The 121896-nt window shown below is 32.9% G+C and overlaps 14 protein-coding genes and 1 long non-coding RNA gene across 19 annotated transcripts; 9 read left to right on the top strand and 6 right to left on the bottom strand.

Annotated features, from left to right (window-relative positions):
- Positions 1-1904: 1904 nt before the first annotated feature.
- LOC105176486 (protein CELLULOSE SYNTHASE INTERACTIVE 1-like) lies at positions 1905-12141 on the top strand. Of its 2 annotated transcripts, none has more exons than XM_088877127.1 (8): positions 1905-2196; positions 2787-2885; positions 3643-3716; positions 4431-7479; positions 7659-10203; positions 10631-11085; positions 11498-11614; positions 11707-12141. In XM_088877127.1, exons 3-8 carry the CDS (start codon positions 3700-3702, stop codon positions 11860-11862), a joined length of 6339 nt encoding a protein of 2112 aa, XP_088733253.1. In that variant the 5' UTR covers positions 1905-2196; positions 2787-2885; positions 3643-3699; the 3' UTR covers positions 11863-12141. The 2 variants fall into 2 exon arrangements, with proteins under 2 accessions (XP_088733253.1, XP_088733252.1); XM_088877126.1 differs by having other exon boundaries at positions 2746-2885.
- Positions 12142-13874: 1733 nt separating this feature from the next.
- PNSL4 (FK506-binding protein 16-2) lies at positions 13875-19106 on the bottom strand. 4 transcript variants are annotated; one of them, XR_016063824.1, is made up of 6 exons: positions 18677-19106; positions 17019-17111; positions 16784-16844; positions 16626-16694; positions 16162-16294; positions 13875-14273 (listed from the first exon to the last, which is right to left on the bottom strand). XR_016063824.1 is itself a non-coding variant. In XM_088877353.1 (5 exons), the coding sequence occupies exons 1-5, from the start codon at positions 19013-19015 to the stop codon at positions 16215-16217; spliced, it is 642 nt and encodes a 213-aa protein (XP_088733479.1). In that variant the 5' UTR covers positions 19016-19106; the 3' UTR covers positions 16031-16214. The 4 variants fall into 4 exon arrangements, 1 of the variants encoding a protein (XP_088733479.1); XR_016063823.1 differs by lacking the exon at positions 13875-14273 and adding an exon at positions 15637-15964; XR_016063822.1 differs by lacking the exon at positions 13875-14273 and adding an exon at positions 15637-15881.
- LOC105176485 (heavy metal-associated isoprenylated plant protein 23) lies at positions 14237-15427 on the top strand. Its single transcript, XM_011099300.3, has 2 exons — positions 14237-14471; positions 14970-15427. The coding sequence occupies exons 1-2, from the start codon at positions 14297-14299 to the stop codon at positions 15269-15271; spliced, it is 477 nt and encodes a 158-aa protein (XP_011097602.1). The 5' UTR covers positions 14237-14296; the 3' UTR covers positions 15272-15427.
- Positions 19107-20339: 1233 nt separating the features above from the next.
- On the top strand, positions 20340-23551 carry LOC105176484 (agamous-like MADS-box protein AGL66). Its single transcript, XM_011099299.3, has 11 exons — positions 20340-20668; positions 20770-20823; positions 21010-21028; positions 21097-21152; positions 21249-21276; positions 21351-21412; positions 21555-21654; positions 21987-22040; positions 22159-22307; positions 22399-22579; positions 23223-23551. Exons 1-11 carry the CDS (start codon positions 20484-20486, stop codon positions 23328-23330), a joined length of 996 nt encoding a protein of 331 aa, XP_011097601.1. The 5' UTR covers positions 20340-20483; the 3' UTR covers positions 23331-23551.
- A 2344-nt stretch (positions 23552-25895) lies between these two features.
- LOC105176505 (uncharacterized) lies at positions 25896-29532 on the bottom strand. Its single transcript, XM_088877245.1, has 8 exons — positions 29333-29532; positions 28707-28806; positions 28311-28361; positions 28002-28141; positions 27310-27493; positions 27128-27189; positions 26391-26691; positions 25896-26107 (listed from the first exon to the last, which is right to left on the bottom strand). The coding sequence occupies exons 1-8, from the start codon at positions 29425-29427 to the stop codon at positions 26009-26011; spliced, it is 1032 nt and encodes a 343-aa protein (XP_088733371.1). The 5' UTR covers positions 29428-29532; the 3' UTR covers positions 25896-26008.
- On the bottom strand, positions 29064-31129 carry LOC110013054 (agamous-like MADS-box protein AGL104). The gene is made up of 4 exons (XM_088877246.1): positions 30814-31129; positions 30615-30668; positions 30463-30481; positions 29064-30346 (listed from the first exon to the last, which is right to left on the bottom strand). The coding sequence occupies exons 1-4, from the start codon at positions 30993-30995 to the stop codon at positions 30212-30214; spliced, it is 390 nt and encodes a 129-aa protein (XP_088733372.1). The 5' UTR covers positions 30996-31129; the 3' UTR covers positions 29064-30211.
- Positions 31130-34077: 2948 nt separating this feature from the next.
- Positions 34078-36418, bottom strand: LOC105176483 (Cupredoxin superfamily protein). The gene is made up of 4 exons (XM_011099298.3): positions 36011-36418; positions 35809-35901; positions 35518-35730; positions 34078-35391 (listed from the first exon to the last, which is right to left on the bottom strand). Exons 1-4 carry the CDS (start codon positions 36278-36280, stop codon positions 34255-34257), a joined length of 1713 nt encoding a protein of 570 aa, XP_011097600.1. The 5' UTR covers positions 36281-36418; the 3' UTR covers positions 34078-34254.
- Positions 36419-51474: 15056 nt separating this feature from the next.
- On the top strand, positions 51475-54156 carry LOC105176504 (Polynucleotidyl transferase, ribonuclease H-like superfamily protein). The gene is made up of 6 exons (XM_020698682.2): positions 51475-51973; positions 52115-52161; positions 52566-52629; positions 52758-52838; positions 53595-53744; positions 53874-54156. Exons 1-6 carry the CDS (start codon positions 51539-51541, stop codon positions 53961-53963), a joined length of 867 nt encoding a protein of 288 aa, XP_020554341.1. The 5' UTR covers positions 51475-51538; the 3' UTR covers positions 53964-54156.
- A 9225-nt stretch (positions 54157-63381) lies between these two features.
- LOC105176482 (inositol-3-phosphate synthase) lies at positions 63382-66464 on the top strand. The gene is given in 10 exon segments (NM_001304409.1): positions 63382-63610; positions 63733-63801; positions 64004-64139; positions 64461-64708; positions 64851-65077; positions 65165-65280; positions 65358-65534; positions 65674-65862; positions 65955-66017; positions 66101-66464. Coding segments are annotated over 10 exon segments (1533 nt in total). The 5' UTR covers positions 63382-63422; the 3' UTR covers positions 66221-66464.
- Positions 66465-68560: 2096 nt separating this feature from the next.
- LOC105176481 (FCS-Like Zinc finger 5) lies at positions 68561-70811 on the bottom strand. The gene is made up of 2 exons (XM_011099296.3): positions 70501-70811; positions 68561-69001 (listed from the first exon to the last, which is right to left on the bottom strand). Exons 1-2 carry the CDS (start codon positions 70740-70742, stop codon positions 68836-68838), a joined length of 408 nt encoding a protein of 135 aa, XP_011097598.1. The 5' UTR covers positions 70743-70811; the 3' UTR covers positions 68561-68835.
- Positions 70812-87636: 16825 nt separating this feature from the next.
- LOC105176480 (uncharacterized) lies at positions 87637-92650 on the top strand. Its single transcript, XR_002288194.2, has 3 exons — positions 87637-88375; positions 88908-88970; positions 92452-92650. It is a non-coding gene; the product is annotated as an uncharacterized LOC105176480 (long non-coding RNA).
- Positions 92651-102190: 9540 nt separating this feature from the next.
- LOC105176479 (protein SOSEKI 2) lies at positions 102191-105609 on the top strand. Its single transcript, XM_011099294.3, has 5 exons — positions 102191-102533; positions 102655-102724; positions 102960-103072; positions 103681-104440; positions 104969-105609. The coding sequence occupies exons 1-5, from the start codon at positions 102335-102337 to the stop codon at positions 105081-105083; spliced, it is 1257 nt and encodes a 418-aa protein (XP_011097596.1). The 5' UTR covers positions 102191-102334; the 3' UTR covers positions 105084-105609.
- Positions 105610-109565: 3956 nt separating this feature from the next.
- LOC105176478 (major pollen allergen Lol p 11) lies at positions 109566-111031 on the top strand. The gene is made up of 2 exons (XM_011099293.3): positions 109566-109836; positions 110526-111031. The coding sequence occupies exons 1-2, from the start codon at positions 109683-109685 to the stop codon at positions 110849-110851; spliced, it is 480 nt and encodes a 159-aa protein (XP_011097595.1). The 5' UTR covers positions 109566-109682; the 3' UTR covers positions 110852-111031.
- A 1285-nt stretch (positions 111032-112316) lies between these two features.
- Positions 112317-116542, bottom strand: ACX2 (acyl-CoA oxidase 2). The gene is made up of 7 exons (XM_011099292.3): positions 115997-116542; positions 115230-115345; positions 113933-114813; positions 113395-113574; positions 113149-113315; positions 112947-113070; positions 112317-112775 (listed from the first exon to the last, which is right to left on the bottom strand). Exons 1-7 carry the CDS (start codon positions 116455-116457, stop codon positions 112614-112616), a joined length of 2091 nt encoding a protein of 696 aa, XP_011097594.2. The 5' UTR covers positions 116458-116542; the 3' UTR covers positions 112317-112613.
- A 2733-nt stretch (positions 116543-119275) lies between these two features.
- On the top strand, positions 119276-120955 carry LOC110013074 (uncharacterized). Its single transcript, XM_020698689.2, has 2 exons — positions 119276-119401; positions 119796-120955. Exon 2 carries the CDS (start codon positions 119840-119842, stop codon positions 120908-120910), a length of 1071 nt encoding a protein of 356 aa, XP_020554348.1. The 5' UTR covers positions 119276-119401; positions 119796-119839; the 3' UTR covers positions 120911-120955.
- The last annotated feature ends 941 nt before the right edge of the window (positions 120956-121896 follow it).

Below are 121896 nucleotides of genomic sequence, written 5' to 3'. Positions count from 1 at the left end.
CACATGTAACTATACGTTATGTGTTTCTTGATAAAAGGCTTGGTTGAAAAATAATTATAAATGATAAAAAGCAAAATTTTAGAAAGTCGAACTGATAAATTAACATAAAAAAAAAAATTGATAATTCATCCACCTCACCCGATTTATTTTTCATAATTTTTAATTTTTTTAAGAAATATTAAGAGCAAAGTTGATAATTATAGACCTCCATTCAAAAATATATATTAAATATTAATGAAGTATTTTTAAAATTTTAAAATAATTAAAAAATATTCGTAATTATGATATATCTCATGAAAGTTAAACCTAATTTTTTTAACAAAAAAAAAAATTATAGAAATGGCATATTTGGATATGATTTGCATGTGTTTTGTGATGATTTGACACCTTAACAGCATGTGGGCAATTTGGCTATCATTAGACATTACTTATAATTGAGCCAAAAAGGAACATGGCTTGTTTTGAGACTTTTTACAGAGAGAGAGAGAGAGATGGCTTGCGGTCAGCTGATATGCGGAGCCGCCGGCTAAGTTTTCATGAAATTACATAAAAAGGAAAATATTAAATATCAATCCAAGACTCAATTTGATCAAATACAACAATGACATGCTACCCATAATTCTATACTTGTATTTTTCATGTGACTACTTTTCATTTGCCTTGTAAATTATTTGGATCCTATCAAATCAAATTTAAATTTGAATTATTAGATAAAATAACTCATCATGCAATAAAAATAAAAAAATGGGGCCAAATTTAATTAGACTAAATATATCGACATCAAGTACCATTCGTTTCGAAAAGTAACTACCAGAGGAGAAATTGAACTCAACTACTGCAACACTGAAGAGCAACTGACAAATATGTTTACTAAAGCACTACCACGTAACAAATTTGAAAAACTACACACAAAGATTGGAGACTCCCATAAATGCAGTAAGGAAGAGTATTACACTGAATGTGTTTTTTAGTAATATCTTAGATACTTAAACAAATAAAAAAATATCGTAGCTAGCTAATTTTGAGAAATCTTTTAGAAAGTCCATGGCTTGTTAAGTAAGCCATTAATTACAACCACAAATGTATGATCAAGAATTTTCCACCAAGTAGTATAAATAAGCTTTGCTGGAAGATGAAGTTTGTACAGAAACATTATGCAATATAAACTACAAGAGTCACTTTAAGTAAATAACATTTTTACTGCCAAATTGATTAGTTTCTTTTACGTTTGAGGATCACCTTTTTATTTTTTTCCCTGGTCACCATTCTGTTTTTCCACCAAATTCAGGATTAAAAGTGTCATATTTAATAAATTAAAGGACTAAAGATGTATTTTGCAAATACATGTAGGATTTAATTTGATCACCAGATAGTTACAAGATTAAATGTATCAAAATTATAAAACTTATAGAATCAAATATATATTTTCAAAAGATAAAAAACCAAAAGTGCAACACATCGATACTTACATGATGAAAAATAAAATTTTGTCGACTTTAACAGTATCATTTTTAAAATTGCAACCGAACAAGTTGTCTGTGTGTTTGTGTTTTCGTTTTCAATTTTAAGTTTTCAGTGAAAAACATATTTTAATTTAATATAAATTTTAATGTGAAATAACAATATATTTAGATCAGTTAATGAAATTATATTTTATATTAAATTATAATATCAAATTAATATATTTTTAATAAAATATGTATAAATAAATATATTTTTATTTTAATTACTGTTTTAAAAATTGAAAATCGAAAATGAATATACAAACCAGGGAAAATGGGCAGTTAAAAAGCAAAAACGAGTGGAGCCGAAGCCGAGGCCAGAGAACCAAAGTAGCCGCCGCCAAATCTGTCGGTGTTCCATACCAACATCCAGTCATCCACTGCTAGCAATGGCTAAGCTTTTTCACTCTCTCTCTCTCACAGACACACACACACATTCAAGCACAGTTATACACGCACACTCTCTCTCTGTCTCTCTCACATACTCACCACAGAGTGATATACACACTATGACATACACGTTATACTCTCTGTCACAAAGGTGAAAAGGCGTAGTATTATCTTCCTCGCTTGTGAACTACGAAACCGTTCAAGAGGGGAGGGGGAGACAGGCAACACATTCACATCCATTAAGACATCAGCATTCATGCTGAAGGAGGATAGTTCGACGTCTTCTTCCAGAATCTAAGAAAAGGTTTCCTCAATTTCTCATTTCTGCTGGATCTTACATCACAAGCTTCATTAAGACATCACCATTCATAGCTTCATGTGGAAACGTGATGCCTGTCAGTGTAGTTTAGTTGAATGGGCTGCGTGCATTTTCTCCATTAGGGTGTTAACTTTTTCAACTGGGAACACCTTGATCTAGTTGTTTATAGGAAGAAATTTGGTGAGAGGGCTGGCTTCTCTTGTGCATTGATTTTGGTTTTTGATTGTTTGAATCGAATGAAGAGAACAATATCTTGTTCAGTATTGTCTCGTTTTTGCTTGAAAAGCTCGTAATTGCTCGCCCACTTAATGAACATCTATCACTTTTAAACTCGCATTCATTTGATTCTCCAATATGGTTCTGCAGAATTTGCTCAATTTTTGATTTCTTGATTCTTGACATTTCTGTTAGTTGGGTTTTGGTGAGTGCTTTTATGTTGAGAATTTGGATTTTTTCAGTTTAAGATTTTATCCACTGGCATGGTTCAGTTTATTGGACTTGGTTTATAGTGTGGTTGACTTGGAAGTTCAACAGGACTCTGCTGTTAACTTCCACCTGTGTGTTGGGTGAGTCAGATCTGAAGTGGAGATCTTGGGATTACAGCGAAGCTGGCGGCAACATTGGCTTGGAGGGTGGCTGCTCCAAGTGGCAGCACCCTTCCTCACAATGAGTTTGTAAGATTTCTACAGTATCAGTAGCTTGATTCTTGGAATATATAAACTCTCATGACATGAATTCAAGGCTTGGAATAAATTGTTCATTATTTTGTATGTTATGGTTGGTTCGTATGCTTTGAGTGTAACATCCACTCACAAGTTTTCCTTGGTTTGGTTAAGTTATTGCTAGTTTTTTGTAAATAAGCAGAATGCAACTGCTCAAAATTGTAGAGACACCTTGATTGAAGCTATTGTACTTGCGAAGAGTGACATTTTTAGCTTTTCCATTTTAGTTCAGACTGAAGAATTTGGATTTCTTCTGTGTTTGTTTCAGAGATAAATTGATCACGTTAAAGCAAGATATCTTTTCACACATTTTCCTGAAGCTTTTTCTTGAAATCTTTGGAAACAGAGATCACTAGTTTCTCATCTCTCTCTCTCTCTCTCTCCCTCTCTTAAAGGAAAGAGAAGAAAATTGAGAACCTAGATTGCTATTTCTCTTACTTGTTTAATACCCTCCACTTGTGTTCTAAGGGTTAGCTCAACTGTCTTTTCTCCATAAAGATCATAAGATCCTGAGTAGTTGTGAGCTATTCATAAATTTGTCTCATTTTACCATTTAGATTATTGCTTTTCTTGATAATCTTTGATTTTCTTTGGTAGATTCGTTAGCAACCAATCACCTTATGTTATAACTCCCTGAATATGTTTCTTATGTGCTTATCGTCATTGTGAATTCTGTCTCACTAAAGTTTATGCAATTCTTCTACTGTAGGAGAGAAGTGGGAAAGCTAGATTGCATGACCCAGAGCCTCCAACTCCACGTGCCCTCATGAAACTAAATTCAAGGTTGGTTGTTCAATTCTTAGCATTTATTACATTATTCAGAAATATTAGTTTCTACAACTGATGTAGTGAGCTGATCAACTTCAGCAGTTGAGTATTAAATATATGCTGTAAATTTATGTGTACTTTTGGACTGAAATGATTTTGTGGAACGCTGGTTCAAGCTCCAACATTTGGGAAACTTTAAAAAAGGAATGAAATGGAAGACTTATGCTAATCAATCTTTTCATAGACATTCAACTTGTAGATATTAACTTTGATATTCATGTTTCAGTCCTATCTACATTAGACATTAAAGAGAACTGATGACATTTTGCTCTATTCTTCTTTGAAGGATCAATCACGAGCCTCAGTAATATTTTATTCATGAACTGAGAACTTGAGTCGAATTTGGAAACTATCTTTTTTCATTATCTGAGATTATCATGGTTAATTAATTTTGGCAAAAACTAAAAACATTCTCGGCACTGTAAGCACTAAAGACACGCACAGCTTTTTCTTGTTGAGTTCAACTTTAAATATTCTCGGCACTGTATGCAATATAAATGATGTTTTTCTTTTAACCCTAGGCAAATATTTTTCCGATTAGCTACTTTAAATATTCTCAGCTCTGACCTTGCTTTATGCATTTTTGTTTACTTATCTGTCTGATATCATCTCACAAGGTTATGTTGGGTTCATGTGGATGACACTCATAGTTCCTCTTTATACCTGCAGAGATAGGTTTAGCATGGAGGACACTGATGGGACATTAGCAAGTGTTGCCCAATGCATTGAGCAATTGCGGCAAAGTTCCTCATCATCGCAAGAAAAAGAGAGTTCCTTGTGCCAATTACTTGAGCTAATTAATACACGGGACAATGCTTTTGGTGCTGTTGGGTCACATTCGCAAGCAGTCCCAGTACTCGTGTCTCTTCTTCGGTCTGGCTCACTTGTGATAAAGATACAGGCTGCTATTGTTTTAGGTTGTCTATGCAAAGAGAACGAATTGCGGGTCAAAGTATTACTGGGAGGTTGCATTCCTCCACTGCTTGCTCTTCTTAAATCAGACTCAGCTGAAGGCCAAATTGCAGCAGCAAAAACCATATATGCTGTTTCTCAAGGTGGTGCTAAGGATCATGTTGGATCAAAAATATTTTCAACAGAAGGAGTTGTCCCTGTATTGTGGGAATTACTGGAGAAGGGACTTAAGGCTGGAAATGTGGTCGATGACTTACTTACCGGAGCTCTGCGGAATCTTTCTAGCAGCACTGAGGGGTTTTGGTCCGTGACAATTAAAGCTGGAGGAGTAGATACACTCATCAAATTGCTTACAGCAGGCCCATCAAATACTCAAGCAAATGTATGCTTTCTTCTCTCATGCATGATGACGGAGGATGCATCTGTTTGTTCTAAAGTCTTGGCTGCAGAGGCCACTAAACTGCTCCTTACGCTACTTGGACCTGGCAATGAAGCTTCTCTAAGAGCAGAAGCTGCAGGTGCTCTTAAATCTCTTTCAGCGCAGTGCAAAGAAGCCAGAAGGGAGATTGCAAATGCCAATGGTATACCAACTCTGATTAATGCAACAATAGCTCCTTCTAAAGAATTCATGCAGGGTGAGTTTGCCCAAGCTTTGCAAGAGAATGCTATGTGTGCTCTTGCAAACATATCTGGTGGCCTGTCATTTGTCATCTCAAGTCTTGGTCTAAGCCTTGAGTCATGTACCTCTCCTGCACAAGTAGCAGACACATTAGGAGCATTGGCTTCTGCCCTGATGATATATGACAGCAAAGCAGAAAATGCTAAACCATCAGATCCCGTCGAGGTTGAGAAAACATTGATACGGCAGTTCAAACCTCGGTTACCCTTTTTGGTGCAGGAGCGTACAATAGAAGCCCTTGCCAGTTTGTATGGGAACACAGTACTGGCATCCAAACTTGTGAATTCTGATGCAAAAAGACTGCTTATTGGTTTGATTACAATGGCAACCAATGAAATCCAGGAAGAGCTGATAAGATCCCTTCTTATTCTCTGCAACAATGAAGGTAGTTTGTGGCAAGCCCTTCAAGGCCGTGAAGGGATTCAGCTTTTGATATCTCTTCTTGGTCTTTCATCGGAGCAGCAGCAAGAGTGTGCTGTTGCGTTACTTGGCCTTCTATCCCATGAAAATGATGAAAGTAAATGGGCCATCACTGCTGCTGGTGGCATTCCCCCACTTGTTCAAATTCTGGAGACAGGGTCTTCAAAAGCTAAAGAAGACTCTGCAACAATCCTTGGAAACCTCTGTAATCATAGTGAGGATATACGTGCCTGTGTTGAAAGTGCTGATGCTGTTCCAGCTTTACTTTGGCTACTAAAAAATGGAAGTCCCAATGGAAAGGAGATTGCTACTAAGACCTTAAATCATTTGATTCATAAGTCAGATACAGCAACAATTAGCCAACTCACTGCATTATTAATTGGTGATCTGCCTGAATCTAAGGTTTATGTCTTAGATGCATTAAAAAGTTTGCTCTCTGTGGCCCCACTGAATGATATCATGTGTGAAGGTAGTGCAGCAAATGATGCCATTGAGACTATGATAAAAATCTTACACTCTACAAAGGAAGAGACTCAAGCAAAGTCTGCTCTAGCTTTGGCTGGAATTTTTGATCTCAGGAAGGACTTGCGCGAAACACACATTGCTGTTAAGACCCTTTTGTCTGTTGTCAAACTTTTAAATGTGGAATCTCAAGACATCTTAGTGGGAGCTTCCCATTGCGTTGCTGCAATATTTCTCTCTATTAAAGAGAACCGTGATGTGGCTGCTGTTGCTAGGGATGCTTTGGCGTTGTTGGTGGTGCTTGCTAACTCTCCAGCATTGCAAGTTGCAGAGCAAGCAGTATGTGCTTTGTCAAATATCCTTTTAGATAGTAAAGCTTTAGAAACAGCTATATTGGAAGAAATTATTTTGCCTGCCACTAGAGTGCTGCAAGAAGGCACAAATATCGGAAAGATCAATGCATCAGCTGCAATTGCCCGGCTTCTCCATTCTCGTCAGATTGATTCTGCTTTAACTGACACTGTAAATCGTACTGGAACTGTGCTTGCTCTCGTTTCTTTTCTGGAAGCTGCTGACAGCCGATCTATTGCCAGATCAGAGGCTCTAGATACACTTGCTTTCCTCTCAAGGCCTATCGGAGATATAGGACACATAAAACCAGCTTGTGCAGTTCTTGCAGACTACCCTGCTGGCATTATCCCAATAGTTTCATGTATTGCTGATGCCACACCACTGTTGCAGGATAAAGCTATAGAAATACTATCTCGGCTCTGCCAGGCTCAGCCCCTAGTTCTTGGGAGCACAATTGCCTGTGCCACTGGATGCGTTTCATCCATTGCTAGAAGGCTAATTAGTTCCACTAATGCAAGGGTTAAAATTGGAGGAGCTGCACTTCTTGTTTGCAGTGCAAAAGTGAATCATCAAGGAGTAGTTGAAGATTTAAATGGATCTAATTTGTTTGCTTCACTCATCCATTCTCTTGTTGGAATGCTAACTTCTGCAGAGATTTCTGAAGTTGGCGATCATGGCAGCAAAGATATCATAAGTGTCTCCAGGATAACTGCTGAAACAAGTAGTAATGACTCTGAGAGGAGTACATCAGTCATTTACGGTGTCAATATAGCTGCATGGCTTCTTTCTGAACTTGCTAGGTGTGATGACAAAAGTAAGCTTGAGATAATGGAGGCTGGTGGAATTGAAGTTCTTGCTGAGAAAATATCTCAATCTTTCGTGCAGTATACACAGGTAATCAGTGTGTTACATTATTTGCTCTGACTGCATTACTCCTTCATGATCCATATTGCATATAACTATCAAGCAATAGGTATTGTGAAATAGTCACTGATGATGCTATCATTCTAGTCTAAATGCTGATTCCAAATTTGCTTGGATATAATTTAATCAGTTTTATTGCAAATTTGCAGTCTGATTATAGAGAGGATGGCAGTATATGGATTTGTGCCTTGTTATTAGCAGTCTTGTTTCAAGATAGAGATATAATTCGCGCACATGCTACTATGAATACAATTCCTGTACTAGCTAATTTGTTGAGGTCAGAGGAGGCAGCAAACAGATACTTTGCTGCTCAAGCTGTGGCCAGTCTGGTCTGCAATGGTAGCAGGGGAACTCTTTTGTCTGTTGCAAATTCAGGGGCAGCAGCAGGACTCATTTCTTTACTTGGTTGTGCTGATGCTGATATATATGACCTTCTAGAATTGTCAGTGGAGTTTGGTTTGGTTCGTTATCCTGACCAAGTTGCTCTTGAGAAATTGTTCAGGGTTGATGATATCAGGGCTGGCGCAACTTCTAGGAAAGCCATACCAGCCCTTGTTGATTTGCTTAAACCTATTCCAGGTCGACCTGGGGCACCTTTTCTTGCTCTTGGACTTCTAATTCAGCTTGCTAAAGATTCTCCTCCTAATCAGACTGTGATGGTAGAGTCAGGGGCGTTGGAGGGCTTGACAAGATATCTTTCTCTCAGCCCACAAGATGCGTATGAGGAAGCTGCTACAGACTTACTAGGCATTCTGTTTAGCACAGCTGAGATAAGGAGACATGAATCTGCATTTGGTGCTGTCAGTCAACTTATAGCAGTTCTACGGTTAGGTGGACGAGCAGCAAGATATAGTGCTGCTAAAGCTTTGGAGAACTTATTTTCTGCTGACCATGTAAGGAATGCAGAGTCTTCCAGGCAAGCTGTTCAACCTTTGGTTGAAATACTGAATACAGGGTCAGAGAAGGAGCAACATGCTGCTATTGCTGCTCTGGTTAGACTGCTGAGGGAAAACCCATCGAAAGCCCTTGCAGTCACTGATTTTGAGATGAATGCTGTTGATGTGCTATGCAGGATTCTTTCATCAAACTACTCAATGGAACTGAAGGGGGACGCTGCTGAGCTGTGCTGTGTTCTCTTCAGCAACACAAGGATAAGATCTACTCCAGCAGCTGCCCGCTGTGTTGAGCCTTTGGTTTCTCTGCTTGTTACTGAGTACAGTCCAGCTCATCATTCTGTTGTCCGTGCATTAGATGAACTTTTAGATGATGAACAGCTGGCGGAACTTGTTGCCGCACATGGTGCAGTTATCCCACTTTTAGGCCTTCTCCACGGTGAGAATTATCTGCTCCATGAGGCTATATCTAGGGCTCTTGTTAAGTTAGGGAAAGATAGGCCTGCATGTAAGATGGAAATGGTGAAAGCTGGAGTAGTTGAGAGCGTGCTTGATATACTTCATGAAGCACCAGATTTCCTATGTGCTGCATTTGCCGAATTGCTCAGAATACTTACAAATAATGCAACCATTTCAAAAGGTCCATCAGCAGCAAAAGTGGTTGAGCCTCTCTTCCTGTTGCTGACAAGATTAGAGTTTGGACCTGATGGACAACATAGTGCATTGCAGGTTCTTGTGAATATTCTAGAACATCCACAGTGTCGTGCTGATTATACCCTCACACCTCGACAAGCTATAGAACCTCTCCTACCTTTACTTGACTCTCCTGCTTCAGCTGTGCAGCAGTTGGCAGCTGAGCTAGTGTCCCACCTGCTTCTGGAGGAGCATCTTCAAAGAGACCCACTAACACAGCAGGTGATTGGTCCGTTAGTACGCATTCTTGGTTCTGGCATTCTGATTTTGCAACAGAGAGCCTTGAGGGCTCTTGTTAGGGTTGCAGCAATATGGCCAAATGAAATTGCGAAAGAGGGTGGTGTGAGCGAGCTGTCCAAAGTCATACTTCAAGCTGATCCATTGGTCCCAAATGCCTTGTGGGAGTCTGCTGCTTCTATATTATCCATCATTTTGCAGTTTAGTTCTGAGTTCTATCTGGAAGTACCCGTAGCAGTGTTGGTGAGGCTGCTTCGTTCTGGCTCAGAGAGCACAGTTACTGGTGCACTGAATGCCCTTCTAGTGTTGGAGAGCGATGACCCAGCCACTGCTGAAGCAATGGCTGAAAGTGGGGCAATTGAGGCACTTCTAGGTATTCTTAGAAATCATCAGTGTGAGGAAACGGCTGCCAGACTTCTTGAGGTGTTGTTGAACAATGTGAAGATCAGGGAATCTAAAGTTACCAAATCTGCAATTTTACCATTGTCCCAATATCTTTTGGATCCCCAAACCCAAGGCCAGCAGGCTAGGTTACTGGCAACTCTTGCTCTTGGTGATCTATTCCAGAACGAGGTTCTTGCTCGAACAGCTGATGCTGTTTCAGCATGCCGAGCATTAGTGAATCTGCTTGAGGATCAACCTACTGAAGAAATGAAAGTAGTAGCTATATGCACGCTACAGAACCTTATTATGTACAGCAGATCAAACAAAAGGGCCTTTGCCGAAGCTGGTGGTGTTCAGGTTTTGCTTGATCTGATTGGTTCCAGTGACCCGGAAACATCAGTACAGGCAGCTATGTTTGTCAAACTTCTTTTCTCTAATAATACTATACAAGAATATGCTTCAAGTGAAACTGTCAGAGCTATAACAGGTAAACCTCCTCATCTCTTAGTCCTGCCGAGGTTGCTTGAGTTGTGTTGATAAAAATGTCCAAATTAGCTTGGCCTGTCTCTTGCAACTTGTCTCGTAGCATGGATGACGCTAAAGCGGTTCAAATGTGTTCTCTATGCTATTCTGCTCATATTCTAAATACATGCGGAAAAGATGCTTTTTCAAGATAAAAACTAAAATGTCTTCCTGGCAATGATAAAAATATTCTTGATGGTTATATCTAAGTTAGTTGTTTATCGCATATCTCCAATCTTGGAAATATTTAGTGGAAACTCATCACTTCACTGAAGTCAAGTTAAAATTACACATGCTGTGTGTGACCATTCAATATTTAATTACAGCTAGATGTTTTTCTTCTTCATAATTGACTGATCTTTATTTATTCAATAACTCTGCTTCCCTTGTAGCTGCAATCGAGAAACACTTGTGGGCCAGTGGCACTGTAAATGAGGAGTATTTGAAGGCTCTCAATGCACTATTCAGCAACTTCCCCCGTCTAAGAGGAACTGAACCTGCAACACTAAGCATCCCTCACCTTGTCACTTCCCTTAAGACAGGATCGGAGGCCACTCAAGAAGCTGTCTTGGACTCACTACTTCTTCTCAGGCAGGCTTGGTCAGCATGTCCAGCTGAAGTTTCTCGAGCACAATCTGTAGCTGCTGCAGATGCGATACCTCTATTACAATACTTGATCCAATCAGGACCTCCTAGGTTCCAGGAGAAAGCAGAATTCTTGCTGCAGTGTTTGCCGGGAACACTCATGGTGATAATCAAACGAGGAAACAACATGAGGCAGTCGGTCGGGAACCCAAGCGTGTACTGCAAGCTAACCCTCGGAAATGCTCCCCCACGGCAAACCAAGGTTAGAAATCATACCCAACTGGTTCTTTTCTGTTTACCAGATTCTGACCTTTATCTTCTATATATATGGTTTTGCTAATCTATATAAATCTTTTGCATTTGCACGTTAATCACCATCCGTGCTTGTGGATCTCATTTCAATTTTTGTATAAGCCCCTATAATCGAGGTCCAGGAGCCCCAAAAATGTCAGGAAAAGGAAAAGGTCGCACAAAAACCACAGGCATTCTTAGGACATACGGACTCCATTTCTAGAACTAACCTTCTCGCTTTTGACATTGTATGGAGTGTTTAATGTAGAATTGGTCATATTCGTGCAACATTCACTTGCTAAACTGCTTAAGTAGGATGGATATTCCATATGCACTTTAAGACTAAACAATCTTAATCTGTGAAACATGTACTTTGTTGTCAGGTTGTATCGACTGGTCCAAACCCAGAGTGGGGCGAGAGCTTCGCTTGGTCCTTTGAAAGTCCTCCCAAGGGCCAGAAGCTTCACATTTCATGCAAGAACAAGAGCAAGATGGGGAAGGTACTTGTATCGAATATTCATGTGTATATGCATGTAATCTATTCACTTTTTGAGTTACCTATTCTAAATCACTTTTCTCATCATAACGGCAGAGCTCGTTCGGGAAGGTGACGATCCAAATCGATCGTGTAGTGATGTTAGGTGCAGTTGCTGGGGAGTACACCCTACTGCCTGAAAGCAAAAGTGGACCTTCAAGGAATTTGGAAATAGAATTCCAGTGGTCTAATAGAGTAGCAGATCCCTGCTAAGCTTTCTGCAAAATTACTGATTCTTCTTCTGTAATATTTATTTTTTGGTGTATATAGTTTTGGTGGCATTCCTTTAGTACTGAAGCTGCCATTTCTTGATGTATTCTTTGTAATATGAGGGTAATTTTTCTTTTCTTTTCTTTTTTTTTTTAAATTTTTTGAATTTCTTGGAAGCAGAATTGGGCTGAGGATTATCAGATTCTTTTGTAATTGCTTGTAACCACATCCGTTTGATTGAAAAATTGGGAGAAAGAATAATGGTTCATGATTCTTGACATATATTGTTGGTTGAGGTTATGGTGATTACTAGTTATAGTGATAGCAAGAACGTGTTTCTAACTTCATTTTTATATTCATTTTAATTAATTTATCAATATTTAATTAAACTTCATTTTCTGTTAATTCCTCATTTATATTTTACTTTCTTTTTTATATATGCAATTATTGTTTTATAATAATTCCCTGCCCACTCTCTGCATCATTTAATTGGTTAATACTTTTTTATTATTTGAAAAATTACAAATATTTTTAAAAATTAACAACGTCTAACAAACACCCCTATAATAGGCTGTCGCGGAGAGAATTTATTAAACGATCATTAATTTTAAGAGAATATTTAAATTTTTTTAAATAATAAAAATATATTTATAATAATGACAAATTAAACAGGTCTACAAAAGTATTTATATTTAAGGAACTTAATTTTACCAACATTAATCAATGAATGTGGACTCTCTTGAACCAAACTTTTAATTAATAGTATAGTTTCTAAAAAAGGAAAATAAAAAGGTTGTCCGAATGCAAACGCGTTTTCAAATTCCAAGGCATTATTATTAGCCCAAAGCGAAAAACAACTCACATGGTCTCAATTCTAACAACTGCCAAACACGGCCTTTCACTCTCCCCTATCCTTAACACCGTTGGATCCAGAATCACCGACCTTGATTGGAACACGTGTCCTGGTGGTTGGCGGTGAAACGTGGCTGCTACTCCCTCTATTATTGGTTGTCTCTTTTGTTTATGCATAGCACTATTCTATTGTCACCAACTTTTCCTTTCCACCTTCCAATTAGGCCCATTTTATAATTTTAGGTTAATTATAAAATGGTCCTTAAATATTTACTTATTATTTAAAAAATTACAAAAAATTTATTTTTTTGAGAGGTTATAAAAATTTTATTGGATTAACAATCACTTAACAAATATCTCCTATAATGAATTATTACGAAGAACTATTTATTACACAACAATTAATTTGGGGCGATTCGTAATTATGATTAAGTTTAGAGGAGTCCAATATAATTTATCTTTTAATTTTTTTAAGTTTAGAGGAGTCCAATATAATTTATCTTTTAATTTTTTTTAGTTCTTTTTTGTATCTTATTGTTATTTTTCTCCCATGTTAAAGTAGTAAAAGTTCTATTTGAACTTTTTTTTTTATTTCAAATTATTAATTTATAATATATTTTATTTTGCATCGTGTGTGTACATATGTAGAACACACATTTCCAAAAAAAAAAAAAAAATAGTGACTTTTTAAACTCCACAAATTCTATTAGGGTCGAAAACTTTTCAAAAAAGCACTTATTAGAAAGTAGTTTAGTTTCAAAAGTGCTCCCAAACATGCACCTACACACTACATTGTAAATATGCTATAGATACAAAAATCATAATTTTATCAGATTAAATTACAATCACTTTTCTCAAAATTTAACATAATTATAAATACTTCCTCATTGTTCGAGAAATCATAAATATCCCTTTATTTTAGTTGACAACGAGCCAATTCTATTAACTCCTTTAGATTTTAATTCAATTTTTTGATAAATTAACCAAAATGTCATTTTGAATTATGAATTATAATTTTATATATTTTTAAAAAAAATTAAGATATTCTATAGAGAATATTTCCTATAGATTATTTATTTTACCAACCATCAATTTATTTTATTTTATTTTTTCATTTGAGGGGCGTGTTTATAATTTTTAAAACAACAAGAGGGCGTTTACAATTTTGAGATAATTTACCCTTTTATTAATCAACTACAAATAAATTGAGAACTTGTGGCATGTTTGGAAACCTGTGTCTCTACCTATACAAGAAGCAGACTAGATTTCAAAACTAGTTGAAGAAAAGTTGAATTAGGACAGCATACATAGCTTAAAATAAGGTTTGTTTTGTCCCCTTTTCTCCTCTTCCCTTTTATAGTAGTTGCAGGCAAGAAAGGAATCCATTTCCTTTGAGGAAAGCCAACAGCAGCTTCTCCAAACTCTTCATATTGAAGCATTTCCAGCTTCTGCTTCTCAGCTATATATAATCTGAATTTCCTCTCTCATTACCTCCCAAACAGCTCCACACTTGTCTTTTTGCCAACTTTTAGTACCTTGAGCTCTTACTACCTTAAAATAAGCTGCTTTTGAGAGAAACAACAGTATGGGTGTTATGGGAAGTTTTGACTACTTATCTGAGTTGATGATGAGCAGTAGCTATAAGCAGAAGCAGAAGAAGAAGAAGAAGCTGAAACAGTTGCAAACAGTTAATCTCAAAGTCAGAATGGATTGTGATGGCTGTGAGCTTAAAGTCAAGAAAGCCTTGTCTTCTTTGAGTGGTAATTTAAGACAAATTTTGAACTATTCAACCAACCACCTAAAACTTGTGTCTGTTTGTATGTGATTTTCTTTCTTGTTTGGGTAAATTAAAACCGACTTTCTTGAAATTTTTCATAATTATAATTATTTTTTTGTTTGAAAAATTACAAATACCCCCGTTTAGTATTAACAATTGTTTAACAAATACCCACTGTGACAATCCATAATAGGGCGTATTTGTTAGACGGCTGCCAATTTCAGAAGGTTATTTGTCATTTTTCAAACAATAAAAATGTATCTGTAATTTTTGTTTTGCTCATATTTTCCTAATGCCCGTATATCTTAGAACTCGTTACACATTACAACTTTAACTTTTTAAGGTAACATATTAAAAATTCTCATTTTTCAAATCTTACATGATATTGCTGCATCTCCATTTCCGGAACACCTTAAATTATGCTTAGAGACACAAAGCAGATGGTATATGTCTGATGTTTTCTGAACATGGTCCTGGACAGGGGTGAAATCTGTGGAAATAAACAGGAAACTGCAGAAGGTGACTGTAACAGGATATGTAGAGCAAAACAAAGTTCTGAAGAAGGCCAAGTCAACGGGGAAGAAGGCGGAGCTATGGCCGTATGTGCCGTACAACCTGGTGGCTCAGCCCTATGCTCCGGCAGCTTATGACAAGAAGGCGCCACCTGGATTTGTAAGAAAAGTTGATAACCCACAAAAAGATATGGGTACCATTACAAGATTTGAGGACCCTTACTTCACTATGTTCAGTGATGACAATCCAAATGCCTGCTCTATCATGTAATAAATCTGGTCATTTTGGCAGTATTAGTACTGTGCTTTTGTCTAATTTTGGTTTTCTGAGAAAAATGGGATGTAATGAATTATCAGTGAGTCTTGGTAGGGAGTTTTGGTAAAATGTCAATTGATGGAAGTATATATATACATCTTTTTAATGAAATTATGGTTGTCTGTATATCAAAAACAGTTTTACTTTGGATCATTTGTCAGGAGGGATTTAGACAACATATAAACTAACTACTTTCTTTTATCAACGATCCGCTTTTTTTTAAGACAAAACTGCGCAAATCTGTTATCATAGTTTCAAGCCCCTGCTGATCTATGCCAACCATATGGACAGAAGGCCATAAAATGTGGACAACGGTCATGTAAGGCAAAAACTACTATTTGGGATTATGGATATTGCTGCACCAATGTCTCTCAAATGCGTAAAATAATGAACAGTGAGTCTCTTAGACGGAACGCAACAAAGTTCTGTCCTAATTCTGTGTCTAAAACACCCATACCTACACCTCCTTTATATAAAACATCCAATTTTCAGGCAGGGGTGTGAGGAATTCACCCAGAGATTCTGTCCTTTTCTTCCTATCAGGAAATCAATCTGCTTTCTACCGCTGGAAATTTCACCAATTGAGAATATATTAGGACAAGATACTAGCTCCGGAGCCCTTGTAATTTTTGTACAGCCGTCATCAAACTGTTCAGGAAAATTGATATACTTCGGCTTTCATTTCAAATGTTCATGCAGATAAGAATCAAGGGATTCTAAATACTCAACAGTCACTTCTATTTCAAATGTTAATTTTTGTGAAGTTTGCAGTTGGAGGACAAAATCAAGAGGCAACTGAACAGAAAACATTTTTCTGTGACAGATTGGTAGTAAAGTAAACTCACTTCAGTGTGATGCTTAGGTTTCTCTACATAGTTTGTCTGAAACTCCGAACTCCTCATTTCCTGTTTCCCTTGTACACTTCAACAAAATTGACATCGTATACAAGCGTTGCATTTGCAGGTATGTTACAGTCCCCTGTCCAAGAACGTAAATATGTCAACAAATGTTCCAAGCAAAAGCAGGCTAGATAAGATGTTTCATCTATACATTCATAGCTGTCGAAAACGATCACCTATTCTAGGATCAGTGAGATAAAAAATTATGTCCCTAAGACATGATGTACAGAAGAGGGCTTCAAGAGGTTTCATGTTTCCACTAACAATGTAATAACCACAACAAAAATGTAATGTCTTGACATGTGATCAACAAGATCTCCAACGCTGAAGATGTTAAAACATACAGATCCTATGTACAAGGAGCTAAAAAGAAACGAGCATCAAGCATATCAGACAAGTTGGATTTTCACCTGAAAAGCAGCCGGCTGGTTCAGGACCATACGCCAAATGCGGAGGAATGTGAAGCTTCCTCTTTCCACCTGAGTAAGAATGTCCAAATCAAATTTGTTACGGCTACATAAAAGCCAATAGATACACTACAGAAGCTTGTTGATAACTTGCAACATACCAACTTGCATTGGCGGTACACCTCCACCACCTAAGATGCCCTGATCCAATCCTTTAATGACCTGGACAGACAAAAATCCTATGACTTGTACGAATACATATGCAAGATAAAACAATAGTCATATGTATCACAACACATTCAGACAAAACCATGATACATGCAGATAAAAGTGACATCAGAAATCAGTGTAGAGGGCCATCAGCAGCAGATTGAGGTTTCGATCATTATACATTACCTTGCCTGTGCCAAGGCGCATAGTGAGCGGTCTGGCACGTTTATAAGTACTATCGAACACTATCCCATCAGCAAACCTTGCGGTGTAGTGGACCTATATTAGCCAAATACATGGTAAGAACAGATTCGATGCTTGGCAGATCTTCCCAACTATCAACATGTAAGAATAGATGATAATCATTCTACCACGCTTGATTATGCCTATGTTATCGTAACATTTTACTCGCTTTTCCTTCCTTTTGAACCGTTAATGTTCTATAGGGATAATTATAGACAAATACTCTTGATGTTTGGATATATTTGGAACATTCTAGTTACACCATTTTAGCAGTTATGTTTACATTACAAATACTCCAAAGTGGAAAATTTGTAATATGTCAAAATGAGGGAGGAAGCGCAATATAATTTTAATAAACGAGGAGGTTTGTGTAATATACTTAAACATTCGAAAGGGGTTAAATCCAGATTACCCCCTCGTAAAAATCAAATAGGCATAAAATGCCGTTGAACTAAAAAACGGCACCTTAACATTTTAAAAAAGAATCATTTAATTCCCTCTGCTTGCCGTGTTCTTCACTTGTACAATTTGCGAACTGATTTTCATGTTTTGACTTGTATATTTTTTGTTTTGCGCTCGTTTACTAACTATAAGAGCCCAAATATTTAGCTAACACTCAGTTTTGTTTTATCTTCCGACCTGAACAAGTCTCATTCTTTGGTGTTTTGGGATTAGAATGAAAATGAATGCTAAAGAATTTTGTCTCTCATGATTAGTTATGGGGCAAAATAGACAATATACTAGCCAAAATATGAAGTTAGATGTAATATGTGAGTGAAGGATACAAAATGTTAAGTTGCTGTTTGACAAATTTATTCAAGTAATACATCATTATGGCTAAAATCAGTAAATAAATTACATTGATTCAACAAATAACTAAAAAAAAAAAATTATAAAACTTAAATAAAGTGAAAGAACTGCCCACAGATTCGGTGGAACTCAAACCCATAATCGAACTTATTCATGAGATCTCAGTCTTAGCCTTAACCACTAGACTAAGACATTATTACGGATTTAGCCCCTTCAAAAGTGTAATATTTACATGGTCAAGATCATTTTGGCTAACACCTTAACATTCTTGTCAATATTGAGAGACATTAAGACTTGAATGAGCGAATGCACCAATATATATGGAAATTTTAATCCAAATCGGGTTTGGTCAGATGTAAACCAATTATATGACAAATGCAATACGCTTATGGCGTGATTGATATCGTTTGGGAAAAATGACCATAAGACTTGAATGAGCGAATGCACCAATATACATGGAAATTTTAATCCAAATCGGGTTTGGTCAGATGTAAACCAATTATATGACAAATGCAATACGCTTATGGCGTGATTGATATCGTTTGGGAAAAATGACCAATCATATGATATGTGTATCGCATATGTTCTGTAATTAGTTTGGTTGTTTGGACTAAAACTTTTTCATAATATATGATAATACTATGGTTAATTATATTTACCACATGTATAGCTATTAAACTATTTTCTTGTAGTGAATTCTATTGCATGCCATTTAAATTTAATATTAATTTCATATACATAAATTATTCTTTTACTTAAAAAAAATGGCAAAAATGATATGAAAAGCTCACATTAATAAGCTGACCATATGGAACCTCCTCTCCAGACCCAACAACCACATCGCAGTAGCCAAGCCCCGACCGGACAAAATTGAGCTCACACGACGGCTCGGACACGGTGGCGTAGTACTCTATCCGGGTGGCATCCGCGGCCAAAGGAGTGGCGGCAGCCACCGCCGAAGCAGTCAAAATCCCGGCCGCAAAACCCATTAATTGCTTCTTGAAATTGGCTGCTGCTGTTGCTGCTGCAGGAGCATTGTTGATGCTGGGAAGTGAAGCACTGGCTTTGAAAGTTTGGAGGGTCCGAGGTTTCGGGGTGAAAATGGTTAACTGGCCGGAGGCTGTCGCCATGATTGGTTGGCTTTGTTTGTTGTAACTGAAATTTGGAAGTGAGGAGTTGGGGTTGTGTTTTGTGCTATCTGCAGCTTGTGGGCTGGAGGGAATTTATGGATAATGGGTGTTTTTAAAGTAAAAAGAAAGGGGGTGAATCGCAATTTAATTATGTGATTTTATAAATGAGCAAATTACTCCTGTAAAAATAAAATAGTAATTTACATCTATATTTTTTGAAATAAAATTTTATTTTAAAAAATATAGGAAAGAAATCAAAGGAAGGTAAATTGCTATTTTTTCTTTTATAAAGGGTAATTTGCTCATTTGTAATATTACGTGGAGATTGCTTGCATTTTTTTCAAAAAGAAAAAAGTGAGAGCCCACCTAGCTTAGTTGGCGAAGAGTATGTCGTATGCCCCATAATTAAAAGATTATCATAGTGTTTGAATTTATTTTTTGAGTATTTTGAGGGATAAAGAAAGAAAAATAGAGATAAAGAAGTATTCTAGCCCATGGTTCGACTAAACCAATCCAATCACACTTGCTCTGTGATTGATCACTTTCCCTAAACTGTACACTAATCTTATGGCAAGTGCACTTGCCATTGATTGGTTTAGATTTGGCTAAGTCGGGTCCGGACAAAAATTTCCCAAGCGTTGGAGATAATATTTAAGTCTTGTAGATTTATAGGTATTAGTTTATTTACTAGGAAAAAAATTTACGATCGCCTATACTTTAAATGTTTATGGACTAAAAATCGTGGTAAATTTTTATACGTATTATTTTCGAGAATGACATTTTTTATCTACTTTAAATTCATTTTGGTGAAATAATTTAAGAAAATGGCACATTGAGGAGATTCGCAGTTGGAAATTTGCCAATTTAGCTGGAAAATGTGATGTGTGTTTCATGCGATTGTGGCAATCTGGGGATATTTTCTAATCAGATTAACAGTTTCCATCAACAAATGTCCTCAAAGTGTTGTATTTCTTTTTTTCAAATTATTAACCTTCATTGCTAAAATAAATTTCAAATGGACCGAAAATGGCACGTCTCATACTTATAGGACAAAAATAATAACTTTTTCCGATGCGGAGTGACCCAAAGAAAAGATTTGATGGAAGGAAAATGGATTATATGGTCAAGGGATAGATGGCAAGATTGGAGCATATATCGTCCCATCAAACTTCCTCATCCTTTGTGCTTGAGATGATAATTAGGTAAGGCAAAACAACCTTGTCAAACCATGACCTCTTCTTTATACCAACTTTTTGTTATCTTAAACCAATATATATATGTATTTATATATATCTACTATGTTTTCAACTCATTGTCCCCTTTGCCAACCTCTCATTCCATACCTCTCAAAACCCTAATCAATTCTCAACAACATTTTTTCCTGGATTGGATCAAGAAACATTCTATCTACATTCAGTCTTTATCTTGCTCTTTTACAGATTGATCGTATGATCAATCGAATAAGGAAATGGGACGAAGTAAGCTTCCAATCAAGAAAATAGAGAATACCACTAATAGACAGGTTACGTTCTCCAAACGTAGATATGGTCTCATCAAAAAGGCTTATGAAATAGCGGTTTTGTGCGACATTGATTTGGCTTTGATTATGTTTTCTCCTTCCGGTCGTCTCAGCCACTTCTCCGGTAGGAAAAGGTATATATAAATAAGCTTATCGTGTTACTTATGAGTGGGGCAAAATTATTTAAAAATTTGATTAATGTTTTATAGTAATTTGCTGGTTTTGATTCTCGTAGGGTTGAAGATGTGATTTACCGTTATATTAATCTATCCGATCGTGATAGAGGAGGGTAAAACTTTCTCGCTTTCGTTTCAATTTTTTTATCTTTTAATACTTTGTGTAAGGATCTTGAATTTTGGTCAATTTTGTTATTCGTTTTCTTTCAAAAACTACTATATTTTACTCAATGATTTTTTTTATTTTTCCCTACAATGTAATAAGATGATTGATAAACGTACTTTTTTGTTAAACGCAGGATTATCCCGAATAGAGAGGTAACTAAAACTTGACATGATATATATCAATTATCAGATGATTTTAGCTCACTTTCACATCTCTGCAGCAAATAATCAACACCTTAATGAAAATCAAAACTGAAAAGGATCTTGCAATTCAGAGGTTTCTGTCTCTCTCTCTCTCTCTCTATCTCTTTCATGTGAGAATTTTCTTCACTTAGATTATTACTATGATCGATGTTTTATTTTTTTGTATCAGCCCTGCAACTCCTGGATCAGACATTGAGGTAAATTTGATTTGATTATTCTCATGATCAAAGAAAGCAAGTATGTCATTCTTTCCCATTTTTCCATTTTTCAGGAAATTCAGAAACAGATTCTTGATTTGCAACATCAACTTGAGAGAGACGAAGATCAACTTAGGTAATAAGTTGTAGAGCTTGTCCAAAACTTTTCATTTCAGATACATAATACTACAACAAATGACAGAAAAAAACTATGTTTACGTCTTACGATAATTATTCTTGTCTGTATGGTGATATTTTGTTGCTTGTTTCGTCCCAAGGGTGTTTGAACCGAACTCAGAAAAGTTTACCTCATTGGACGAATTTCAATCATGCGAAGTACGACTAACAGAAGCATTGCGCCGTGTTACACAAAGAAAGGTAATTAAGACAACATCAATACACTCAATTTTCATGCTATTCAACTTACAAATGATGTTATTACACATGTGGTTTGTTGAGTCCCATAATACAAATTTGAACTCATTTGTCACAAATATTTGTCAGTTCACCGTGCTATAATTTCCTGGAAACGACCTGTTGATGCCTATACTTGGTGCTACATTGACGAAACTTGTGGCCTTTGCTGATTGATGAATTATGCATATAAAGTGTTTGCAATTACATACAAAAGTTTAAAACATCATCATACGTTCGTAGCTGGAAACGACCACATTGCCATTATTTAACCATTCTACATAACGTTATCGCAGAGAATTCTCTTGAGTAAAGTTGAACAACAATCGAGTTATCAGGACACCATACAGGTAAATAGATGAAACAAAACATGCTTTAATGTTCAATTTTTAGATTTTGTAATAAAGACATTATTGCAATAACATTACATAATTATTCTTCTTTTCATTCTTTTTCTTTTTATGAAAGCAAATAAATACAGTGGTCCAATACATTACTGAAGCACAAGTACTAGCAGCGGCACAACCATCACTTGAGAATGAAGAAGATCATGGAATTGAGATCGGCACTGGGGATAATATGAATATTGGATCCGACGCATCTTCTGTTAGTATAAGGTGCGAGTATTAATGTTTTTTTTTTACCCGCGTTATAATCATAAACACTTAAAAATTAATTTAATTAAATTTATTCTCGTAATAATTTTAGGGAACGTTCATCACCAACGGTATTTGAGTCTGTGTCACAAACAAGCGGAAATGAGAATGCGCAGAGCGCAGAAGGATATCAAAGTAGCAACATAAAGGATGACGGCTTTCAACAATATCTTTCGTCGAAAGATCTCTTTTCTGCTTTACTGCCTCCAGAAAGTTCGACTTCTTTAGCCAAGGTTCCGATTTCTTATTTATATGCCACGAATTTACAAGAAACTAGTATAAATAATCCGTTACATCGTACAATTTAAAGAAATGAAACATCTAAAATAATTCTAGAATAAGAATCTGTAAGTTATTGTAAATTTTCTATTTAAAGTTGCAAAGTAGTCGAATTGCATAGCATCAATCAAAGGACTAAATTCGTTGAACTCCTTATTTCATGTGACTAGACGTATAGTTTTCAGTTTATTATCCTAGTTATTAATCGTATATGTGTAGCGAAATGATTATAATGAGATCACAAAATTTCGCAATTCAACATGCCGATAATTGATAGGGATAATTACATTTACACCCCCTGATTTATAATTTATTTACACAGATCACCCATGTATTTTGCATAATTACAGAAATCATCCCTAACAATCAAGAATCAAAAGTAGTTTGTGTAATGATGTAGACGTTTCTGGGCGGTGTTTTTAAAATAAAAGGGTGGTTTGTGTAAATTATTTTGATGTTTCTGGTGGGTGTATGTGTAATTTTTCAAAAAGCATGTGTAATTTCTGTAAGACCAACATATATTATATTATCTACATATATAAACATATATTATTGCATGTGAAGGATGTTAATGTAGTATTTATGTTTGAATTTCAGGGTGTAATGGAAAGTTCTATAGGAGGAGCTCTTACTACATTAGACCAACAGACCCTTGTCTTGGAATCACATTGCCACCAGCTGCCATCCAGTGAACTTCATCTATAAGCTGCCAATATTATTTATTTATATTGGTGCAGTCAACAAAAAAAAAAAAAGAAAAGAAAAAGAAAAAAGAACATTACACTTTTATGGTACAAACAAACTACAAATATATATATATATATATTTTATGTATACATATGGGACATTAATTTCCATATGTTTAATGATTTTTCATACCAAAATGTTGTCACCAACAAATCAAGGGAGCTTATAATGTATTTATGGACCGTGTTTATATATAATCTTGTTTGGCACTAAATCATGTAGTTCTTCAACTTTGGTCATCTTTTATTCTGTTTGGCGTTGTACTAACTGAAAATTCTAATTCTGATCGGGTATGTATAACAAATTAAATTTGAACTAATTATGTGGTGTAATACTTGTTTTTTATTGGTGTACAATTTAAAGAGAGTGATTAGTCACATGACAAGCACTCATGTGTTATATATGATTGATTTGATTTGAGCAAACCTAGCTTTTTAGATAAAAAAATTTATAAATAAAGACGTTGAATCAAATTTATGTTTTACTTGGTTGATTAGCAGTTATATATATTGGTTGGAGAACAAAAAATTACATTTATGGTCTCCCAACAATATTAGTAAAACGATTTAGGTTCCTAAAGTTATCAATTCTGAACAAAGTCGGTTCTAACCGTTATGTCTCCGTTAAAAACTAACGAAAATGTGCACATGGATGTGGAAAAGGAGGGAAAATAGGTTGGAATTTTTTTCGCCAAAAGTTGGGGCAAGATTGGGTTATAGGAACCAAACGAGGGAGCGAAAGTGCAACTTGTGAAACAAGGGAGAACAAGATTCATTTGACCTGCAATAAATCAGGCAAATATGAATTTTTATTCAATTTTTTTATTGATATCGCCAAATCAATGAATTTAAACTAACGAAAGGATCTATAAATTTGTTAGACGGAAACAAAAGATATTAAATATAATTTTTCAAACTACAAAAAATCTATGTAGTTACACGAGCTACCCTTTATAATCATACTTTATAATCCCTTCGACCAAATATTATATTATATTATGACAAAAGATATCACACATGTAATGTCTCAAACCAAACAATATATAATGGAAGGTGGGATTAGTTATCATTCAATTTCTCATCATACCCAATCCCGTCATGCTTAATCTTACTATATGAACCAAACGAGCTGCCCTTCTGGCAGTTTTTATGCCATAATACACCAATTTTTTTGAAGTACCTATAATACCCTTATGATGATAAATGTAAAGTCTTGAAAAGTGACTAGAATTTGTACCCGTCAAATGTTTTGTGCCATAAAAAATTATGTCAAGTTGATCATGCTAATTGAATTCCTCTTCTACTTTGGTTAAAAAAAATTGATTTTAAATATGAGTAATGACATGATTTTCAACTTTTCGATTTAATTAGATAATTTTTTTATTTTCTATTTTCTAATTCATTTAAAAAATATAGACAATTCTTGTATTTTTAATTTTCTTATTAATTAGAAAACAGTGAATAATTCTTACATTACATTCAATTGGGTTATATGCACAGGGACCGGGTGCGACTGTTGCTAGTATTATTGATAAATAATATATAACCACTCTTACAAAACTAATCCATTATTAATAAAAACTATAGTATTATATGTAAATTCTTAAAAAAATTTTGCATATACCCAACTCTGTATAAGAAATACAAAAAATAAACTTGACGAGAAAATTAGTAATTTAGATAAATGTATACTTTGTTTTATACAATTCATTTAGATTAAAAACTATGTTAAGATATTTAAATCTAAACTGACAGTGATGGGGGTCGAGACTAAAAAATAAACATCTACAAACACTTTTGTAGAAGTGGTGAGTAGGGTCGATTCCGTAGGGGTAGGCTTAATTTGGTTCCTTCAAAAATTTAAAATAGGGGGGAGTTTTGATTGTGATGAGTAAAAAAATGAGATTAAATTAAAGAGAAAAATGAAAATAAATAGGATAAACTTTTTCGGTTAAGGTCGGGTTCATGCTTGATTTCATTAGTTGATTATTGAAACAAATATAACAATCGTTTAGACAGATAAGTCAGTTATATATGGTCATTGGTATGATCTAATGATCTCACATTTCCTTACCTTTTTGTCAATCAAGGAATGTCCCTTGGTGAATTCCCTAATCAATAAATAACCCTGGGAACGTTCACAAGATTTAATTCATTAACAACATTAAAAATTAGAAAGACCCGATTCTAACCAATAAATTCCCACGAGGATTTGTTTAAGTTAGATCATACATTCCCCATAACATAATTATTACTATTATCACATAATTAACTATGCCATGTTGCTACTAATTATTGAACTAACCAAACAATTAGGCTGTGAGACTCGCCTCGTTACCATCCATAGCATTTAAGCTAGTTAATATCAACATAAAATATCAAACCATCCATTTCAGTGAGTTGTTAATCGCAGGGTAATCTAATTATCAACTATCACTCTCGGTGATATTTGAAAAGTTAATATGTTAAAACTTGTAATTTAATTGCACACAATGATAAATACAAGGATGTAATTAATTTCTAAAAGCATGTTGAATTACACTATATGAAATCGTACGCAAGTGAATAGCGTTTTACTACGGAAAATACTGTTTAAACTAGACCTTGAGCAATCTTCATTTATATATGCTCATTGCTTTAAAAGAAATCTTGTACATCAAGAAGCAAGTCCTCCCATTCCCATAGAGCACTCTTTTGTATCTTAGATCTCCAAATTGTATTGTCTTCAATAGCATCCTAACATTCATCACAAAGAAAAAACAAAGTAAAGTAAGATTAAAATGAGATGGAATTATGAATTTGGTCGACACGAGATTTGTTTTTTTTTTTTTTTTGGGAGTATGTGATTGAATTTGAGATAAAAGTGTAATGATGATAATTGATATGATGTGTATGTAAAATGTGTTAGGTAAGAGAGACAATGTAATGATTATATATGATCGTGACGTGTTTTTATCAATATTAAGAATGAGACGTAAGCCTTTTGATAATTGCAATATGCTTTTATTGTTATGTTTACCTCTGGAGGGAGAAGATCATCAAATAGTGTATTCTGGCAGAGTTGATTGTGATGCTGTGGTTGATGATCCAATGGACGGTCCACATCGCAGTTGATGTTGTAATAATCTTGATTGGGGTGGATGTTAAGATGATGGGCAGTTTGTTGTCCGGCCTCCAAGTCCAGCTTCCTCAATTGCCTCGAATTTGAATTTGTAGATTGAGATTGGGAGGCAGTTTGCATGTGATCATGATGATGGATGATGGATTGTGCCATTTTCGGACAGCTAGCTTTACTTGTCATTGTTGTAGTAGATGTAAATCTATTGAAAATAAGATAACAAATTCAATAAGAAATTTAATCAACTCAAACACATCACTAGAATATGCTCAAACAATATCAATATTAGAGGCCTCCATAGTTCGATAAATCGATCGTGTTGACTCGGATATATGTATTATCATATATACATACAATACATTAAAAATTATATGTAGGATTTATTTATAAAAATACCTACATTTAATTATTTTAATTAATCTAACAATTAAATAATAAATAATCATTATTAATTAAAAATTATAAAAACTAAATAAGTAATAAGAATAATTATACTATTCTATCATAATATTTGGTGTAATTACGAGTAGATTCTATGTGATTTGAATAATTAGGTCTATTCTCCCTAGACAATATCACAAGCATTTCATATATGAAAACTAATTTTCCTCTTGCAATATTTGAAATGTTAACTTTACCTTGGACCCTGGATGTTGCATAAGCTCTGGGTAGACATGTGAATTCTGTCTGGAAAACCTACCTGCAAGATTGAGCAAGCTGTGATCCACCACTAAGAATTTCTGTCAAACAATTATTGCAAATTCCTTATTAAGGTAGGAAATTTACTAGATTTTGTTTGCTTGTAATAAAGAAGACATACCTCTTGTGGAACATCAAATGATGAGACTCTGGTATTTGGTATTGACATTTCTGGTACAATTATTGTTGAAGAGTCTAATATATTTGACGGTATTGAAAAATTTTGTATATTTGATGGCCCCGGCATATTTTTATTTGTTGCGTGATCAAATAAGCCTTGAAATATGCTTTCACGAGCTCTAGCACTATGAAGAGAACAACCAAAATCATTATCTTTATAACCTCTTGGATCCAACTAATCACGGACCATTGCTGAGAAAGTGGAAAAATTGCATTTTTAGTCCTATAAATTAGACTCATTTTCAATTTAGTTTAATTTATTACGATTTTCTCACATTGCATCGCATACGTTAGAAATTTACTCATTTTTAATCCTCACGTGACTTTTTTCATCCAATAATTAATGAAGAATTCACGAGGCCGTTAATCCAACACGCGTTTGAACTAACGATCTCGTGATTTCTCCGTTAATTATGTGGGGACTAAAAAAAAAAAAATCTAATTTATGAAATGTAATATTAGATAATTATAACAAATGAGATTAAATTAAAAAAAATCCTAATATACGAAACAAAAAATGTGATTTTCCATTGAGAAAGCTAATGTGAAGGTCAATCCATAGATATATTTAATTTATTTGATCATAATAGACACATTAGAACAATTGAATAAGAATAAAATACCAATGTTTACCTATATGGACTTATCCATGGGTCAAGTTGCATCAGAATTTGGCCGGCAGAAAGGTTCTCTATTTTTGAAATTTGTTCATTTTGATTGAAATTAGATGAAAATGGATTTACAGCTTGGCTCTCCAACTTCTTTTCGCCCATCTGATCAAAACCCTAATAATGTTAATAATATAAAATAGAAAATAAATTATAACTACTTTTCATAAAATTTAATATAATTATAATTACGTTCTTATTGTTTGAAAAATTACAAATACCTCATCAAATGAAAAGTAATTAAGTAGCCCATAAATGGTGAGATGTTTTTTACCTGAATACTTTGTTGTTGATATGATGTAGACAAATTATCAACCATCGCATTCTACATAACAAAGAGTGTTAACAATAGTGATCCACAGTAAAAGAACATAAGAATTGTTAGTTTCAAAAATAAATAATAATTAGGGTCAATTATAATGAGCTCCCTTAATTTTCGTCATAATTATAACTTCCCCTCATCGTTTGAAAATTTATAAATATCCCTTTAGTCTTAACAATCGTCTAACAAATACGTCCTCGTGACAACTCATTGTCAGGGGTATTAATTAGATAGTCGTAAAATTTATGGAGTATTTATAATTTTAAAAACAACGAGAAAATATTTATAATTATGATAAATTTCAGGGAACCCTTGAAAATTACACCACAAAAAACTAAGAGGACTAACTTTTTTGGCAATGATTCTTTGTAGAGAATGTTTCAAATTTCTCTCACACCAAGACAATTGATGCAAAGAAGGCTCTTGTTCTGGACCAAGTTCATAATCCCTGTAGATTATATATATATATATATATATATATATGAAGGTACAAATACACAAAGCAACTCATGAGCTATACTCTAGTAATGCTTTATTAGGGGCAATTACACTTTTCATCATATAATTTAGGATATTTTTATTTTTGGTCCAATTAGTTATGCGGTTATCACTTTTGGTCCTATAACTTTAAAAAATAACATGACTTTTTGTCCCGTGACAACTTTCGATTATATATTTAACGAAAAAGGTTATGTGGCAATTAAGTTCATAAAATCAAAAGTGCTACTTTTTAAAAGTCATTGGACGAAAAATGAGAGTTTTACAATCAATAGGACCAAAAGTGTAAAGGTCCTTATGGCTACATACTAGGCACATGACATTATCTGCTGAAATATCACGAAAAGGTGCTGTGGACTTTAGAAATTACGGGACTAAATGTGAGAATCCTGTAACCAGTGGAACCAAAAGTAAAATGACCCAAAATTACAGGATGAAAAGTGTTATTTCCCCTACTTTATTACATAAAACTTCACCTAAGATCCGTTTCCAAAATTTGTAACTCCAGACCACTCTTTTTAATTTGAAGCTCCAAATTCTGAACAAACACAATTAAAGAAAGTATACACATATTAACTTAATTAGATGGAATACACAAATTAGGACAACAAGTGAAATTCACATTAGCATTAAAAAAGAGAGAGAGAGAGATTGTAAGAAGACATCAATACCTCAATTCTAGTATCATTGTACGCCAGATCAGATCGAACAAAAGTTGGTAAAATTTGAAAAGCAACATAATAACTTGTGTTAGTAAGATCGATATTATATTAAACAATTAAATATGATTGCATCATACTAAGCATGTATATGAAAAAAATTGAGTAATGAGTATTATTCATGTTACAATTAATAGATATAACGTTCTTTTACAATTAATAAATAATTAATAGAAATAAAAATAATAGATAAAACACGAAAATGTCTGCCTTATCTCATCCTAATATACGGCATGACTTTATAAGTACGGAGCGCAAACCATAATAACTATCCGACAAAAGCAAACACTCGATATAAAGATAAGATCTTGACGTACGACAGAACTTAATAGTAACTATGCGACAAAAGTCGAACATTTTGAGGTTCCTATATTGGATAACGATTCTTCTTTATCTAACTTTATGAAATGGATCGATGGGACGTTTCTATATTTAGTCAAAAAGATAATAATTTCAATATTTTTCTTTGAACGCACACATCCAGGTCCAAATCTAGATAAACAAAAAAGCTATCAGGACGTAGATATTTGTAACGGCTATATTTATTATGAAAGTTCCTTTTAAAGGACAAAATTTAAAAGTGCACAGTATTCTGTTATTAACTCATCCACATATATTCTCATTTCACATGAAAACCTATAAAAAAATAAAAAAAATCACTGAAATTTGAAAACTAAGAATGAAAATGTAAACTAACTGTTTGTCGAGATACTGTAGCTTGCTGGTGTCACCCTTGATGTGCCCGAGCTGCCTCAGCTTCTCCATTTTTCCCTTCATGTAGTATATTAACTAAAAATGAGTTTATTTTATTTAATTTTATACAAGTCAGTGTCCATATATAGAAAAAAAATTATTTACTTGAAATATGCACCAGATTTAGAACATACCTCAACATTACTTATATGACTGTGTTTCACCAACCACAACAAAATCATTAAAGGCCTCAGATCCGACAAAAATCATAAACATAATTAGGCAAAAGTGAGTACTAAGGATTTTGAAATTCTCAAAAAATACTAAGATAAAAATAAATACTTACTTGAGTCTCTTTTCAATTGGAAGATTGACATAGCGATGGAGCACATCTTCAATCCTGTGAAACCCATCCAACATTCGGAAGCAATTAAACACATTCATGCCAGCTTTTTAAATTTTTTTTTAAAAAAATGACTAGTTACAACTTTATCAAGTAAAAAAAAAAAAAAGAGAAAGAAAGAGAGACAGAAAGAAGAAGAAACCTCCTTTGGTTGCAAAACTTGCTAATGCGACCAGAAGGAGAAAACGCGACAAATGCAACATCAACATCGCAACAAACTGCAATTTCATTAGCCTTTTTCATCAGACTGCTACGGCGCTTTGAGAACGTCACTTGACATCTTGTTATGTCCTCGATCTTCTTCATATCGATTTTTCGACCCATTTTTTGGTGATTAAGGAAAAGAAGAAATGAAAGAACATCATGTAGAAGGAAATAGTAGCATTCAAAGGGTACTTATAGACCTACAAAAACTTGGTGAGGCAAATGTGAAATGACTAGAAAAACTTACTCAACTTTTTCCCAACACACACATTAATTGCCAGCTTATTCAGAATCCCAACTCCTAATAAACATTGAGAGAAAGCACAATCACTAAAATTGCCAAGTGGACCCACAAGCCAAGGTATAATATGAACAATTCTTAAGTCATGTTTGGCAAAGCTTGGATTATCAAATGACAAATTAATTAAGCCAACATTGACATTAATTCAAATTAACATTAATTCTTGGGTACATTGCAACGCATTCTTCCAAAATTTACCATAATTACACATACTCTCGCGTTGTTTGAAAAATTACACACGCTACCATGAAATTAACGATTATCTAACAAATACCGCCTCCTATTATAGGGTGGTATTTATTAAATGGCTGTTAATTACATGACGTATTTATAATTTATCAAATAATAAAAAGATATTTATAATTTTAACAAACCTCACGTGAACCCATTATAATTTACGCTTAATTCTTAGAACTCAAATTTTTGTATTAAATAAGTTATTCATCATCTAGTGAAATGCACTTCATGGGTGTAAAAAAAAAGTGGTTCAAATATCATATAAACCACAAAATTAAGTGAGATTTAAACTTGTATAGTAATATAGTACATAAGTTGTAAGGTATAAGCAATTGAAAGAATTTGTGACAAACAAGACTTTGACATGAGGTGTTTGTGCAATAACTGAGGTTGTTCTTGAAATCCATTGTTGTTGATTCTATAGGTCTTGGGATAGAAAGTAATTATGAGAGCTGGTTTTGAGAGACGTACCATTTTGACGAATGCATGGGTCAATTTGAAGTGGGGATAAGCCCTATGTTAATGGCTATAGATAATGTGTGGACTTTTTCTTCTTTGTTCACATATCTAACCTTTTTGGATTTGTTTTCAACCACTCTTTTGAAACTTAGGCGGACTCCTCGTACTGCTTCAATCCTCACTCAATTCATAAGATAGATTAAAATTTCAATCATAAAATGGAGATGAAAAAAAAAAGCTCAAACCATCTTATTTTGTGGATGAAATCATCTTTTCAGTCCGAATAGGATAGATGGTTGAGTCTTTTAGTCCTTTATTTTACAAAATTTTTAAAATGATTCTAAAATTGAAAAAATTGATATATTTCAAATGGCCCCAAAATTGAGAAAATTCAAAATATTTAGTTCTGTATATCCCATAAAGCGTAGGACAGAAGTGTCGAAATTTTTAAATTTTGGGATCATCTTAAAAATTCAATAAAGCATATGACTAAATATGCCGAATTTTTTCAATTATGAGACCATTTTAAAATTTTTGTAAATTAGAGGACTAAATGTATCGATTTTTTTTTCAATTTTGAGATCATTTTAAAAATTTTATAAATTAGAGGACTAGAAGTGTTGAACCCCTATTTTACTTTTATAGAACTAAAAGTATAATTTTTCCTATTTTTGCGACATTAATGTTCTAAATGCCGGTGTCAAGTTAGACAAACCTGTCAGTTCATGAAATTTTTAGATTACAGATAAAATCACTAAAAAATCCTTTCAAAAATAATTTTTTATATATATAGTTGACAACTCCCATGAAAATACACTTTAGCACAAAACACTCGTTCAATCGACTTTTCATTACATCCAACTAAGGGAGTGTTTGTGCGAGCTTTTGAAAAGCACTTCAGTTTATGCTTTTAAAAAAGTATTATTAAAATATTTGTGATGTTAGCTTCTACTTCTAAAATTGCTAAAAATAACACTTTTAAGCCAAAAATTAAAAGCAACTTGAGGGATGCTTCTAGCTACTTTGACTTTTTCATAAATAAATTCAATTTCAAAATAATAATAAATAATTTATTCTAAAAATTACACATCTAAAGTTGATATTAAAGTTTTTAAATAATTTAGCACTAAGAAAAAGTTCACTTTCACATATTTAATAATTATATTTTTTGTTTATATTTTATTTCTTATATAACCCGATAACTTCATATATCATAGAAAAATATAAATTAAATTATTATGATTAATTAATAAAAAATATTCTTTTGGCAGTCATGCAGGTTTATTTATTGCATATGAACGAACAATTATATTACTTAGTTGGAGTATTATTGAGTTAAGACACTAATTTTTATAACATATATTCAATATTTTAAGAATATAAATTATAACTATTTACTAAAAGATTATGTGAAAATACAAATTATAGTAAATTTATTATTTTTTTTTGAGAAAATAATTTATTAATGATGCAAGACAAGTGCAAATATAAAGTAAAAATAATATTTTTTTAATCTAGGGAGTTAAGATAGTTTTTAATCAATTAAGTTTATTTAGATGTACCTTTTCTCCAAATACCGAATTTAGATTTTATTTGGTTTTTACTTTTTCTACAAATACTTCTCATTTTTAATTCTTTTATAACTTTCAACTTTTTCTAAAAAATTCACTTATTTGATAATAGAAGTTTTTAAAAACACTCCCTTACTATATTTTCATACAAAATTACTCCTAATCTTCTTCCATTATAAGTTCTTTCATCTATTAACAATTCAATTTTAAATTTACTTTTGTTTGTTTCTTCAAGGAATGTCATTTTGAATTCTATTGATGTTTAATTAATTCAACAATGTATATTTTTAATATAGATGTTATTTTTCGTATTACACATATGTTGCAAGTATTACATAATATATTAATAATATTTTATTAAGATTATATAGAAAAATTATTGCGTAAATTTAATTTTTTTTGTTTGTTTTGTTTTGTTCTCTTTTGAAGCTTGAAGAAAAATGGATGTAATGGACAGACTTGAAAAATACCATAAAATGGAAGAAAAATGCCTATTTTTTCCCTTTCAAATAAAACTTTCATTAACTTAATAATATTATTAACGAAATGACTAAAAATAGTTAAAAATTAAAAATTTGATAACCAAACTTGCAACTTCAAGTTATTTGAGAACTAAAACGCATAAATAGCTGTGTTTGAAGCCAAAATCGCGATTATACCTCCTATTTCTTAATGACTTATCTCAAAAACCCATATGATGACATGATTTATGGGCCTTTTGCACCCTTTCTTGAAACTATTTACAACTAACAATTTTCAAAGAATTGAAATAAAACAAAAACAAATAAGAGCGAAAAAAAAAAAAAAATTTCTAAGGCCTGTGGTATCCTTTAGAATCACCACATCCCATTATAGATGTGGGCAATTTTCCCACTCTTTCAACCCCTTCTTCAAAAACCACACCCATACCCATATAGAAATGGGACTCTATATGGCAGTGGAAAGCCCAAACACCCGGATTATCAGCCCGGAATCTCAATGCAGTCCACCCATATGGATGAACAGCCACAGTGTTCTTCATAATTGGATCCACCAAATTGTACTTCTTTGGATCATTGAACTTGTCAAACTTGCCCGTTCCATGGCCCACGACCCAGAAATCGTGCCCGTGTAGATGCCATGGGTGCGTCTCGCTGTTATTTGGGTTCATGGTATTTGCGTTCTGCAAAATAATATCGACCGTCGTGTTGAATCGCAATCTATACACGCCGTTGCTAGTGGTGGCGTTCACATTTTTTGCAACGCTAAAGATGTCGTAGTTTGCGTAGTCGTAGCCATCGGGAGGTGGTGTTTGCTCAAAAGCGTGCAACAAATTGTGCTTGTAGGCGATCAAGTAAGGCGTGTGGGGGAGGTTGAAGGAGACGTTGTTGACAGACCAACGAACGTTGCCGTTTACTCGGTTTTGCGTGTTGAGCATGACGATGACACGGTCGGATGTCTGAGGGGGTGGGTGGATGTAGCCATGATGGGCCTTAATGGCTAAACTTTGGGACAATCTTGGCCCAACATCATCCCAACGTGGTCCAACTGGAGGAGGCGTCGGAGGGTTTCTTCTAGGGTGATTAGGGTAGTAATTGAAGATGGCTAGGCCATTAGGGGTTGTACTATTTCGGCTAACAACTTTAGCGCTAGCCCAATAGTTTCTTGAAGGATCTTGATCGGCCTTGATTAGAACAGAGTAAGTCTCTCCAGAGTAAATGAAGAGATTTTTCACCACAAATGGCTCCACATAGTGACCATCAGTTTCAACCACTGTCATGTTATGGCCTTCAATCTCAAAGCTCAGCGCTGATAGAGCGGTCAAGCTTCCAATCCGAAGACGGTACGTCTTGCCTGGTACAACTGTTAATGCATAAGGTACACATTCTGGGCTTGTTGCATTGCATAACCCAGCCTCGATCCCCGGTGTATTACAATTAAATCTCCCTCTCCCATGTATCAAAATCGACTGAAAAATGTAAGAGAAAAGAACCATTAATACCTCAAACGAAGACTTATAAGGATTTTCTTTATCAGTTGTTAATTAACGTTGGATGCAGTATAAATAGGTACTAGTAGTGAAATTTACAAGTACCTGAGGTTCTCCAACCCACACGAAGGGAATTGAGGAGAGGCCGGCAGCTTGTTCATACGTGCTGTTATGGTACCAATCGTTGAGGATTATGCTTCTGTCGTAGTCATATGAGAACGGCTCTGTTTCTCCATCAGGAAGCCCTACACGAATTGACCCGTACAAACCAGCTTCTCTTTGCATACCATAATGTGCATGATACAAATATGTCCCAGGCTGCAAGAATCAAGAAACATGGTTAGTACTTAGTGAACCAAGAAAAGGAGAGAGGGTGGACAGGGTGTTAAGACTTACTCTGTCCACTACAAATCTGTACACAAAAGTTTCACCAGGCAGAATTGGGCACTGAGTCACCCCTTCTGTTCCATCCATCCAAGGTGTTCCAATCTGCAAGAAGCAAACATTGTTTAACACCGTATCTACGTGCACCAAACTATCAATCATCGGATGGAGTAAAGTGAAAATAAAGTACAAGAAAGGCATTCAATGATCAAACCTGTCTAATCCCATGCCAGTGGATAGCAACATTTTCAGTGAGCAAGCTGTTCTTGAGCTCCACGACGATGGTGTCCCCCTGTTGCGCAACGATGCTTGGACCGGGTGTTCTGCCGTTGATAGTAATAACAAGTTTCTTGTAGCAGTCCGGGGACTTGAACTCATACTTCACCTCCCATTTGTACAGCCGGACTCTTGCTTCGACCAGCGGAACAACAATACAACAAACGAGCGCAAGAAGTGTCAAGAATTTTATGGGACTATCAACCATTTCTACAGCTTAAATTAGAACACCTAGAAACTAGTGTACTATATATGATCTATAACATAAGAGAGTTTGTCTTAAGCAAATGAATAAGAACCTCATTTATTTATACAAGGGGTTTCTCCAAGAATGGTACTATGATCTAGAACTAGAACTAGGACTAGGACTTGGACCAAGACATGGTCTTAAAATAGAAAATTCAGATATTATGGTGGTCAACTTTATCGACTTGGAGGCAATTTCTCAACAGTTTCCTCAAGTAAATCTGTTGACCGGAAACCGTGGTCTTCCCTTGAAGCAATATATATATATATATATATATATATTGAATTAATTATATTTAGATTTTTTTAAATATTAAATTATTTTTTAAAAAAAAACTAAAAATCACACTTAAACCCCTTTCGAGAATTCTCTGTTTATTACTATACTTCTTCCTTTAGAATTTGATGAAAAATGTTGATGCTAAGTAAAACTTGTGTAATCATAATAAAATATTAAATAAAAAATAGTCAGTCATAAATTAAAAAAATTAGTTATATTGTCAATAGTATACGGAATATTAAATGAAGCGCAAACTTAGAAGTTTATGCAATTATTTCGTTAGTATTTTTTGTTTAATTTCTGATAAAAATGGTATAATTGTAAAGAATTTTTTTTGGAAAGGAGTGTACGTATAATTTTAAAATATATATATATAATTTATATTTTTAAAGAGAATCTAATTTATGTAACTAATGCTATATACTTATGTCCGAAGTTGCAGAATTTGCTGTGTCAGTCATGTATAAAATAATATACTTTTCTAAAGTTTGATTTGTGGATTGACATAAATTTTTTGGTCGGAAATTGCACAATTTGCTGTGTCAGTGTTGAATAAAATAATTTACTTTTATAAAGTTTGATTTGCGTAGATTGACATAATTTTTTGGTCGGAAATTCTTCGATATTTGTGAGATTTCATAAAATATTGGAAAAGTGAAAGGACGCGTTCTGTTAAAACGCGTTATTTGCTCCAATTGTCATGAAGACAACATCAACAATATATCAACACGATTTTATATTTCCCATGACATTGTATAAAGGGATCGTCACAGGCTGGATTCTTTTTATTTTTACTTTTTTTGGTTAAAACCACAACTTGGAAAGTTGGAGCTTGCATGTGACTTCATATTTGATAACTCAAATTGGACCCCATCTACATAAATAAATCATTAAATCGTACACGAATTCGAGGATTTGTTTATTTAATTGGACTTGGTAATTTACCTGCCAAAATATTAAATAAAATTAAAGATGTCGACGTTACAATTTAAGACGTAACATCGACATATATGGTAAGAATATAGTATATACGAACAGAAACATTATATGATGTATTAATATTTTTCGCTATAGTGTTAGGTGTAACTGTAAATGTCCGTTTATATCAAAGTGGTTTTTTGACCTCTAATTTATCATTATCCGCGATTTACTATTAAAAATGATAGCCCGCTGGTATTCCATCAAGTTTGGTATGAGCACTGGATAACACCCTATTTTGGGACCAATCTGTGATAGTATAATCTAGTCCTATCACTTATGAGTGTGAAAATATACTTTCTTACATGCATTACCGTGTAAAACTATATTAGGATAGTTTGATCAGAAAAAAATCTGTAATTTGTTAGGCTGAAACAAACTTTAAGGATACTATAATTTTTCATATTACATAAGATTCACATGTAATTGCACCAAACATCAAGAGAGTAGTGTAAATATCCCTATTGTTTACTTTAGTGTCAGGTATAATTGGAAAGGGCCGTTTGTATAGACCCACGTTGGATAAGACCTGATAATATATGCAACCTTGAGGTGTGATAATATAATCCAGTCTTATCCCATATTTGATCAAACTGGATATAACACTCAATAAAAAATATTAATCTATCAAATTCTATATTTTATCCAACTGAACTTGTCATTCATTTATTTCAAACACAAAAATAAACAGCTCTAAAATATCAACCTCCCATCATTTTTTTTTTAATTAAATTGGATTGTACTAAACCAATTATACAAAATAATATCACACTTGTAATATAATGAATATTTTTTTGAAAAAAAAATTACACATCAATTATATAATAAGTACAAAGCTATTGTATTAATTTAATTGTACATGCACGCCATCAGGTAAGTATTTGCATTATGTCAACCAAAATAATTTATATAAATATATAGTTGAAAAAAAATTGTATTTGTTTCTGACTTTTTGTTCCCATTTTAATAATTAAGTTCTAAATACTTTTAATTAAATTTGTATGTTTTAATATTAATTTTTCATGTGGAGTTTTAGTTTTATCTGCTTCGGAGAAAAATAGATTTGGTCTTGGATTTGAATGTATTAGTTATACTTGTCCTAATAATTGACTTGGTGTCATTCTGAACAATTCCTGTGCATTTTTTTCTTTGTCTTTTCTTCCTACTTGGAAATATAATTAGAATTATGATAACATTAAATTTCCAGAGACATTCATTCACAAATTCTACATTTTATATAAGTTCCCTTGATTTTGAAATGGTAATTATTGTAATTTTTTTCCTCTGAATAATTTAGAAAATCAACAACTTCAAATTAATAAATTAAGGGATGAAAATTTCTGAAGGAATTAATCCATTTCAATTGTTTAGTAAATCAAAACTTATTATAAGTTGAACGGGATTTGGTATAATTGCAAATACCGCTCGTTGTTTGAAAAATTATCAATACTCTCCTGATATTTGATGAAATTATATAACCATTGATGGAGGTCATGAATTGTCAACTTCGCCCTTGTTGTAAACTTTTTCGTTTTTAAAAAATGATGAAAAATCAAATAAGGAAATGAAAATTTTTGAATATTTGTAAAAAATATTCACTTAGTCCATGAATAAATTCAGAAAAAAATTATAATATACAGTAAATAATCGCATTTTTGTTAATTTACCCAAAAAATGGATGAAAATCTGAATTGGATGACCATCAAAATCAGATGAATATTAATAATTTTTTAAATAATAAAAGAACTATTTATAATTATATCAAATTTCAAGACAACCCATTATAATTTCCTGAATAAATTAAGAGATGAAATAAGGGTGACTATTAATTGTTGATAGATATATAAGATTTCTTCATATTATTACTCGTTATTAATTTGAATGTTTGAATTCAACTACATCCACTGTTTGAGATGTGTGTTACTTTGTCGTAAATGGACATAGTCAACGTTGCATTAATTATCCAAATTGATGCACAGAAACAAAGCCAGTAGATGTGTTGAATGTAAGTACCTTAACAGTAGGTATAGTTTTATTTTAAGGTAAATTGCATTTTGTGATTTTAATTATACCTGTTTTTATATTTTGTTATTGAAAATTTTTTTGTGTCAATTTATCATTTTAATTTTGCAAAATTTGCAGTTTGCCATATCTGACCGTCTTTTTGTTCAATTTTTTTGCCAGAAAAACATCACACGTTAAGCATATGTGAAAAATATCACATCGCTAACCTTTAAATAACATATGTGCAATGCATGTGATGTTTTTTCGACAAAAAACTTGATTGATAAATTGTTATAAACGGTAAAATGCAAAATTTCGTAAAGTTGAGATGGTAAGTTGACAGTAAAAGAAAAGTTTAAATGCTAAAGTGTAAAAACGGTCATAATTAGAATGACAAATTATAATTAACCATTTATTTAATGGTAGGTATCCATTATGTATAGTTATTTAATATTGATGAATAGTATATGATTTTTACTGTTGTTAGTTGTTAGATATTGATATTAGATATTTGAGGAGAAAAAATGGATTACAAATTTTTTTCATGCGAAGAAGATGTAGCCCCCGAGGCATAAAGAGATTGCTCACGAAGACACGAGGAAGCCAAACAAGAGATACGAAGAGGTGGCCCCAAGAAATAAGAAGAGCTGGCCCATGAAAATACGAGGAAGCCACGCAGGCGATATGAAGAGTCGAGCCCAAAGAAATATGAAGAGTTTGCCAACAAAAGTACGAGGAAGCCACACAGAAAATACGAAGATATAAGAAAAACACATAAGAGTTACAAATAGACCACCTAAAATGGTACAGTGGACTTAGAAGGAAGTACGAAGAGAAATGAACATAGGGAATGAACGTGTATAGGCAGAGAACAAACGTGTCCAGAAAAGATGGAATAAATATGACAGATCCACTAAAAAGATTTATACAAGTTCAAATACCAATGTAGATTTCATGAAGATACGCCAGAAGACCCACAGGTAAAAGCCTATAAATAGCCATTCCCCATGGGGATCGAAAAGAAGGACAGAGCAATAAAAAGAATACAATTAGAATAAATTGAGTCCTCCCCGCCTTCCATCCTAGATCGTCATATACCTGCATAATTAATATTGATAACTATAATTGACTTACCAAAAAAAATACATTCATTAGAATTTTATATGTGAATTGATAAATTTTAGTAGATAATTGAAGTAATAAAAATACGAATTGAGTATATAGTACTGATATATTGTCAGTAGTGTATGCAACTGCTACAGTATTTCCATTAGGTAGAAAAATTTTACATATTTTAACTAAGTAGCATTGATATTAAATTTCTTTAATATCAATGATTTCATAAGTTAATAATTATTTTTTAGTAGTACTTATTAATTACATTTCACAAATATTATATATTAAATAATATATAATATATATAATACATATAATAAGAAAGAAGAAAGAAGAAAGAAGAAAAGAAAGAGAGAGAATAAGGAGAGAGAAGAAAGCTGCTACAAGATGTAAGAAGAGAGAGAAAAGAATAAAAACAAATAATAAAACATATAAAAAATAATTTTCACACCTAGTGGTGGTGTGAAGTTACAAAACCAAACTTGTTTTTGTGTTTTGGCCCATCTCTAAAATGGGCCAAAATACAAAAACAAACATAAGCTTTATGTACAAATTATTACATATATTCGATTACAAAATTGGTTTCAAAAGATTAGAGTTGGTATCATAAGTAATATTTTCAAAATTTGAATCCATAGTTTCTTTTAGCGATTATATTTTTCGTTTGATTAGCTTCCTGATAGCAAAAAATTCAGTTGCAGACTTTACAAGCTAGTGGAGTTCTTACAAAACTCCTACAGTAACGGAATGAATCTCGTGTAATGCCTCTGTTAATTGTTAATGATATAAAATATAATTTTAAAATAAGTCTTAATAATGAAATTTAATATGACTGTGTGTGGGTAACTAGGGTTTTTTTTTTCTTTTTAATTTTGATGGGGTTGAATTGGTCGATAAAAGTTAAAATAAATTAAATCGACACTCCTTAAAGTTAGATCTAATTATATAAACACTCCTTGTTCTTTACAAAATTACAAATACACCCATTAATATTGTAATTTTATTTATATCGACACCCTTTCAGAGGTAAAAATTTACACATACGTCCTAGCATAAGTTACATTGACACCCCTTGTAGTACTTGTAAGTTTTTAATCTTAAGATAAATTGCATTGATGCCCCTCAAAAAATGTAGTTATAATTTTATAAAACATAAAAAATATTCATATATTAATTAGATTTGATGTAAGGGGATATTGATGTAAACGACGGAAGTTGTCAATTACTTTCTGCGTTAGATTTCCAAATTGTTTGATAAAATAGTGAAATGTGTACTTGCAATCATATTCCTTTTCCTATCTTTATGGTTGGTTAAATAAGATCAATTTCATTTCATTTGAAGTCCTCTACCACGGTAACATCGTGCCCATTTACTCATCATATATTACAAGATAAAATGCATTATTATTAATTGGGATTTCAAGGTGTCATTTGAATTAATTTGCAATCTAATTTACTAACCTTGTAAAAATAGTAAAAGTGTAAAACTCATTTATTGAATCATGCTTCATCACATCATCATAATCTTATGTGATTAAAGAGTTTTTATATAATCATAAGAAATTAATTCAAAGGCATAATTGTTGATTATCTAGCAACTATATATACTCAACTGCACAAACAATTATACGTAGAAAAGTAACATTTCACAATTTGAAATAATATATATATATATATATATATATATCTTATGTTCTTTTTCACAAATATGGGCATTAATATTATTGAGAAAATCCTTTTCATTATATTTCTCTTGTCATTTAATCTTGTTGAATCAAAAAGACCTTTATCCTCCTCTTTTTTTCATTTCTTGAAAACATACGAGGTTCATGTAGTCCACAACCTTCCTAAACGTAGCGATTCGTTGTTCATTCATTGTGCTTCCAAAGGTCATGAACTTATCAAAGGTATTGTTTCTGCACATAGCGATTACAATTGGAGTTTTCGAATGATATTTGACTTCAATACGATCTTCTCCTGTGATTTTCGGTGGGGTGCAAAGAATAAAAGTTTTGAGGTTTTTAATTCCAAAATTGCTGATCGGTGCGAGGGGGGTGAAACAAAGATCAATGGTAATATTTGTGCATGGTCCGTACAGGAAGATGGCTTCTATTTCGCCAACCAAATTCAGCTGCGTGGATCAATGAAAATGTATGATTGGACATAAATGTCCAAATATTGCACTATGAAGAATAATATTAAATTTGCATTGTATTATGTTACACACATATATATATAAACGTGTGAATTCCTAAATGTTAATTTAGTTTCTTCTTGTAAAAATATCCATAGCTTTAGTTAAGTACTACTCTAACTTAACAACAAATGAAGGTAAGCTTGCGAAGAACAAAATTTATCAGGAACAAAATAATTGAATCAAATGAAATATTCAATTTCTAAATCCTCTAAATTATTTGTAATCGACAAATTATAAATGCCCAATTGAAATTAATGTATGTCTATCCATTATAGGGATATTTGTTAAATAATTTTTAATTTCATAGGGCATTTGTAATTTTTCAAACAACGAGGCGGTGTTTATAATTATGGCAAATCTCAGGGATATTACAAAAAAATAAGGAATTTGTACCGGATTTAGGAACAATTTTTTGACTTTTGGAACAGTTAGTTACTAAAGGAATTAATTTGAACCAGTATTTAGAATGGTTCAACTTCCGTCATTATAGACAACGCTCCTAATATTTAGGAACAGATAAGAGAGGATCAATCCTGAAGTGTAACGGTGTATTGTACCATGTTGTATGTGACTATTCCTAATAGTGTATTTCAATATAAAAATATGATTTGTTTGATTGGAACACATTTGATAAATTTTGGAACGGTTGCATAAAAAAAATTAGTATAACTTTGGAACGGCTTCTGGAATACGATTGGCTGAAATTTGGAATGATTGTTATTTACGCTGGTCATATATTTAAAAACGGTCATTGAAATTGAATATTGCTCATGGTTTGGAATAACATTAGGCACGATGTATGATTTATTTGGAACACACTGTTTTAACTGTTTTAGGATTTTTTGTTTGGAACATATTGTTGAATATGCATTAATTTGAATTGAAATATGTCTATGAATGGTTTATCTTTTTTAGGAATACTTTTTTAGAACTGTTTTAGTAACGGTGTTGGGAACGATTTCTTTTTTGAAGTTTGTAACATTTTTTTAGCACTTCCTAAGACCGTTCCTAAATTTTTTTAAATATATAGTACTAAATAATAATTTAATATTTATAATTAATTATTAAGTTTAATTATATGTGTGAATCAATTAAGTAATAAATAATAAAATGTAATAAACATTATGAAATATAAATAATTACGGAAAAATATTATATTAATATAAAAATTATCCAATTATAAAATTTTAAAAAAAATAAAACATAATCTAAACCCTCCTCATCAGCAACATCCATATCGTCATCGTCCAGGGCAAAAGGGTCTATCGGAGGCTATGCCGGGTGCTAGTGGAGACGGTCCCCCAATTGAGGAGCTGACTTGCATGGACTTTATCATAGCCATCATGACGACCATCATCATCTCTAATCGGACCATGCGATCCTCCATGTTTGGGTCTGGGGCGAAGTGGTGGCGGTGGCGATGATGACGTGTAGGTCTAGTTGTAAATTGCCTCCCTTTTTTTCAGCTGGCGATAAATTAAATTTATGTAGAATTCTTATAGGGACAACCAAATTATACAAACAGTTCCTATATTTTCAATTTCTCTCATTTTTCTATAGAAGTGTGTAATAGTTTCTGGAATGGTTATTATATATATTTGTGTTCCTAGTTGATATTTAACATCATTCACATACACTATGGCACGATTGTGTAGGGACAATTTTTCTAATAAGCCGTTTGTAGTTGCAACAGTTGTGGAATAGTTTTTGCTATATATAACCGATTCTAATTTATGTAATTTTTAAAAAACTATAATTTGTATAAAATGAATGAACTTACAAATATTTTATTACAGAAACAGTAAACTTCCAATCATAATTATTGTCTTCTTTAGTTTCGTAATCTTCATCAAAGCTATCTTCGTCATATTCGTCATCGCGTTCAATATTTGTCGAGCGGGATGTACCTGTTCCATGTTGATTTGCCATAAAAAGATCAATGACTAATTGCATACCATTTGGATCATGCAGGTAATAATTATGATTATCCAACAACTTGTGGGGTAGGTATGATTTCCTTTAGCTGAAAAGCAACTTTGGTCCATCTAGAGCCATCAATAATTCTTAGAGCTTTGATTTTGCATACAGTCATCCAATCAACTTTGTCTCTCTTCATGCTAGGGTACTATGTTTAGGATACTTGTACTGCTTGCTGTGGTAGAATAATGGTTCATCTTTTTGATATATCTTTTTTAAATTTACATCAACGAGGTGATAACGAAGATGTATCTTCATACCTCCAACGGGATCGACCCAACAACATTTTGAACAAAACGGTATGCATGTTCGAAATAAGTGGGTAATCAAACTGAATTATCTCTTCGAGTATACCACAAAAGTCACTGCCCGTGTCTGTATATGATGAGTTTTTAACACATACCCGACAATTCATAATTGACTTGTCTACACTGTGACGTTCAATGTGGAAATTGTAACCATTCACAAAGTCTTTGGCCATCACATTCGGCCTCCTCTCTTCCACCTCAAGCTCCAGCGAGTTACATATGATCTTCAAGTCTTTCTATGCATTCAAATTGTCCTTTATTTTTTCCTTTATGTCCATCATGGTATTGAATATATTCTTAAACATATTCTTCTCAATGTACATGACATCAAGGTTGTGTCGTATCAGATGCGTCCCCTAATACTCGAGTTCTCGAAAGATGCTTTTTTGTCCATTTATGCTCGCTACTGTAGCCAGGTGGTAGTGTCAACGGTACTTCAACTACATGAATGAACTCTACAACCTAATTGCAAATCTCTTCTCCCGGTCAATTTTGAACGTGCAACCTTCCTTTGTACTTCGTTCTTAGTGAATGTTTTCTTGTTTTACGGTACGAATAGTCCTAGGAAAGGAACTGGCTGTGGCAGTAAAAGTGGCACACTTCCTACCATCTGCAAATGGAATGCACGTGTGTCATCCATGCAAATTGGACACCCCATAACACAGCGGTACTCCATCCAAACGTCATCTCATTAGCGGGTAGGTCATTCAAGACCCACATCAACGCAACGCGCATCGTGAATGTCTTTTTCTTTGCATGATCATGCGACAGTACACCCGTATGCTACAAATGCTACAACTCTTCGATCAACGATTTTAGGTAAACATTGATCAAACATTTTGGATTAGAAGGGCCATGGATCACCATCGTCAGGAACATATACTCAGAACTCATGCACTTTTTTGGTGGGAGATTGTATGGTGTAACTATAATGGGCCAACATGAATACATACTACCGTACTACTCGTGCGATGCGAACCTATCCGTGCACGAACTTGGTCTAACACATGAAAATGTCTTGTTCTATTCTGATCTAAGGCTCGGACATGGAGTTGACTCTATTATTCAATAAGCAACGATTGCTTACCCACGGACCCGTAAACCTTCTAGACAAGTGCCTAAAAGAGAGCAAGCGTAGGCTATGGCTCGAAAGCTATTACGGTGCTCTGCTGCAAAATCAGAATATGTCAGGTCAAAATACCTCCATGCCTCTACATCAGACAGATGACACATGGATCCCTCCTTCATCTGGTGGTTGGCATGCCACGTCATGCGCTCAACAGTCGCTTCTGAAGTATACAACCTCTGCAAACGAGGGGTTGTGCCATTTTAAAAACACATAACATAAAAAGGAGGATCGAAACGTCAACGATCTATTTCGTTCTTCTACAATGCCACATACTGTTCCAATATGGAACGGTGTTTGGAACGGTCGTTCAATCTGCCCCAAATTCCACATTTTTCTTTTTGTAATGGGAGTTTATAGTCAGTTACCTTAAAAATAAATAAAAGTTGTATAATCTTATATATATAGTAGTAAGAAATAATCACTAAAGTATAAATTTATCAATAATTCAACTTTCATAATAATATTTTGCTTTGTAAACTTATTCCTCAAGCTTTATGGTAAAATTTTAATTTATAACAATGAAATTACATAACAACAAAATATATTGTAATCGAGGCCTTCTATCATCTTTATATCGATCTGTCACATTTACTCTCATCATATTTACAAGGTAAAATGCATTATTATTAGGATTTTAAGATGTCATTTAATTAATTTAAAATCTACTGTACAAACCTTTTAAGTAAAACTCATTAATAAATCATGCTTCTTATGAAATCAATTTTACATCAAATGTCAATTATCTTATGTGATTGAAAAGTTTATATATAATAATAAGAATATCTCAAACGCATGGTTATTCTAGTAACTATTCAAGTGCACAAATTCTTACAGGAAAAAATGTAGACAACCCTTTTGTAATATTGTAAATGAGCAAATTACTATCCTATAAAAAAAATAGCAATTTACCTCTTCATGTTTTTAAAAATGCAGTAATTTACCTCCTTATAAGAGGTAAATCACATTAAACTCAATTGTTATATAAAGGTCACATTACATTATTTGAATTATATCCAAATGTTATTTCATAAATATGGGCATTATTACTAACAAATCCCTTTTCATTTTATTTTTCTTGTCATTTAATCTTGTTGAATCAGAAAAAGCTTTATCCTCTTCTTCTCTCAATGTTATGAGAGAATTTGAGGTTCATGTCGTCAATAATCTTCCTGAACAAAGCCAATCATTGTTCGTTCACTGTGCTTCCAAAGATCATGAACTCATCAATAGTACCCTATCTGTGCATAGTGATTATAAATGGCGTTTTCGTATGAAATTTGGTTTTACTACGATCTTCTTCTGCCATTTTTGGTGGGGTTTGAAAGACAAAAGTTTTGAAGTTTTCAATGCCAAGATTTCTTATTTGTGCGATGCAGATGGGGAAACGAAAGATTACAGTATTTGTGCATGGTCGGTGCAGGAAGACGGCTTCTATTTTGCCAACCAAATTCAGCCGCGTGGCTTGAGAAAGATGTACGATTGGAAATAAATGTTTTGTATTCTTCAGTGTTGCACTATGCAGAATGATTTTTAATATTTATACTACATATAAAAATATGAATTTCTAAATATTTATTTAATTTCTTGTTGTAAAAATGTCCGTAGCTTTACTTAAGTGCTCTATCTTAATAATAAATAAAGGTAAGTTCATGAAAACAAAATTCTATCAGGAACAAAATAATAGAATAGAATGAAATGCTTAATTTGTAAATCCTCTAAATTATTTACATAGGGCTCGTTTGCTTTATGTGATGCATAATCACACATTTGATTCATTCTATTAGAATCCCGAGATTAATATCGCACCCGAACTTATCAATAATAATTTTTGGGATAGTATATCCAACCTAAGACGGGTGATCACAATGTTTAGCAAAAATAGGATTAAAAAAACTTCAATACCTATATCCCCTTCACTTTCTCTACCGTCTACTTCATGAAACTCACTTTTTCACCTTGGTATAAAAAGTATTAATTCATTATTTTGGGACTTTTGAAAAATATTTGAATCGTGATTTGTCATTAAATTTTAGGAACATAGAATTTTCAACGTACTTTCATAAATTTTTGAAATAATTAAACATTCTCTCTCTCTCTCTCTCTTTTTAATTGAATGACTTTTTTCAACTTTAACTTATATGAATGTGGGGAAAAAGAAAAGAAATATTTTACAAATTGTATTGCAATAAATATTGAGAGGGTCTTTTTTGTTTTCTTATCTTTTTCAATTAATGTCCTTTTATATTTTTCATCAAACATCATATTGTATCACCATGTGTGATATCAGACATATGATACGTCAAATCAAACATCATCTACTGGATGATAAGATTAAAATTATTCCATTTTTAGCCCATCCAATTTCATCATGTTTAATTTTATCACGCAAACAAACGAGACCAATAGTTCTACACCAAGCAACTATCACAATTCAAGGGGGGGGGGGGGAGTGGGGGAAGCAATTAAGGAATGCAATTTTCACACTGATTAAGAGGAGATTTTCTCAACTATTTTAAGGAGATTTTAATTAGTAGGGGGATTAATTTAATTCATAAAGAATCTATATAACAACATCAAATCAACTGCATTATTACATTTTCCAGATTAAGTAAATGTATAAGGTGGAATTTTGATATAGGCGCGCATAATAAAAAAGAATAGACTGATGTGTTAATATTCAGAAGCAAAAATATATTGGTAAATAAAAAAGATAAATGCAAAAATATAATGGTATAATCAAACTAGGAAAATAAGCTAAAGCTTAGAAAATATAACAAGTAAACACTAAAAGTATGTATCAAATTAACAAATAGGGAAAAGTATTATTTTAGTCTTCTAAGTATGCCTAATTTTAATTTTAGTCTGATAACTATGTCCATTTTTTTTAGGTCCAGTAATTTACGAAATTGCTTACTTTTAGTCCTCTGGCAGATTTTCGGACAATTTTATCCCTATGCAACTTTTAAAAGGCAGTTTTAGTCCATATGCACTCATAGGGTAAAATTGTCCGAAAATCTGTCAGAGGACTAAAAGTAAAACAATTTCGTAAGTTACTGGACCTAAACAAAAATGGACATAGTTATCGGACTAAAATTAAAATTAGGCATACTTAGCGGACTAAAATAATATTTTTTCCTAAAAAATATCAATCTTTATCAAATTGAAATTGCTAAAATAAAAATCCAAATGTGCCATTATATAATTAATCAACTTTATTTTATTATTGAATATGTTCTAATGGTTCGCTCTATATTTTAATAATTGTCACTAAACCAATGTCATGAAGGTAGGGAAAATGCAATCTGAATTATAATTTAAAACAAACAAAAAAAAACAAAAACAACACATTTAGTTCAGATATTGAAAAATGCTAAATTTGTCAGAAATTAGCACATAATTGGCACGTGACCCTTTTAATTTGACAATTTTTAACTTTTTGGCCCTAGTGACATTTATATGCATAATGTTGATGAGACATTTTTGCTCTAATGATATTTGGACTAAATCGCACTCCCTTATAATTATAAGACCAAAATTGTATTTTTTGGTTTTTTTCCGTAGGGTGTCTCATGCCACATTAACAAGAGTGTTCAGAAAAATTAAAAAGCCCCAAATTAATTATATCTTGTACAAAGTATGTGATAAATTTCGATAAATTTAACTTTTTTCTAACAAAATTCAAACTATATATATCAATTTTTTTTTAATTACAGACCCGAATTGCAATTTTTCAAATCGGAGGGACTTATAAATATAGTACAAAATAGTCAATGAATGTGTTGAAAAAATAAGTTGAAGAAAGGGTTGCCCAATATAACAAGTCAAAGGAGCTAACGTGTCTTAGAATGCGATGCGTGGCAGACACTTTAGTACTATTAATTGTTATTCTCTGTTCATTCACGTTATCTTCTTCTCTTACTTTCCTACCAATCTTCCAATTCCCATTTAATATTTGTGCCGCAGAGGCAAATTCTGCAATATAAATATGAAGTTAAATCGTGAAAATTGACACCATTAGGAATTTCAATGGGTATAATGCAAATTACTCATATAATATTGTAAATGAGTAAATTACCCTTTATAAAAAAAATAATTTATTTTTTTATTTTTTAAAATGAAGCAATTTATCTCACTATCATGGTAAAACACAATGCGTTATATTTTTATATTTTAAAAAATATAAGAAGTAAATAGCTATATTTTTTTATAAAAGAGTAGTCTGTAATATTATAGAGGGATTGCTTGCATGTTTACTCAATTTTTTAAGTAAAGCATTCAAGAACTGAAGAAAGTTAAAAATTTAAGTTTCTAAAAAAGATAAGTCCTATTTTCTTTAAAAAAAATCATTATTACATCTCGGGTAACACTTTATACGATATTACATTATGTATATAATTAATATTTCTTTTATATAAGTTATAGGATTTAATGCAATTTATGTACTTCTGGTATTATAAATAAGTAAATTATCCCACTACAAAAAAAATAATAGTAATTTACTCCCCTTTATTTTTTAAATGAAGCAATTTACCTCTTTAAATTGCTTCAGTTTGAAAATTATAGGAGGAAAGTTGTTGTGTTTTGAAAAACACAAGGGGATAAATTGCTATTATTTTTTTCGTAAGTAGTAATTTGCTTATTTACAATATTACAAGGGAATTGATCGCATTTTTCAAATAAGTTATATAATTTTATACATGTAATATAAAATACAGTATCAATTCAAATTTAAAGAAAAAAGTAAAATTTTCCTTCCTGATATGGAAATTTCTTAATTGCCCAAATTAGATTTGGCTAAATCAAAACAATCACATATATAGCAACTGGAATATATATTTGTTATATAATTGATCATTTTTTTAGAGTTGTACATTAATTACTTAATAAACACACACATATATATATACATATTATATTTTATATATAATTAGTTTAAATTCAAACAAAACGGACGTGAATTAGAATTTGCCTCCAATATACTATTCATTAGTCTAAGAGAAAAGACTCGTAGATAGGGAGCTAATGAAGAAAGCTAAGGACACCTTTGTCCAAACACCTGAACTAAATTAACTTGAATTACAAGACAATCAATCTCCCATGCATGTTAAGAATATTCTTCTCTCATCCTCCATGCATTCTTCCATTTAATCCCCCATCTTCTCTTCCATCCCTCAACACTTGCAAAATATTCTTCACAGTTTTAATCTTGGAATCCTAATAATTCGTGTACGATGAGACCAAATAGTGCCTCAGACATCGTGTTCTTCGACCTAGAAACCACCGTCCCCAATCGAACCGGACAAAGATTTCGCGTACTAGAGTTTGGAGCAATCGTAGTTTGTCCGAGGAATCTGGTCGAGCTGGAAAGCTACTGCACCCTGATCAGGCCGGGGGACCTGTCGGTCGTCCCGGTGAGATCAGGGCGGTCTGATGGAATAATCCGTGAGGCTGTAGCCAAAGCGCCATCGTTTGACGAAGTTGCTGACAAGATTTTTGACATTCTTGATGGGAGAATATGGGCTGGCCACAACATTCAACGGTTTGATTGTGTTCGAATTAGAGAAGCCTTTGGTGAGATTAATCGACCTGCACCAGAACCTGTTGGGATAATCGACTCGTTGGGAGTGCTCACACAAAAATTTGGCAAGAGAGCTGGAAATATGAAGGTACGTGGAATTTGCAGGAAACTCCCCTAAAATTTAGTATAGTTACTTATTATACCTTTTTTTCTCTTGGAATTATCAAACTCCCCTTCAGTTTGTATTTTATATTTCTAAATTTTATTTCATGTTTTAAATTCTTTTTAGATGGCAACATTGGCTGATTATTTTGGTCTTGGCCAGCAGAAGCACAGGTATGTATACATCTACTTCTCTAACAATTAATGGAGATGAAATTGCATATTTTATTTTATATAGTAGGACTTTTTTCAATTTAATCTCATTTCTTTTTTTTTTGTTTCAGATTGCATTTCATTAATTAAAATTATTTTCAATTTTAGTCATCACGCATATTTTTTGTTAATTATTGAACAGAAAATACATATGAAAACTAACATTGATAAATTTTTCCACTTATAGAATACAATTTAAAATAATTGTAACAAATGAAACCAAATTAAAAAAAAATCCTCATATGAGACAAAAAAAAAAAAAAAAACTACTATTTTCCCAACAATGGAAGTTGATTTCTTTCATGATGAGAACATTAATGCAATTAAAGACAGTTATTAACATGCATTCTTGTAATGAAATTCAGGAGTTTGGAGGATGTAAGATTGAATTTGGAAGTATTAAAGCATTGTGCAACTGTACTTCTGCTGGTATGTATATATATATATATATATATATGTATTAACCTTAAAAACTTATAATTACAACATTAATATTTCATCTTTCCACAAACATTAATACCATAATTGCATTAATTTGGGGGATAATTTGAGTTCAGGAATCAAGCCTACCACCAAGTTTATTGAATGCACAATGGCACAACAGCCCCAGTGTAACCACAAGAAGCAGGACTTTATTGGTACGTACGAATAATCTGATTTTCTGTAAACCAGGGAAAAAAAATAAAATTGTAACGGTTAATATCATAATTAAAAAATAAAAAATTTGTGATGAATACTAACTAACCAAAATTATGCAAGGACGATTAGCTATTGTTTCTATAAGCAGCGTGTAAATATTAGTCACAACTAAAAACTGTGGTAATTTTTTTTTTCGATAACTAAAACTATCGTGAATGCTGATTAACCGTGGTCGAAACATAAATTTTTGCATTGGTTTATATAATAGTGATAGGTAGTACCATGGTTTTTAAACCATATTCATTTATAATGTAGAAAATAATCCATTTTCTTTTCTTTTTTTTTATTTGGTAGTGGAACTCAATTTTTGTGCATAAGTTATAGAATGAAAAATGCAGTTCTTTTAGTGAATATTGCATTTTTGGTCCTACACGATATGGGGTATTGTATTTTTGGTCCTACAATTGACGGGCTTAGCGCATTTGGTTTCAAAGAATTAAGAAGTGTAATATTTTTTGTCCAATAAGATAAAAATTATATCACATTTAGTCGCACGGGATAAAAAATTACAGCATTTTGGTCCCAAATGCTATAATTTAATTTTTAACCTATGGGATCAAATGTGCTAAACCTGTAAACTGTGTGGTCAAAAGTACAATATCCTCTATCGTATAGGATCAGAAGTGCAATTTCCTGTTTTCTTAGATCAAAGTCGTACAGCAACAAATTAACGCAAAAAAATTCAAAATTTCCAGCAATCAAATCCCGATACACTAAACAACAAGCCTTCACCAACCAGAGGAAAATCAAACAACAAGGAAGAAACAAGCCGGAAATCGCCTCCATCAACATCTTCTGCACATCATCAAAGGGCTATGCCTTATGCAAGACAAAGTCTTGGAAAGGTCTTTAATTATTTTCTTACATTAATGTTAATTAGGACTTAGTTATACATCCACAGTTTTTGGACCAGTTCTGAAAGCAGAAAATATATATATATATATTTACTAGACGGCTGTCTGAACGTTTTGCAGATGACTGATGGAGTGAGGAATATATTGCGCTACGCCAAGAGCCGGCCGTTGAACGATTTCTTTAAGCACTCACGATCAGTGATCCGTTGAACGAGAACGAAGGGAGAAATAGTGATTTTCCCATATTCTTTCATTCTTTGGTCATCTTGTAGATATAAACAACCTTTGTACAGTTCGGAAATTGATGATATCTACATGTATTGTAATGTTTGTGTACAGTCCTAAACTATGTTGTTTAGGGCTCTTCTTTAGTTGCTGCAATAGAGAAAAATTTTAGTTTAAATTGAATTTTTATCTTAAATTCAATTCTATAATCGAATTTGAACCAAAATTTCTCCGTTACACCCATTTCACACAAATCCATTAAAAGTAATTAATGAAAAAAACAACAATATTTTAAATTCCAACCAGACCGAGTCTAAACTAAAATTTTTCCGTTGTCCCTATAATTCTTAGGAACTTACTACATCAATTTCATACGAACCAACTGGAAGGAGAAAGAATAAAAGAACAAAGTTTTATCCAAATCCAGTTTCATTAAGACGGGCTTGAATCCACTCTGAATCAACTCTACATTAGAAAAAAAGAATAATTACACTTCTCTCTCTAAGATTTCGTACAATTACGAGTAAATTTCCTACGATTTGAAAAATTACATCTAATACCTATGAGGTTTGCATCCCTATAATGAATTAATAGATCAAAATTCACTGAATTTATCAATATTAACAAAAAAAAAATAGAATGAAAATTGATATTTACCTCGATTAACTTATTACTGACTTAATGCTGGTCAAACAAATATTTTCTGACTAAACTACTTTTATAATGGTGAAGATATACCTCTTTACATGTATTAACATGTGAAGATATATAAGGTTAATTTGGTTATAAAAATATTTATTTGACCTGCAATAAATTAACAATAAGTTAATCGGATAAATATGGATTTTCGTCATTTTTTTTTTGTTACTATCTACAAATTCAACGAATTTTGACTGACGGAAAGACTTATTTGTTAGACGGAAGCAAACCTCATGAGGAATATAATAATTATAATTTTTCAAACCACATAAAATCTACATATAATTGCACCAAACCTCAAAAGAGAAGAGTGTGATTATTCCTGTGAAAAGAGAAACTATTTAATTTTTCACGATAAAATTAACGATCACTTACAGCATAAAATACTATTGGATTAAAATCGAACAAGAAAAGAATATTAGGGCGACCATCATTTCTTCTTGAAGAGGGTATTGGAGGGATGTAAATCATGATGATGATGATGATGATGATCTTCACCATTAATATTGATGTTGGTTTCTGTTTTCTTGTTCCATTTCTCAATCTCCTTCACCAACAACCCAATCTCTTCCTTCTCTTCATCATTCCCTCTGCTGATAATTATGAGCTTTCCCTTCTTGAAAGCGTATGGCAGATTGAAGCACATTTCTTCTTCAAACTTACTTTCTGCTAGACAACATATGCATATCTACATAGGTTACAACGTACGAGAAGTATATATATATATGTTCATCGTGAAACCTAGTTACAAAACAAAAGTCATCAATAGGGTATTCATTTTGTAGTTTGTTGGTGATAAAAACTAGGAAGATTTTTTAAGCACGACGTCGTACGAATGCAGTTTTTTTTTTTTATTTGGCTAGTCGACAGCTCTGTCTTCAAGCCATTTGGACCCTAGGTTTGGCTTCAAAACTAGAAGAGTAATTAATTATTTTGTTTGTCTTCTTGGATATGGATTATATGAATGGAATTTAATTAGTGGGATGATATATTTTAATTAGAAAATGATTAACTGTACCGGAAAAGTGCTTGTGATGTGTATGTGACCAACTTAATGGGTGCATTTTCGGGTTGTTTTAGCGAATTTCAGCAATTTTCATTTTTAATGTGCAAAATTTTTAAAATTACAGCATAAATTTGTTAAAATAAATTTGTACAAGACTAAAATTATCATCGACCATCATACTTACAGGGCTAAAATTGTAATTTTTTTTCAAGTAAAAACTTGATTAAGCTACCAATCTTATTTAAAAATTTATAGAGAAGTATTATTTAATATACTAGCTATCGAAGCAAACTTGATATATGTATATAATTTAAGTTTTTAAATATTATATGAAAGAGAAAAAGTTAAAATAAATAATTGATCAAACTGATTCTTTTTCTAAAAAAAAAATGTTGAATTTAAATGTGTGGAAATATAATATTATCGAAAGAAAAATTTAATAATGATTATTTTGTTTAAAAATAAATATGTTTGAGAATAGTAATGGTCACAATTATCTTATCACATTTGAAATTTAAAATTATTAATTAGAAAGGAGAATTATTTTAATATTAAAATTTCTAAAAACTTGCATATGCATTATATATATTTTAAAGTCATAAAATAAAAATAATTACAGAATGTAATACTAAAAGATCAAATTTTCGAATGGACCGATAAGCTGATGGACACGAATATGGAAGCCCAATAGCCAATATAAGACGTACAACAACAGCACACCAATAGTCGATGAGGCGCAAATATGTGGAATATTTCTATTTTAAGGGTAGGTGTAGTTCTACTTTAATAATAAACGTTGATTAGATAGAATTATTAGATATTGATGAATAGTACATAATTATTGTTATTTGTTAAATATTATTGATGATTGTAATAAGGAATAATTACATTTCTCTCCCTAAAATTTGGTGTAATTATACATAAACTCCATATGGTTTAAAAAAGTATATTTAGCACCCCTTATGTTTGCTTCTATCTAATAAATAAGTTCCTACATTAGTCAAAATTTACAAAATTTACTGATATTAATGCGTGAAGACGTATGAGAGTAATTTGATCGTAAAAAAATTTATTTGACCTACAATAAATTAGTAATAAGTCAATCGAGGGTAAATATCAATTTTCATTCATTTTTTTTGTTAATATCAGCAATCCGGTGAATTTTAACTGGTGGGAGGACTTATTTGTTAAACAAAAACAAACTTCAAGAGTGTTATATGTAATTTTTCAAACTATAAAGAGTTTACGTGTAATTACACCAAATCTCAAGGGAGTGGAGTGTAATTTCCCTTGTAATAATAGTTTATTGTTTTCATTTAAACACACGCACACAAGCACCCATATAAATTGGCAAACTCTATACTTTCAAACATAAATTAAAGCTCTTTTTTTAATTTTACGGATCTTTTATTATACTTTTCTGCCACATTAAATATCATACCAACACATGTTTCACACATGTTCTTTTATAAATCAAAAAGTAACTTAAACATAGAATTACATACGATATGTAAACACATAAATGTTTTATTAATATATAATACAAAAGTGTGTAATAAGATCATTGATCTTGTTTCATTTATTCTTCTTATCATGCTAAAAGATGAAAAGCTCTGCACACGTCCTTACACTAACTATTAGTTATGTTTAATCGATCTCGTCTTAGTACATGTCGATTTTTCCAAAGTTATTTCAACAGCACTGTTATATTCATGAGAATTTTGAAATTAGAGACATTTTCAACTATAGTAGCCACAACATTTATTTGAGCGATACGATAAAAGATACGATATAGGGTTGACCAACCAACTATTCTTTAGGCTTAAAAAACACACTCTGCAGTCTAATATCATCAGCACGGTCTTGCAGTTCACCTAAATATAAAATCAAATCCAGTACAAAATGTGAATTTTTTATTAGTTCAAAATAAATCTAACTAACCGTTAACTCGCTAATTACAGTATTGTTTGGGTTAGGAAGATCCGACGATTTTATTGGAAACTCCCAAAATGTAATGTAAGAGTAGTACTCAGGTCTAAACTAATGAGGTCTTACTCAGTTAGCAAGATTGAAACCTCACAATTAGAAGGTTGTGGATTCGAGTCCCACGAATGTGGTTATGTTTCTATTTCTATAGCACTCTCTTGTTTTTCGTCTTGTTAATTTAAATTATTAGGCGCACGTTTACTTCGAGGATCGTATTAAATGAATAATAGAATTATTCTTTACTAAATGAATGATAAAAAAAAACCATGTTTAGTTGGTCAGATGTTTAGTTATATGTATTACCAAAATAGGATAAATTCTATCAAGTGTTTACTTTGATATATGCACATGCTTTTGATAGAAAAATTACCTTTGAGTCATTGTTTATAAAATTTAATAGATAATAAAATATTATTATTATTATTCAATCAAATTTCGAAGGTAGAATGGTCATTCTCATTTGGTGCAACCTTGGAACTAATTTTATACCACCTCTCAAGGTGGTATTAGTTATTCTGGTGTAATAGTAATTAGTATAGAGCTTTGGTGTTATACCGGGCTCCATATAACAAAGTAAACACTATATTAACCTATATTAATTCTTTTTATACAGGATTGTACATCAAAGTTAGCGGGCCTTAACGTATTGAATTTATATTTTAAATTGAATGTACTAAATAATATAATAAATCTCATATTATCACAAAAAAAAAAAAGAAGATACTTGAGTCTAAAACATTATACTCGTAAAAATTTGGTATTTTAATATTAAGTATTTGAACAAAAGTTGAATCAAATTACATGTTACCTGGTCCGGGTCAGGGATTGCGATGCCTTCAAGTGTAGTCCAATTCGAATAAGTGCTTGGAACCTAAAAAAACAAGTAAACTTTAAGCTTATTAGGACGTTCCCAACTAAAATCCTTTAATAATTAAGTCGATCAAATGAGAGATTGAGGATAAAAATGATGAATATTTTCTCAATAAATGGCATACTTTCACTTAGAGGGAGGCTTCTTTGATGAAATCCACTATCATCCTCCTGACATCTGCCTACCCTACTAGTTGGCTTTACGAGACAAGGGCTACAGTTAGCTCATCTATCTTTTAGCCCTCGGTCTTCTAAGAGGGATGTTGGATTTCAAAATGACTTTGGAGTAAATTTGTACAAATCTATGCATTGTGATATTAACCTTTAAAGTATTGATAATCGACGGTAGTGATTTCAAGTCAAGATGGATCAAGTATGGCCTGATCAAACCCTAATAAAAGTATGGAAATTTGCGTCCTGTTTGACAATTTTGAATCATATCATTGGAGGTATTTTTGATGGGAACAAACCCACCCTCTTGCTAGACGCCTAGACCTCATCAATGCCAAAGAAGGGTCGCATTTGGCCAGTTCCATGCCCCGTTAGTCTCAAAATTCACCGGTCCCTCATACAATTCATTATAAACCGACGGTATTGATCTCATAAGAACTGGAATTTATTCAAAAATGATTGAAATTTCTCGAAACCTACTCGGTCAAATATTTTTAAATAAATGGCAGATAAAATAATTGAAAGTATATTTGGGTGGGGGGTTGGGGTTTTCTCAAGTCCTAGAAAATCATGAAATTCATCATCTAAAATTGAACGATCATGATCTCGCCAACCTCGTTGGTTGGTGTGCCGCTAAGAATCGGTCTAGAAGTTGAGAGATGGTGCAGTGGTCTGCAATGGCCGAGAAACAATCAGAGGATGGTATCAGCGTGATTGGGCAGGGGATGGAGCAATCTGGGCCACAGATGAGCAGTGAACATATAGCCACAAATAATATTCGTGGTACCTGATTTTCTTTTCCTTCCTATCAATTTGCACTTTGTGTGTGCTTTTCTCTTGCACAAGTTAACAATAATGTCTTGGTTTTCATCCTTTCCTTTGGATACATATGTTGATGCTGACATCCATAACTGGCCCTTGCAATTAAAAATGCAATTGGTCCCAAAGCAAACATTAGTACATAAATTCTTGCAATCTATTTATAATTAAGGAAAATTATATTTTTTGTTATGTGATTATAAATTGTTAGTATTTTTTATTTTCTAATTTACTCTATTTATACATCTAGTCTTTTTTTTTATGAAGTTAATTATGAACATCCCACATTCGATCGTTTCTTTTGCCAAATTTGGTCCTGTGTCGACAATTTTAGTACTAACTATCTACAGTTTTAGGACAAAAAATGAGATATATTCCTGCGTGAAGAGGATAAAAAATTGTCAACACGTGATTAAATTTATCCAAACAAAAGGACCATAAATATTCAGAACTAAATTCGTCAAAAAAAGGGATTAAGTTGTAATAAAATAAGTTACATATAGGACCAAAAGTGCTAATGATTTATAGTTACAGGACAAAAAATATAATTTTATCTTATCTTAAAATTGAGTAAGGGAAAATGTGAGACTCCTATCCTATATTTAGGGGTTTCTATAATAATTCAACTGAAGTATTTATCAATTTTTTTAGAAAATAAGCTGAAAAGATCGTTTTAAACTTACAATTTACACTTTTAAACTACTTAATTTTAGCTCTAATGGGACTTCTGATTTGATTAATGTCATGTTGTGTTGGATATTGTCCATTTTGACTTCATATAGAAATCTCATTAGTTTGTCCTGAAAAGACATTCAGCTAGGGGGAAGATGCATTGGTCACTCAGCCATTGATGATGTAGGTCAGCGTCCAACATTAGTTGCAAATGAGGGACTTGAGTAGCTTATAAGTCCCAAAGCCTCCCCCTCCTTAGAGATATGCCTTTTTAAGATAAATCTATGAGACTCTTACAAAAATCAAAACGAATAATACCTCATTTAATAAGACACCGATTATATTGCAAACTACGTCAAACTCTTTTAACTCAAAATTTATTAAACTTCTCTCACAAACTTTTTCCAACTTACTAATAAAACTATAGATATCAAAAAAAATTTCAAATCCTACAACTTCAACGTTTTTCCAATTTTATTTTCAAACATTCCCTTAGTTGGAGATAATTTTTTGGATTATTTAATATAGGGATGTGGGTTGTGACATTTAGCTCAAGTTCAATGCAACCTCAAATTGCATGGTGGGGGCCACAATAGGGCATTTCAAACTTAATATTTGACAAGAAAAAGATGACAAGTGAGAGGCATGGACAACAACCATATTTTTCTTTGAAATAATCATATATATGTCGGAAAAAGAGGGAGAAAGAAAAAAAGAAAAAACGAACGTTGTGGAGCTTCATCTGGAATTCACATTATATTATATTTTAATGTCACATCAATATAAAATTAACACATAACTTTTTAAAATTAAGTAATAATGTTGACTAGCGTCTCACATTAATTGCAAATGATGAGTTTGAGTGGCTTATAAGTCCCAAGACCTCATTTTCCTAGTAATGGGCCTTTTTAGAACAAATCTTGTAAAATCAATACAAAATTAGAATAGACAATACCTCGCTTCAATAGAATACAGATCGAATTACAAACTGCATCGCTAAATTATAATTTTAAAGTGAAACGCATTATCATAAATGAGTTAATATAATATCGTTAAATAATATAAAAGTGCGATAGAAAATTCTTCTCACCGACGGACCATGCTTGGACAAGAAAAGGAGCAAGAGAAGCATGGATGTGAAGGGTGGGTGGGCAGTCATGTTGTGTCGATTGGTTCGAGTAGCTTCGGAGTTGGGCCAGTGTCCGACGGCCCACTAACAAGTCCACAAATCAGCTGCCCCAACACTTCGCCACGCGTTAAGCCCACTCCACACATGTCCGTTGCTCAACCCCGCCTTCACAATCATATACGTGTGGTTTTCTGCCTTTTGGCCTTTTCTTTCCCTCTTTCTTTGGTGGTTTTTTTTTTTTTTTTCTCCTTATTTTTATGAGAAATTATATCGATATTTTTTAAAAATAAATTAAAATACTCATATACTTTCTATATTTCATAAAATACAGTTAAACTTTTTGACAGATATTGGTGTAATATTTTTTAAAAAGTATTTGTGTAAATTTGCTTTTGAATAAAGAGTGTGATTGTAATTGCAACTGTAATATCAAATAATGTGGCTGTAGTTTTACAAAAGATATGGGTGTTTGTGTATTTTAGCCTAATCTTAGGGACATCAATGTAATTTATCCTATTATTAAAATGATAAATTACTGGTACTCTCCCTATGATGGACATAATAATGAATAACCCTTTATTGTTTGAAAAATTATAAATACTCCCTCTTAAATTGAAAGTATAGCTCTTAAACGATGAGATAGAAGTTACTACTTTACTTTGACTGATTTTTTTTAATAAAGAAAATATTTTTAAAAATTTAATAAAAATAAGTGTGAGTAAAGTAAATAATCCAAACAGCATATTAGTCAATAAAGTATTTTCTGTAAAAAAATATATTTAAAATCAATTCAAAGGAAAATTTTTAAATAGAAACATAATTAACATAATGAACTCATTAGTAGATAAATATTAAATTTAAAAAATATTTATATTTTTTTAAATAACAAAAAAAATATTTATAATTATATCAAATTTAAAAAGTTTACCATTATTATTACTATTTTGTCCCCTTTTTGTTTTGTTTTGGAGTTCTTTTTTCAATTTCCACTTCATTTGGGTAACCTCAAATTGGAGTTATTCTAAGAAAAGAACTTACATTATCAAATGAGAAAACTTTTATACATGAAAATGTCGAACTTTACAATTCACCTGTCCATGTCATTTTTGTTCTGATGTTTATTTGAATTATGCAATCGCTCGTTGTGACCACGAGATCATATGAATATTCTAGAGAAGGGATAATTAGATTAAATTACCCATAAAATATATCTAATATCACAAACACCCCATTATATTTAAAATGTAATAAATAAAACAAATTAACTTAATCTTGTTGATAAAACTGTTCGACTGATGTTGATGTGTCAGTGATATAGTTTTTATGATGATCGAAATTATCATTGAAACTTTTAAATAATTTTTATCCCGTAATAACTTATATATATGTCGAGTTGTTATGTATACTCGCTATATGTAAATATTTATGAGACAAAAATGTCTAACATACTTCAACAGACATTTTCAACAGTCGTAAAGACCACCTTAATACAACATCAGCGCTAATTTAGCAATTTTACTAACCTTGTTAAGTTAATTGGAATGTTTTTTAGAAATACTTTAATGTTAGAAAATATTTACAACACTCTTATGATTGAAAGTATAGTTAATTCGAATTAATAATATATGGTTCAAGCATCTGATTTTTGTGTGACGATGGAACCTCAAAAAGCTTTTCAAATGTATGAAAATATGATGTTTTTGTATGAGGATAAATATTTGACATATTTGATTGATTTCGAAGACGGACTGAAAATGAAACCAAACAAAACGCAAATTTCCTCATAAATTATTGTAAAAAATTATTCCTAAAATAGTTTTTTGCATGAGTTTTTTTTTTTTTTTCCAAATAAAAAAGCAACCATGTAAATGAAGATGTGGGGCTGACACCAGCAGCAGCAGGCCACGTGCACTCCCAAGTTGCTATATAGGCAGGGCTCTCGGTGGCAGCCGAGATAATACACACACACAACACGCACTTGGAGCTCAACCAGAGAGATTCATATAACACTAGACTCGTTCTCCAATCCTACAATCTTGCTGCCCATCTCACTCCTCTTTCCTCTCAAACACAGCAAAAGAAAGAAACGAAAATGTTCATCGAGAGCTTCAAGGTTGAGAGCCCCAATGTCAAGTACACCGAGGGTGAGATTCACTCTGTCTACAACTACGAGACTACAGAGCTTGTTCATGAGAGCAGAAACGGCACCTACCAATGGATTGTCAAGCCCAAGACTGTCAAATACGAGTTCAAAACTGATACTCATGTCCCCAAATTAGGGTATGTTTCTGTTTTTCACAAGATCAATCAAGAAAAAGAATACCCATGTGGGGGAAAAAAAGATTTGTTTTTTTTCCCTTTTTGATTGTATTTTTTAATGTGTTTGATGGAAATATTTGAAGGGTCATGCTTGTTGGATGGGGAGGGAACAATGGTTCAACTCTCACTGGCGGTGTCATTGCAAACAGGGAGTGAGTTCTTGCATTTGTTTAATTCAAATATTTAAATTTGTGGAGATATCTGGATTTCTTTATTTTTTAATGGGTTCTTGGTGATTTCCACCTTGGAAACGAAAAAATAAAAGAAAGATTGAATTTTTCTGAGGCCCTTTATTCATGGAAGAAGTGTGACAAAAATTGAGATATGGGGTTGATGATGGTATTTTCATGGCAGAGGGATTTCATGGGCAACAAAGGATAAGGTGCAACAGGCCAATTATTTTGGGTCACTGACACAGGCATCCTCAATCAGAGTTGGTTCCTTCAATGGAGAAGAGATCTATGCCCCCTTCAAAAGCCTTCTTCCCATGGTACTCTCCCAAGCACCTGTCCTGTCCCTGCTAATCATCTCTGATTCTTGTACATTATGAGATAATCACGTCTATTATTGTGGATTGTACGAAAACCAAAAAAGCAATGTTATTATCTTTACATGAATGGTTTTGATTGTCTATGTGCAAATACCGCGTAGTTGGGATGTAATTGTCTTGGATCGTTTTGGCATATACTGCTGAATGGATGGTTGTTATTGTCTAGAACTTGGAGTTAAAAAAAAAATAGTTCTTGTTTTTAGTATTGAGTATGATAATCATTAGTTTGTAATCTTTGTTAAATGGTTTGACAATGATCAGGTCAACCCAGATGACGTAGTGTTTGGGGGATGGGACATCAGCAATATGAATTTGGCTGATGCCATGGGCAGGGCCAAGGTGTTAGATATTGATCTCCAGAAGCAGCTCAGGCCCTACATGGAGCACATGGTCCCACTCCCTGGAATCTACGATCCTGATTTCATAGCCGCCAATCAGGGATCACGTGCCAACAACGTGATTAAAGGAACCAAGAAAGAACAAGTTCAACAGATCATCAAAGACATGAGGTATACATAATCTTGGCCTTTGGTAAATGCCTGCTTAAGTATTCTTCATTTGTGCAGTTCTGTTCTTTCAATGACGTCTAGTTTAAGGATCGTAAATCTGGTAGTAATTTGGAGGGCTGTTTTAAAATTTTGTTACTAATAGGGACTTTAAGGAGCAAAATAAGGTGGACAAGGTCGTAGTGCTGTGGACAGCCAACACAGAAAGATACAGTAATGTTGTCGTTGGGCTAAACGATACAGCCGAAAGCCTGATGGCCTCGGTAGAGAGGAATGAGGCCGAGATATCTCCTTCAACCTTGTATGCCATAGCTTGTGTTTTTGAAAATGTTCCGTTCATTAATGGCAGCCCACAAAATACTTTTGTTCCAGGTGAGTTTTGAAGCTAGCTCCTGAATCAATAGGAAAATTGCTTATTATAGTCAAAAAATAATCATGCTCGATTAAATTTTATGTCAGGGTTGATTGATTTGGCGATTCAGAGGAACAGTTTGATTGGTGGAGATGATTTCAAGAGCGGTCAAACCAAGATGAAATCAGTGCTAGTTGATTTCCTTGTTGGAGCTGGTATCAAGGTATGCTATAGTCTGTATCAGAGTTTTATGTTAATTATGTATTCTTGGTGGGATGAATTTGATCTGTTTGTGAACAGCCAACGTCGATTGTGAGCTATAATCATCTGGGAAACAACGACGGGATGAATCTATCAGCACCCCAAACTTTCCGGTCCAAAGAGATTTCTAAAAGCAATGTGGTAGACGACATGGTTGCCAGCAACGGCATCCTTTATGAGCCTGGTGAACACCCCGACCATATTGTTGTCATCAAGGTATAATAATCATATTTCACTTCTGATGCATTCAGTCTCACATACGCAATTCAGTTTGAAACTCTGCGTTTGCAGCACCACTAATTACATGAAATTCTGTTAAAACCTCAACTGATAATCTTACGGTATATGCCTGTAGTATGTACCGTATGTGGGGGACAGCAAGAGAGCAATGGACGAGTACACTTCGGAGATATTCATGGGAGGGAAAAGTACCATAGTTCTGCACAACACGTGTGAGGACTCTCTTCTGGCTGCTCCCATCATCCTGGATTTGGTCCTCCTAGCTGAACTCAGCACTCGTATTCAGCTCAAAGCCGAGGGAGAGGTCCGTTTTCCGCAATATTACTTCATTCTCCGTTTTACTCTACCTTTAATGTCTTTGCTCTAGTACTAACAATGCAACCCCACAATCAACAGGGCAAATTCCATTCGTTCCACCCGGTGGCAACCATCCTCAGCTACCTAACCAAAGCCCCTCTTGTAAGTAAACCTTTCAAGAATCATTTTCCATTCAAGAATTCAGCCTATCTCAATTCATCCACTTACGGCCGCTCTGGTAACAGGTACCTCCAGGCACACCGGTCGTCAACGCACTGTCTAAGCAGCGTGCCATGCTCGAGAACATCTTGAGGGCTTGTGTTGGATTGGCTCCAGAAAACAATATGATTTTGGAATACAAGTGAAAAGAAAAAAAACATTGTGGGAATTGGACAAACGGGCAAGGACAGGACACCCGTGCTGTTGTTCTTGCTTAGCTTTTGGTATTTTCTTGTAAGCGTAGTACTGGGAGTTAGTGTTTTTCCTTTTTTGATGTAGTTGCAATAATGGATTGAAGTGTATTTTACTGTTAAGTAGTTGCTATGCATAAATTTTATTTGTTTAAGTAAAATAAATGATGTGATAATAAAAGAATACAAATTCATCTTAGAATTAAGGGTAAACTAGGATGAGTTTTTTTTTTAAATTTTGCATAATTATGAATATTCTCTTATTATTAGAAAAATTGTAAATTCCTCCCTTATTTTCAATCAAATTATGTAACCATTCGTTGAGTTTTGAAATTATTAATTTTATTCTTACTATATTATTGTTTCAGAAAAAAGTAAAAAACAATACAAAAAATCAGATGAGGTGGGAGGGAAAGTTAAAAAAAAATATAAAAAAAATTGACTAAGTACATAAAAAAAATTCAAAAAATTCTAAAAAAAAAATAAAATTATAATTCACAAGAATATTTTAGTCCATTCACCATAAAAATGAACGAAAACATGACATAAATTAATAGATTGGGCTAATTGTTAGACAACCGTCAAAATCAAGGGTATTAATAATTTTTCAAACAATAAGGGATATTTATGATTATGTCAAAACTTAAAAAAGTTTGTTGTAATTTACCCTAAAATTTAAATAACAATTTATATTTACCATATAATTAATCGAATATGGCTAAATTTGATACCAAGCTGGAATAACTTCCCTTATCCAAATCCTCGCATTCCCAAAAAGTAAAGATCATACGTAATACAATTGGTAGGATCCCGATAAAAAGTTATAGTTCGAATCAAATCTGATCAAGTTCAAACTAATCATAAAACAAATGTACAATATTTGTCTTCATTGTGATTGATGCACAATTTAAGAAAAATAATCAATCATATAATAATTGAAAAAAATACATTCTACTCCCTGCATATGGGTAATGTGCAAATATCTCTCTATAAAAAAAATATCAAATTACCTTTCTATATTTTTAAAATTGAAACAATTTATCCCATTAGAGAAATGTCTTTAGTACACTCGCTCCTCTTATGAGGTGCATGATTTTTTTCAAAAAAAAAAAATTATATATTTTATAATAGTATACTTTTTATTTATATTATATAATATTTATTAAGAAATAAATATACTATTTTATATATAGTATATAATATTTTTATTAATACATATGTTTTTACTTTTAAAAGAAAATAAAAAAAATCCAACCCCGTAAACTCCCCGCCCCCAACACCATCGGCCACCGCCCATTCCCTTCCCCCTTTAGTCCACACCTCAATGCTTCACCCCCTCGGGGCCCTCCATGCCGTCGCCCCATCCCTAGCCCCCTCCTCTCCCCTTCAAAAACCAGTCCCCCTCCCCCCTTCCTTCACCACTCCTCCCTTCCCCTACCCTTTCGCCTGTCCCACGCCCAAACCACCACCCCTGCCACTCCTTGTCGCATCACCTTCACCTTGATCTGGTTCGAAATATGCATCATCGATCTTATCACGTAATCTTTCTAAATCTATGATGGGTCCTGAGGAATAAAGCACGTACGTCAGGCCAGTCGGGATCGTCCCTGATGAAAATCCTCCGACGCTCAAGTTAGTTTTTTGTCAAGATCAGACAACGTGTCTTCATCTGAACTTCTCCTGATTTCAATCGTGTAGTGTATAATCCTCTTCAAATTTTGGATCAACCCACGATCTTGTACCCAAATCCTGATGAAATATCTATTTTGCTCTTAATTAAGAACTTTTTTATCTTTTTAATTGATAAAACCCCCATCACCCCCTTCTCTCTTTCTCTTCTCTCTCTCTCTCTGCATATATATTTATGTATATAACTATAGTTATGTATATAAATTCATTGCATATAAGGTATTTTTAAATTAATATTTGCATAAATAAATATTAGTTAAATTGTAACTTTAAATCTAGACCCTTGATTTTAATTAAGTAAAATCTAATCCATTCACCTATTAGTTAAATTTGGACATTTGAATTAAATCCGATCCAACGGTTCACATGTAATATTATAAATATAGTATTATAGCTAAGATTTAAAAAAAAATTGAAAAAAAAACGCGTACACCAAACAAAATCGTGTGGGTTGTAAATTACTCTATTCTTACTAATACAGAGAGGTAATATGATACTTTTCTTTTCACAGGGAATAATTTATTTATTTTCAATATTATAGGATTAATTTACATTAAATCTTATAATAATTACGTTTTTGTGTAATTGATTCGTGCCCACGAAACCTGATCCAAATAAAAAAATTTCTCAACCTCAACATGCATAAGGCAGCCATTGTTTCATGGTACAAGCACAAACCAACTTCTTCTTGCATCATTAAACCTACCAACATCAACATGCATTTCTATTGCAGTCATAACCTCATCATATTTAGCTTAGCGTTAATTAACTAATAATATTCTACTTCCATCCATGCATATATACATATACATCATTATAATTAATTACCAAATTTATATATATAATTGTCTTAATTAAAATTACAGGGGCTACGTAGGCTGTCAGGCTGCAGCCACCGTCTCAGCTTCAGGGCCGGCAGCCCCCAGTTCCTGATGGTGGCTCTCGCCGTCTTTGGTAACTGACGTGGCGGCGGCACGCCTCTCGTTTCTCTCGTCTTGCTTCATTTGTTGCTCTCTGCACTCTAGGCTACAAAATGCAGTATCACCCCTGTAATCACACGATTTTAACTATAATTAGTCAATATATGTCATGATTTTAGCTATACAAAATATTTATTATGATTTTTAATTGTTATTAATATATTGGTTTCGCCTACAAAAATAATGATTAATAGCGGTTCGCTTGCAAAAATAATGCCTAATGGTCGCATAGCCAAAATTAATTAATATCTTTATTTTTTATTTGATAATTAATTGATCATAATAAAACGCCGTATGTCCTCAAGTTAACTCAATATATAGCATGATTTATTTTGTTGGATATTAATTTCAATTCGATTCATATATTTAAAAAGAAATTGGGCAATAAGATTGAACAAGTCTTTTTAGTATGACATTTGAGCAAATTTCCAAGACGACAATTTATGCCAATATATCATTAGTGCATATATATATAGCTTTATGCAATTTATCTTATGTAATATTATAAATAAGTAAATTATCTTTTTATGATAAAAATAGCAATTTATCTTTAATATATTTTAAAATAAAACAGTTTACCTCCCTATTTAAGGAGGTAAATTATTTTTATTTAAAAAAATCTAGGGAGTAAATAGTTGTATTTTAAAGAAATATGAGAAGATAAATTGCTATCTTTTTTATAAAAGGTAATTTGTTCATTTACGATATTACAGAGATGTTGCTTGCATTTATATATATATATATATATATATAACAAAACAAATTTGTAGTGAATTTGAGAAGTAGCGAGGAAAATTGGCCATTTATTTAGAAATATAATTAATTAATGTATCTATGTATGAATATCAAGAAAAATTATATCATCCAGCAACTGATAGATATATAGTTGATTTTGTATTAAATAAAAGAAGTTATTTATCATATATTTAATTATTTTTTCATTATTAAAATGAAATAAATTAATATCCCATCAATAATAAAGGTTTTAATTGAGAGAATTTTGGCAGATCTTATTTTAATTTATAAATGACACATAAATGAAGATTCCAATTTCCCGTAAAAAATATTAAAGTATATTCCAATTATTTCCAATATTTATAATGTAGCCACATCTATTTTGTTATTGTAATTTGCTCCAAATTCAGATCCAAATTTATGTAAATTGATTTCTTAAACCATAAATAATTTTCTCTAATTAGAAAATATAGAAAAAAATTATACTCTTAATACGATAAGAGAGAAGTCAAACACTTTCAAACTTTTAGTCCTCAACTCTATGAAATTTTCAGAATAATTTTTAAATTAAACAAATTTGATGTATTAAGTATTTTATTTCATAAAAGTTTAAAATTTCAAAATTATTGATAGATTTAATTTCATAAAATAAAGAATTATATGTATCGAAATAATATATTCACGATCATATATCGATCGGGGTCAACTTTCTTTTACTATTTCCAGCTTCTCTGAGTTCTTATATTTTCGCATGTGGTGGTGGTGGCGGCGGCGGCGGCGGAGGGGTGGTGGAAGTGGGGAAGAGAGTAAAGAGTGAAGACTAGTAGTTACCTGTACATGTAGATATCACGGCCGGGAGCGAGACGGCGGTTGCAGAGGCCACAGCTCCTCAAGAAATCAGCGGTCTCGGCATCGGCGGAAGAGTCGTTCCTCCGGAAGTATCTCGGCGACAACATCATGTGATCGTATACACCGCCGAGAGGGGGAGGCGGCGGCGCCTCCACATCGAAGCTGATCCCGGTCATGCTTGTTGTTCTCCTGAAAGTGGGCCGTCCACGCTTGCCCAACATCATATTTGGAGTAAATTTCTCACTCTTGAGTGCGTGTTTGTGTTTGTGTTTGCGTTTGCGTTTGTGTGTTGGAAGAGAGTTTGTAAGGGAGAGATAAAGAGGGGTGTGAGAGTGGATCTGGGCCGTTGGATACGATGGACACCATTGCTAGACGTCCACGTCAGCTATCATTTTCTAGTTTAATCATTTTGTCACTTGCTTCTTTAATTTCCAGCTTCATTGGCTGCCTCTTTCTTTAAGGAATGGATTTTAAAAAATATATATAGAAGCAATATTTTGAATTATAATAATATATTTTTCTTAGAATTATAGAATAATCGCATTTCATTTTTAAAAACTTGGTTAAAGTTTTTATATGTTATAATATTTTTTAATTAAATACATTATAATATCTTGTAAGATATTTCAAGAAGTTTATAAATTTATTTAAAATTAAGAACTCTAAAGAACAATAATAAGTGAATTCTAGATTATTAAATCCATTCTTAAATAATTGATAAATTAATTATTTTTATTCGCATGTATTACAAAATAATTGAGATTTTGTTATATCATAAATGATCACGACTGAAAAATTATGATAAATCAATATTATCAACCACGGTTAAATAAAATTAAAGCAAAATTTTAATTTTTTACCACGATTAAATAATATTCACCATGATTTTGACATGGCTCATGTTTTGGCCACATCTGTAGAAACAACGGCTAATGCCCGTTGTGAAGCCGTGGTTGATTTGCATTTGTCATGGTTTTTTTCTTTTAACTATAATAATTAACTGTAACAAAAGATTATATTTTTTCTAGTGTAAGTGGACTTGTCTTCAATTTTGGTCTCATACTGTAGATAATTCACGCATTGCATTCTTTATATTCATAATTTTTTTTAATTTCAAGACACAATAAAAAATCGTTAAATACTTAACGACATAATTTAAAGTCGTTAAGTGGTTTTTTCATTTAATTTTTTTAATTTCTAAATTGTGTCTCTATTTTACAATTATGGATCTTATCTAACACAAAGCAATGGTTCACAATATATTAATTGAATTTATGATTGTTATAAAATCTTACTGAAATTTATAATTAATATCTTATTTTTATAAATCAATGCTCCAGATTCAATTTTACATATATAATTTATATACAAAAGCTATAAAATATATTTTTATAAATATGTATAATATAGTTATATAAATATATGTATAATATATATATAGCCCACCCCACCCCCTAGTCGGCCGCCCCCCTCCCCCTGTCGTCGACGCCCATGCTCCTTCCCTCCTCCACACCCATCGTCGTTCCCCCTTCTACCCTCTACGCTTTCCCTTTCCTCCCCCCATCCTCATCGCAATCGGGCTTCTCTCCACCCTCATTGTCGGTGTCTGCCCCCTTCTCCCATCGTTACTACCTCCTACGTCCTTCCTCCCCCACTGCTACCCCTTCTCCCCTTTCACTTTTAGATCGATAGTCGCTAAGCGATCATCTTCTCTATGTCTATATTATTTTTTTAATTATAATATATATTGTATATTAATGTATGTAAATTTAAATTTTATTTTTTTTCCTTCAAATACAACTACTTAACGACAGACTCTATAGTTAAATACTTGTCGATTTTCTGTTTTGCATGTTCAAAAATTAGAAAAAGGAAATATAAAATGCAATATGTAAATTATATATAATATAAGACCAAAATTAAAATCAAATCTATTTATAGGACAAAAGATGCAATTTATCCCCATAAAAAATAAAGTATTACGATATGTCCCTACGCCAAGTAAATTTACCCTGGTAGTTTAGGTCTTTATAGAGACAGAAATGACGTAAGGAGGGGCCCACGACTGGGGCCGCAGACTGAAACGTTGCAAATTCAGTGGGCTGTCAGTATTCCCATATTTTTCCCCAAAAGAGTTTTCCAAAGTTTGAGGGAGAGCCGACCAAACTCACATTTTCACATTAAAATTTAAAAAAAAAAAAAAAAACCCATACCTCTTTGGTTGCTATATAGAACGTCACGCTACCTCCGGTCAGCGGTAAACCTTCTTTTTATTTTTCAATTTTTCGTATTTTTTTATTGATTGTCGTGATACTTGGTTCTATACATATACAATATTTTTTTTAAAAATATATTACAAATAAAAAAAGTAGAAAGAGGAAAAGAAAGCGAATTCAAAGGCACTATTGTCATTATAATAAAAAAAATTAATTTTGTGAAGTCGTATATCGTCATTCGATAATTGAAAGTAATATTGATATGGATAACTATAGTATATATTAGCTTATTAAAAGATATTCAATAATTCTTATTCTGTTACTGACTTAAACATTTAAATGTTAGTTTTTATTTTGTTGGTTTTTTAAATTAAAGCTTGCCAAAATGTCCAAAGGGTCAGATAAAATTCATTGAGTTGGAGTATTTTTGCTAACATCAGTATAAATAATTCTTTTTTTTTTATATAGTATAAAATTCAGTCAGTAGAATTTGTAATTCAGGTCGTACAAAAAGATTCATAAGATTGGTATTTTACTGCCTACATCAATCTATTTAATGTTTATAGTATGCTGAAATTTACTCGCACAACATGAAAATTAACAATTTTAAATAAAAATGACCCATCTAATAAAAATATGCTAAGAAAATATAGTTATACTTGTAGTTAAATTGAAATAATAATTACGGTGAATTATCACCACATTCTTCGAATTTTTGTATATTATTTAAAAAATTATAAATACCCCCATAATTTTAACGCTTGTCTAACAATGAACTAATTTTTTTGGCTTCCTTTAGCTTTTCATCTAATTTTTTGTGGTGAATTGACTAAAATGCCTTTTTGAATTATAAATTATAAATTCATATTGGAATTTTCTAAAATATTTTTATGACTAATATTCCCTAAGGGATTATGTATCTTACCCACCCTCAATTTTTTTTGATATTTTGAAATATACATTTTTTATTTTTTAAAAAATTACAATAAGAGTAAAATAGTTGTGTATACTTTATTGTTTAGGAGCAACATAATTATTTTTTATCGAACAGGGTATTTGTAAATTTTCAAATAATAAGTGAATATTCACGATATATTAAATTTGAAACGAGATAGCTCTAATTTATTCTAATAATTAATTTTTATATTGAACATCATCGACTTTATCGATTGATGAAACATAATTGACTATTAAAAAAACAAGTATTAATTTATTAACCTTGTAATGACAAGTCTTAGCAATCATGTGGTCCTCCACCTTTCGATAACACATGTAACCATCCATTGATATTTTTTTAATGTTTATGGCCTAATAATGATTCAATATTCTTTTAAATTTTTGGAGCACTTCCTTCCCTAAGTGGAATATTGTGACGAAATTAAAATGGGGTGACAAATCAATCATACTTTTATTAATTATTGATTCAGATGAAAACGACACATTTATTTAAAATGGTAACGTACTAGACCGGTCACCCTGTCAGGCCCTGCCAGTGTCCTAATTAATCATTTTCAGACAATAATTATGTGACACAAATGTGTCAATTATTGGGGTCCCGTGGCCCCATGCATGCTGCTGCTTTTTGACAATACTGTGTGAAAGGAATTAAAAGCAATATTAATTCTTTATATAGGTAAATTACGCGGATTCCTTGAAAACATTTGTCATAATTAAAATTATTTTTTATTATTTAAAAAATTAATAATTATTTAATAAATATTTTTTAATAACCCTTTATAAAAGAGTATTTTTAATTTCATAAAGTATTTTTTACTTTTTAAATAATAAAAATGTGTTTGTGATTAAAACAAAAATTATGAAAACCCGTATTAATTTACTTTATTTATATTGCCAATATAAGATTTTGATAGCCCAAACATTTAAAAAATAAATATTTTTACACTCCCCGTAAATAAATAGACTATTCACTACCATTTAAAAACTATCATAAATTAATTCTATTAAATATAAATGAATAAAAGAATATAAATATTTTATTTTGGTCATTTGGTTAATTATATTAGCCATGCTACGTCTTAATTATGATCAGTATATATTTAATATTTAACAAAATTTTAATAAAGTCTAATGTTTATGCTGATATAACAATCAATAATCCTGGTTGATTATTAATTACCATAAATTTTCACTTTAATCAGTTATGACAAAATACTATAAATTTATAACGATTGTTACGAACACAAATAGACAGTAAGAATTCCATGATATCTAGTGGTGTGCATTCAGTTTTATCGAACCAAACCATATAAATAATTGAAATTCAGTTCGATAAATTAAGACATGCAAAATTTCGATTCGATTCATTAAATTACCAAAATTATTGATTATTTTTAAAACAAAAATCCTACACTCATATATATAATTATCCAAAATCAATATTTAATATTTATATATATAACTTATATTTATCATATTTATATTTATATTACACATATAATAAAATTTTTCAAAAAAAATGATATTCGATTCGTTACTGTATATAAATACAAAAAACTAATATTAATTAAATTGAATATTGAAATTTTCAAAAGTCTTGCACCGAATGTCACGTCAAAATTCCGATTTAATATTCAATACGTAACAACTTTCAATTTCGATCAGTAAATCGAATTATGAACACCATAATTATATCAATAAAATCATTACAAGAATAACCATATTTAGCGGCAACGACAATATATACAATAATTGTCACTAATAAGTTAGTGATGATATTACAAGTCGTCACTGTGACTTGACTATAACAATCGTCACAACCTTGGAAGCATTTTGATAAAATAAAATTATAAAGTTTATAAAAGTAAGTAATAATATTAAAAAAAGATATGATTTTTTTCGCTATGATTAATTACTATAGTTAAAAGAAGAAATCCTGACAAATATAAATTAACCACAACTCCGAAGGTGCGTTTGTTGGATTCAACTTCATTCCATAAGCCCTCATTATGTGAAATGCTTGCTTAAATTGAAGTAGTTGATCCTCCGATTTCATGCTTTTAACGAGCATGTCATCCATATACACCTTCATGGATATTCCTATCAATTACCTAAATATTTTGTTCACTAACCTCTGATAAGTAGTACCTGCATTTTTCAAATTGAAAGTCATTACATGTATAACAATAAATCCCATCTTCAATTATGAAAGACGTCTTATATCGATCCTATTCCGCCATGAATATTTAATGATAACCCTGGTACGCATCCATCATCTTGAAGAGTTCACATCCTGCAGTGGAATCCACGAGCAAGTTAATACGAGGCAATGGGTAGGGGTCCTTCAAGCAAGCCTTATTAAAATTTGTGAAGTCTGTACACATGTGCCATTTTCCAGATACCATGGGTTTGACCACAACATCTGACAATTACTCTGTGTACTGCACCTCTTACACGTATCTCGCTTTTAACAATTTGCTGACTTCTTCTTCAATGATATGGTTTCGTTAGGCCCCAAACAACCTCTTTTTTTGTTTAATAGGTCGCGCCATAGAATCCACATTCAACTTATGCACGATCACCTTACGGTCTATTCCCTTAAAATCTAACGAACTCCATGCAAACATATCTACAATTTTTTTTCTCAAGAATTTGATTATCATCGTTTCCAACCTTTGACTCATATGCGACCCGATCTTGGTCATTTTGTCAAGCTCCCTAGCTACCAACTTTACTACCTTGTGATTCTCTGTTGGTTCTATTCGATCTGTCTTACTCATCTTTTGATTTTCTGCATAGATTTCTTCCTCTTTCCTGATTTTACTCTTCCTTTCATTTTGACTGCCCTTTTCAGGGACAAATTATAACATCTCCGAGCTTCCTTTTGGTCCGGGATACTTCCCCCACCCTGTTCCTTGTTGGAAACTTCATTTTTAGGTAATAGGTCGACACTATTGATCTAAACAGATTTAGACCTGGTCGTCCTAGTATCACATTATAGGCAAAAGGGGTGTCTACCACCAAAAGTTTTACCATCTTCGTCTTTCTTCTTGGCTCCTCTCCAATTGACACTGGGAGCTCAATAGTGCCTAATAATGTTACCCACTACCTCCAAATTCTACCAAGGGAGTTTGTACAGGGTCTAATCTTGTTGTATTTAATCCCATCTTATTCAGCACCTCTCTAAATATAATATCAGCCGAGCTACCATTATCCCGTAACACCTTATGGATGGTGAAATTTGTGATGTCTATTTTTATCACCAAAAACGACCCCGTCTCAGCACACATGTCTTTGCTCCTGAAGATGATATCCTCTTCAGGCTCCACACTCATCACGAGCTCCTTCCTTCCACTCAATCTCGACTACCTTTCATATCTTTTCCTCATTCTTGCTAAATCTCCCCTTGTCGGTCCCTCTGCTATGGTATGAATTACATCTTTCACAGGTACATTTTCCCTAGTTTCTGAATCCATTTTCGCTTCTCTTTCCCTATGTGTTCCTCTTTCTCTGCTTCTCGATCTACTCTTCATTCTCCTCCCTATTTCTTCTCTCCCACCTTTTCTCTCTCTCGAAGTATTTGATCCCTAAAATATCCTTGCCTTACCAGTCTCTCTATTTCTTCTTTCAATTGGTAGCTATCTTCCATGTCGTGTCCTCTCTCTCTCTATGGAACTTGCAATACTTATTAGAGTATTTCTTAGCTAGTGTGAATCTGGTGTGTCTGGGCCATTGGTGTAGATCAGACTTTCGACCATCATTAGTGCTCTAGCCCCTACCATGGTGAGGGGGTATACCTATGATACTTTGGTTGATAAGGTAGTTCTCTTTCTTTATCAATCCAGGTTCGTTTGTCGCTGCCATCCCTCACCCGATCTTGATCTCGATTGTTCTATCATTCTCCATCTTTCATGGTGTTTATTTTCTTTTCATCGATATATTTTTGTACCAACCTCATTAACTATTCCACATCTGCTGGTGGAGGTCCTTTCTTTAGCCCATGTATCAAAATGCTCACCATCATGTCGATCCTGAGATTGTGAACTTTTAGAGTTTCATTGTTGAATCTTCCCACAAAACTTTTAAGAGACTCATCCTCTCTCTGTTTTATTGTAAGTAGATATGTAGCCGAATGCTTTTGCTTCCTTTTGCTCTCAAAATGGAACGTAAATTTTTGCAACAGCTGTTCTACAACTCTATGCTGCCACTGGGTAAGTTGGTAAACTATTCTTGTGTCTTTCTTTCAAGAGAAGTACAAACAATTTAGTTGTAATTGGACCTGATTATCCATATAGATTCATTACCAACTCGAAGGCCGCCACATGCTCTTGAGAATCCTTAGTTCCATCATATTTGGGTAGATCCGACATTCTAAAATTTGGCCATTTCCGTCAATATTTTATTACAAAAAGGGTAAATCATATTCTGTGCCACTAATTCTCCTCGCCTCTCCAATTCATTGATCTGTTCCAATTGCTCTATCTGTTTCCCCACATTGTCTACTTCGGCTCCGGAGATCCCTGGCTCCCTTCTTTTAGCTCTCTCTCTGCTATTGGATCCTACTTCCAGAGATTTCGGTTCATGGCCTTTCATAGGCTCCCTTCCGCCCTTCGTTCATAAGCTACAAGTGCATTCCTTCCAGCTTCCTCCATCAATCTTTGTAATTCTCCCCTTGTCAATTGCACTATTTGTTCTCCTTACCTGGGTTGATCTTCCACTCCATGAATATCTTCCATCGATGTTCCTTTCATTATCCTTCGACTGGCGATCCTCAGTTTTTCCACAGACGACGACAACTGATCTGGATTGAAATATGTGACCTCCCACAGACGACGCCAGACTTATTTACACAAATCACTCCCACAGATACGTCAACATTACTTACATAAACCACCTCTGTTTTTTAAAAAATTATATAAACAGCCCCATAAATATCAATATTACTACACAAACTACCCATATTTTTTTTTATATTGGGTGGTTTCTATAATTATGCAAAAAATAAGAATGATTTGTTTAAATAGATCATAGATCAGGGATGTATGTATAATTATCTCTTAAGAGTATTTAAGAATAAAATGACAAAGAAAATGGAATAAAAGGTTAAATTATATAAGTTGTCATGTATATTGAAGATAAATTATATTGACAACTTTTAAGGTTATGTCTAATTAAATAAACACATTCCGTCCTTTATAAAATTATAGTTACACCTTTTGAGAGGATGTTAGTGCAATGCATTCAAAGAGTGTTTGTGTAAAATTTCGCTAGTGATTATGTGATGTATTTGTAATTACAACTATAATTTCAATAGATATATTTATAATTTTATAAAAGACAGAAAGTATGTATATAATTAGACTTAATCTTGTAAGGGGTGAATATAATCTACACTAAAATTAAGGGAAAATTACAACCAAACCCCTTGTGATATCGTAAATGAGCAAATTACCCCCTTATGAAAAGATAAATAGCGATTTACCTCTTTATATTTGTTAAATAGAATAATTTACCATCCTATGATTTTTAAAATGAAGCAATTTACCTCCTTGTATAAGAAGGTAAATTATTTCATTTTAAAAAGTATAAGGGGGTAAATTTGCTATATTTTTCTCATAGGAGGGCAATGTGCTCATTTTCAATATCACAGAGGAATAAATTGTTATTCGCCCCTAAAATTAAATAGGATGTGATATTGTAGATATACTTAAACAATTATGTTTGTCGAGAGTTTATACCATGTGATTTTAAATAGAAGTACGCTACCAAACAATTCAAATACATGGGATATACTTTAATTAGTACTTAATTGTTAGAGAATCTTAGCTCGAAAAACCTTTTCTTGTATTTGTTTATTTTTATTCAATATATGTATGCTAAAATTTAAAATTGTTATTGTACTTATTAATCGATTTTGGCATTGTAAATATATGCATCAATAATGTAGGAAATCGTTTCTTGTTAATATATATCATACATATTTAGTAATTTGAGTTACATTTTGTATGGATGATCTTGCCTGAGTGATGAGGTATAAATTGTGAGCTCAAATAATACGAATATATATATATATATATATATATATAGTCTATTTTAATAGTAGTACGTGTTTTTTATTTAACTTGAATTTATTGGTTGAATTAAAAATATTGAATGTATTCCGTACTGAAAATTGTAATAATAGTATGTTGGTTGATTTGAAACTATTGATGCATTTTCATAAAAACAAAAAGTTACATTTTGTGTCAAAAGGATACTTATTTGTCATCAATCAGGCCTAATTTAGTTGGCGAAGTTGAAGCCCTCAACACCATATGCGTTGGATATTGTTCTACGACATAGTAGGTATTGTCTATTGTAATAGTAGTTATTATTTAAATTTTATTTATCTGATATTATTAATTGAAATATGATTGTTGTGATTGTATTTGTTAGACACTGTTATTCGATAAAAATTATTGTAACCGATTTATTTCAATTAATAATAGTTCATCACTTTCAATTAAAAAGAATACTAATTTCTTTTTTTTTCTTCGTAATTACGACTTGTTATCTCATTTCTTACATTCAAATATAAAAAAAATAATTGATATATATGTTAATTATTCCAAATTGAAAATTGCAATAAAAGGAAACAACAAACAAGTAACAATTATTAAAGTAAACATACATTAAATTCGACTTCATAATTTGTTGGTTATGAAACCTGATACCTCACCATTTAAATAATTAAGGCCTCGTTGTTCGTTTTATCCAAAAATATAATCTCAAATATGAATAAATCTCCCCCACTCATTTTAGAGATAATTACAATGATAGGCAAAGTTTGCAATTATTTGCCAGTTTATATTTTAAAAAATCATGTCCAACAAAAAACATAATTTTGGAACATTTCGAATGTTAAAATAATATTAATTGATTTGGCAAAAAGATAGTATTGTGTCAGGTCAAATAAATAGTACACTAAGCATTTAATATTGTCCTTACCATATCATTAAATTAGCTGTCGTGCGATATTATTGATTTCTCGTGACCCCTTAAATACGAGGAAAATTAAATCACTTCTATTTTATTCAAATATTCCAATAAATTACATACCATCGAAATTATTCTAAAAAAATTGATGAAAAAGAGTTGTATGCTTTGTGAGAAAGTTGGAGAAATGTTGTTAATATATTAATATTAAATAATTTTTTTTTAAATTTAAATTTTTAAATGAGTTGGTTGTTTAATATTTTATTAACGCTAGACTAAATAATAGGTCTTATGTTTGAATTTTACTGTCACTTATTTATTCATAAAAGAAAGGTTTTACGCATAAGATTTGCACGTGAGCGGAGCGTGTTAAGAGATATTAATATAAATAATTGTCCTCTCTAACAATTTGAATTTTTAGACAAGATAGCATTGGACAAGCAGATCCATCAATTTTTAAATACACAAACATTCATTTTTCTTTGAGAAATTACGAGTACATTCATTGAGATTGTAGTTGTAATCATAATTACAATCCTACTTAGAGGTAAAAGTTTATACAAATACCACTTGAGATACAGACACTCACATTTTAGCAGTGTATCGATAATTTTGCAAAAAGTATGGGGTGTTTGTGAATTTAAACATAAGCTCAATGAGTGTCAATATAATTTACCCTTCTTGATATGGATATATATAAGCTAAATTGCATTTTTGGCCCAGCAAATTAGGGAGGTGGTATTATAAGAACATCCAATTTTTGAGGTAGCAATTTAGGATATTAAATTTTAATTTTTGTACAATTTGAGGACTCCGGAGGTGACCTAGAATGATGATGTGACATTCTTTTAGGGTTTTGGAATTGGGGCTTTTGCTGACTAGGCCTCCAAAGGAGGCTTCCGTAGATAAATTCCTCAACATAGGATTATGATGTGGTTAAAGGAAAAGACAAAAAAACAAACAAACAGATACCCTTGTTTGTGAAAATTTTCGTCATAGAATATGGGTGCATTTGTAATTACAACTACAACATCAAGGGAAGTACTTGTAATTTTACAATGAATGATGAATGTTTGTAGTAATTAGATCTAACCTCAAGGGGTGTTAATATAATTTATCCTAAAATATTTGTAAGGGTATATTACATTAACAAACCAACCCCCCCCCCCAGGTTAGATCTACTCACACAAATACCCTTTGATCTTTTACAAAATTACAAGTACACCTCTTATTTAATAATAAAAATTTTCACAAACGTCCCATTAAAAAATGTACCTATAATTATACAAAAAGCACGTGATTTATATAATTAGAATTAATTTTAAAAAGTATCAATATAATTTAGGTGGTCAATAATTGAAGACAATACAACAATTCCTATTTACTATCAGAATATTAATTACATATTAGTGAGAGTGTTAAATATGAGTTGGTTAGTGTGATGACAACAAAATCTGATGAGATCTATATAACTATTAACTTTCCCTATAATTATTATTATTAGAAGTACAATGGTGAAATAAATAATAATTGTAATGGACTATCTCAACAATGAGATTCCATTCAACTCAAAAATCATAATTGATGTTTCCTAACAACTTAGCGCATAGCCGTGATCTTCTCCTTTCATTGCTAGCCCACGTTCCTTTGCTTTACATCTCCTACACATGTTATACAATTGGAATTTGGAATAATAACTAGCTCACACCCCTATGCTCTACTATATATATATAGAACCAATGAATAAATAGTATAAAAAATAAGCACCAATTACAATTTTATAACCACACCTAAACGACGTCGTCCATCGGCCAAAACGCAATGCACCCGAAGTGTCCTCTACACAAGGGAGCAAAGAGGCAAAATGACTGCGGTTCAAACAACGAGAGTTCACAATGGCGTAGTTCTGCATGTACACAGCGAAATTATTTTTCTTGAACCAAAATCATTGCAGCGGATAGACATCCGCGACAAGCAAAACGAGTGCACTTAAACCAGCGAATCTCAAAACATCGTCGTTTCATTTACATTTGGGAAAAAAATAATAATAAAATATTGGACCAAAAATGGTATTGTTGCATACCACTATTGCCATAAGGGCCAACGCAACGAAACTACTGTGCTTGAAACCAGGAAGGCCAAAAACGTGCACCAATACGACCACGTTTCAAAAGGAGCGAACCGTGAAATGTCGGCATTTCATGAAAATGTCGGAAAAAAATATATTGGACCAAAATTGCTACTATTCAAAACCCGTCTTGGCATTTATAGCTACTAGTAGTATTGGACTTAAGTTCTATATCATATTGAGTTTGGACTAATTGGAATGAATTATATGTCAAGTATAAATACACTAGTTATATAAGTAATCACTCTCCCTAAAATATATATATATATATATATATATATGCACACTATATGTGAAGACTTAATGCCTCGGAAAAATCGTTTTTTATAGACAAGATATGGATCAACTAAAACTCTTATATTTTTTTTTTTTATAAATAATCATTTATTTAGTTAATTAGTAATGTGAATTATTTATGTAAGTTTAAAATTTTAATTTATTTTATTGAATAATTATTCATATAGTATTTTTTATTTTATTTAATTAAATAAATATAAAGTAGTATATATAAAGTAACACATCTTTCATTCAAGCACTCAACTGTCTTCCTAAGTAACCAATCTCCATAATGGGCTTTGTTTCCCATACAGCCCCACTTATTATATGCCCATAAATGGAACTTAACCCCCCCCCCCCCCCCAACCAGCCCAAATGCCCATGAATGACACCGGCTATGTAATGCTAATCCCATTATATATTAGGATAATTCGGTGCTTTTATGAGATTTGATATTATTATGTATATGATATTCTTTAAATATTTTTTCTCAAAATTCAAAATTAAGAAAATAGATCCCTACCAAACAGCTCAGTAGGCTTAATCTTACTGGTCCAAGAATAAGATATCAAGCCATAGAATGTTTATTTTTTCCAACCTGAGAAGCTTAAAAGACTAGCCCAATCCAGCAAGAAATTCAACATACAACAGGCGTTTGATAAATAAGGCGTTCTATATTTCGCACCACAAGTACCGACCTTTTGACATGAAGAACAAAGTAATTGAAAGAATACTACTAAACAAGAAAAATTAATTATAGCTCCCTTTTAATTAACATAAAACGTGGGATTTTATATATCAAACAAGTAATATAATCTTCACTTTTCCCTTTAGAGATACCGAAGTAAACATCAATTAAGTCGACTTCGCTAAGTTCTTTTGCTATTGAACTGGTAAAGGAAAAGAAAAATGAAGGACATAGCTGAAAGCACCATTCATGGTCTGCTCATCTTGTGCTCGAGGGCTGTCATTTGTCGTGACTGTTGACTTATAACAGAGCTTGTTGATGCAGTCTGAAACAAATCAATTTCATAGCCATCGGAGTATGATTCCATTCCTTCACCCACAAGTTGGCAAACCAAGCCGCCTAATTTTTGCCTCGAATGCAAGCAAGTACAGAAAAATAATCAGTAAAGCGCTTAAACTAGTACTATTAATTCTTGTAGAGAGAGCCATTTTGTAAATTTGGAGTTGATCCTAGTTTCTGTATTGTTCTGAGAATGGAAATGGGAAAAATGGGGGAGTATAGACAGTTATTTATAGGTCATAGGTGTCGGGGGAGGCCGACAAGTTTTATTTGTGGCAGGCGAGCTAATTTAAATGGAACGGGAGAGGGAAGTTTGTACTGAAATTATGAAAAGAATTTAGCAAGATATAAAGACGGAAGAGAAATACATATATGCATCTCAAGAGGCTGTTTGAGTAAATTAAAATGATGGTGAGTAGGTACATAGGGGTGAATAGAATAAAAGAATGTGAATGGCGAATCATCAATTCATACAGTTGGAAATTTAGTGATGGTTCAAGTAAGAGAAATGGTGGGAAGGGCAGGATAGTTATTTTACATCCTGCTTTTGAGTTTGGCAATCACAACTCTCTTTAATCAAACTCATACATCAAATTTAGGCCTAGTGTGTTGGATTGTAAAGTTTATCCCAAAATCATAACCAAGTTCAACGATCGCAAATCCAACGTTTTTGTCAGAGGTAAGATTATTATTTTATAATTCTTACACGCACCCTAAATATAAATAATTGTTGGTTGATATTTCATTGTAATTCACAAAAAGCTATTTTGATAGTTAAACTATTTTGAGCAATTTTTTGAATCACATTGGTGCTCCTAAAAAGCAACTAGCATGCACGCCAAAGGGCAAGAAGGCCTCAAGGTAAATAGAAGGCCAACAAGCGCAAGCTCTCGGGCTGACTGGAGATTAAGGAGCACGTTTTAGAAGTGTGAGTAAGCTTAGAAGGCCTGACTACTTGCCCGTGTGGTAATCCACTTGTGCTTGATAAGCCTAGTCTCCACTTGATAAGAGCCAGCACGGGGCAACTTAGTATATGACACATCCGCTGCCAGGTTAGACTCCGAATGACCGAGGAACTTCAATAGAATTTGCTGCCCCACTAACCCGCCAGAAATGCGGGATGCTTATATGCGCTGGGAGATTGGCCTTATCTCTGAAGGAAAATGCCCATCCCAAATGAGGTAACCTACAGAAGATGGGGGATCGGGTCAGAAGAAAGAACAACCACCTCTCTTGAGTCTTGTGTACATTTGATGCCTCCCAACAGTTGGTGAAAGCTCCTATAAATACACTCCTACATTGCTAGCCCAAATCTCAAGTTGAACTTGCTGAAATGAGAAACTTTTTTGTTTGCATCAAGTGATGTCATTTGTCGTAATACAAAACTAAAATGTCAGAATTATAGACGCATGTAACAGTGGGGTTGAGAAGCAAAAAGTGGTCAATCCTTAGGGAGGAGATCCCCAGGTTGTCCAGGTGGTCGTCGGGGCTTCACTAATGCCCCCAAGCACGTAGAGGCAAAGGCACGCCAGATCCCACTGATTCTGTGGACCCTACTCGCACCAGCACCTCTTTTGGGAGATTGTTGTCCATCCCACTAGACAGGCTCCAGCAGATGACCGATTACAGTATGGAACAGATGGAAAAGATCCTTCAAGCTCATCTGGAAAGCTTGCCAGGTGTGGAGATCCCTTTACCGCTCGTCGAGAAAGTCATGGTGAATTTGCCACAAGATCCCCCGACTAAGTCGTCCCGTAGCCGCAGGAGGATGCCCGTGATAAATGGAAGGCTCACCTGCAATATTTGTTTTGTCGACTTCTTTGTAAAGTACTGTAAAGATATATAAACATAACACGAAAATGATCTAAAAATAAACTATATTCATAATATTTAACATTACATTGAACTAGATGGCCTACAATAGATTACAGACAATTAATCCACTGACTTTTTTATCACCTATACTAACAATTTCCCCATAGGAATGACCTGACCGCTTTACGTTTGAACTCTGGCCTGCCCCCAGGTAAGTTTTCTTCCTTGTTGACCGTGGATCAGCAACTTGTGTTTTTAAGCATTCCTCGACTTTCAATCTCTTGGGCCTATAGTTTTTTGGTGCATAAGTTTTTATTGATAAATAAAGACACCAAATTAATTACATTTTGAAATATTAGGTGTTGAGCTAAAATTAAAGAGATCATATTCAAATTATGAATTTAAGATAATTAATATTGATAAATACATTATATATATATATATATATATATGGTGTTGGGGGTATTCATATTGGAACAAATTTTTTAAAAAATTAGCATTTGATTAAAATTGAGCAATTGATGTCAAACACCCCATTCAAATATATATAATAATAATAGATAGATAGATAGATAATGAGTTAAATTCATTTTTTTTGACCCCATGTGATATGGAAAAATATCAAAAAAATCTCTATGCAATTTTTTTTAATATCATGCCTATATTATGAATAATGACTCACACCATCCTCTAGTAAACCAGAGCCTATTTTCTTTTAGAAATAATGACTAAAATGCCCGTCCTGGTCAACCTAGGCCAATTAAAATATACTTATAATATACAAAATTAAAATTTTATATAGAAAATTACTTTTTTAGTTCATTAAATATTCTCAATATTGATTTTAGTCTGATAAATTATGTCCAATTTTTTGTAAGTCCATTTTCAAAATTGAAGAAATTTAGACCCTCGGTGGCCGAAATTTTGAGTATGAACCGAAAAAATGACATGTCATGCCATTTGAATATTTATTGTGGTTTTTTCAGTTCTACGTTGCTTTAGAAAATGAGTTGGATGAATTATATTATATAAATGATTAAAACTTATAAAAATAAAATTATTTGTAATAAAAATAAAAATATTATAATTATTATATTAATAAAAATAAATTTATTATAATTATTATAGTTATAATTTATAAATCCCCTGCTTGCACGTTGTCGTCCCTCGTCTGGGCGACTGAGGTCCAGGGTGATGGCGTTGCTTATTGCGTTGCCGCCATTGTAGTGATGGGCGATGGAGATTGCACTCGCTGTTGGGAATTGTCTTTGGATTGAGAAGTGTTATGATACAATTGTTGTCGTAAGTTTATTATTTAAATTTCTTGTTGTGAATAACGTTCTTAATTGTTATATTTTATTTATTTCAACATGGCTTTAATTGGCTTTTTATTTCTAAATCCAAGTGTGATATTTCTATCTGATCCATAATTCGAAAGAAAAAAGAAAATTTGAATACTCCTAAAAATACCACTTACTGCAACAAAGAACTAGCCTCCTTGCTTAATTTTTGCTCGCAATTGATTATCCACATCACTCATTTCTTTCTACATGTAACAATACAAAAAAGAAATCATTGAAAATTAAAAATATTTGTACATAAAGCACTCTGAGAATATGAAGCGATGAAAACACAAGCAATAATGCAAAAAAGAAAAAGAAAGAAACATTCCATGTAAAGTGGAAAGAGAATAGGAGGATGAAAATCACCGGAGCAGCCAATGACTTGTCGCGCTCAGATATGGTTTCTTCCTTTTTCTTCTTCTTTGGCTATTCTTTGAGAATGAGCTGTCTAGAGGATTTCTTTTGTATTGGAGTCGCATTTAAAAAAAAAAAGGAAGCTTCTGCAGAAGTCGCGCCTTTGTAGCAGCACTTTTCTTTTGTAGTACATATAAAAAAAGAGCGCGTACTGCGAGGGAGTAATAACCAGGGTCTCTTCTTCCACTCTCTATTTGTTCTTCCCTTTCTTCTTTCCCTCTCCACGTAGTCTCTGTCCATGGAAGAAGAATTCAATCGGAAATCGCCAAGATTTTCAAGGAATAGAAGAAAGGCAGTGAAATTCTCAAGTATGTTCAAGGGGTTAAACTTTGCATTTCTTATATTCCTCACTTCTTGGAGTTTAAAAAGGTATTGTATTTCTACCCAATTTCTTGTTTTCAATTTTCTTGAATTAGGCTTTGGTTCTTGATATAGTATAGGGAACAAGTGAATCTTGGAGCAGTACAATTTGATTACTCAACATATGAACTCTTTTTGTCCCATGGTTTCTTGGTATGATGAGTTACCCGCTTCTTTTTGTTCTTTCTTGCATTGTTCTTTTTCTCATGTTTGCTTGAGGAGTTAACCGATTCTTTTTCCCTTTCTTGTTCTTTTTTCTTTTTTCTATTGAGGACACCTTGAATCTTGGAAAATCCACTAAGGTAGTGCTTTTGCTGACAAGACTGTTTTGGGCTATCTTCTGGAGGTTTGTGTTCCTAATTTTCCTTCCAAGATTTTCGAATTTTTCTTCTGCATGTTTATGAGGCATTTTGTTACAAATCAAGAACTTGAAAGTAAAGCAAGGAAAAGAAAGATGCATTGCAGTGAATTCAAACCTGTTACAATTGAGAAGAAGAACAGAGTGAAAAATATATAAAGCCAAACCCCGACTAACTTAACTAAAAAATTTCTAAACTACTAAAAGAAACGGGAAAACAAAAGCACACGTTTTTGTCACTATATTCAAAAACAGAGAGCAAGTCCGGTACTGATCTTCTTCTTTCTCTACTGCGATGCTCTGCTTACTGATTATGGTTTACATAGTTCATCCAATTTGGTACTATATTCAAAAACAGAGAACAAGTCAAGTACTGATCTTCTTCTTTCTCTACTGTGATTCTCTGCTTACTGGTTATGGTTTACATAGTTCATCCAATTTGGTATGAGATATAATTTCTGGATGCCGTTTCATTGTTAATTTGTTTGTGTAACTTCAATAGTTTTTGTCATTTTTGTAGTTTTCAACACCTCTTATCTTGGAGTTCTGCATGAAGATGATGATTGTTTCATTGTATGCCAAGGTTACTAATATTCTTATCTTAAATATATTTTTCTCTTATTCTTAATGCTAAGCATGTTCACCTGAATTCATAGTACTCGACTGTTGCTTTTTATTGAAATTGATGGTATGGGTTGGCTTGAATTTCCGATCCCCCTGGATTGGAATAGGAAAGAAAGTTAAGTTTCAGCAAAATATGCCTGTTTTATGTATACTAGTTGCATATCTACCTTTGTGTGTCAATTAAGTTCTTACTAGTTCTATATTTACCTCTGTGATTATAATGGTACAGTGATTTTCTTTTTCTATTAGTGCTTAGTGGTATTTTCTCAAATTATTTGAACTAGTTGTCCTTGGTTCGTATGGACTTTAGTTCTAAATTAATTTGGCTTTGTTGTCTATAAATCACCTTTTACAAGCAAATATACTGATGTTGTTGGTTATACCATGTTGGTGGTCTAACACAATCCAGAGTGAGACTACTGTTTGAAGCTAATGGGAACTCATGTTGTGATAAGTTGACTTTAATCAGTGACTCCGGGTCCATTTTTGGAGCCATAAGTAACCTTTATTTTTCTACTATTATCCATATTACCAAGCAGATTCGACTTCTCCTATCTTAATATATGTGTGTGTGTGTATATATATATATATATTGGTTTCACTGTAATGTAAGTGTCATCTAGCCACTCTCTTTTACTTCTATTTTAGGTCGAGTATAATAACCTTTTTAAATCATTAGAAGCTTGCGAATGGATCAGCAGTATTCTTTCTTAAGCGCATTTGGGAAAGGTTTCTTGAATATGAAGTATTTTCGCTGTTGCTTACTTATGTCTGCACCTAAAAAACTTTCTTGGTTATAAACTATTTTTGCTATGTCTCTTTTGCCCCTAGATCTAGAAAGTTTCTTGTTTATGAAGTATCATTGATATATTGGTTATGCCCTTTAATTGGAGTATTCTATGAGCTAAGGTTAAGTCGCACCCAATTATTATCTATGTTCTTCTCTCATATCCTAGTTTCTTTTACAATTCTGTCTTAATCCATATTATAGGATATGGAGGCAATATCTGATTTTGTTTGCCCATAACACATATAGCATACAATTATAAAATGGTATCAATTTACTTGAGAAATCATTTTTCAGTTCTATGTATAACAGCCATTTTATTTTGATATATAGATAACAAGCACTTATGGTATCAAATTATTTTATTAGTGTAGGTGATCTATACTCGTTTGTTGGAAGATTGAGGGCCTGAGCCTGATTTTGGTTTGTCAATTTTGTGCGAACTAAAGTAATCTCAGATTCTTATGAATTGTGTGGAATTCAAAAGGGTTAAGTAGAAAATTTAAGCACTCAACTAAAACACACATTGGCTGCTATTATAATGCGTTTTGACAACATTTAGAGCCTAATGGCAACCGCTATATCAATAGTTTCCTCTCGATTTGTTTTTCTATCTGAAAAGTGATCCATGTTCCTTTCCACTCTTCTCTGTCGATTCTTCTCCCACATTTAAAAATAAAAAATGTTGAATCCATTGTGTCTATAATTTGTAAACTTCAAAACCTAAAGCCTTGCTGTTATTTCTGTGAAATGCCCTTGTTATCCCTATTGTAATTTGGAAGAAACAAGAATATGGATTTTTTATGTTGTTAAGAATCCGAAGGATGCATGTGTAGTGTTGAATGCCAATATGAAGAACAAAACTTCATTCTTTTTGAAGATTTAATTTGGTTTATTCATTTTGTGGGGTTCTCTTCTTGGGCTTGCTTTTGAATTTTTTGATGTTGTTTATTTATCATTTTGTATAGATGTGCAGAAAATCATGTTGTCATGTTCTTGACATCTTTACCTTTGCAGGTGCATCGTAGAAAAATTTGTTAGAAATTCTTTACTATACAACATAAACTATTTATTTGTGAACTTTGATAATAGAACATTATGCCAAAATATAGGACGGTCGTCTACATGCCACTTTTATTTTCTTTTAATGGGATTTGATAACTCTTTCTTCAATATTATATAATTTCAAAATTTGAGGAATGATTTTCTCGGAACACACGGATTTGGCAAATAAATAATCTTAGACTTGGAAAATACTATGATTTTGTTTTTAGGAACTTATTAACAAATTTGTTTTTCTTATCAAATGCCTTCATTTCTAAAACATGTGCCTACCACAAGTATTTCACTTTTTTCTTTCTCTTTTAATTCAACAAGTTTTTCACTTGCTCATGCATTGAGTTGCTTGTAAATTAATATTCTTTTCAACTATTTTCTTCTCAAATCAGCTTGTGGTGCACAATTTTTCTTATCCAGATAGTAGCCTATGATGAATGTTCTTAGATAAATGATTCAGAACTCCTAAAAAAGCCCAATTTATTTTTGTTTTGATAACAAAATGGTTTTTATAATTTTCAACAAAATAGTTTTTTTATAATTTTCAACAAAATAGTTTTTTTATAATTTTCAACAAAATAGTTTTTTTATAATTTTCAACAAAATAGTTTTTATAATTATCAAAAAAGCACTTCACAGGACCTTTTTTCCTATAAATTGATGAATTCCACGTGTTTTGATGATTGATTTAAATGTTTTTTAAGTTGTCGAGAGCACTTTTAAAAAGGTGTGTCTTAATTATGATATTTATCAATTCAAATGCACATGTATTTAGGAAATAAATGTATCAAATTGGCATGTAGACAAACCGTCAATATTTTGGCATTTGATGTTTTATTAATGAAGTTCACAAATAAATTAAGTTGTGTTTTGTATAATAATGATTTTTTCCGACAAATTTTACTATGATACACTTGCAAAATTCGGATGTGAATAACATGACAAAATATGGTGGTCTGCAAAATTTGTACAAAATTTTAGATATATGACATTGAAAAGTTCTAAAAAGCAAACCTTGAAACAAAACCCAACTCAATGAATAAATTGGGAATAAATCTACGGAAAGGTGGAGAATTGTTCTCCAATTTAGGTATTCTTAACTATTTTGCATCCAACGTATTCTTGGTGGCTTAAAAAATTTATGTATTTGTTCTTTTCAAATTAAAATAGTGAGAACGTGGAGCTTTTATAGAAATTATAGTAGACTTTTGGTTTTGAAGTGCACAAAAAGATAACACAATGGTTTTCCAACTTTTTTGGATTTTCAGACATGGGAGAAGTTGACAGAGAGGGAACCGCATAGGAACATAGAATACTTTTTAAGATAGAAGAAGAGGGAGAGAGAGAAATGGATCGATATGTAGGTTGCCATTTGGTTCTAAATGATGTTAAAGTACATTATCTTAGCCGGTGTGTTTAGTAGAGTGTTTAAATTTCTTACATAAACATTAGATGTCCCACACAACTCTTAGGAGGACGAGGTTATTTAAGTAAGCGCACATGGCAAATCAATGACAGACTCATAGTCCCTCAACCTGTAATTGACGAGTATAGACTGGTTGCATGTTTCTCATTCTTTTCCTTTTGTCTTTTTCAGGCTGACGTTAAATTGAAGTTGAAGATGTCTCAACACAAGAGAAGAATTTTTCCTTCCGTAAGACGAGTTGAAGGACGTCTGCAGCTATCTAATGTTAACATACATTGTTGTAAATTAGAATACTTTGTTCAAGGGAGCCTTGGCCTTCTCTGTAAATTTGCATAGTGTGTTGTAAAATGAAATGAAAATTTTCTTCCAAGAGATGTTGCCTGATTTCATAAATTATAATTAAGCCTTCGCAATCCAAATCGTCGTACCTCAAACGCTGATTTCATAAACATTAAAATTCAAAAGTCCTAAAAACATAATCTTTTAACTCATCATGAGCAAAATCAGAACAACTCTTTCTTTTTTCTTTGATGAATAAGGCGTTTTATATTTTGCACCACAAGTACCGACCTTTTGACATGAAGAACAAAGTAATTGAAACAATACTACTAAACAAAAAAAATTAATTATAGCTCCTTTTTAATTAACATTAAATGTGGGATTTTATATATAAAACAAATAATATAATTTTCACTTTTTCCTTTGGAGATACTGAAGTAAACATCAATTAATCAAGTCGACTTCGCCAAGTTCTTTTGCTTTTGAATTGGTAAAGGAAAAGAAAAATGAAGGACATAGCTGAAAGCACCATTCATGGTCTGCTCATCTTGTGCTCGAGGGCTGTCATTTGTCGTGACTGTTGGCTTATAACAGAGCTTGTTGATGCAGTCTGAAACAAATCAATTTCATAGCCATCGGAGTATGATTCCATTCCTTCACCCACAAGTTGCCAAACCAAGCCGCCTCATTTTTGCCTCGAATGCAAAATTGTATAGAAAAAATAATCAGTAAAGCGCTTAAACTACTACTATTAATTCTTGTAGAGAGAGCCATTATGTAAATTTGGAGTTGATCCTAGTTTCTGTATTGTTCTGAGAATGAAAATGGGAAAAATGGGGGAGTACAGACGGTTATTTACAAGTCATAGGTGTCGGGGTAGGCCGACAACCCGACAAGTTGTATTTGTGGCAGGTGAGCTAATTTAAATGGAACGGGAGAGGGAAGTTTGTACTGAAATTATGGAAAGAATTTAGCAAGATATAAAGGCGGAAGAGAAATACATATATACATCTCAAGAGGTTGTTTGAGTAAATTAAAATGATGGTGAGTAGGTACATAGGGGTGAATAGAATAAAAGAATGTGAATGGCGAATCATCAATTCATACCGTTGGAAATTTAGTGATGGTTCAAGTAAGAGAAATGGTGGGAAGGGTAGGATAGTCATTTTACATCCTATTTTTGAGTTTGGCAATCACAACTCTCTTTAATCAAACTCATACATCAAATTTAGGCCTAGTGTGTTGGATTGTAAAGTTTGTCACAAAATCACAACCAAGTTCAACGATCGCGGATCCAACGTTTTTATCAGAGGTAAGATTATTATTTTATAATTCTTACACGCACCCTAAATATAAATAGTTGTTGGTTGATATTTTATTGTAATTCACAAAAAGCTATTTTGATAGTTAAACTATTTTGAGCAATTTTTTGAATCACATTGATGCTCCTAAAAAGCAACTAGCATGCATGGCCAAAGGGCAAGAAGGCCTCAAGGTAAATAGAAGGCCAACAAGCGCAAGCTCTCGGGCTGACTGGAGATTAAGGAGCACGTTTTAGAAGTGTGAGTAAGCTTAGAAGGCCTGACTACTTGCCCGTGTGGCAATCCACTTGTGCTCGATAAGCCTAGTCTCCACTTGATAAGAGCCAGCACGGGGCAACTTAGTATATGACACGTCCGCTGCCAGGTTAGACTCCGAATGACCAAGGAACTTCAATAGAATTTGCTGCCCCAGTAACCCGCCAGAAATGCGGGATGCTTATATGCGCTGGGAGATTGGCCTTATCTCTGGAGGAGAATGCCCATCCCAAATGAGGTAACCTGCAGAAGATGGGGGATCGGGTCAGAAGAAAGAACAACCACCTCTCTTGAGTTATGTGTACATTTGACGCCTCCCAACAGTTGGTTGAAGCTCCTATAAATACACCTCCTACATTGCTAGCCCAAATCTCAAGTTGAACTTGCTTAAATGAGCAACTTTTTTGCTTGCATCAAGTGACGTCATTTGTTGTAATACAAAACTAAAATGTCAGAATTATAGACGCATGTAACAGTGGGGTTGAGAAGTAAAAAATGGTCAATCCTTAGGGAGGAGATCCCCAGGTTGTCCAGGTGGTCGTCGGGGCTTCACTAATGCCCCCAAGCACGTAGAGGCAAAGGCACGCCAGATCCCACTGATTCTGTGGACCCTACTCGCACCAGCACCTCTTCTGGGAGATTGTTGTCCATCCCACTAGACAGGCTTCAACAGATGACCGATTGCAGTATGGAACAGATGGAAAAGATCCTTCAAGCTCATCTGGAAAGCTTGCCAGGTGTGGAGATCCCTTTACCCCTCGTCAAGAAAGTCATGGTGAATTTGCCACAAGATCCCCCGACTAAGTCGTCCCGTAGCCGCAGGAGGATGCCCGTGATAAATGGAAGGCTCACCTGCAATATTTGTTTTGTCGACTTCTTTGTAAAGTACTGTAAAGATATATAAACATAATACGAAAATGATCTAAAAATAAACTATATTCATAATATTTAACATTACATTGAACTAGATGGCCTACAATAGATCACAGACAATTAATCCACTAACTTTTTTATGACCTATACTAACAATTTCCCCATGGGGATGACCTGACCGCTTTACGTTTGAACTCTGGCTTGCCCCCAGGTAAGTTTTCTTCCTTGTTGACCGTGGATCAGCAACTTGTGTTTTTAAGCATTCCTCGACTTTCAATCTCTTGGGCCTATAGTTTTTTGGTGCATAAGTTTTTATTGATAAATAAAGACAACAAACTAATTACATTTTGAAATATTAGGTGTTGAGCTAAAATTAAAGAGATCATATTCAAATTATGAATTTAAGATAAATAATATTGATAAATACATTATTTATATATATATGGCGTTGGGGGTATATATATTGGAACAAATTTTTTTAAAAAATTAGCATTTGGTTAAAGTTGAGCAATTGATGTCAAACACCCCATTCAATTATATATAATAATAGATAGAAGATAGATAATGAGTTAAATTCATTTTTTTTTTACCCCATGTGATATGGAAAAATATTAAAAAAATCTCTGTGAAAAAATTTTAATATCATCCCTATGTTATGAATAATGACTCACATCACCCTCTAGTAAACCAGAGTCTATTTTTTTTAGAAATAATAACTAAAATGCCCCTCCTGGTCAACCTAGGCCAATTAAAATATACTTCTAATATATCTATAATATATAAAATTAAAATTTCATACAGAAAAAATTACTTTTTTAGTTCATTAAATATGCTCAATAATGGTTTTTCCAATTTTTTGCAATTCCATTTTCGAAATTGATGAAATTTAGTCCCTCGGGCTGAAATTTTGAGTTTTACCAAAAAAATGACATGGCATGCCATTTGAATATTTTTTGTGGTTTTCTCAGTTCTACGTTGAGTTGGATGATATATTGGATGAATATATTATATAAATGATTAAATTTTATAAAAATAAAATTATTTGTAATAAAAATAAAAATATTATAATTATTATAATAATAAAAATAAATTTATTATAATTATATAATTATAATATATAAATCCCCTGCTTGCACGTTGTCGTCCCCCGTCTGGGCAACTGAGGTCCAGGGTGATGGCGTTGCTCATTGCGCTATCGCCATTGTAGTGATGGGCGATGGAGATCGCCCTCGCTGGTGGGATTTGCCTTTGGATTGAAAATTGTTATGATACAATTCTCGTTGTAAGTTTATTATTTAAATTTCTTGTTGTGAATAATGTTTCTAACTGTTATATTTTATTTGTTCCAATATGGCTTTAATTGTTTTTTATTTCTAAATCCAACTGTGATATTTTTATCTGATCCATAACTCGAAAGAAAAAAGAAAATTTGAATACTCATAAAAATACCACTTACTGCAACAAAGAACTAGCCTCCTTGCTTAATTTTTGCTCGCAATTGATTATCCACATCACTCATTTCTTTCTTGATATCACCAAACGCGTTATACTAAAAAATCTTCAACTAATGCCACGTAATCCAGCTGAAATCAACTTTTCAAGCAGCGGGTAAAGGGATTCCCAGATTCCTGGGTTGACTGGGCAAAACTCGGTCAAGATGTCATATCTTCATTCGGATAAGTCCAAACCACAAATTGAATTTTTTTATTATTTAGCTAACACGTGCAGCTTCTAATGGTATATGACACTAGAAGAATTATAACATTTAATTACGGCTAATCGTCATGGTTATTAACAAATAGTCGTAACAAATAGTTATTGACTATAGCCGCGCAACGGTTGTTGGCCGTGGTTTTTCCGAGGATGGCTAAAGCAATGATAAATATTTTGACCATGGCTCTTAGTTGTGGTAAATAATTTTTTCATGATGGAAAGCTAGTTCTTTGTATCAATTTTATTTAGCCATAGTTAATAGTAGTCATTTACTATGATTTTTAGCCAAGCCACTAATATTCTAGTCAATATTTTTTCTTCTAGTGTGAATTACCCTGATTACTTCCCGAATCTTGCCCTACGACGGCCTAAAAGTTGAAATTTTGTGCAGCTATTTTGATAACTAATTAAGAGGGTGTCTAACTAAACTTTTTTAAAACATCTTATAAAATATTTTAAAAGTTTATAAGATGTTGGATCTTATTTTAAAAATAAACTCCTGAAGTGTTTGGATAAAACAAGATGTCAAAGCTTATAAGATGTGAAAATATCTTATAAAATATTAAGGTGTTTGGCATAATAAGATCTTTTATTGATAAAATAACCAAAAAAGACATATAGATATATAATATCATTAAAATTAAATAAGTTGTTATTTCTTAACGTATTTTACATTTAAATATTTAAAAATAATTTCATAAATAGTTCACATTAGTTTAACTCCAAATAAGAATTTAATAGATAATTTTTTTAAAAAAAATAAGAAAGAAAACTAATTATTACCGAAAATATTTGCTAGTTGAATATTAATATAAATATATAATTAATATTTTCTTTATCAAGTAATTATAGTCACATAGTCGCTTCCTACATCAGTTCCAAGCTCCACTCTGAACAACTTAAAACATGAGGCTGGAGTAGCTGGGATTGTTCCCCCCAAGGCCCCTCCGGCGCCCATGTCAAGTAATGAAATTGATTGATCACTTTCTGTTAAATTTTTACATTAATTACACAATAAATATATTATATTTATCATGTATAATTAATTCAAGTTCAATTAAACCCGATTTGAATTAGAATTTTTCATAGTTAGAGTCCATATTATATTTTTTTACCTTATTGTAGAGTCACATGCTGATCAAGTCTACATAATGACAAGAATTATACATTAATTGTCATTATAAATTATTAGTGGTATAACAATTCAGTGACACAGAGGTTTTGACTGTACATACGTCAATAATTATTTTTAGTGATAATTTTAGACATAAACATTAATTTTTGCTAATGAACTTTTACAAAACAGATATCATTATAAAAATTATGAAACTCAATATTGTAATAAAATAATAATTCCAATCAATTAATACATATAATTAGTGATAAAATCATTACCAAAGGAAGAAAAAAAAAAGGAACTAACAAAGTTGAAATAAATGATGAGTAAGACGAAAGAAACGAACCCATGTAATGAAGCTCATCATTACAAGTCAATTTAGATCAATTAATGGGAAAGCAAATGACAATCATAAAAGGCTTAAATTCGTGCAAATTCAGAGAATCCAAAGCCCATACTCATAACTAAAGCAAGAGATAATAATTAAAGGTTCATTTGGCGCAAATTAATTTAATTATATAGGTAGGGTTCCATTCCCACCACCTCTTTCAATTTTAATCAGGAATAATTATATTTATACCCTAACTATAGTCTGTTTATATAAATTATTCCTACTTTTTACATAATTATAAAAACTATTTGTGCTGATAAAAAATTAGGGGTGGTTTGTATAATGATATATTGATGTTTTTAAGAGATGTATGTATAATTCTCTAAAAAATAGAAGTGATTTGTATAAATAATGTTAATATTTTTAATAGATTTATTTGCTTTCCACACACACATGTATAAAATTACGCATAAATTGCTTGGTATTTCATTGGATTGGACACGAAATTTTATATGAGACTTCAAAAGCTTCAAAGTTTACTTAATTTTTCTTTTATTCTTAGTGTGTATATATATATATTGATACGCTCGAATCAAAATTTTGTGAGAATGGGTCTTTAAAAAGACATCATCAATGTTGTAGTTTCACGAGTACTGTCTACTAAAATACGCATCACTTTAGAAATCTTAGGACTTATAAGTTATACATACTCCTCGTCAGCAATCAATGGTATGCGTTTTAGCATCATCGACTATTCAAATGAGAGGTTTGAGAAGGATATAGCCTCAATCCTTGATGGGTATAACTCTAATTTTTGTCTGAAAATGATTATTTTACTCTTCAAGGGTTTTAAAATTACAATTTTACCCCAAAAGATCCACGTCCTTTCCACCGGGTTCGGGTCGCTGCTCCCGACCCGCCTCCGATAACCTGGAACACATGGCAAATGTCAATTGGGCAACAGAACCCCCCCCCCTTTGTACACTGTAAATACTCCATGCTCAATGCATCACTGATTCAAGCATTAAAGAGTTTTAGTTGGGGACCATCTCAACAAGCCTAACGATCTGCTTCTCTTTTTTCACGGCCCTAATTACATCAGTTTGGGAGAGGTAGCGACTTCGAACCGCTTTGGAGCACCAATTCATCCGACCAAGGAGGTCGCGCAGATTTCGGCCCGAATCAGTCTCCAAGCACCGTTAAATGATGCGGACCCGAGTCATATGGCCCGAGATATTTTTTGTTTCATCAGAGCTTGATCGTGAATTTGTTTTCTAAAAATGATACCACTATAAGGAGATAAGGTGGTTTTAGATCTTATAAATCACACAAATTTGTCATCTTAATTGATATGGGATGAATGCAACATCCATAATAATTGCAAGCGAGTAAGTAATATTAAGTTGCTAGCTTAATTTCGACTACGATTGGTGTTGGTGGGGGACTGCTTGAATGCCAAGTGCTCAAGCAAAGCCTATTGACAAGAATAGTTAAAGCATAACAAATTTATTTGAATTCCTATAAATTAAAAATATTAATGCTCCCACCTGTTTTAAAATAAAGACTAATTTATACCACTTGTTGTCTTAAATAAAAACAGTTAGAGTTGTTCATTTATTTATTTATTATTATGAAAAAATAATTATCAGGAGTTAATAATACGTGCAACATAATTATTATTATGAAAAAGATAATCAATTTATCATAAAAATTAATCACGATCGTATAATGACTATCAATCATTATTTATACAAGCGAGTCTAAAACATTAACAATAATTAAAACTCATGCCAAATATTTTGATTTATCATTAAAATCAAAGTAATTTTTTATAAATTATTGTCAAATCTTAAGTTTTCACATGAGCTTTGTGTGACCATGATATTTAGTCTTAATTTACCATCAATTTTGAATTATAGTCATTTATAATATAAAGAATAATATATATATATATATATATATATATACATACTTAGTGTTATAAGTAACTGGACGTGATAAATTTCTTGAATCCTTTGTTTTGGCTTATTTATATAAATATTATAAAATTATCTAAGAGTGAATTACATTCACATTTTTTGAGATTTAGTATAATTATAAATACATTCATATTAGACGAGAATTTATGTTCAATCTCTCTAAAATTTGTAAAATATTACAAATGCTTGATCGGAATGTGTGCAAATACAAAAATATCTTCCATTTATTATATAAAAAAAATTGGAAAAAGACAAAAAGGTCCCTACACAAAAATTCATTTTTTTTTGGCTTGAAAACCCCCACCCTCTTTCTATCTCTCCAAACACGATCAAACCCTTTCTTTCTCTCTAAACCAACTCAAAACTCTTTCTCTCTATCGGGGTGGGAGTCGGATATTTTTGGTTCGAGTAGTTTGAGTCAAGTAGTTAAAATAACTGCTCAATCTGACCTGAAAAGTTTGCGGTTTCGGTATCCTAATTAAATTAAATATTTGACAATCGAGTACATTAGGTCGAGTGAAAAAGGCCCATTGTTGGGGACTCTCCACCGAACCTGTGGAAAATTCAGCTTTATCTAATTATTTTGAAGTTATGTTCTCCCAAATTCGTGATATTTTCCAACGAACTTATAATTTTTTATAAATGAAAAGCTCCCACAGCGGGAAGTGAACATGTTTTTAAACTTGAACCTATATACTACAACTTTTACCTTCATAGTACTACTTTAAGTGAAAGGATCATTGTAATTTGATATTAAGAGCTTTATTTTAATATTAGCTTCTCTTTTGTACATGAAAAATGAAGAATAACACTCTCAACATAATTCATTTACACTCTTTTATTTTCTAGCACTTGTTTTACTAATTTCTACACCAATTAGATTCGAGCATCACATTTTTTTCTCGCATCAATAATCAAATAATAATTACATTTTAAAATAATAACAAAATATTATGTAATACTGTTGAATAATAAATAAATAAAAGTGAAGTCGTTATAGTAGGCAACGAAATCGTTACCCATGGTAAAGACTAGTCGAAGTCAATTATTTTTTTATAATATAAAAAAGGAAAATTGAGTTGAATTGTCATTTGAGGTAATGACTCGCCATAATTTTAAATTCTTTTTCATAATTTTGTAATATTATAATTTCTTTTATAATATTCTTTTTGTTTTAATGAAAGGTAGACAGTTGGAAAACTTACAAGATACATAGCCAGCAAGTTGTCAGAGAGTTAAAAGATGGAGTTGACGACAATACTCAAAGGTAAAATGCATTGGCAATTATTTAATCTGTTGCGACAGATTTGCCACAGAGCTACCCGTAGCTAAAAAGCTGTTTTCTTGCAAAAAGATTTCTATGCCTGTTGCTGCTTTTCCCCAACCTCAAAAGTCAGACCACCTCAATTCATGCTCTGTCTCTTTTAAACTTTCTTTCTACTTAGCTCCGTTGATCGAGGCATTCTTGCCCTTCTGATTTTTCTTATCTTATCTTTTATATATATATATATATATATATATAAAGAGTGTCATTCAACAGTCTAAATTATGTAATTATATCAGCATTAATTTCTATCGTACCTACTTTTTTTTGTTTGACTTTTAGATTTTAACCTGGACCGTGACCTAAAAATTCTATCAAGAATTGTAGAACTGTAAAAACATTTCGATAGTCACATCAATATTAAGTCGAGATAACAAACCAGAAGAATGTATTTAAAACGATGAACTTTTATATTTTTTAATTCAATATTTTTAAATTTTTGTTTTATAAAATATTTAAAGTAAACTTGAAAAAAAATCATTATATGTAGTTCCATAAAACACATGAAGTAGAGGACTAAATGTGTCATCAACTGCCACATGTTTCGTCATCAATCGATCCCAGTTCGAGTTATGAGTTCGGGCCAAATTGGAGTAGTCAAGATTCAAATAAAAAATACGCGAATCTTGATCAAGTTTGCACATTTTCTTTATATTGAAGGAGATAATAAAAACTTGTACCAAATTTACCCATATAATTGCATTCTCAAGCTTTAGGGTCCATATTAAAAACCCCTCTTCACTTGTCTTCATCTCTCTATCTATTGTCTTGTCTCTCTCTCTCTCGTTTTCTTTTTTTCTTTTTTACTTTTCTCAACTCCAATTTGCTCTTGTGTGGAAGCGGGATTGAGACAGTAGAGTAATGGAGAGTAGTAATATTGAACAAGGTGGGAGGAGGAAGATATGCAGGGAGATGAGCCCAGATAGGGCTAAAATGTGTATGATGAGACCCACATTCAAGAAAGTTCAAGTGGTCTACTACCTCTCAAGAAATGGCCATCTTGAGCACCCACATTACATGGAAGTCACTCATCTTGCCCATCAACAACTCCGCTTAAAAGGTACCTATAACATGTATGTGCTTACATGTCTGTCACATGCACGCTCGCACAATTGCAGAAAAATATGATGTAATAAGAGGGTTGTGTTGGTGAGTTTTGTTCGATTTTATTTTTGATATAGATGTTATGGAGAGGTTAGCAGTCCTGAGAGGCAAAGGCATGCCTTCACTCTACTCCTGGTCCTGCAAAAGGTAAAATTCGTTACTCATTTACGTTAGCAATGAATTCAACCGTAAAAAATCCAATTTTTTTTCGGCTGAATCGTGTATATATATTTTCGTTGTTGATCAGTAGGGAATATTATTGATTTTATTTTTTATTTTTTGTTGTTAATAAGAAATATATTTGATATTGATTTTTTAATTATGTCAATAATATTCTTGAAAAATTATACATTTTAATTATGGTGGATGATGGAATGTACAGGAGCTACAAGAATGGGTATGTGTGGAATGATTTGTCTGAAAATGATGTCATTTTTCCATCAGAAGGAGCTGAGTATGTGCTCAAAGGATCTGAATTAGTTCTCGGTTGCACTGGTAATAATTATTCTTAATTTAGTGCGCTTGCATCTCATACATTAATCTTAATTTTTGGGGTTTTTTCTTTTATTAAGATATATCTTATATTTATATATATTAAATTCAGTTAATGATTTATTTAAGGAATATTTTAGTTTGTATTGTCTTGCGAAGTTGATTGTGTTGTTAATCCCTTCAACAAGTAATATACATATATGTATATATTAATATATATCATCTTTGTGTAGCTTTTTAATTATTATAATTATATTGCATTTGTATCAATACGTCAATCATTCATAAGTTGGTATTATTTAAATTAAAATTGATAAATGACAAGGAATTCTTCTAAAATTTGTTATGATTATAAATATTTAATTGTTATTTAAAAATTACAAATACTTCATTTGGATTAATGATCGTCTAATAAATACCTCTTATAATCCTAAAAAAGTATATATTAGACGATAGTTTTATGAGTTTGTAATATTTCAAACACAACAAATATATATAATTATAATAAATTTTAGATTAGCCGTTAATTTACTCAATTAAAAAATCTTTATAGAATTTTAGATAATTAAAATTCAAAATTGTGGTTATGACTCTTCAACTTTGGACATTAGAGAAGCTGGTGCAACTTCAATTTGGCAATGTTCAGAACCAGCAGGTTGCCCAAGACCCAAACTTCCACCCAAAGCGCAAATCCTTAGCTTCAAAACGACGGCCCCAACACTACGAAACCTTCGATAACCAGTACCATGCAGCAGAGGAAGAACAAGAACATGAACAAGAACACAAAGCAATCTACGCAAGCTGCTCAAAGGGTGTCTCAACGGAAGAAATATTCGGACAAAAATCCACACAAAAGAACAACGTTGTTAACCCCACAGAACTCACTCTTGAAACCCATTCCTTCTCATCCCATAAATCAACCACCTCTACCAGCACTACTCTCTCCGACGCCGACGACAACCGAAATTCCAAGAGATTCGGCGACTGCGGCGATGATCCCGTCGGGAACGAGCCGCTCTTGAGCAGAAACTCGATGCTGTTCAGCCTCATTGCCTGCGGTGGTTCCGGGTCGTTCAGGAAGACTCTGCCGCCGCCGGCTGTGGAGGAACCGTGCACGGTGGGTAGGAAGAGCTGCAGCGGGGGCAGTCTTCTGCTTAAAGGGGTGGTTCGCAAGGCGGCGGCCGAGAGGGTGGCGGTGGAGGAGGATGAAATGATGATCAGGTACATGTCGGAGAATCCGAGGTTCGGGAACTTGCAGTCGGAGGAGAAGGAGTTTTTCAGTGGGAGCATCGTGGAGGCGATGGCTACTGAGGAGAGAGTTGGGGCTGATCAGCCTGGATTGAAGAAATCTTCTTCCTATAATCAAGAAAGGTCAGTAAATTACATTTAAAGTTACTTTAATTACATTTTGACCCCCATAATTGATTCAGATTAGAATTAAACAAATCAAATTAATCACATATCACTTTTTCTTAATTATACGACAGTCACACATTTATTATATAATTAATTTATATTTAATTTGAACTAAAATTTTTCTCAAAATCGGGCTCTATGCTTATACATGATATGACAAATGGCGGAAAAATAACAACTGTTTTTAATTGAAAAAACTTTGAAAACACGATGAACACTCTCAAGATTATAATTATGTTGTCGTAGTCCCCTTCCAAGAAAAATACGTATGAGATAAATGCATTTATGACGGATAACACAAAAATACAATTTTGTCCTCTAATTAATTATTACGTTCATGCAGTTCTTATTTACTGATTATGGACAATTCAGTAATTTAATAGAACAATCAAATTATGTAGTTCTCAATCTTTTTCTCTTTCCCGTTAATATATAATTAATTATTTCACAAAAACGCATTCTTAGTTTTTTGTAACTGATCAGGAGCAGCAAGGCTGGGGTAGGAGAAATCGCAAATGAACAAGTGAAGAAAGAAAAAGGAGTGAAAGGGAAATGCATTCCTAGGAAGAAGTCCTCCTCCAAACACTCCAAAAAGTGATCATTTATGATGTGATAAAAAATAACAACGGGCTCTTATAAAATTTGTCATAATTATAAGTACGTTTTTTTGTTATTTGAAAATATTATAAGTATCTTGCAAGAATTAACCGTTTTCTAACAAATATCCTCTTGTGATAGCTCATTGTAAGGGAAATTTGTTAGACGACCATTACTTTGAGGGGGATATTTATAATATTTTAAGCAACAAACGAGTATTTATATTTATGCCAAATTTTCAAAAAGCAGGTTATAATTTTGATTTCATAATGAATATGCAATTGCTCATTTATTGCAAGTTTAGGACAATGTAGTTTAATGTGGGATATATTGTGCTCATCTACTTTGCTTTAACTGTTAGCAGCTGCCTTAGTTGTAAAAATTTAAGTTGATGATCATAGGAGTGGTGTGTCTGTATGTATAGTTATGGTTGTGGGTTGTGGTTAATTTAGGGCATGCATATGGGGAATGTTGGTGAGCTCTTTTAAGCAGAAAATTTAACTATGTCGTGTAAGTTGAATGTTTTATTTCAAATTTTATTGTTTTTTTTATTTTATTTAATATATATGTATTATATGATGTGTGTATAAAAAAATTATATTATTTATTTTATCTAAGAAAAAATTTTGTATGCATGATGCATATGTATTAAATGTGATCGAAAATTTAATAGGATTTGGAATAAAATATTCAATTAACATAAAGGGGATAATTACATCGTTCTCTTCTAATATTTGATATAATTACATGTAAATTTTTTGTGATTTGAAAAGATACATCTAATATCCATGCATTTGTTTCTGTCTAATAAATAGATCCTTTACAAATCAAAATTCATCAAATTTGCTGGTATTAACAAAAAAAAAAAAATTAAATAAAAATTTATATTTGTCCATGATTGATTTATTACACATTTATCGCAGGTCAAGCAAATATTTTCATTAACTTATAATAGATTAGTAGTAAGTCAATAGGGGATAAATATAGATTTGAATAAAATGTATAAGAGTGATTAGGATGGATGTCTGGAATCGTCCACTTTGCTATTTTGTATTTTTATTTAATAAAATTGTAAAGAAAATAGACGAGTTGGATTAAAATTTTTAAAAAAATATCCAATAAATCAATTTTAAAAAAATAAGTAAAATTATAATTTAAATTCAAAAGGATATCTTGGTCATTTCACCATAAAAATGAATGAAAGCCTAACTAAAACTAACAAATTCCGCCAATAGTTAGATGACGATTAAAAAATCTGAGAGAGATTAATAATTTTTCAAACAACGATAAAAGTATTCGTAATTACACCAAATGTCGTCGGAACTCGTAATTTACCCAAAATTCAAGACAATATCATGGGCTTGCCTTACCCAAAAGCAGCCCAAACAATACAAGCCCAGACCACAACCCAATTGGGCCCGACACGAAATTACACCATGATCAAGATCCGACCGCAAAGTTCCAAACGAGTCCAAGCCAAACCCGTCAGCCACTCCGACTCAGCCAGGATATGTGTGATTGCATGTGCGACGCACGTGGTCTCATTTCATGATTCATTAATCACATGAAAGTCCTTCACCCTCGCTACTCCTCTAAATTCTTCTGCAAAAGTTGCTTTTCCATTAAGTTAGCTTTCGCCATGTTTCAAAATCACGCGAATGCAAGTTAACTAACGACTTTAAGTCAAGAATTTCTTATAATTTTCTCATGTGGACAAATATCTTGATATACCCATTTTACCCTCACATATATAGGGTATATTTTGAACAATGCCAAGAATTTTGTTATATTTTTACAGATCCACAACGATTTAACTTGGATTAGGGGTCTCCTGATGACAAGTGATATCATGATTGACAATGAATTATATTTTACCACTATTTTGAGTTGTTGATTGGTCTGAGTATCGAGTGTTCGAGATGGGAACGATTCCAACACCTAACACATCTCGGATCGAATTAGTAGATGACCAACAACCTCAATCAATGGTCAATAAGTAGAGTTTTAAATGTGAATTTATTATATAAAAACAAAGAAAAATACGACTCAAGTTTAAAACTTTACAACTTTAAAATAAGTATTACAATAGGCTCCATTGATTGTCATAATTACAAAATACTTCCTCATTATAGAAAATTTACAAATAGGCCTTTGATATTAACCTTCTAACAAATGCTCATCTACAATAAATTGCTACGAATAAATATTTATTAAATTACTGTTAATTCTAAAGGGGTATTGTAATTTTTTAAACAATCTAAAAATATTTATAATTATAAAAACTTCGAGAAAGCCCACTATATTTTACTCTTTTAAAGAAGGGAAATAGATTTCTTGAAAAGAAATGTTTTGAAAGACCTTTTTTGTAAATCCCATATTAGGTTTAGTGTAAGAGTGGGGGTATGTATTTCATAATTGTTATGATTTGATTGCATGGGACAGCATTCTTCTCTACGTTTCACACATGTGAAATGTGAAGGGCAGAAACAGAAGCAATTCTAAGGAAAGGGAATAAATGGGGAAAATTCGTGAAATTGCTTAAAGATCAAGATGCCATGATTGTGCATATAAATTAATTATTAATATATTTTTTAAAATTAATTATTAATATTATTTGTTTAGAGAATAGCGTTTTGCCTTTTTTTTTGAAATATGATTTATAACAATATTTTAATTAATAAATTGAATAATACATTAATATAACTAAAAATAATAAAAGATGTAAACTAAGACAAATACTCACACAAAGTGACACAAATATCCACACATCCAGTAGGGCTCGAATCCATGATCTCTAATTTGTTTATTGAACTTCAACCATAACTACTAGACTAAGACATCATGGTGACATTTACTTTGGGCCATTAGGTTGAATGGACAAATTACTACAAGATTATCCTGTATTTGATGACAAAAAATAAAAAAATTAAAACCCTTAAAGGGATGCTTTTTAATTATTTAAATATATAGATGAATCAAACTATATATTTTATGTAAGAAACTCTCAATCATGTCTCTTGTATCGCTTGCGTTTTTACATAATCTTGATGATAAATTCACCGTTTGCATAATAGTTATTGTGTGCGAATTTGTATGATCAGGTTTTCTGATAAAGTTCGTATTCGAATAATATTACAGAAATAGGCTCACTATTTAAACAGTAATTACTAATAAAAACAGATATTTATAGAATTAAAAACTCTTACAATCACACAAGAACTAATATATTGAACAAAAGAAAACAAAGGAAGGGGGAAAAAGAATAATATGAGGGTCATTTAATTATAGAGATTGAAGGGATCATTTTGTTTATCAATTAATGAAATTAAATATTCAACATTTTTTCTTGCAAAATTAAAAAAAAAAAGGGGTGATTTTAATTCTACTCACAATCACATATCAAATAATATTATATATAATTCGCGATTCAAGCACATGCATAATTTAAATTTTTAATATATTTTAAATAAGAAAAGTTAGTACAGAAAATTGAATAAGTGATCAAAATAAATAAAATGAATTAATTTAAATGTGTACTTTGAAAAATGATCATTTGTGAAAAAAAGAAACATAAGTAAAAATATTTTTGACGACTCATATTTGAGTCATAATAATTACTTTAAAATTATATCCTTAATATAAACTTATTAAACTAAGAACAAATTATAGTGACTTTTTTTTAAAAGTTTGCTGTAATTACACATAAATTATTTATAATTTAAAAAATTACATACAGTACACCGATATTGCTTCCACTAACAAACAGATTATCCATCAGTTAAACTTCATTAAATTTATTGATATTAAAGAAAAAAAGTTCAATGAAAATCCATATATGCCCGGATTAACTTAATAATGACTTGTTTCAGGTCAATCAAATAATCTTCTAACCAAACTATCCTTATACATTTTCACTCTTATAAAGGGTAGTTTGATAAGAAAAAAGTTTGTTTGATCTGTAATAAGTCAAATGGAGGTAAATATAGATTTTCATTAAATTGTTTTGCGAATATCAACAAATTTACTGAATTTTGGTTAAGAAATAAATCTATTTATTAAATAAAAATAAAAATTAAAAATATTAGATAATATTTTTTAAAATTATAAAAAAATTACATATAATTACGTCAAATTTAAAAGAAATATAAATATCTCTAAAATTAGTAATATATTACCCATAAACACAAATTTGAAATAAATACATAATTTTGTGTCAAAAGTAAATCAGTCTTAGTAAATGAATTGGCATTGAACATTATTATATCATTCAAAGCATATGTCCACACTCCGCGTAATGGAGAGAGAGAGAGAGAGAGAGAGAGAGAGAGAAGTGGGGCCCGGCCACCGAAATCAATGAATGACAGAGAGAGAATCAAGTAGCGTAGATTGATTGCCGGGAGACGCGCTTTTCTTTTTCTTTTTTCCAAAAATTGCATGTGACCCTTGGGTTGCTTGCTGTGCGCCAGCCTACACCCTATAACATTACACCGCCACTCCCACTCCCACTCCCACTCCCAACCCATTATATCAATCAATACCCCATCCGCCGAAAGAGAGACAGAGAACCCATCACACCTAAATCTTTGCTCCACAGGAAAATATGGCGAAATTCTTGCTTGTACTCTTTGCTCTCTGCGTTGTACCCTCCATTGTCACCGCCCGATTCGCCAACGACCCCCTTCTGCTCACCGGTTGTGTCTACTGTGACACTTGCCGCTGCGGCTACGAGACCTCCGCCACCAAGTACCTCGCCGGTAAACTATCTCTCTCTCACTCAGTTGTACTTTTGTTGGAATGCTTTTGTTACGCATCTGTAGGTTGGACTCACTGTTTAGATCTGTGCCTACATTACGGATATTATGTGCATTTTTGCTAGATCTGGGAATTATGTTGTTGATCTTGGTGGAGTATGAATGGATTACTTGGTAAAGAGACTATTGCTGATTTTTTGCCTCATTGTTCAATTTTGAGGGTGTAAATTAATCAACTCGAGCCGTACAGTTCTATCTTGTTTAGGTTCTTATCTTGCTTCAAAAGTTATACTATGTGTTCGGTTTGATTCTCAAGCTTGAACGAGCTTTAATTGAGTAGAGAGTGAGTCAAAATAAGAGTGATTTGATATTTTGACACATTTTATCCTTTTCTGCTGATGGGTTCGAGCTTGGATATGAGCGTCAACTCTTGAATGTTTCCGAGCTTAATTCCTTATGTTTGAATTCAAATCAGTTGGTTACTATCAATGTTGAATCAGTTATCGAACATTGTGGTGTGTTTTACTGCCGTAGATTTAGCGCTCATAGCTCAAAATTAAAGGTACTACTTTCTAATGGTTTGTGTTGGTTGGGCAAATGAACAATCTTTTTTCAGATTGTCTTGCTCTTGTTAACATACATTTGATTTCTTGGACATGATGAAGTAAATAATGTTATCTTGACTTGGGCAGGTGCTGTTGTCAGAGTCGAGTGCAGAAAACGCGACTCCTCCGAACTCACCTACACGAAAGAGGCCGTGACTGACTCAACCGGACACTACAAGATCCTTGTGGAGACCGACCGTGGCGATGACTACTGCGATTCAGTGCTGGTGAAGAGCCCAGACCCCGAATGCAGCATTCCGAACGCAGGCCGTGACCGTGCTCGAGTCATCCTGACCCGCAACAATGGCATGAACTCCAACGCCCGCTTCGCCAATGCCTTGGGATTTCTCAAGAACACGCCTTTGGCTAGCTGCCCCCAGGTCCTCCAACAGTACCAGGAAGCTGAGGATTGAAGTTCACAAAAAAATAAGATCATTATTTAGTCGTTATGCACCATTGTAGAACCCGATAATTGTGTGTCGTACTGTTGTTTTAGCAGTTTATAAGTTTATTCTTACACTGTTTATGGATGATGATGATATTTATGTTTCCTCAACTTGTTATGATCAATTTATCACTTGCTTTGTGATTCCCATTCGGTGTTTCTAACTTACTATATAGTAAACATTATCTGTTGCTGCAATTGAAATGGGTGACTTTGGATCACAACCTGCCATTGGGTGGTTTACTGCAAGCTTTCAAATGGCCAAAAGCGAAGCTTGAATTTAATATATGTAGTTTACTCTTTAAGTTATTAAAAAAGTGTAAAAAAAATTATATAAAAAACTCCCTCGAAATATTAAACCAAGCTTGATTCAAAATCAATCCATCTCAAATAAATATTAAATAGTTGGATTTATTTTTTCATTTCAGTTGTATTTTTGTGTGACATTTTAAACTCTTTCAATTGTCCTGTTTCTTATATAGACTAATAAATGGAGCGTATGATTGTATATACAGTAAAACCTCTATAAATTAATAATTTTGGGATCATTAAATTTTATCAATTTAGAGAAATATTAACTTTTCGATAAATTAATATTTTATTAATTAAAAGAGAGACTTTTTAAATTTAGCAAATTTAATACATGTGTATTGAAAATAAATGAATTCATATATGTTTCATTGATTATATTCATACATCAACCAATTTTTTGTAACTAATTAAATATATTTACGTATAATATCAATTCATTGTATACAACGAACTATTATATTCATGGACGCATGTATCAATTCATTGGAATTGCTTAAAATATACATGTTTACATTTTTCATTGCACTTGAATAACTATTATAACCAATTAAATATATCCATGCATATGAATTAAACATATACTATATAAATCTCAATATGGAAATCTTCTCATCTAAAAGACATGACAAAATCATCCACGAATGATCAAATGCATAAAGCATTACAGACTTCATATTTAATATTTATAATTGTAATATTTATGAATTATTAACTTAGAGTTTTAATGGGACCTAATATTTATAAAGGAATTTTTCAAAAAATTATTATCTTATTATCTTATCAATTTGATAATTTCTTTATAAAGGCCCAGGACCGAAAAATTTTATTATTTCAAAGAATTTATTAATTTATAGAAGTTTTACTGTAGACCTGGAACCATCACCTCCTTGGATTGTAAGTCACCCTCCTATGTTTTTGCCGAATTTCGGACAAACAGTATTACATGCATTACATCCAGGCCGTACGGTCCCTGTACTGTAACGCGGACTAATAAATAGAAAAAGAACCGTATGATAAGGTAGATTTGGTCCCAAATCCACCCGTGGAAGCTTGCAGCCCTGTTCTGGAAGTAATTTTAAGTGAACGTGAGACAGTCACTGGATTTTGATTTTGGCAGAGGATTATAAGTACATAGGCGGACCTAATATCCGCTTATATAGAATTCAATAAATTGTATTGACAGTAACAACAAAACAGCTTTCAGTAGACAAGAACAAACCCCCTTCAATTAGGAGGATGGAAAGTATGAATCATCATGCTTTACAACGTTCACCATACACGATAAATGAGAACCATATGCAACGAGGGAACGTCGTATACTTGATCTAAGTGTGCTATCAATAAGCTGCTTCTGCAACCTGCATTCTTTAATTGGAGTCTAAGCTCTCTTATCAGGAATCAATGCATCTACACGGTTTTCAGAAGCCAGCGAACTGAGTGTATTGTGCATAAGCTTCTTCTGCAGCCTGCATCCCTATCGGAGCCCGTGTGACATAATCTGGAAGATCAAATGCATCTACGAGTTCCCGTGAGATATTCTTCACTTGGAAACACAAGTATTCAGTCAACTTATGTATCGCCTGCAGATTCAGAAAACCATTACTAAGATTTATAAGATATGTCTGATTTTTATCTCGTAAGCTAATCGGGACACAATAAGAGGTATTCGTTCGTTCCAACGACCCAAAAGCAGCCATCTGAAATTCTGATCTTAAGTGAATACTAGGATTTGCAAGGGACCAGGGATCTACCTTAGCTTTGTTAGGAGCGACATAGTCCACATTGCGGTAAGTTCCAATATCGTTCCAAATCCGATCCAAGGCATATAAATCGCACAGAAGTTTCAGGGCAGCACGAGAGCTAGGATCAGGGCAACTGAGGCAAAAGGTAGTTGACAGTTTGAGCTAATAATCCCAGAGAGGAAAGAGAAGACAAGTGCAAGAGAAGAATTACCTTCGCACAGCATCAATGAATTTTGCAAGGATGACGGATTCTATGTGAGATTCTGCAAGTGTCAGAAGGTGATTTAAACATCTATTCCAAGCACCAAAGCTCCCCAGAGTTTTTGAATGCTTCCGGAGTCGAACAGCCACACTTTGAAGCAGTCGAGAAGTACGGTACTGCAAGAGAAAAGATTATAAGGAAGAGATGAAGTTTTTTATTGCCCTCTTGGATAAAAAAGTAATAACCAATACCAACCCTGAAGGCGTCCAACTGAAACTTGGGATCTCGTAGATGGTCTTCACCTTCCCATCTAGCTGTCACTGGGTTAGGCTGCGATAGGTAGGAGTTCATGGATTCTCTCAGATAGTTCCATGTGACGGTGAGCGTCCCACCTTGAAACTTCTCTTTGTACTGCTTCAAGAGGTAACCTGCTACCTGAATCACAACATAATATCCTATAAAGTTGTCCCCCCAAAAAATAGGTAGATGCACAAAAACAGTTAAATAAAAAAATACAGTTCCCAAATAAATTGATTTTGATATTGACTGTTGATATCAGGGACAAACCAGCTTCACAAGAACCTACGTAAAATCATACTACATCCAAATCACTCAATATCAGAAGTTATTGTCTAAATTGGTGATATTGTTGTCTCTTTTCTTCCCATTTATTGAATAAGGATGGTGGTCTCAGAAAATTGATGTCTTGGTCTAAGAAAATCAATATCTAGTTGATCAACTACCAAAGGAAGAAGAATTTAATTAGCATAAAAGATTAGATGAAAAGAAAAACCTGCTGCAGGAGGACAGTATTGTCCCCTTCAAATGTCTGGAAGATGTCATGGTCATTCCTCAAGCTGCCAAATCTGTTGACGGCAGCATATCCATGACCTCCACAAGCTTCTCTGCAGATGCTCAGTGACTTTGCTGTATAAGAAGTAACATAGGACTTGAGTCCTGCTGAAAGTGCGTGGACATCGCCCACCAACTGCTCATCATGTGTCTTCTTCATCTCAGAGTATTTATCAATCAAATCCAGCGTGGCAAAATGGAAAGCATAAGTTGAAGCCAACATTGGCATGAGCTTATGTTGCTGAGATTGGTAATCAAGTATACTTATTTCAGGTGCCTTCGGAGGACCAAATTGCTGCCGCAGCAGAGAATATCTGACAGCTATTATGACTGCAATCTTCAGGACACCAACGGAAGAATAAGCAAGACCCACTCTTCCTCCTACAAGTTCACCTAGTGTGGCAGCAAACCTTTTGTTGATAGAAGGCAAGCTGCTTGTGTACTTCCCGTCTCGCGAGACATCTCCGAATCTATTAAGAAGATCATCTCGAGGAATTCTTACTGACCGGAATCTCAATGCTCCATTATCCACTCCATTTAGACCAACTTTATGGCCACAATCATGTATTTCAACTCCAGGCAGTGGTTTGTGGGTCTTCATATCCCGAATTGGGACAATGAATGCATGAACACCCATATCAGCAACGCCTTTGGTATCATGAGTAGGCAACATCAGCTTTGCAAAAACTGTTGCAAATTTTCCATGAACAGCAGCATTACCAATCCACCATTTAATGGCCCCATCATTTGGTGTGTCAATGATGAATTCATCCTTAATTGGATCAAAAGTTGCAACTGTCTGGAGGCCTTGAACATTGGAACCTTTCAGGAGCATTCAACATAAATAGATAAGTAAAACAGGCGTATGTCAGAATATTAGTGAAATTCCAGAAATGGAGGCCGGAAGCATGAAAATTTTGGATGAAGATGCTTGTAAAACCATCAACTTTTTCCTTGTTTGTTATACAAAAAAAGCAAACCATAAAACTAAGGTATAAAATGAACTACAGAAAGTACGCCCAGGTCGTTATGCCATGTTCTTGATTCTCTCCTATCAATATTCATAGCATGAGACAGATATTACATGCTGATAGCCACAACTTATCTGGTGAAAGATGAACATGCATCCTAGCATCATATAAATATTGTCTACTTCAATAATCAGGTTGCAAGAAGACAATCAGAAAATACCAAGGACTGAAAAGAAACTAGGTACATAAGAATTTAGGTAGTGTTACCATGATGAAGTTCCGTCATTGCAAAGCACCCTGGATACTCCACGTTATCTATACCTTCAAAGTACTTGTCTCTATGCTTTTTGGTTCCCAGGTTGAGCACAGAGCCTCCCCAAAGGCTACAAAAATGTAACATTGAAATGGGACGAACATAAGCAACGAAGGCACACACATTCAAGGTGTCGTCAAGAACCATCTAGGTGAAGATTCAAGATTGTTAAACATAGTATCCTGCAGGATACTGCATTAACCATAACACATCGTTTTCCAATAGAGCTTAGAACACTAATTATTTACCAATAATGAAGCCCTGTAACAAGAACAGTTTCCTCTTAATAAAACGAAATACTGTTGCAAGTGCATCTTCATGACTTCGTTTAACAAAAGATATTCAGAATTTATCTGCGCTTTAAACAGACAAAAGTTCCAAGTCCCCAACGCAGTTTAAACAGCACATACAATCACGTGACTATGATGTTCCCACATGCAGACTACATAAAAAATGAACATCATTTTCTAATTCACCAACAACTTTAGACCGTGAATGTACTTTTAAACAAATTTCACTATCCCCCCAACTCCAGTCATAAACTAAACAAACTTTTCTTACAAGCCTTATTATGGACTTCTGAAGTACATTTCAACTAGTACAAGAAAACCATACCACATAATTCAATCTAGTAATAAGACAACTATAAGGCACATAAGCACTCTCACAATCATTTTCACATAAATTCAGCATACAATCCGAAAAGGGAGCGAATCATTACCTGTATTGAACCCCCATCTTGATCCCCAACGACATATCAACACTACCCACCGCCTCAAGAATCGCGAAATACTTGGCCGGCTCCTCCACAACATACCTAAACGGCCTAATCCCAGCCTCTCTGACCAGCCCCATCAGCTGCCTCATACAAAGCTCCCGATGCTCGTCCTTGGATATCTCCAGCGGCGTCTGAAGCTCCGGCCTCGAATTGAAGTAATCATACACCTTCTGCTGCACGTCCCTGTACTTCCCCCTCATGTACTTGGACAATTGCTCCGTGTTCACATCACTCTTCGCTCGCCCCGCGCACCGTGCCAGCTCCACCCCGTCGGAAAACTCCGGCGGTGGGTTAAGGTGCAAGAAGAGCCGCTCCACGCGCCGGGCGACAACAGCACGATCCCAGTTCGAACACCCATCTTCTTCCGCCGTCGAATTGGAGGTTTTCGGTTCGTGGGACTCCATTTTCTTGATCCAACTATGAAAAGAAACGCGTGTAGTTGAGCTGATCGACGTAGGCTAAGGTAGATAGATGCATTTGACGAGAATTCTGGAAGGCTTATACGGAAGGTAGGATGACGTGCGGGGTTGTTGGACCCCCACGTGGTGAGTGTTGATTGGATTATTAAGTGGGCAGTTAATTGTTTTTGGCGCGCCTTTCGATAAGCATGGGAGATATTTGGATGGGATAGAGAAGGGGCTGTTTGACTGTTCCCATACTTGCGTTTTTTCACCTTTTATGGACATAGTTATTTGTTATTTGGAAAAAAGAGTAGATGAGATTTTGGTATTTTTTAATAGTGATATGGGTTGAGGCCATCCATGATCTGACCATGACCTGATGTTAATCTTATAATGATCAGACCATTTTAATAATTATCACAATTTAGATGAACGAGAATGTCATATTTACAAAACATTAAGTTTATTGGAATGTTCTTATCTAAAATTTTATAATACTTTAATTAGTATTGAAATTGAGGTTATATGGCCGTGGAGTGTGATTTGATAGTAATAAAAGGCGCACTTTATGAAATAATTTAACTTATATTTATAAATACTTATGTACCAAAATTCGTATGAACAACTTATCGTTTAAATTGTAATTGAATGAATTATATGATTAATAAATCGGACATTACGTCAGATTGCTTGGAAAGACGTAGACCCATGAAACTTTTGGGCTTTTTCTTACTTCTTTTAAGATAAATGTAATCTTTGGGACTTATTCATTGTATTCTATATAACAAGTAAAAAATGCGAAAATATGGTGATAGTGACCAAAGATGCATGCGTCTGAAAATGTGAATAAAGATATAATCAAATGCGAAATGTGGTCGAGAAATAGAATATTAAACAAGACTGAAGACTCGAATGTTTTGTACTAAACTTTAAGATAAGTCTTAGGTAGTTAAATCATCATTATCAGATCATCCTTTTGTCCCTACAACTTAGTGTGTATATATATATATACACATCATTATTAGATGATAATCACATATGAATATGAAATCTGCACTAAAATAGTATTTTTAATCCCCTAAGTTAGATCCAATCACTTCTGGTTCCATTCATTAAAGAATTAATATTTTTAATCTCGTAACTTATAAAGATTAGTACTTTTGGTCCTCATGCACTTTTCCATCTACAATTTAACGATATAGGTCACGTGCCGAACACGTTGCCGTTAAGTATTTTTTATTGAAGGAAAAATTAACCATTTTTTCAACAGTAGCATATGAGTGTTTCATTTGGCCTACTTGATTCACCTGTGAAAGACATGATTTTTTGTATTGGTTTTACTTGACTTCAACTTATAGAAATATGAGAATGATATGATTCAATTTTTGTGAGAAGAGGGAGAAATGACTATGTTTTTTGCCCTAATATCCTTCAAAATTTATTTTTTTCCCCTCAAAGTAGCTATATTTTCCATAGAAATGGTCAAAAGCTGGAAGACACTCTAATTTTTTCTCCAACCAAAAATACTTAATGATCATATGTTAAGCACGTGCACTACACTGTTAAATTGTAGACAAAAAAAATACTTAATGATCACATGTTAAGCACGTGCACTACACTGTTAAATTGTAGATGAGGATAAAAAATGCTAATTTTTATAAGTTACGAGACTAAGTACTAATTCCGTAATGAATACGACCAAAAATAAAATGGGCCCAATTGAACAAAAAATATTATTTTCCCTAAAATTTTAGTTATCTTCACGAGTGAACATCCAGTCCCCAAGAAATCTTGGTTCAGGGAGGGCAGAAATTACTTAAAACTACCTAGGGCACAGTATACTAGTAGAACGTCATATGTTATGGTCCGAGCATTATTTACGCCTCAAATCCAAGAAAACATTCGTCTTTATCTAATGTAAGCTTTATTGCATTTTATCTGAATATATAACTTTGTGTAGTTAAAAAATGCCAACTGCTATTTGAGTTGTTGTAGAGCAATAGAGTAGTCAATCTGTCAGATGATTGAAAGTAAGCAATTTCGTAAGTTACTGAACCTAAACAAAAATGAACATAGTTATCGGATTAAAATTAGAATTAGGCATACTTAACGGACTAAAATAATACTTTCCCCGCATGAAAATAAAACCATTAATACTTATGAAATATGGAGACATATTCAATCTACCATCATACTCAAAACATGTAACGTATTAAAAACATAAAACCTTAATAATTGTTAAATGGATTCCAATCCCTCCATCTTGGATCAAATTAAACATTGATGGCTGCGCATTGCAAAATCCTGGATACTCAGAATCAGGTGGAATTTTCAAAGATCAAAATGAAAGTTTTATTACAGCTTTTTCATTTCAAAAGGGATTAATACAAACTCAGGCTTCTGAAATTTGGGCTTGGGCTCTACAACACAGGCTATTAATTGCACAAGATAAAGGTTTTGAAAACTTAATTATACAAACTGATTCTAAAACACATATTCATCTGTTTTGCAAGAATGCGAAGACCCCAAGCATCTGCTTCCACTATTCCAGGATTGCAAGGTTCTACGGGATAGCTTTCAAAATGTTCAAATGGTTTTTGACTATCGGGAAGTTAATAGGGTAGCAGACGAAGTAACAAAACATACAACAAGCCAACCTTTTTACAATTTTCTTTTTTATAGTTGTCTGCTTTTTGTAGTTGACTTATTTGGATCCTATGGGAGATGTATTATTCTCCAAATACCATTTATAAGGTCAGTTAAACGCACTGTTCTTTACATTTACTTGCGACTGGCGTATGTGGTTTTCTAACTACTATATTATAATGTGAATCTTATGACGAGTAGCCCTTTTCAAATAGCAAATGTGTTCGTTATAAGAAAAAGAATGCTAATTGCATCCATTATTCTGCAGGTGCTTCCCCTCTCCCAGAAAGAAAATTTTCAGGTAATAACTTAGAATGTCTATCTATTTATGTTTGTAGATGAGGATGCTGGTGGTGAACTGACTTTCGCCAAATCTCTGATACGGGTTTCTTGGAATAAGTGTTAAATAGTTGAGGTGGGCTGTGAATTTTGATAATGGATGATGATACGGTATAAAATTAAAATTATCGATTTTCCTATTCGAGCTAGGAAGGGCTCCAAAAATTGAGGAAGAAGAAACTTTTCTTGAATTTATTCTCTGGTCTTTTCATTACTCTCCATAACATATAAATACAAAATCTAATAAAGGATCTTTGGACAAGTCTCACCATCTCTCTAGCATGCCCTAACAACTTTGGTCCTATCTATTTTATTTTCATTAGTGATAATAGTCCATAAATCTATTAATTTTGCAGTAACTTCTTAACATTTGGGCGAGCTAGGTCCATAACCCTATCAGATGAAGGAAGTGCTGCAGAGGGGCTTAGTAAATCCAGGTCAGTTCTTGGTGATCTTACCAATCAGCTGGGGGCAAGAAGATACTCTGAGAGAGAAAAAAATGGAATCAGGAGTTTTTAATTTAACAGGTGAGGAACCAAAGCGCGTCCTAGGTGAAAACCAAGTTTCACTTCGCTCATGCACTGAGATTAATTCTTTGAAGGGTAATGTTGTATTGAATATCTCAAGAGTACCCAGTGAAAACAGGGACCTAAGTGTGCCAGATTTGAGCAGTGGTTTTGAAATGGATTCTGCTGAGGGTCACTGTCTGAAGGGTTCAAAAGTTCATGGAGAATACGAGGACATCAAGACTTTGGATCTTGATGGAGGGACTGGTCGCCAGATTATTAATGAAATGGATTTCCATAATGCGTTGGTAGATAGTTGTGAGATTGGTGGTATTGAGAGTGATGCTTTCCCAAGTATGGATAAAATAGCTAATGGAGATCATACTGGTCCGGAGTTGAAGGATCTTGAAAGGGGGAGAGCTGTGAATTCTGTTGCCAGCGAAGCTGATGGTCGTTGCAGCAAGTCTGACACGTTGGAGAGCGCTAATAAAAACTGTCACCCGTTGGAGAAGAATGCTCTTAATTTGGTTAGCGCTGAAGCTAATGATGAGGTGGGTGACAATTTTTCTGCTGACACTTCAAGGATAGTGAGCGAAACTGGTGGTGATTGCCTCCATGAGGGTAAGGATTTTGATGCTGATGAATCCAAACCCAGTCTGGAATACACTCAAAGTGAGATCAATGAGTATCAAAATGATCAGAATGATCATAATGCTAATAATTTGGTCTTGAGTCAGTGTGGTTCTATTGACTGCACCGTTCTACCTGAGTCTCAGGAGTCTAGAATATTTGGAGCAGAAGGATCCACGGAACTGAAGAAGGGAAATGAATGTGCTTATGTGGGTGTTGGGACAAGCTCATTGAGAGCTTGCTCTTGTTCTTTTTGCACAAAAGGTATTGTGGCATTCAATTTGCTTTCTGATTGCTGCTTCAGTTTTAGGCTGGACCAGTATGGAAAACTGTGAGGATGCCTAGGTTCAATGCGATAAATAATAAAACTTTTCACTCTCCGTTGTCACTGCTTTCATTATAAGGTGCATTGATTCGGCTCTAACTCATGTTAACATGACATTATATGGTCGTGAGAAATTGTTTAGCAATCTTATTTCCTATTCAAAATAAGCTTTGATTAAAAGGCTCTTTCACAAACTCAAATCACAGGACCTTGATTGAGGTGAGTGTGTGAAGGAGCTTTCCGTTCCTACTCTCGAAGTCATGTACTTGTGTGTCCTTCAGCTTCTTCATTTATAGAGGAATTGGCCAGCTCTGCGGATTTGAAACCAGTTGGAACTCATCCTATTCCTTTATTACGTTAGATATTACACTTGAACGTTGTTGTGAAAGAACATAATGTAATACACTTTCTTAACAACATAGCATAAAAACTTTGATTAATTTGGTTTATATATGAATATTCAGATTATCAAAAGTACAATTTGTAGGACGGGGTGCACAGAGTATTAGTAGGATAAAACCAGATCAGAGCCTCATTTTACGCAGGCCGTTGCTGATAGTTGCAACTGGATTAGCAACTTGGTTGTGCTGTAACCAAGTTAGAAACTCTTGATGTTATGCCACACATGTAAAATTTACTTGGTGGTCAATCGAGTGAATGATCTAAAAACCAATCAGAAGGCCGTGAATCTTCATATCCCCTGTTGTACTTCTTTTTCGACTATCCAGTCTTTAATCTATCAGCAGTTTTCTTTTCCTCAATATATTAAATCCTGGTTTTATATTATTAAGTTCTTATCTAGTATATACCATCGTGTGTCCATGTTCATGCATGCAGCAAGCAACACTCTATGATCAGTCGTGCAAAGTTATTGCATATCGATACTCGGGAGAAAATCCCTCTTGCAGGAAGCTAAACTACTACCACTGACCGACTTGAGAGAAAAATGCAAAACAGACTTGGAGTTGATCAATGCTACACCATCTGAAAAGCACT

The sequence above is a fragment of the Sesamum indicum genome, linkage group LG13 (genome assembly GCF_026168435.1).
Source record: "Sesamum indicum cultivar Baizhima isolate 11 linkage group LG13, ASM2616843v1, whole genome shotgun sequence".
Lineage (NCBI taxonomy): Eukaryota > Viridiplantae > Streptophyta > Magnoliopsida > Lamiales > Pedaliaceae > Sesamum > Sesamum indicum.
The sequence above is the reverse complement of the archived record's forward strand: the minus strand, read 5'-3'. Positions and strand labels throughout refer to the sequence as shown.

Excerpts from the sequence above, each read along its gene's own strand:
- LOC105176486 (XM_088877127.1), top strand. Across the intron at positions 7,480-7,658 it reads CTTTCGTGCAGTATACACAG|TCTGATTATAGAGAGGATGG; the intron begins GTAATCAGTGTG and ends GCAAATTTGCAG. Across the intron at positions 11,615-11,706 it reads ACAAGAGCAAGATGGGGAAG|AGCTCGTTCGGGAAGGTGAC; the intron begins GTACTTGTATCG and ends TCATAACGGCAG.
- LOC105176485 (XM_011099300.3), top strand. The coding sequence starts at position 14,297 with ATGGGTGTTATGGGAAGTTTTGACTACTTATCTGAGTTGATGATGAGC. Across the intron at positions 14,472-14,969 it reads AGCCTTGTCTTCTTTGAGTG|GGGTGAAATCTGTGGAAATA; the intron begins GTAATTTAAGAC and ends GGTCCTGGACAG.
- PNSL4 (XM_088877353.1), bottom strand. The coding sequence starts at position 19,015 with ATGGCGACAGCCTCCGGCCAGTTAACCATTTTCACCCCGAAACCTCGG. Across the intron at positions 17,112-18,676 it reads CATATGGTCAGCTTATTAAT|GTCCACTACACCGCAAGGTT; the intron begins GTGAGCTTTTCA and ends TGGCTAATATAG. Across the intron at positions 16,295-16,625 it reads ACCAGCCGGCTGCTTTTCAG|GGGACTGTAACATACCTGCA; the intron begins GTGAAAATCCAA and ends GTTCTTGGACAG.
- LOC105176484 (XM_011099299.3), top strand. The coding sequence starts at position 20,484 with ATGGGACGAAGTAAGCTTCCAATCAAGAAAATAGAGAATACCACTAAT. Across the intron at positions 21,153-21,248 it reads AAGGATCTTGCAATTCAGAG|CCCTGCAACTCCTGGATCAG; the intron begins GTTTCTGTCTCT and ends TTTTTGTATCAG. Across the intron at positions 21,277-21,350 it reads CTCCTGGATCAGACATTGAG|GAAATTCAGAAACAGATTCT; the intron begins GTAAATTTGATT and ends TCCATTTTTCAG.
- LOC105176505 (XM_088877245.1), bottom strand. The coding sequence starts at position 29,427 with ATGTGTATACTTTCTTTAATTGTGTTTGTTCAGAATTTGGAGCTTCAA. Across the intron at positions 28,807-29,332 it reads ATTTTGGAAACGGATCTTAG|GGATTATGAACTTGGTCCAG; the intron begins GTGAAGTTTTAT and ends TATAATCTACAG. Across the intron at positions 28,142-28,310 it reads ATCAACAACAAAGTATTCAG|ATGGGCGAAAAGAAGTTGGA; the intron begins GTAAAAAACATC and ends GGTTTTGATCAG.
- LOC110013054 (XM_088877246.1), bottom strand. The coding sequence starts at position 30,995 with ATGGGTCGAAAAATCGATATGAAGAAGATCGAGGACATAACAAGATGT. Across the intron at positions 30,669-30,813 it reads AAGTTTTGCAACCAAAGGAG|GATTGAAGATGTGCTCCATC; the intron begins GTTTCTTCTTCT and ends TGGGTTTCACAG.
- LOC105176483 (XM_011099298.3), bottom strand. The coding sequence starts at position 36,280 with ATGGTTGATAGTCCCATAAAATTCTTGACACTTCTTGCGCTCGTTTGT. Across the intron at positions 35,902-36,010 it reads ACTGGCATGGGATTAGACAG|ATTGGAACACCTTGGATGGA; the intron begins GTTTGATCATTG and ends TGCTTCTTGCAG. Across the intron at positions 35,731-35,808 it reads ACAGATTTGTAGTGGACAGA|CCTGGGACATATTTGTATCA; the intron begins GTAAGTCTTAAC and ends TGATTCTTGCAG.
- LOC105176504 (XM_020698682.2), top strand. The coding sequence starts at position 51,539 with ATGAGACCAAATAGTGCCTCAGACATCGTGTTCTTCGACCTAGAAACC. Across the intron at positions 51,974-52,114 it reads AGAGAGCTGGAAATATGAAG|ATGGCAACATTGGCTGATTA; the intron begins GTACGTGGAATT and ends AATTCTTTTTAG. Across the intron at positions 52,630-52,757 it reads GTGCAACTGTACTTCTGCTG|GAATCAAGCCTACCACCAAG; the intron begins GTATGTATATAT and ends ATTTGAGTTCAG.
- LOC105176481 (XM_011099296.3), bottom strand. The coding sequence starts at position 70,742 with ATGATGTTGGGCAAGCGTGGACGGCCCACTTTCAGGAGAACAACAAGC. Across the intron at positions 69,002-70,500 it reads CGTGATATCTACATGTACAG|GGGTGATACTGCATTTTGTA; the intron begins GTAACTACTAGT and ends GTGTGATTACAG.
- LOC105176479 (XM_011099294.3), top strand. The coding sequence starts at position 102,335 with ATGGAGAGTAGTAATATTGAACAAGGTGGGAGGAGGAAGATATGCAGG. Across the intron at positions 102,534-102,654 it reads TCAACAACTCCGCTTAAAAG|ATGTTATGGAGAGGTTAGCA; the intron begins GTACCTATAACA and ends TTTTTGATATAG. Across the intron at positions 102,725-102,959 it reads TACTCCTGGTCCTGCAAAAG|GAGCTACAAGAATGGGTATG; the intron begins GTAAAATTCGTT and ends TGGAATGTACAG.
- LOC105176478 (XM_011099293.3), top strand. The coding sequence starts at position 109,683 with ATGGCGAAATTCTTGCTTGTACTCTTTGCTCTCTGCGTTGTACCCTCC. Across the intron at positions 109,837-110,525 it reads CGCCACCAAGTACCTCGCCG|GTGCTGTTGTCAGAGTCGAG; the intron begins GTAAACTATCTC and ends TGACTTGGGCAG.
- ACX2 (XM_011099292.3), bottom strand. The coding sequence starts at position 116,457 with ATGGAGTCCCACGAACCGAAAACCTCCAATTCGACGGCGGAAGAAGAT. Across the intron at positions 113,575-113,932 it reads ATACTGTCCTCCTGCAGCAG|GTAGCAGGTTACCTCTTGAA; the intron begins GTTTTTCTTTTC and ends GTTGTGATTCAG. Across the intron at positions 113,316-113,394 it reads TTCAGTTGGACGCCTTCAGG|TACCGTACTTCTCGACTGCT; the intron begins GTTGGTATTGGT and ends TTTCTCTTGCAG.
- LOC110013074 (XM_020698689.2), top strand. The coding sequence starts at position 119,840 with ATGAAGGAAGTGCTGCAGAGGGGCTTAGTAAATCCAGGTCAGTTCTTG.